Source organism: Phyllostomus discolor, chromosome X (genome assembly GCF_004126475.2).
Source record: "Phyllostomus discolor isolate MPI-MPIP mPhyDis1 chromosome X, mPhyDis1.pri.v3, whole genome shotgun sequence".
Taxonomy (NCBI): Eukaryota; Metazoa; Chordata; class Mammalia; order Chiroptera; family Phyllostomidae; genus Phyllostomus; species Phyllostomus discolor.
The window spans coordinates 31,031,897-31,171,448 of NC_050198.1; the positions used below are offsets into that span (position 1 = coordinate 31,031,897).

General features: G+C 45.7%; 7 protein-coding genes across 31 annotated transcripts; 5 read left to right on the forward strand and 2 right to left on the reverse strand.

Annotated features, from left to right (window-relative positions):
* The first annotated feature begins 10,459 nt into the window (after nt 1-10,459).
* Nucleotides 10,460-31,905, forward strand: RGN (regucalcin). Of its 7 annotated transcripts, none has more exons than XM_036016323.1 (7): nt 10,472-10,691; nt 13,124-13,304; nt 15,414-15,596; nt 25,126-25,341; nt 30,173-30,304; nt 30,661-30,815; nt 31,482-31,905. In XM_036016323.1, the coding sequence occupies exons 2-7, from the start codon at nt 13,136-13,138 to the stop codon at nt 31,530-31,532; spliced, it is 906 nt and encodes a 301-aa protein (XP_035872216.1). In that variant the 5' UTR covers nt 10,472-10,691; nt 13,124-13,135; the 3' UTR covers nt 31,533-31,905. The 7 variants fall into 7 exon arrangements, with proteins under 7 accessions (XP_035872218.1, XP_035872219.1, XP_028379171.1 ...); XM_036016324.1 differs by having other exon boundaries at nt 13,127-13,304; XM_036016325.1 differs by lacking the exon at nt 30,661-30,815 and having other exon boundaries at nt 10,460-10,691.
* A 17,431-nt stretch (nt 31,906-49,336) lies between these two features.
* Nucleotides 49,337-50,350, reverse strand: LOC118498569 (reactive oxygen species modulator 1-like). Its single transcript, XM_036016913.1, has one exon. It carries the CDS (start codon nt 49,895-49,897, stop codon nt 49,580-49,582), a length of 318 nt encoding a protein of 105 aa, XP_035872806.1. The 5' UTR covers nt 49,898-50,350; the 3' UTR covers nt 49,337-49,579.
* A 143-nt stretch (nt 50,351-50,493) lies between these two features.
* NDUFB11 (NADH:ubiquinone oxidoreductase subunit B11) lies at nt 50,494-52,994 on the reverse strand. The gene is made up of 3 exons (XM_028522610.2): nt 52,524-52,994; nt 50,882-51,012; nt 50,494-50,719 (listed from the first exon to the last, which is right to left on the reverse strand). Exons 1-3 carry the CDS (start codon nt 52,728-52,730, stop codon nt 50,596-50,598), a joined length of 462 nt encoding a protein of 153 aa, XP_028378411.1. The 5' UTR covers nt 52,731-52,994; the 3' UTR covers nt 50,494-50,595.
* A 313-nt stretch (nt 52,995-53,307) lies between these two features.
* On the forward strand, nt 53,308-80,190 carry RBM10 (RNA binding motif protein 10). Of its 7 annotated transcripts, none has more exons than XM_036016910.1 (24): nt 53,308-53,606; nt 55,371-55,512; nt 65,377-65,560; nt 67,074-67,310; nt 69,139-69,208; nt 70,926-70,999; nt 72,399-72,485; nt 74,462-74,522; nt 74,664-74,840; nt 75,213-75,373; nt 75,543-75,640; nt 75,726-75,813; nt 76,414-76,600; nt 76,701-76,807; nt 76,934-77,051; nt 77,135-77,226; nt 77,323-77,487; nt 78,418-78,567; nt 78,651-78,716; nt 78,799-78,987; nt 79,079-79,153; nt 79,447-79,553; nt 79,629-79,758; nt 79,857-80,190. In XM_036016910.1, exons 1-24 carry the CDS (start codon nt 53,537-53,539, stop codon nt 79,980-79,982), a joined length of 2,961 nt encoding a protein of 986 aa, XP_035872803.1. In that variant the 5' UTR covers nt 53,308-53,536; the 3' UTR covers nt 79,983-80,190. The 7 variants fall into 7 exon arrangements, with proteins under 7 accessions (XP_035872803.1, XP_028377969.1, XP_028377970.1 ...); XM_028522168.2 differs by having other exon boundaries at nt 53,309-53,606; nt 76,701-76,843; XM_028522169.2 differs by having other exon boundaries at nt 53,309-53,606; nt 75,213-75,370; nt 76,701-76,843.
* Nucleotides 80,191-82,240: 2,050 nt separating this feature from the next.
* On the forward strand, nt 82,241-102,659 carry UBA1 (ubiquitin like modifier activating enzyme 1). 2 transcript variants are annotated; one of them, XM_028522189.2, is made up of 27 exons: nt 82,241-82,384; nt 83,054-83,161; nt 90,006-90,122; nt 90,256-90,314; nt 90,420-90,588; nt 90,680-90,814; nt 91,980-92,086; nt 92,340-92,430; nt 92,541-92,673; nt 93,187-93,284; nt 93,374-93,520; nt 93,649-93,825; nt 93,955-94,059; nt 94,150-94,230; nt 94,583-94,738; nt 96,111-96,276; nt 96,390-96,586; nt 97,260-97,324; nt 97,563-97,758; nt 98,491-98,565; nt 98,677-98,866; nt 100,311-100,399; nt 100,677-100,769; nt 100,897-101,088; nt 101,909-102,010; nt 102,111-102,211; nt 102,350-102,659. In XM_028522189.2, exons 3-27 carry the CDS (start codon nt 90,006-90,008, stop codon nt 102,483-102,485), a joined length of 3,177 nt encoding a protein of 1,058 aa, XP_028377990.1. In that variant the 5' UTR covers nt 82,241-82,384; nt 83,054-83,161; the 3' UTR covers nt 102,486-102,659. The 2 variants fall into 2 exon arrangements, with proteins under 2 accessions (XP_028377990.1, XP_028377989.1); XM_028522188.2 differs by lacking the exons at nt 82,241-82,384; nt 83,054-83,161 and adding an exon at nt 85,580-85,814.
* A 2,639-nt stretch (nt 102,660-105,298) lies between these two features.
* CDK16 (cyclin dependent kinase 16) lies at nt 105,299-117,783 on the forward strand. Of its 6 annotated transcripts, none has more exons than XM_028522295.2 (16): nt 105,299-105,760; nt 110,885-111,095; nt 111,659-111,810; nt 111,910-112,035; nt 112,139-112,195; nt 112,293-112,407; nt 113,089-113,183; nt 113,284-113,346; nt 113,591-113,714; nt 113,853-113,973; nt 114,086-114,183; nt 114,267-114,372; nt 114,458-114,500; nt 114,634-114,724; nt 116,375-116,452; nt 116,538-116,786. In XM_028522295.2, exons 2-16 carry the CDS (start codon nt 110,891-110,893, stop codon nt 116,573-116,575), a joined length of 1,512 nt encoding a protein of 503 aa, XP_028378096.1. In that variant the 5' UTR covers nt 105,299-105,760; nt 110,885-110,890; the 3' UTR covers nt 116,576-116,786. The 6 variants fall into 6 exon arrangements, with proteins under 6 accessions (XP_028378096.1, XP_035872294.1, XP_035872295.1 ...); XM_036016401.1 differs by lacking the exon at nt 116,538-116,786 and adding an exon at nt 116,818-117,783 and having other exon boundaries at nt 105,358-105,760; nt 114,437-114,500; XM_036016402.1 differs by lacking the exon at nt 116,538-116,786 and adding an exon at nt 116,821-117,783 and having other exon boundaries at nt 105,358-105,760; nt 114,437-114,500.
* Nucleotides 117,784-121,316: 3,533 nt separating this feature from the next.
* On the forward strand, nt 121,317-135,029 carry USP11 (ubiquitin specific peptidase 11). Of its 7 annotated transcripts, none has more exons than XM_036016396.1 (21): nt 121,317-121,636; nt 126,891-127,000; nt 127,173-127,303; nt 127,609-127,726; nt 128,077-128,222; nt 128,345-128,406; nt 128,527-128,626; nt 128,994-129,167; nt 129,262-129,420; nt 129,795-130,019; nt 130,149-130,232; nt 130,322-130,416; nt 131,107-131,313; nt 131,961-132,013; nt 132,207-132,464; nt 132,539-132,609; nt 132,792-132,904; nt 133,808-133,957; nt 134,044-134,159; nt 134,329-134,417; nt 134,502-135,029. In XM_036016396.1, the coding sequence occupies exons 4-21, from the start codon at nt 127,681-127,683 to the stop codon at nt 134,643-134,645; spliced, it is 2,292 nt and encodes a 763-aa protein (XP_035872289.1). In that variant the 5' UTR covers nt 121,317-121,636; nt 126,891-127,000; nt 127,173-127,303; nt 127,609-127,680; the 3' UTR covers nt 134,646-135,029. The 7 variants fall into 7 exon arrangements, with proteins under 7 accessions (XP_035872289.1, XP_035872290.1, XP_035872291.1 ...); XM_036016397.1 differs by having other exon boundaries at nt 121,319-121,636; nt 132,207-132,449; XM_036016398.1 differs by lacking the exon at nt 121,317-121,636 and adding an exon at nt 122,727-122,773 and having other exon boundaries at nt 132,207-132,449.
* The last annotated feature ends 4,523 nt before the right edge of the window (nt 135,030-139,552 follow it).

Genomic DNA, 139,552 nt, shown 5'->3' on the forward strand with positions numbered 1-139,552 from the left:
ACTCTGCACTCAGCAGTCAGGCTTAAAGCAACACAGGGTGTGGCAGAGTCCCTCCTAGGGGTGGGGCTATTGCTTCCCCTCAGGCTACTGCCACCTGGAGGGGGGTGGTCTCCCTGAGCAGGCTCCTGCAGTATGGGGGATGACTCAGCACTGAGATCCTGATGGCTGCTCTCTCAGTTCTCTCCCCAAAGCCACCATCCCCAGTCTCTCCTCAAGTGTCTGTAGTCCAGTCTTCCCACCGCCTTTACCAGACAGAACCCAGGGTAAGTGGCTGCAAATGAAAATTTTATGCATTGGCCCTTTAAATAGCTCCTTGTGCCTCCAGCCATCCATCTCTGGCAGATAGCAACCCTGCCACTTTTCACAGCTGAATGTTATCTGTGTGCTTTTCAGGCTCTGGTGCTCTAGGCTGGGGAGCCAAGCTTGGGGTTTAGACCCCACACTTCTCAGGGAGATCCAATGGGCCACTTAAATATCCTTCCAGCGCTTTACCTGCTGCCCATGGGTGCCCAGCCAGCCCTCTTGTGTCTCCTCCATGCTCCCTACCAGTCACATGCTGAAGCTGTTTCTTCTGTATGTCCATGGTTATAAAGCTTCTCTCCCACTATTGCTCAGTTCTTTGTACCAGGTGGTTTTTCCATATTGAGTTGTAATTCCAGATTGGCCCTGGGAGGAGGTTAGTCATGACTTCCTTTCACTCCTCTACTATCTTGGATCCCTCTCAACTACCTAAATTTAAATTGACATTTACTACTCCACCCAACAACAGCAAAATATGCATTCTTCTCACATGTAAATGAAACATTTACCAAGATAGAATTCTGGGCCATTAAACGAGTCCTAATAAATTTAAGAGGATTCAAGTCAAGCAAAGTATATTTCCTGACCACAATGGAGTGAAATTAGAAATCAACAACAGAAACATTTCTGGAAAATCCAATTATTGGAAACTAAACATACTTCTAACACCTGAGACAAAGAAGAATTCAAAAAGGAAATCTGAAAATATTTTATAACCAATTGAAAAGAAAACACAACAGGGGAGCATTTGAGATCCCTCTCCCCAGCATGTGTTGTCAGTGTGACTTAAAATCTTATAAAAATTCTCTATAGGTTTGGACTTTTCTTTGTTTTGGGGGGGAGGCTTTTCTTACATAGACAGTATAAAATATAAAATTCAAAAACTTCTACAAATAATAGTATAATACAAATTTAATTTTTAAATAAATAAAATATTTTTTCTTAAATAACACAACACAATTTGTGGGGTAGTGCTAAAGCAGTACCCTGGGGAAATTTTGTAGCACTAAAGGCCTATATTAGAAAAGAGTCTCAAATCAATGACCTCACCTTCCATCTTAAGAAATTCTAAAAAGAAGAAATGAAATCCAAAGTAAGTAGAAGGAAGGAAATAATAAAGGTCGAAGATGGAATCAGTAAAATAGGAAAGAAACTCATTGAAACTACAAGCAAGATCTTTGAGAGAGAAATAAAAACAATAAGTCTCCAGTGAGCTAGTCAGAAAAAAAAGGAAAGTCAAATTATCAATATTAAAAATGAGAGAAATGACAGTGCTATCAATTCTACAAATACTTAAAAAGATAAGGGAATATTATGAACAACCTTATGCCAATAAATTTGACAATAAAGATGAAATGGATAAATTGCCTCAGAGACATATACCAGCAAAGCACACTCCAGAAGAAATAGATAGCCCTGGCTGGTATGGCTCAGTGCATTGAGTGCTGGCCTGCAAACCAAAAGGTCGCCGGTTCAATTCCTAGCCAGGGCACATGCCTGGGTTGCAAGCAGGTCCCCAGTTGAGGGGTGTGTGAGAGGCAGCTGATCAATATATCTCTCACATACTGATGTTTCTCTCTTTCTTTCTCCCTCCTTTCCCCTCTCTCTGAAAATAAATACATAAAATCTTAAAAAAAAAGAAATAGATAACCTGAAAGCCTCTTTCATTAAATAAATTGAATCTGCAGTTAAACACTTTTTCACAAAGAAAATTTCAGGCCCAAATGACTTCACTGAAAGATTCTAACAAACATTTAGGTAGCAAATTATCTCAATGCTACACAAACTTAAAAAAAAAAATTGAACAAGAGAGAAGTGTTCTCAACTCACTCTATGAGGCCAGCATTACCCTGACACCAAAACTAGACAAAGACCTAATAAGAAAACTACAGACCAATATCCTTCATAAAAGTAGATATAAAAATTATTAAAACTTTAGCAAACTGAATATCAACAATATATCAAAAGGATAATATATCATGATGCCATAGCTTAAGCTGCTTATAACAACAACAACAACAACAAAATAAAAACTAAGTGGCTTAAACACAAATTTATTTCTCACAGTCTGCAATCTGAAAAGTCCAAAATCAAGGTACTGGCAGTTTCTATATCTGTTAAGAGGCCACTTCTTGGCTAAATAAACAGCCACTTTCTTGCTATATGCTCACATGGCCTTTTCTAGGTGTGTTTTTGCAAAAAGAGATCTTTCCCTCTTATAAGGGCACTAATCCCATCCTGAAGGTCCCACTTTCATGGCCTAATTGAAACTTAATTACCTCCCAAAGGCCCCATCTCCAAATACCATCATAATGAGGGCTAGGGCTTCAACATTAACTTGGAAAGGGACACAAACATTCACTCCATAACAATGACCAAGTGAGATTTATCCCAGAAGTGCAAGGTTGATTTAACATTCAAAAAACAATCAGTGTAATTCACCATATCTCAATAGAGAAATAAAATCATTTGACAAAATTCAATATCCATTCCTGATAACAATGATCAGCAAACCTAGAAGAGAATTTTCTGCCCTGGCTAGGGTAGCTCAGTGGATTGAGTGCAGGCTGCGAAACAAAAGGTCACCAATTCGATTACCAGTCAGAGAACATGCCTGCATTGCAGGCCAGGTCCCCAGTGGGGGCCATGTGAGAGGCAACCTCACATTGATGTTTCTCTCCCTCTCTTTCTCCCTCCTTTCCCCTCTCTCTAAAAGTAAATAAACAAAATCTTTTTTTAAAAAAGAAGAAGAGAACTTCCTGAACTAAATAAAGGATGTCTATGGAAAATCTGCAGCTAACATTATATTTAATAGTTAAAAACACAATACTTTTCCCTTAAGATCATGAATAAGAAGAATATCTGCACTCACTACTTCTCTTCAACATTGTACTGGAATTTCTAACCAGTCCAATAGGCAAGAAAAAGAAATGAAAGAAAGAGAAATGAATCATCCTGATTAGGAAAAAAAGAAAGAAAACTTTTTCTCAGATGACATGATTGTCAATGTAGAAAATCGTAATGGAATCCACAAAAAAAGCTACTAGAGTTAATAAATGAGTCTAACAAGGCTGCAGGATAAAAGATCAATTTACAAAAATGTTTTATATTTTGCCCTTGCTGGTGTGGCTCAGTGAATTGAGTGTGGGCCTGCAAACCAAAGGGTCACTGGTTTGGTTCCCAGTGAGAGCATATGCCTGGGTGGGGGGGCAGGTCAGGCCCCCAGTGGGGGTCACATTGACTGGCAACTGATGTTTCTCTCTTTTTTTCTCTTCCCCTCTCTCTAAAAATAAATACATAAATTAAAAATATACATGTTGTATTTTATATACTAGAAAGTAGCAATCAAGTTGAAAATTTAAAAATACCATTTAGTATAGCACCAAAACATGTAAAATTCTCATGAAAGATGTGAAAGACCTGTATAGTGACCTTTATGAAACATTACTGAGAGAAATAGAAGACCTAACTAAGTGGAGAAATATACCATGTTCATGGATCAGAAAACTCAATATTATTAAGAAGTCAATTATTTCCAAGTCGGTCTACAGATTCAATGCAGTTCCAGTCACAAGAGGTTCAGGTGGGGGCTTGGGGAAATGATTGACAACTGATTTTAAAATTCATGTGAAAGTGCAAAGGACCTAAGGTAGGCAAAAGCTGCTTAGAATGAAGAAAATGAAATTAGAGGACTGACAATACCTGATTTCAAGACTTACTATAAAGCTACAGTCAGTAATCAAACTGGTGTAGTGTTGGTATGAAGACAGATATACAGACCAATGGAACAAAATGAATTTAGTAGACTCACACATATATGGGCTACTGATTTTCAACAAAGGTGCCACAATTTAGTGAAAAGATGATTGTCTCCAAAAAAGTGTAGTGAAACAATTGGATACCCATGTGTAAAAAATAAAAAAAACTACAGCCCTTGCTGGTGTGGCTCAGTGGATTGAGGGCCAGCCTGTGAACCAAAGCATCTTGGTTCAATTCCTAGTCAGGGCACATGCCTGGGTTGCAGACCAGGTCAGGTCCCCAATAGGGGGCGTGTGAGAGGCAACCACACATTGATGTTTCTCTCCCTCTCTTCTTCCCTTCTCTAAAATAAATAAATAAAATCTTAAAAACAATAAAACAACTACAATTCATACATCATACCATATATAAAATTTAAAAATGGATCAAAGACCTAAATTTAAAACCTAACGCTATAAAATATTCTAGAAGAAAACTGTTAGAACCTTGGTTAGGCAAAAATTTCTTAGGTATGCCCTGGCTGGCGTAGCTCAGTGGATTGAGCGCGGGCTGGGAACCAAAGTGTCCCAGGTTCGATTCCCAGCCAGGGCACATGCCTGGGTTGCAGGCCATAACCCCCAGCAACCGCACATTGATGTTTCTTTCTCTCTCTCTCTCTCTCTCTCTCTCTCTCTCTCTCTCTCTCTCTCTCTCTCTCTCTCTCTCTCTCCCTTCCCTCTCTAAAAATAAGTAAATAAAATCTTAAAAAAAATTTCTTAGATACGATACCAAAAGCGCTTTCTATAAAGGCACATACTGATAAATGGGATCTCATAAAAATTAAAAAATACTACTTTTTGAAAGACTTTACTATTGGAATGAGAAGAGAAGTCACAGAATGGGAGAAAAGATTTGCAAATCATTTATTGGATAAAGGGTATCCAGACTAAGTCAAGACCCACAACTTAACAAAAAAAATAACTTTTAAAATGAGCAAACAATTTCAATAGGCACTTTGGTAAAGACATATGAATGGCAAATACATGAAAAGATGCTCAACACCATTATTAGAAAAATGCAAATTAAAACCTCAGTGAGACACCACTACACACCTGTTAGAAGAGCTAAAATTAAAAAGATCATACCATAACTTGTTTATCACATCCAAGTGTTGATGGACATTTGAGTTGTTTTCAGTTTCATCTATTACAAACAAAGCTATTATGAATATTCATATACTAGTCTTTATATGAACATTTGCTTCCAAGTCGTGGTATTTACATACCACAAGTGGAATACCTTTTAGTAATAAAAGGAATAAACTATACACAGCAACATAGATGAATCTTGAAGTAATTATGCCGAGTGAAAGCCAGACAAAACAATACATACTGTGTAATTTCATGTATATAAAAATCTAGGAAATAAAAATAATTTAGAGTGACAGATCAATAGTGGCCTGGGAGTTAGTGTGGAGGGCTGAAGGGAGGGATAATAAAAGGCAGGAGGAAACTTTGGGGACCAGTGGATATATCCATTATATTGATGGTTATCATGGTTTCAGGCATGTGTACATATGTCAAAACTGCTCAATTATACTCTATATATGTCAGTTTATTGTATTACTATTATGCATCAATAAAGCTATTAAAACAAAATCTTAAAAGGACTCCTTCAGTTATGTTTTAGTGTCCCTAGGAACTTTGTTTCATCAACTCAGAATCAGGTTTTATGCAGCCTCTGATGGATAATGGTGGGCCTTCAGCGAGGCTCTAGAGACACAAAACTGCACAAGCACCATCCCTAAGGCCCACGGAAGTTCTCATGGGCTCTTCTGAATTTATATATCTAAAATTGCAACTCTCCTCTACTAAACACCTGCTTCCTTCATATTTTCCTGCTCTCATATTCTCTACCTGGCATAATTTCTCTAGGGTCAACTTGAAATTATCATGACCACATTGGAGAATTTTTGACATGAACAAGATTGTTAACTTAAGAGGTCCATTAGAACGAAAAGGGAAGAAACGTGCATGGGGATGTTATTTTGTCTAAAATAAAAATCCTCTTTTTTTTTCAACATAAGAGACTATGTTAGCTTCGTTTCTATATTTCAAGGATTAATGACTGGTAGCTTTAAAATTATTTAGGTGGTAAAATTGTCAGTGACCCCAATTGTTGTCTAAACCAGCTGTAATCTCTGTCTTTCATCTATGTCTATCTTTCTCATGTTTGTCAAAATGGATTTTCTATATACATTTTCCCTGTCCTTCAAAAAGAAACATCATTAGCCTTTTACAATGATAATTTCATATTTGTCTGAAGCTGGCTCCCTGTTAATTGTTTTGTTTCTCTCCCTCTCTTTACCCCCTTGCCAAAATTTAAAGATTAACTAATCACAAAAACATTCAGTTGTTATGTGTACATAGCATATCTAATCCAGGTAAACTGTCAAAGATGTGTTAAAGAGGAAAATAAATGTTATTAAATGATGTTTCTTTTTGTGGACACTGAAAAGTATATTTACATAAAAGCTTTTGCCATTCTAGTTATGAGAAAAGAAGAGCTTAATTCCAAGTAAATTCTTTTAATATGACTGACAGTCTTTAAGAATTAGTTTACCATTTAAAAATAATGTCAGCACAATATTTTGATTTGTACAAAACCAAGGTTAAATTACTTAAACTGTCTGAATTTCCCATACTGGTTTTATGAGTTAAGTAAGTCACCATTGTTTCCATAACTTCACGTGTGTATATGAACATATATGTGAATATATATGAACAAATAAGTGGAATGATAATAACAGATGTCTTTTTTAAAGAGTTTAATTTTATAAAATTCTAAAATTGCTACAAATCACAAGGACTTAACATGTTAGCTAAAATTGAAATTTCCAAGTCTGAATGGTAAATTAATTTTTAAAGGCTCTCATATCAAAAGCTCTTTATCTTAGAATTAAGCTATTCTTTTCTAATAACTAGAGTAACTTTAGGACCTCTTATAAATGATTGAGTTAATTAATAAATAATCTGTGAATTCCTGGACAGTTTCTGAGTAAGAGAGAAGATATAAAACCCTGTCACTGAACATAACTTTTTATCTTTATTTCTTAGAATGGTACTGTTATTATCCATAAATTCAGGAAAATGGAGAAAACTAATGGCATTCTAAAACCAAATTATCCATGTTCTCAGAAACTCCTTCAATGTCCATGGCCCAAAGTATTTTCCTTGATGGCAACAAGATCTGTCCTCTCTAGGATCCATACGTTATCTCCTTCTGAGTTAAAAATGAGTTACCTGACACATTTGGAAAGTACCTCCAACCCTAGACTCTACCCCTATTACAAGCTAATATGACTAACTACCACAGGGAACTCATACAATACCCTCCTGCAGCTCACCAACAGGTACAAGCTGCATTTTTAAAACACTGGCCTAAGCTGCTTCTGTATGATCTCAAATCTGAAGGTTTGGTTTTCTGAAAATGCATCAGAAAAAAAAAAAAGCACTGTTGAGCCTCCATGGAAAAGACATTAGGTACTGTTAGCAACTGGCATAGCAATAAAACTCCAATGTACTGATACTCAAGTTTATGCTTCCCAACTGAAAAGATATACATCACTTTATCCTGACTCTTGGACAGCCATTCCATTAAGACACTAAGCAGGATTCTTAGGAACCCTCCTGAAACTACAGAAGTAGACAGCTTCTGCCCAAAGTTAATTTTCTGATTCTTCAGCAGCTTTTTTCTTTCTCTACCATTCATCTTGCCTATCATTGTACTTTGTACTCTCCAGTAACCAACTAAAAGGTTTTTCAATATATCCTATGACTTTTGACCCTCTATGATCTTGTTTCACTTAAGAGAAAACAAAATCTGATATTTCTGAGATTATACCTACTGCTCTGAATTTAACTGATGATAAAAATCAATTTTCCTTTAAACACTTTAGAACAGCATTTTTCAACCCTTTTCATCTCATGGCACACAAACTAATTACTAAAATTCTGAGGCAGACCCAATAATATATTTTTTGCCGGTCCAACAAAAAATATAGGTATATTTTTTTATCCATTCACACTGTACAGCTATTGTTGTGTTGGCTGTTGTCATTTTTTAAATTTGACAATTTAAGGGAAAAGAACTCAGTGCCCCTGACTAGTCAGGTATTGCATGTTTTAAAAATTCTTGCAGCACACCAGTTGTAAATCACTGCTCTACAAGATACAGTTCCTTTTATGGGCCCCTTCTGCTTCTTGTTTCCCTCACTTTATTAATCCCAAACTTTGGTCATTTTGAAATTGACCTCACATCAAAAAATGCTTTTACTGAGGTCATTACAATCCTATCAGCAAAACCTAGTCCATAGCCCAGGCTAATGTGGCTCAGTGGATTGGGTGCCGACCTGCAAACTGAAAGGTCTCTGGTTCAATTCCTGGTCAGGGCACTCACCTGGATTGCAGGCCAGGTCCACATCTGGGGGCATGCAAGAGGCAACTGATCGATGTATCTCTCTCACATGATGTTTCTCTCCCTCTCTTTCTCCCTCCTTTCCCAGTCTCTAAAAATAAATTAATATTTTTTAAAAGCCTAGTCTATAAAGAATGAAAACTAATATTTAGGTTATGCCTGTCTATAATGCCTGTTTGTTCTCTCCAGAGACACTCCTTGTGAGAACTGTTGAACTCCACTCATGATATCTGCCCATTTCAAGGGGCATATAATTAGCTCATACAAAATAATATTTATGCATCTAGTAGAGTCTGTGCCCCATTGGGATACCATTTCTTATGTGGACATCAGACTTTCGTCCACCTGCAACACACTAACTTTTCCAGTATATTTGAAGTAATTGTTAGAGACTTTCAGATATTTAAAACTACCACCTCTCCTATGAAACCTGTTTTCCTGAGAAGAAGAGGCAAGCACAAATGAATTTTGTAACTCCCAGGAAAGACAGTTGACTCTTCATCCATGAGCATCAGTTTCCACAATGGTGAAAAAGGTGATCTAAAACCTGTTTCTGACACTTGGAGGTCACAGTCCCACTCTTTGTCCCACCCAAGAAAGTGTCCTGCAAGTTCTTATTTTTCTACTAATTGTTTGGGCTATTTACCAGATTTTTCCCAGCTGGATATGTGGCTCTGAAAGTCTCTTCATTTTGTAGACTTGTGTTTCCTCATCTGTAAATGGAGACATGGGTGAGTGGTTGTCTTAAGTACCTCCCAGAGTGAAGGGGAAATACTTGAGGCTGTAAATTCCAGTTAATCTAAGTTACTAACCTAAACTTTGAGCTAAGATTGTTCCAACCATCACCTGCCTGCCTATAGCCTTGTGCCTTTGGATGTTGGTTTCTGGCCCTTCGTCCTTGGTGAATTAAAGGGAATTATAATGATTGATTGTGATTTGAGTGTATTAGGGGGTTTCAGGTGAGTGCAGATGGCAAGGAATAGAACACTAGATGGACAGATATAAATAATGAGGAATATTGACCTTGGATTCAATACATTCAATAAAATGCACAAATCTCAAATGTACTACTGGATGATGTTTGAGAGGACATACACCTGTGCAACTCAAAGCTCCCATCAGGAATACAGAACAGCTCCATCATCCCAGAAAATTCCCTAAACTCCCCTTCACAGTTAATCCCTGGCTCCCATTCCCCAAGGGCAACTACCATTCTGTTTACATCCTTCTCTTACTTTTTAAAAAATGTTTTCAATTTGTGGGTTATTTAGAGGAAGTGTGGATGGTGAAATGGCAGGACCAGGACTACACTGAGGCTCTCCATTGGAGAATGGGAAACTGAGGGCCATTTAGGATAGTTTATTCTGCGTGATTTTTATTTTTTAAAAGACTTTATGTATTTATTTCCAGAGAGAGGGGATGGGAGGGAGAGAAACATCGATTGGTTGCCTCTCACATGCCCCTAAGTGGGGACCTGGCCCACAACCCAGGCATTTGCCCTGATTGGGAATCTAACCGGCGACCTTTTAGTTTGCAGGTGGGCGCTCAACCCACTGAAGCACACCAGCCAGGGGCTTTCTGCTTCATTTTTAAATCAAATCAAATCAAGCCTTTCCTCTTCTCCACCAGCCATCAGAGTCTTCTCCACTACGAAGAGAGGATTCGTTTAACTGTTTTGGTTTTTCCTTACTGATTGACCTGTTCGTTTGATCTGACCCTCCAGCCAATCTCTCTTAGACATTTTAACAACTTTTTGTCCCGGAAAGAAACTTCAGCTATCCGACTAAACTCCACAACTTAGGTTCACTCCGCCCTACTTCCCCGCCCTGACGGACGGCGTTGGGGCTTGCAGGTCCCACCCCTCTCCCCCGCCCCCGCCCCGCCAAACACCTCCCCCCAGTCGTGGTATCTCCGCCCAAGCCCAGGCCCCCTCCAGCTCCACTGCCTGACCTTTGAGCCACCTAGAAGTCACCATCCCGGCCTCCCTGCCCCCTCACTAGAGAAAACGGGTCAGGTGACACCCAAGCTAAACCTTCTCAGTCTGGTTTTCTGACCACAGAAGCGGGAAGGACACCGACTGCCTTCAGACTGCCTTCAACCTCCCAGGGCTTCGCTGTCACCTGAGGTCGGAGCGGAGCTACCAGAGAGCGCACACAGCGGCCCCTCGCCCGGTACAGGTACCCAGGGGTAGCAGGAGCCGCGTCCCCGCTCCCCACCCCCGCCCTACCCCACTACCCATTTTCAGTCACGACCCCCTCCTTGGGGCCAGGGGCAACAAAGAGCCCAGGCAGAAAGGGGACATTTGTCAGGACTTGCAGCATAAGTGAGTGTGAGGTTATTTATTTTTAAAGATTACTTACTTATTTTTAGACAGAGAAGAAGGAAAGGAAAAAGAGAGGGAGAGAAACATCACCGTGTGGTTGCCTCTCAGGGTCCCCTACTGGGGACCTAGCTCACAACCCAGGCATGTGCCCTGACTGGGAATCAAACCAGTGACATTTTGGTTGGCAGGCCCGTACTCAATCCACTGGGCCACAACAGCCAGAGCTGAGGGTAGGGTTAAAAGCTACTATTGTGAAAGCCCCCTGTCTGACTTGGGCTTTGTAGCATGAAGATCTTTACAGCCTGTGCCAATTTTTAACAGTACATGAAGATTGCAAATGCTGTGACACTGGCAACTGGCATCTGAGGCCAATTAGAGCTGTGTGTTTCTTATTTAAAAATGCTGTTTACTGAAGGAAATATTAAACCATAGATTATTTTCCTGCCCACACCCTCATTAATTTGCCTATCCATATGTGGGGCCACTTACTTCTTTTTTTTTTTCTTTTTTTTTTATTTCAATCATTGTTCAAGTACAGTTTTCTCCCCCCTACTCCCGTTCCAGCCCATCCACCCAACCCTCCCCCCTTCCCCCCATTACCCCCCACCCCTAGTTTTTGTCCATGTGTCCTCCAAATTTGTTCCTGTAATCCCTACCCATTCCCCCCTGAAATTCCCCCTTCTCTCCCCTCTGGCCACTGTGAGACTATCCCCTATTTCAGTGTCTTTGGTTATATTTTGCTAGTTTTTTGTTTTGTTTTGTTTTGTTGTTTAGATTCCTGTTAAAGGTGATATCATGTGGTATTTGTCTTTCACTGCCTGGCTTGTTTCACTTAGCATAATGCTTTCCAGCTCCATCCATGCTGTTGCAAAGGGTATGAGCTCCTTCTTTCTTTCTGCTGTATAGAATTCCATTGTGTAAATGTACCATAGTTTTTTGATCCATTCATTTACTGATGGGCATCTAGGTTGCTTCCAGCACCTAGCTATTGTAAATTGTGCTGCTATGAACATCGGGGTGCAAAGGTTCTTTTGTATGGGTGTTTTAGTGTTCTTAGGATAGAGTCCCAGCAATGGAATTGCTGGGTCAAAAGGCAGATCCATTTTTAGTTTTCTGAGGAAGTTCCAAACTGCTTTCCATAATGGTTGTACCAGTCTGCAGTCCCACCAACAGTGCACTAGGGACCCCCTTTCTCCACATCCTCTCCAACACTTGTTTACACTTACTTCTAATCAGATAGATACCAGGGAGAAGGATGAACACTTGGGAGATTTTTGTAAGCACCAGGGTAGCAGAGTTTGGGAAAGAGAAGGCTCTTGGAGTTGCCTGTTTTTTCCTCTCCCACATGGGTTTTTATGTAATGATTTTACTCTTTTGATAATTTTTCTTTTGCATCTTCCTATTTGTTGGTCAAGGTCTCTGGCCTAAAGTCCCAGCATAGAATGTTCTTGCCCACGGAGTACGAGACTTCTTGCCAAACTGGCACTGGAAGTGCCTTACTAGGCAGCAACAAATAGCTGAGGGTCTGTCAGTTCCTACAAGTGTGCCCAGATGATGTTCTATTTTCCATCCTTTCCATTGTCTGAATTTGAAAATGGATGTTAATTCCAGTTTAGTATATTATCACTGATAAACATATATTTTAAAATGCAGCTCAGAAAAGATGCAAAGTGGGAAGGTTCTGGCCTTTTAGCAGTTAAGGAAGTGAATCAACATCAACAGATGGGGAGGGTAGCAGAAGAAGGTGACCTGCAGACTCCCAGAGGAGCCACCAATCAGGGAGCTGTCCACCCCCTCAACCACCTTAGGGGCTAGGGTGTGTGCTTACATAAAGAGCAGCCTTGCTTCCTGCTCTGAGCAGCTGGCTCTCTGAGGGTCACCAGTGCCAAGGTGTGGATGTTGGAGTGTTTCTCTCTCTCTCTCTCTCTCTCTCTCTCTCTCTCTCTTGCTCTCTCACTCTCTCACTCTCTCTCTCTCCCTCTCTCGCTCTCTCGCTCTCTCGCTCTCGCTCTCGCTCTCGCTCTCTCTGTCTCTGATAGCTTGAAAAAAAGCCCTGGTAAGTTGATTGAAGATGTCTCATGCTGTCATCTATAACTCTGTTATTTTTCAGATACATCTCTCCCTGCCACATTGCATATTTTATTCTGATTTGGGGAAAATGTACTCAGCCTTTCCAGTTCTAATAAAAACAACTCAGTCTGTACTAAAAGCTTACCAGAAACTCAAGACAGATGTGCTAAATTTGCTCCATGAGATTACATTTCATTTTGTCTCTGTCACCTTCAGTAGATCTCCCCCATGACAATGTCTTCCATTAATATTGAGTGTGTCCTGCCTGAGAACTGCCGGTGTGGTGAGTCTCCAGTGTGGGAAGAAGCATCCAACTCTCTGCTCTTCGTAGATATTCCTGCCAAAAAGGTGTGCCGGTGGGATTCACTCAGCAAGCAAGTTCATCGAATGACCGTGGGTAAGAATGAAGGCCAGACTCAGATCCACCCAGCCAGCCATCTTTTCCCTTGGGAGGAGCAGTTACCTAGAGTGCCATTCCCCTGAGACCTTCTTGTTAAAGTGTGCTGAATATGCTTTAAAACTTCTGGATTGTCTTGCTGTCTGTGTCTTCCCACTTTAACCCAGGAGTAAATTCTGGGGGATCAATACTTCCCTCTTCCTCTGCGGGTGAGAAGCAGCATTCCCCATTTTGTTCTGACAATGAGGCACCGCAGGATCTTTCCTTAACACCTTCAGATAACAGCATTGAAAGCTGGAGACTGCTATCTACCTTGGGTCAAACCAACGGTTTCATTTAAAAAAAAATAACAGGTATATCCCTTTGTTGAATATCAAAAGAAGGGCTTTGGACTTATAAATCATCAACCAGGACTATGTATTCACTCTGCAAAGTAGGATTCACAACAGAATTTCCAGTGCCTTTGAGTGTGATTCTGCTTATAGCCATGTGATTTCCAGAAGAAGGGTGTATGACATTCTGTGGCCCAAGAGGATGGGCTTGATTGATTAGCCATAGAGGAAGAAGTTTCTTGTTTTCATTATTGTGTTCCCAAGAAGAGATACCAGACATTTATGTAGCATAAGGACACTCTCAACCCAGAACTGGGGACCTCAAACCTTTTTTTTAATGAGATGGAGTAGTTTGTTTGTTTGTTAATTCACTCATGAATATGTCTAAGGCTGGAGACAAAGTTACTGACTGCTGAGGTCAGAGTGAGGAGAGGGACCCATGCCTTTCCTAGTCTGTTTCCCAGCAGGCACACATTATCAGTATATTCTTACCCTAATCTGCAACCCCCTCCCTAAAGCATGGAAAAGGTTTGTGGTGTCAGCAGTAACTTAGAAAACTAACAGAAGCCTCATGCCTTGGCTAGTGTAGCTCAGTGGATTGAGGACCCACCTGGGAACCAAAGGGTCACTGGTTTGATTTCTAGTCGGGACACATGTCTGGATTGCAGGCCAGGTCCCTAGTTGTGGGTGTGCAAGAGGCAAGCACACATTGGTGTTTCTTTCCCTCTCTTTCTCCCTCTCTTCCCCCTCTCTAAAAATAAGTAAATAATTTTTTTAAAAAAAGAAGCCTCAAGCCACAGGCTGGGATCCCTAATGAGAATGTCACCTGCCTAATAGTGTCGTGCACATTCCCTGGGATCCTCAATGGCTCAAAATCTTCTGAACAGGGCTTTTAGGGAGCTGCTACCAGAGCACCTGAGGACCCAGCACCTTGCACTAAATAAGATTTGTTTCCCATGACTGCCCATCATGGTAATCAATCTCTCCACTTAAAAAAAGTTTCCTTATACACAGAAAAAGTATTAAACCCAGAAAACCTAAATTTACAAAATATAGTAATATAATGAAGACATGTGACTGTTTTATCACTGCATCTACATTTCTGTTTGTTACTTTTATCCTGCCTACTTCCAAAAAGGATTTGAGAAACAATTTTTAATTATAAAAATTTTAGTTAAATTTAATTACATTCCAATAAAATATTTTAATCAAATGAACTTTACTTGATTAATTACATTAAATAAATATTTACTTTAAATTATTTAATTTTTAATTAAATAGGGTCCCTTAAAAAAGAAAGTCCTCTATTGGAGAGAGAGAAGGCTGTCACAAAACCTTGTTGCTAGAACTAAACAGAGTTTGTCTCTGAATTTCCTGTAGGTCAGGCAAATTGAGCATCTCTTGTTCTGTGACAACTGCTCTGGTGCTACCTCGCCCCCCAACCCCCATTAGGAATCTCACCTCTGAACTTGATGTGGTGCCTGCCCCAAAGTGTGGTGGCTACTGTGTTTCAACTTCTCTGCTAGATTGGAAGCTTCCAATAGAGTTGGACTTCATTCACCTTTCTGTCCCTGCTGTCCAGGAACAGTGCATGGAGTTTATTGTCAACAAATACTCTTGGTTATGTAGCCTTCACTATTCAACAGAAGGAAGAGAGCACTCCAGTTGTCAAAAGAACTGCAATCCTCTTAGAGATGCCAGGTAGCAGGATAGTTTCAGCGTGCTCTTTGGCTCTGGGCTGCTTGCTACATCCTGACTGTTGCTTTTGCCTCTGCAGATGCCCCAGTCAGCTCTGTGGCTCTCCGCCAATTAGGAGGCTATGTCGCCACAATTGGAACAAAGTTCTGTGCTTTGAACTGGGAAGATCAGTCAGTCACTGTCTTGGCCACAGTAGAGAAAGACAAGAAAAACAATCGATTCAATGATGGGAAGGTGGATCCCGCTGGTAGATACTTCGCTGGTATGATTTATCTTCAGCACCTACTTACACTGAGCTTGGGAGAAAGTCTCACTGCTTTAGTGGTAAAAGTGTTGTATATAATTGATCTTGGGTTATTTTATTATTACTTGGGTAATTTGTATCACTTAAAAAAATCTCATGAGAAAAACTTCATAGATATTCCTTTCAGTTTATGTCTCTAACAGAGACTAAAATTTGTATGGTAGTTTGTGGTTTAAATAAGGGGGTTTTTGTGTGTTTCTTTTAAATAAATTTTAAACACAGAAGTATTGTTGATGTTTAAAATAGAAATAATTTCAAATTTACAGAAAAATTAGGATTCATACAAACACCTTGTGTACCCTTTATTTGAATTCACCTATTGTCAGGATTGTGTTCCATTTGTTCTTTCTACATATACAAATTTTTCTCCAGAATAATTTGAAAATAAGGTGCAGATATTATGTGCATTTACTAATAAAATATTTCAGTGTGAGTTTCCCAAGACAAATGACATATTCTTACATGACCACAGTACAGTTATCAACTTAAAGAAATTTAACATTGATACAGTATTTTACCTGACATGCTATCTGTATTTCAGTTGTTTTTTTTAACTTGAATTCATTTTTTTGTTTTTTTTTATTTAATTATTTTATTGTTGTTCAATTACAGTTGTCTGCATTTTCCCCCCACCACTCCACCTGACCCCAGCCAGTTTTGTTAATTGACAATTTCGTTAATTTTTAATGTCCTTTATGGCATTTTACCTTCCAGTACAGAATCCAGTCTAGGTTCATGTACTGCATTTAGTTGTCATGTCTCTTTAACCTGGAATAGAATATAGCCTTTGTTTTTTATGGCATTGCCATTTTTTTAAATTCTCATTCAAGGATATGTGTATTGATCTGAGAGAGAGAGAAACATTGATGTGAAAAATAATCACTGATGTGAGAAACATTAATCAGTTGCCTCACATACGCACCCTGACTGGTGATCAAACCCACAACCCAGGTATGTGCTCTGACTGGAACCTTTCAGTGTATGGGATAGTGCTCCAACCAAATGAGCCAACCAACCAGGGCTATATAGCATTGCCATTTTTTCCCAAAGGTTTATTTATTTATTTTTAGATAGAAGGGAAGAGAGGGAGAAAAACATCAATATGTAATCACCTCTCATGTGTCCCATTCTGGGGACCTGGCCTGCAACCCAGGCATGTGCCCTGACTGGAAATCAAACTAGGAATCCTTTGTTTCACAGGTCAGTGCTCAATCCACTGAGCTACACCAGCCAGGGCAGCATTGCCATTTTTAAAGAATACAGTCCCAACCCAACTCTCCCATTTTTTCAATACAACAGTCCTCATGTTCTTCGTGTTTTTATGTTTTTTTCTGATGTTTCCTTATGTTTGGATTGGTGCTATACATTCATGGTTAGAATACTGCATAGGTGATATTCTTCCCTTCTTGGGGTATCCATTCTGGATACCATCTGTCCCTAATTGCTAATGTTAGTTTTGATCACCCAATCAAAGTCTTCTCAAATTTCCCTACTGCACAGTTATTATCTCATTGCAATTTATAAACATTTTGTAGGATTTGTTATTTACTGCCATGTAACAAGTTACCTTGAAATATAATAGCTTAAAATAACAAACATTGATTACCTCACACCCTTTCTGAAGGTCAAGAATCTGGGTGGTTTTAGTTCAAGGTTATTTCATGAAATTGCAGTTGAGCTGTTGGTTGGGGCTTGAGTCTTGAGTCTCTTAAGGAACCTGGAGGATTTGCTTCCAAACTCATTCATGCAGGGGGTTGGTTTCTGTCCCTTACCAAGTGGGCCTTTTCATAAGGCTGCTTAGAACATGGCTTTTCCCAAAGCTGGTGATGAGAGAGTGAGGAGGGACAGAGGGACCAAGATGGAGACTAGTTTTATTATAACCAATGTTGAAAGTGGCATAGCATCATTTCTGCCATGTGCTGTAGGTCACACAGGCAATGGTGGAACTGTACAAGGGTATGAATACTGAGAGTCAGGGACCATTAGGGGCCATCTTGGTGCTGGCTACAAAATGGGGAAATACTTTATATCCAAGCAAATACCCCAGTCCTCATTAAAATTTCTCACTTAGGTTTTACGTTCTTTGATGATTCTCGCTTGAACCAATCCTTACTGTGATGGTTGAAGAATGGCTTATATGTAGCTTTAAATGAATTTCAACTACAGTTTGAACTTAAATAATACATTTCATAGCTATTTCCCATTTATCTCCCATCATAACAACCCTATAAATTAGCTGAAGTTGATTCTAAATCCCTACTGTTTTCACCTCCCCACACTGCCCTCTCCCATTATCCATCATGCTGTCCTGGCTCTGTTTGCTTTCAACATGGAAAGGTAGGTAAGATCTGAGAAGCTGGCTGTGGGTTGCTCCCCATCTTGCTAGTCCAGGACAGGGTTGACAGATTGAAGATGAAAATTTGTTGGAAGCCCTTCTGCCAGTAATTTCTGCAGAGTAAAGAAATATAATTGGATACTTCACCTCCTGTTGAAATAGATTTTCTCACTCCATTATGGCTAGAAGTTTACAATTCTGTGGTACTTTGTGAGACAAAATAAAGATGCCCTCAGAGGCCTGGGTTTTTATCCTGGGGCCCCCAGTTCTTAACCTGTGCCCTCAGGAGACCCCTTGAAATTGTAGGCATCATTATGAGATATATACTGGTTGTGTGCCTCTGCCAGAAACACCTGAGAACCTTTTTCTAGAGAGTTCATAGCTTTAAGCAGGTGCTGAGAGGTGTCTCTGGACCAGAAAAGGGTAGGGCCATCTGATAGTCTAGATGGAGTCTCAAGAGTACTCTGAGTACTGGGGTAGTACTCTGGAGATGTCACCACACCCAAAGTCTGACCTGTCTGTGCGCACTGCTGGTTATCAAGGGTAGGGCCATCTGATAGTCTAGATGGAGTACTCAAGAGTACTCTGAGTACTGGGGTAGTACTCTGGAGATGTCACCACACCCAAAGTCTGACCTGTCTGTGCGCACTGCTGGTTATCAATGTATAAACCAATGCCCCAGGTTGTTCCTTCCCACTAAGAAAGAGCTTCTGAGGCAGATAATGGGGAGGAATATTAATGAAACAAACCCAACCGCCCTATAGGAAAAAACTGCCATATGAGCATCCTTCTTTCCAGCAGGGATAATTTATCATGTCTTGCTTGCTATTCAGGCTTTCCAGTTTTAGTCCATTATCCTCTAACTCACTCTTCTTTCAGATGGAGCTTGGTAAAGTAAATGAGCTTTCCAGTTTCTTCCTTAGAGTCAAACTTTGCTCTGCACACTCGAGTCTACCTAAGTAAATATACCATGTGCACTTGAGAAGAATTTGTATTTTGCTGCTGTTGAGTGGAGTGTTCTATAAATGTCCTTAGATCCAGTTGGTTGATGCTGTTCAGTTCTTCTATTTCTTTCTTTTTGTGTCCATAATCTCACTTCTCTTTTTTTTCTTTTTTTTATCTCCCATTGCAACCCACCCACCCAGCCCTCCCCTCCTCCCTCCCATTTCTACCTGCCCCTAGTTTTTATCCATGTGTCCTTTATACTTCTTCCTGTAAACCCTTCCCCTTTTCCCCTGAAATTCCCTCTCCTCTCCTCTCTGAATACTGTCAGTCTGTTCTCTATTTCAGTTTCTTTGGTTATATTTTGCTTGTTTCTTTGTTTTGTTGTTTAGGTTCCTGTTAAAGGTGAGATCATATGGTATTTGTCTTTCACTGCCTGGCTTATTTCGCTTAGCATAATGCTTTCCAGTTGCATCCATGCTGTTGCAAAGGGTAGGAGCTCCTTCTTTCTTTCTGCTGCATAGAATTCCATTGTGTAAATGTACCATAGTTTTTTGATCCACTCATTTACTGATGGGCATCCAGGTTGCTTCCAACACTTGGCTATTGTAAATTGTGCTGCTATGAACATTGGGGTGCATAGGTTTTTTTGGATTGGTGTTTCAGGGTTCTTAGGATATAATCCTAGCAGTGGAATTGCTGGGTCAAAAGGCAGATCCATTTTTAGTTTTCTGAGAAAATTCCATACTGTTTTCCATAGTGATTGTACCAGTCTGCAATCCCACCAACAGTGCACTAGGGTACCCTTTTCTCCATAACCTCTCCAATACTTGTTCTTCTATTTCTTTGCTGATTCTCTACTTGTATATATTACTGAGAGAGGGATGCTGACATCAACTAGTATTGTGGATTTGTCTATTTCTCCTTTCAGTTCTAACTTTTGCATTGTGTATTACAAGCTGTGTTGTTAAGCACAAACATTCAGAATTACTATCCCTCCCTAGTGAATTTTCAGTGTGTAGTAGTCCAGTTTACCTCTGGTAATTTTCTTGGCTGTAAATATACTTTGTGTGATATTAATATAACATTTCTGATATTAACATAGCCTTTCTACTTTTCTCTTGATTGATATTTGCATGGTATATATATTTTTAAATATATTTTATTGATTATGCTATTACAGTTGTTCCATTTTCCCTCCTTCACGCCCCTCCACCCTGCACACCCCCTCCCACCCCCCCACCCCCGCCTTTAGTTCATATCCATAGGTCGTACATATAAGTTCTTTGGCTTCTACATTTCCTACACTTTTCTTACCCTCTCCCTGACTATTTTCTACCTACCACTTATGCTACTTGTTCTCTGTACCTTTTCTCCCTTTCTCCCCCTCCAACTCCCCTGTTGATAACCCTCCATGTGATCTCCATTTCTGTGTTTCTGTCCCTGTTCTAGTTGTTTGCTTAGTTTCTTTTGTTTTTCTTTTCAGCGTGGATGTTAATGATTGTGAGTTTGCTGTCATTTTACTATTCATACTTTTATCTTATTTTTCTTAGATAAATCCCTTTAACATTTCATTTAATAAGGGCTTGGTGATGATGAACTCCTTTAACTTGACTTTATCTGGGAAGCACTTTATCTGTCCTCCCATTCTAAGTGAAAGCTTTGCTGGATAGAGTAATCTTGGATGGAGGTCCTTGCCTTTCATGGCTTGGAATATTTCTTTCCAGCCCCTTCTTGCCTGTAAGGTTTCTTCTGAGAAATCAGCTGATAGTCTTATGGGAACTCCTTTGTAGATAACTTGCCTCCTTTTCTCTTGCTGCTTCTAGGATTCTCTCCTTAATTTTAATCTTGGGTAATATAATTATGATGTGCCTTGGTGTGTTCCTCCTTGGGTCCAACTTCTTTGGGACTCTCTGAGCTTCCTTAACTTCCTGGAAGTCTATTTCCTTTGCCAGATTGGGGAAGTCCTCCTTTATTATTTGTTCAAATAACTTTTCTACTTGTTGCTCTTCCTCTTCTCCTTCTGGTACCCCTTTAATTCAAATGTTGTGATGTTTCAAGATGTCCTGGAGGTTCCTAAGCCTCCCCTCATTCTTTTTGAATTCTTGTTTCTTCATTCTTTTCTGGTTGGATGTTTCTTTCTTCCTTCTGGTGCACTCCATTGATTTGAGTCCCAGTTTCCTTCCCATCACTATTGGTTACCTGTACATTTTCCTTTATTTTACTTAGCATAGCCTTCGTTTTTTTCATCTAATTTGTGACCAAATTCAACCAATTCTGTGAGCATCTTGATCACTAGTGTTTTGAACTGTGCATCTGATAGGTTGACTATCTCTTTATCGCTTAGTTGTATTTTTCCTGGAATTTTGATCTGTTCTTTCATTTGGGTATTTTTTTTTTTTGGTCTTGATGCACCTGTTATGTAGTAAGGTGTGGACCCTTAAGTGTTCACCAGGGCGGGGCAACCCACATGGCTGGGTTGTGATGCTGTATGTGTGGGAGGGGTCTGAGAGGGACCAGTGGTGCTTGCTCGCTCTCTGCTGGTTTTCAGTCACTTCCCCCACTACCTACAAGCAAATTGGGCCCCTCTGGTGCTGATTCCCAGGTGGGTGGATTTGTATACATTCTAGGACACTGTGGGTCTCTCCAACAAATTCTCCTGTGAGGCTGGGAGTCTCTCCCTGCTGCCTAAACCCCCACAGGTGTCTTCAGTCAGAGGTTTGAGGCTTTATTTCCCCACGCTGGGGCTCTGGGTTGCGCAGTCCTTCCTGCTTCCCAGTTGTTTCTCCCAGTTTATCTGCGTGGTAATGTGGGACTGTCCAGTCCGCAATCCGCCACCTCACCAGGTCCACCCGCTGCTGCCTTTCTGGCCAGCTGCAGCCTTGCACACCCCACTCCACAATCGGCCGCCTCACTGGGTCTGCCAGCCACCGCCTTGCCACGAGTCCTTTCCACCCGGCTGCCTGTCTCTGCCCCTCCTACTCGCCTGGATGAATGTGTCTTCTTTAACTCCTTGGTTGTCAGACTTTCATACAGTTCAATTTTCTGTCATTTCTGGTTGTTTTTTGTTTTTAAATTGTTGTTGTACTTCTTTTGGTTGTGCAAGGAGGCACAATGTGTCTGCCTATGCCTCCATCTTGGCCGGAAATCTTGGTATATATTTTTCCATCCTTTTACCTTTAAGCTACCTATATTATTATATTTAAAGTGAGTTTCTCATAGACAATATAGTTGAAGTTTTTAAAACATTCCTTCTGGCCCTGGCCAGGTGGCTCAGTTGATTAGAGCATCGTCCTGTGCGCCAAAAGTTTACAGGTTCGATCCCCAGTCAGAGCATGTACAGTATGCAACTGATCAATGTTTCTTTTTCCCTTCCTCTCTCTCTAAAATCAATAACCATATACTCAGGTGAGAATTAAGTTTTTTTTTAATTCCTTCTCACAGTCTCTATTTTAATTGGTGTATTTATATTATTTACATTTAATGTAATTATTGATATGCTTTGACTTAGATCTCCCATTTTATTATTTGTTTTCTTTCACTCTGTATTTTTTGTTCCTCTGTTTCCCCTTTCCTTCCTTCTTTTGGGTTATTTGAACACTTTTTAGAATCAATTTTCATTTATTTATTGTAATTTTTCACTATATCTCTTTGTATAGTTTTTTTAAGGATTGCTGGAGGGGTTGCAAAATATATAGTTAACTTTTCAGTCTCTCTAGAACCAATATTTTACCACTTCAGTTGGTAATCACCTCTTTATGATATATTTGTCTTTATATACATACACTGAAAATCCCATCAGAATATGTAATTTTTGCCAAAAGTGTACTTTTCACTTTTACAATGAGAAAATTTTAAAGAATTAAAGATAAAAATAGTCTTTTCTACTTACTCATATGTTTACTGTTTCTATTGCTCTTCTTTCATCTCTTATGTTCCATGCTTCCTTTTGGTATTTCCCTTCTGTCTGAAGAACTTCCTTTAGCAATTCTTTTAAAGCAGGTCTACTGGCTATGAATTCTCTCAGTTGTACTTTATATAAGGATGTCTTTATTTCACCTTCATTATTGAAGGATATTTTCACTGAATATAGAATTTTAGGTTGACACTTTTTTTTCAGCAAATTAAAAATGTGTCACTTCCTTCTGACCTCCATATTTTCTCATGAAAACTTGTCATTGAAATCATTATACCTCTATATTTTATTATGTCATTTTTCTTTCATTGATCTCAAGGATTTCCATTTTAGTTTTCAGAAATTTGATTATGATGTATATGGGTATAGGTTTCTTTGGATATATCCTGTTTTGGGTTTGCTCAGCTTTTTGGAGCTATAGTTTTTTGCTTTTCAACAAACTTGAGGAATTTTGAGCCATTATTTCTTCAAATATTTTTTGGCCCTCTGTTCTTTCTCCTCTTCTTTAGGAATCCAGTGGCATATATGTTAACCCTTTGTTGTTGTCCCACAAGTCTCTAAAGTTCTGTTCATTTTTTTTCAGTCTTTATTAACTCTTTTCTTCAGATTGGACAATTTCTATTGTTCTACCATCAGATACACTGATTCTTTCCTTTGTCTTCTTTTTTCTGATATTGGGTCCATTCAGTGAGATTTTTTAGTTCATTTATTTTATTTTTCAGTTCTAAAATTTTCATTTGATTAGTCTTTATATCTTTTATTTCTTTGGTGATATTTTCTATTTTGAGTGTTGTTTCAAGACTGTTTACAAATTGCTGATAAGAGATGCTTTAGTCTTTGTCAAATAATTCTAACATCTGTACCATTTTGTTTTCTGCATCTGTTGCTTGTTTTCTATATGAGTTGAGATTTTCATGCTTCTTTGTGTTGCCAAGTAATTTTGGATGGTATCCTGGACATTTTTACTATTATATTATGAGACCTTGAGTCTTGTTTAAATACTATGGAGAATTTTTGTGTATTTAGTTTAGCAAGCAATCTGTATGCTTAGGTTCAGACCACAAGTCCCAACCTGCTTTCTGTTAGATGCCGTTAGGATTTGTCCCACATGCATACCACTCAGTGGTCAGTCTGAGATGTAGAAGGAATTCTACCCACAGCACCACTCTCAGTCCTTGGTATGCTAATTAGAATCAGACCCATGCATGTACAAATAGAAGATGAGTCCAGGAGATCACAGACAGTTCTGTGGGGTTGCATTCCTGTGCAGCATCCATCTTCGCTATCTCCAGGTACTTTCCAGTTTGCCTGAGTTCTCCTTTTATTCCTCCAACCAGAAACCACCCATCCCTATGATTGTGCTGCCTCCAAGACCAAGTGGCAGGAGGACAGAGAGAGACAGAATATAAAAGAAGCCCTGTTTGGTTCTGCCCTTTTGGAACTGTAGCTTCACCAAATGAAGAAGAATGTCCCCTTCCCTCAGACTTTTGATTCCTATAGTTTCCTGTTGCTGGACACTCTGCTGTTGCTACCCCTTGCTGCAGAATTGCCTCACGACCAATGTGTGACAGAATGGAGAAAAGGGAGTAGAAAATTACCAGGGGATTTCTCCTGCTCTCTCTGAACCTCAGGAATTTCCTTTTCTGCTCCTTGAACCAGATCTAGAGGGTTTCTCTTGGATCTCTGTCTGTGTGCACCACAGTATTCACTTGCAGTTTTCAGGCTGTACTGAGTTCAACCTGGGACATACTGGAGGATACAATGGAGAACTCACCACCAACTAGGTGGCAGTTCAATTTCTGGTGTTCTTTCCTGAGCTTCCTAATATTTGCTTTTCAAAGTTCTCAAACAGCTATACCATACATTTTGTCCAGGTTGTATAGTTGTGTAGTTGTGCTCAATGGAAGAAAATGAAGTAGGAGCACGTGTACTCCTTATTTAGAACTAGAATGTGTGTAGTTTTGATTTGCATTATAAGCGAGGTAGTTGTCATTTTTAAAAAAAATATAGGACCTGGGGGGCTGGGTAAGTTAGGGGGTGGAGGGATTGAGCAAAAGAAAAAGGACTCATGGACATAGACAGCAGTGTGGTGATCGCTGGGGGGGAATGACGTATAAGGGGACTAAATGGTAATGGAAAAATACAATAAAGATTATTTTTTTAAAAATAGGACCCTGATTGGGGTTGTATAAATTCCTTACTTTAATCATGGGAAGAAACTCTGGTGAGAAAAGGTGTTATTGCCATGGGCAAGATGCTGTGGGGCTGAGCTCAGTGGTCTTTGATTTCTGTAGGCACCATGGCTGAAGAAACAGCCCCGGCAGTTCTAGAACGGCACCAAGGGTCCCTGTACTCCCTCTTTCCTGACCACCATGTGGAAAAGTACTTTGACCAGGTGGACATCTCCAATGGTTTGGATTGGTCCCTGGACCACAAAATCTTCTATTACATTGACAGCCTGTCCTACTCAGTGGATGCCTTTGACTATGACCTGCAAACAGGAAAGATCTGTATGTATTTTTTCATCATTTTTCTTAATACTGCTCATTAGTAAGCTGCCTGTTTCTCCACTCGTGTGAGAAGGTCAAATTTGTCAAACAGAGCTTTCCAGTGTTATTATCCCAGTATGGTAATGATTACAGAGACTTGACTATGATGCCAGTCAAGCCATGGCTCTTAACACAGCTAAATGTGGCCACAGTTGGCATAATATGGATAGAACTTTAATCCTCTTTCTTGCCACCATCACTAGAAAGAGGCTCACTATAAATATATCCTGTTCTACCAGGAGGTGCCTAAAGGCAAATAATATACAGTAGAATGAGATAGAGGAACAGAAGTTTAGAATTTGGGGTTGATATTTCTTATTTTCACTTTAGTTAACTATAGGCAAGTGCTCAGAGACAAATTAACAATTTTTAAAATGGAAAAGTAAAAAAAAAGTAGTTACAGATTATTCAAGTCCGTCAATGGGCTCTAAATGACCCATAGTTGGAAACTGCAAGGGAAGGAATCATTGAGAAGAATTTAAGAAGGGAGTACTTGAAATTGTTTCATGAAAGGTGCCAAACCACAAGAGCAAAACCAATAATTAAATGACTTGAAAAATATCACAAGATTCTCGTGTAGATTTAATCACAGATAAAACATTCCAGAACAGCTGTTTTGCTTTGAAATATGTAGTGTTCTTGATTCAGAACCATCAGAAATCAAGTTGAATGGAAGTCTGATGACTACAGAGCTAAAGAAATCACATCCATCCAGACCAGTAGGAGAGTGTGGAGAGGTCGAATGGGCTAGTCCCACATCCACTTCTGGTGGATAAAAATTTGGGAGGGATACCTTGGGGGCAAGGAGTCCCAGTCCCACACCAGGCCTCCCAGCCCAGGATTCCAGAGCCAGGAATATAAGTCCCCATATCTTCTGGCTGCAAAGACCAAAAGGGCTTGAGTTGGTGGAAGAAACTTCTATAGCCCCAAGCAGTTCTTCTTGAACAACCCACACATGAACTTGCTTAGACACACACCCTCTGAGCTCCAGAACCAGGGTAGCAGCTTGAAAGGCACTAGTGGAATATAGGGAGAATCTGAAATGTTTGGCATCAAGGCAAGAGCTGGGGGCCAGCTTTTTCCTACACAGAAAGTCAGGCAGGGCCACATAGCTGGTAGGCAGGTGCCATTATAAGATTCCATCAACCTGGCTAACACTGTTTGTCCCAACCTAGAGATACCCTGAGACACCATCCCACCCAAGTTACAGCTGGTAACAGTGACTTTTCCATATGAATGGCCAGTCCTGGCTCATACTTCACAGCTTCCTAAATCCTTTCAAACAAGCAACAGCCAGCCTCAGTGAGCCCCCGGCCCCTGTACCTCTTGCTAAGTGGTCCCAGGTACAACACTAAAAGCAGTCAGCCTAGGTTTGCAGCCTAGCTTCACCTGAGAATATCCAAGCTGAGCACAAGTAGTGGCCCTCTCAGATTTCTCTCTACCTCAGGCAGTGGGACCCTGGGCAAAACATGAGGTGGGAGGCTGACCTTGGCCTGCACCACCTGGGAAACCCCAGAGCCTGCATAACCAGTGAACAACTACATTGGAGTACCACTACCCTGCCCCTACACAGCTAATCCTACAAAGAGAGCATAGGTTGATGGTCAGTGGTCACAGCCAATCCTTACAGCTGACTGGCATGGGTAAATCCCTCCCATTGACCTGCCTACAGCAACCAAGGCTCAACTATAGGAGGAGGGTATACTCAGACCACATGGTGGGAGTACCTCAAGTATCCAGCTTGGGTGATAGGGGAGGCTGTGCCACTGGACCCTACAGGACACCTACTACATTGGGTCATGCTACTAAGACACAGAGTCAAAGAAGCTCTACCTAACACATAGAAACAAACACAGGGAGGCTGCCAAAATGAGGAGACAAAGAAACATGACCCAAATGAGAGAACAAACAAAAACTCCAGAAGAGTTAAATGAAATGAAAATAAGCAATCTATCATACAAAGAGTTCAAAACACTGGTTATAAGGATGCTTAAGGTACTTAACGAGGACCTCAGCAGCATAAAGAAGACCCAGTCAGAAACAAAGGATACACTAATTGAAATAAAGAGCAATTTACAGGCAAACAAACCAGAAAATCTGCTGTTCATGCTGCCTGTCACCTACTGGACCCAATAAGCAGTTATAGGGATTGAATCTTTTTTAAAAGATTTTATTTATTTATTTTTAGAAAGAGAAAAAGCAAAACATCAGTGTGCGAGAGATACATCCATCAGTTGCTTCCCACACACTGCCAACTGAGGACCCAGCCCGCAACCCAGGCATGTGACCTGACTGGGCATCAAACCAGCAACCCCCTGGTTCACAGGCCCCCACTCAGTCCACTGAGCCACACCAGCCAGGGCTGAATCTGTATGGGCACTTTATTCAGATGGTCAGCAATCTGAGAGGATGGCAGGGACCCTAACAAACCATCTTAATTCCATTTTTAAATGGCTCTTTTATAAGGAGGACAAAGTATAGGTGAGGGGTTTAGAATTCAGGGAAAAGTTAATTAGATTAAAAAACCTGCAGCATTCTCATTCTGGGCAGTAATCTTTAGCTGTGTCCTGGGTAATGGTCATCTCACTCTGGAGCACAATGGCCCAGATACTATCTTGAATTGCTTGCAGCTTTCCTGAGGCACAAAGGTGGAACTGCTTATGATCTCCTGGAGTCAGGGTGGGTCATACCTTCAGTTCCTGGAACAATAGCTTTTACTTGCATTGATTACTAAGCTTATTAGCTACTACTTAAACTAAAATTTTCCAATTTTTGAGTCCCCCATCAACAACAGTTAAAAGGATGAAGCCAAGAATCAAATCAATGATTTGGAACATAAGGAAGCAAAAAACAACCCATCAGAACAAGAAAAAAGAACCCAAAATAATGAAGATAATGTAAGCAGCCTTTGGGACAACTTCAGGTAGCCCAATGCTTGCATCATAGGACTGCCAGAAAGAAAAGAGAAAGAGCAAGAAATTGGAAATCTATTTGAAAAAAATAAGGAAATTCAACTTCCCTAATTTGGTGAAGGAAATAGACATGCAAGTCCAGGAAGCACAGAGAGTCCCAAACAAGATGGATGCAAAGAGGCCCACTCCAAGACACGTCATAATTAAAATGCCAAAGGTTAAATATAAAGAGAGAATCTTAAAAGCACCAAGAGAAGAGAAGTTAGTTACCTACAAAGGAGTTCTCATAAGACTGGCAGCTGATTTCTCAAAAGAAACTTTGCAGGCCAGAAGGGATTGGCAAGAAATATTCAGTCATGAAAAGCAGGGAACTACAGCCAAGATTGCTCTACCCAGCAAAGCTATCATTTAGAATGGAAGGGCGGATAAAGAGCTTCTCAGACATGAAAAAACTAAAGGAGTTCATCATCACCAAACCATTATAATATGAAATGCTAAAGGGCCTCATTTAAGAAAAAGGTCAAAACTATGAACAATAAAGTGGCAAAAATACATATCTATCAACAATTGAATTTAAAAATCAAACTAAGCAAACAAGAAGAACAGAAACAGAGTCATGGATATGGAGAACATTCTGATGATTGTCAAATGAGAGGGGTGTGGGGGAGAATGGGAGAAGTTAGTGGATTAAGAAGAACAAATAGGTAGTTACAGAATAGCCATGGGGATGTGAAGTACAGTATAGTAAATGGAGTAGCCAAAGAACTTATATGCTTGACCTATGGACATGAACAATGGTGTGGGGATTGCCTGAGGGTCCTGAGTGAAGGGGGTGGGGAGGTGGAAACATTTGGACAACTGTAATCACATAATCAATAGAATATAATTTTTAAAAAGAAATAAGCAGTACTCTTTTTTATTACTGTTTTACTTATACATGGTTTTAACATGTTTAAACACCCCAATTTTATTACTGTAATGACCTGCATTTTGTAATGTAAAGCTCTTCTGGATTTTGATGTTTGTTTTGTGTATACTATGATTCACCCTTTAAGATCACTTAGTTGGTTTCAGAACACTTCTCCTTTCAAAAAGAAACACTTCCAATATTTAGTTTTGATAAGGTGATTATGGAGCATTCAGTTGGGTAGAAACAGAACTCATAAAATAGCAGAGGTCTAATTGCAGATTGAAGTATATTTGAGGCAGGCATGCAGGGCTTCAGTTCAGGTCAGCATCAAAAAGATCCATTGGTATTTTATTAAAAATTCTGCTTCTTTTTTTCTCTCCTCCTCTGAAAGCTCAGACAGGCATGTCTGTACCCAAACTAAAGGGAATGAATCCACCCCAAATCATGTGGTAAAAATCCTTTGTTGAGGGATGCCCATTCACATTTCTGGACATTGTTTAGAGTTAGGAATCCTTCTCAATCATCCTGCCTGCTGTGCCCATACACCAGACTTTGGATAAGCAGAAGTGATCAGTATTTATAATCAACTTGATTACTCTTTGTTTGATGCTCAGTATTGAGTGACCTATTGTTTTGGAGCATGTGAGTGTATTTAAAGATTTTCTTTATTTTTAGAGAGAGGGGAAGGGAGGGAGAAAGAGAGGGCAAGAAACATCAATGTGAGAGAGAAACATCGATCTGTTGCCTCTCATATGTGCCCTGACCAGGGACCTAACCCACAACGCAGGCATGTGTCCTGACTAGGAATCAGACCAGAATGACACCCTACCAACGCAGCCACCACGCCGGTCGGAGCCACGCCAGTCGGGGCTGTTTTTCATTTTCTCCCCTCCCCTCCCCTCCCCTCCCCTCCCCTCCCCTCCCCTCCCCTCCCCTCCCCTCCCTTCCCTTCTTTACTTTTTAACCATAGCCAACCGCAGAAGTGTTTACAAGCTGGAGAAAGAAGAACAAATCCCAGATGGAATGTGTATCGATGCTGAGGGGAAGCTCTGGGTGGCCTGTTACAATGGAGGAAGAGTGATTCACTTAGATCCTCAGACAGGTAAGCCCACAGCATAATGGGAAATCACTGTCATGTCTAGAAAACACCAGACACTAGGGACTGCAGAAACTTCATTACTAATAAAGTTAGACAGCAATACATTCAAAGGCTTCAACTGTATAATTTTAGAAATAAAGGCCAAAGATTTAGGCCCAAATTTATAGTCAGAACTCCTTCTCCTGTGCATATAAGTCATTTTGCTCAAAAATAAATAAATTATCAGGGAAGGTAGGTTAAATACAAGACTTCCACCATCTTCTTTAAGCTTCTCTATTGCTCTGCAAGGGGTCCTGAAAGCTTTCGCAGGTTGGAAATTTGCTAGCACTAGACTTTAAATAAAATATTTGGTGATCTAGGGAAAAGACTCCAAACTGTGATGCTGCCTGTTGATAAAACAACCTCATGCTGCTTTGGAGGGAAGTTTTACTCTGAAATGTATGTGACCTGTGCCCGGGATGGAATGGATCCTGAGGATCTTTTACAGCAACCTAAAGCTGGTGGAATTTTCAAGGTGATCTGGCTACTTCTTTTAAGGGTGAAGCGGGAGATCCTTGGATAAGCAATTGAGTGATCAGTGCTTTTTCATACTTCCAAAACACAATTCCATTTAGCATTGTAATTTTATCATGCTAGATTTAAAAACATTTTAGATTTTCTAGACTGAAAATTATCTGAAGTTCAGGACAATATTTTTAGACTCCTTTGTACAGTTATTAAAAATATTTTTTACTTCAGTAGTGTTTGCTGAAATTCTATGAATCAGTAGAACTGTCTTGGAAAACCAGTATTTGAGACATATTTATAAGATTAGGTGATTATTTTAATGTCACAGGAATATTACTGGGTTTTTTTAACTTTCTGCAATGAACCAAACGCCTATAAAAATTATAGACCTTTTGAGCTGAAAAGAAACGTAGAAATCATTTTATTCAAATCCCTTTTTCAACAGCTGGGAAGATAATAGAAATAAATTCAGTTTTAAATCCAAGTTAGTTGTAAATGATTATTACCTGTGTGAACAATTAAATCATAATTACCTAATCAAGTAATTCCTTTGTATGATAGGAAATAAAACAAGAATAATAGGTGGCTAAATATATAATATAAATCATGAAAATGCTTTTGAATAATACTTGTAAATTACTTTTTATCATGGTTTCCTCTCTTTTTTTAACAGATAACTGGCCTGGGGGTCAAAGGAATTCCTCCCAATCCTTATGTAGGATAAGTGACAGACTTTTCCTACTGGAGGAAACTTTGAAGACAACTAAAAAATTCTGGAGCTGAAATTTCAATCTAGTTACCAAAAAATGAGGCAATGATATAACAGAATTAAATTTGTATTTTCTATTTTTAAAATGTAGATATTTTTAACAAGGGGTGGCAGGTGGATTTGATAACATACTATAAGGCATTCTGCAAATATACTACATAACTGTCAAGAATTGTTCTACTGTCAGCCAGCCTCTTGACTCTGAAAATTGCTGGTGGACAGGGGGAGAGGGAAGAGACTGTATCTGTTCTGTATCTTGCATTCCATACTTACTATACCTAAACCTTCAAACAAACTAATAAATAATAATCTGGTAAAGTCATTATAATTATGTTCCTTGTTATTTTCATCATAATTGTAAAATGTGCTGCAATGGTAACCTACATTCATATTAATCTTCCTATATATTTTTTCTGAATGTTGAATTTTTATTGCATTTTTCCATTACCATTTAGTCCCCTTATACCCACTCCCCCCCTGCAATCACCACACTGTTGTCCATATCTATAAGTCCTTTTTCCTTTTTGTTCGATCTCTCTACCCACTAATCCCCCTCCCTCCTTAACTGTCATATCCTACTCTGTATCCAAGACTCTGTATTTTGCTTGTTAATTCAGTTTGTTCATTAGATTCCAAATATAAGTGAAATCATATGGTATTTGTCTTTCTCTGACTGGCTTGTTTCATTTAGCATGATGTTCTCCAGGTTCATCCACACTGTCACAGAGGGTGAAATTTTCTTCTTTTTTATGGCCAAGTAGTATTCCATTGTGTAAATGTCCCATAGTTGTTTTATCCACTCATCTACTGATGGACACTTAGGCTGCTTCCATATCTTGGCAATTGTAAATAATGCTGCAATGAACATAGGGATGCTTATGTTCTTTCGAGTTAGTGTTTCGTTTTGTTTTGTTTTGTTTTTTAAGATTTTATTTATTTATTTTTACAGAGGGAAGGGAGGGATAAAGAGAGAGAGAGAGAGAAGCATCAATGTGCAGTTGCTGGGGGCTGTGGCCTGCAACCCAGGCATGTGCCCTGACTGGGAATCGAACCTGCGATGCTTTGGTTCACAGTCCGCGCTCAATCCACTGAGCTACGCCAGCCAGGGTGGTTTCTTAGGATATATTCCCAGAAGTGGGATCGCTGGGTTAAAGCACATCCATTTTTAATTTTTTGAGGTATCTCCATACAGCTTTCCACAGTGGCTACACCAATCTGCATTCCCACCAACAGTGGAATCCTCATCCTCACCAGCACTTGTTTGTTGATTTATTGATGATAGCCATTCTGATAGGTATGAGATGGTATCTCATTGTGGTCTTAATTTGCATTTCTCTGGTGATTAGTAACATTGAGCATCTTTTCATATGTCTATTGGCCATCTGTATGTGCTCTTTGGAGAAGTGTCTATTCAGTTCCTTTGCCAATTTTTTCATTGGGTTGGTTTTTTTTGGTTTTGAGTTGGTGTTGAGTTTGTAAGTTCTTTATAAATTTTGGATATTAACCCCTTATCAGATATATCAATGAATATGTTCTCCCATTCTGTGGATTGTCTTTTTACTTTGTTGATGTTTCCCTTTGCTGCGCAAAAATTTTTCAGTTTCATGTAGTCCCATTTGTTTATTTTTTTCTTTTGTTTCTCTTGCCTGGGAAAATATATCTGATAAAATATTTCTACAAGAAATGTCTGAGATTTTGCTGACTATGTTTTCTTCTAGGATTTTAATAGTTGGGATATAACATTTAAGTCTTTAATCCATTTTAAATTTATTATTGTGTGTACATGAGAGGTAGTCTAGTTTCATTTTTCTGTACATATCTGTCCAATTTTCCCAACACCATTTATTGAATAAGCTATCTTTAGACCATTGTACAAATATGTGCTTGCTTCCTCTGTTGAATATTAATTGACTATGAAGTTGTGGGTTTATTTCTGAGCTTGCTATTCTGTTCCACTGATATATATGTTTGTTTTTATGCCAGTACCATGTTGTTTGGATTACTATGGCCTTGTAGTATAGTTTGATATTAGGTAGCGTGATTCCTCCAACTTTGTTCTTCTTTCTCAGGATTACTGTTGCTACTCAGGGCCTTTTGTGGTTCCATATACATTTTTGAAATATTTGTTCTAGTTCTATTGAATACATCATAGGAATCTTAAGAGGCATTGCATTGAATCTATAGATATCTTTGTATGATATGGACATTTTAATGATGTTAATTGTTCCTATCCATGAACATGGTATGTGCTTCCACTTATTTGCATCTTCTTCAATTTCTTTCTTCAGTGTCTTATAATTTTCCAAGTAAAGGTCTTTTATATCCTTGGTTATGTTTATTCCTATGTATTTCGTTATTTTTGAAGCAACTGTGAATAAGATTGTTTTCTTAATTTCCTTGTTAGTTCGTTAAGACATGTAAAAAGACAACTGATTTCTGGATATTAATTTTGTATCCTGCTACTTTGCTGAATTCATTTAACAGTTCTAGTAGTTTCTTGGTGGAATCTTTGGGATTCTCTAGGCACATCTTTGGGATTGTCTAGGCACAATATCATGTTATCTGCAAATAAGGACAGTTTTACTATTTCCTTTCTAATGTGGATGCCTTTTATTTCTTCTTCTTGTCTGATTGCTGTGGCTAGGACTTCCATTACTATGTTGAATAAGAAAGGTGAAAGCAGCCTTGGCTGGTGTGGCTCAGTGGATAACCCAGCTCTTTCCTGAGAACCAAAAGGTCATTGGTACAATTCCCAGTCAGGGCACATGCCTGGGTTGTAAGCCAGGTCCCCAGTTGGGAGTGTGTGAGAGGCCACCAATTTATGTTTCTCTCCCTCTCTTTTACCCTCCCTTTCCCTCTCTAAAAATGAATAAATAAAATCTTTTAACAAAAGAGAGACAGGTGAAAGTAGGCATCCCTGCCTTATTCCCAATCTTAAGAGGAATGCTTGTAGATTTTTCTTGTTGAGTATAATGCAGGCAGTGGGTTTGTCATATATGGCCTTTATTATATTTAGGTATGTTCCCTCTATTCCCTCTTTGCTGAAAGTTTTATCATAAATGGGTACAGGATTTTATCAAATGCTTTTCCTGCATCTGTTGATATAACCATGTGGTTTTTATCCTTCATTTCTTTTACGTGGTAAGTCACATTTATTGATTTACAAGTGTTGTACCAAACTTCCAGAATAAATGTCACTTGATTATGGTCTATGATCTTTCTGATGCATTGCTGTATTGGTTTGCTAATATTGTGTTGAGGATTTTAGCATCTATGTTCATCAGGGATGTTGGCCTATAATTTTCTTTTTTTGTAGTGTCTTTATCTGGTTTGAAATTAGGATAATGCTGGCCTCATAAAATGAGCTTGGGAGCCTTCTCTTGAATTTTGTGAAATAGTTTGAGAAGGTGTGTTAGTTCTTCTTGGAATGTTTGGTAAAATTCATCTGTGAAGCTGATCCAGGGTTTTTGTTTGTTGAGAGTTTTTTTTTATTACTGCTTCAATTTCACTAAGTGTAATCTGTCTATTCAGATACTCTGATTATTCTGATTTAGTTTTGGAAGATTGTATGTTTCTAGGAATTTATTGAAATTCCTTGAATGAAATTCAAGGGATGAATTTCATCCCTTGTATGAAATTTCCATTTCATACAAGTTGTCCAGTTTGTTAGCATATAGTTGTTCATAATATTTTCTTACAATTCTTTGTACTTCTTTGGTATCAGTTGTTACTTGTCCTCTTTCATTTCTGATTTTATTTATTTGAGTTTCTGTTTTTTTCTTGGTAAGTCTGGCAAAAGGTTTGTCGATCTTGTTTATCTTTTTGAAGAACCAGCTCTTGGATTCATTGATCTTTTATATTGCTTTTTAGACTCTATTTTATTTATTTCTGTTCTGATATTTATTGTTTCTTTCCTTCTACTCACATTGGTTTTTGTTCATCTTATTCAGGTTTCTTTAAGTGTAAAGTTAGATTGTTTATTTGAACTTTTGTTTGTTTGTTTGTTGAGATAGGCTTGTAATGCTATAAATTTCCCTCTGAGGATGCTTTCCCTGTGTCCCATAGATTTTGGTTTGTTGTATTAATCATTTTCATTTGCTTCAAGGTATTTTTTATTTCATCCTGGATATCATTGTTGAGCCATTCATTGTTTAATAACATGATATTTAGCTTCCATATCTTTGTGTGTTTTTCAGTGTTCTTCTTGTGATTGACTTGTAGTTTCATAGCATTGTTGTAAGAGAAGATGCTTGATATTTCAATCATCTTAAATTTATTGAGACTTGTTTGTGTCCTAACATGAGATCTACCCTAGAAAACATTCCATGTGAACTTGCAAAGTATGCATTGGTTTAAGGAAGCCAAGATACAATGAAGCTGCAATAAGTAAACTGTGATATAGCAAGGAACAACTGTACAGTAATCCCTCACCTATCGTGGGAGTTATGTTCCAGAGACCCCCGCAATAGGTGAAAATCCATGAAGTAGTGACATTATATTTATTTTGTTATTTATATATATTTTAAGGCTTTATAAACCCTTCCCATGCTCCTATAAACCTTTCCCACTCTCTTAAAAACACTTCATATGCTCTTAAACACTTTCTACACACTTAAACCTATGTAATTTTTACAACATATAAAATTCTATATGGGTACTCACCAGTGAAGTATACTGTACTGTACTTTACATCCCCAAGGTTATTCTGAACTGCCGCTTTGTACTTCTTAATTCCCTCACCTCTTCACACATTTCCCCACAACCCTCCCATCTAGCAACTATCAAAACACTCTCTGTATCCATGATTCTGTCTCTGTTCTTCTTGTTTGTTTAGTTTGTTTTTTAAGTTAAATTGTTGATATGTATGTATTTATTGACACTTTATTGTTCATAGTTTTGACCTTTTTCTTAAATGAGGCCCTTTAGCATTTCATATTATAATGGTTTGGTGATGATGAACTCCTTTAGTTTTTTCATGTCTGAGAAGCTCTTTATCCGCCCTTCCATTCTAAATGATAGCTTTGCTGGGTAGAGCAATCTTGGCTGTAGTTCCCTGCTTTTCATGACTGAATATTTCTTGCCAATCCCTTCTGGCCTGCAAAGTTTCTTTTGAGAAATCAGCTGCCAGTCTTATGAGAACTCCTTTGTAGGTAACTAACTTCTCTTCTCTTGGTGCTTTTAAGATTCTCTCTTTATATTTAACCTTTGGCATTTTAATTATGACGTGTCTTGGAGTGGGCCTCTTTGCATCCATCTTGTTTGGGACTCTCTGTGCTTCCTGGACTTGCATGTCTATTTCCTTCACCAAATTAGGGAAGTTGAATTTCCTTATTTTTTTCAAATAGATTTCCAATTTCTTGCTCTTTCTCTTTTCTTTCTGGCAGTCCTATGATGCAAGCATTGGGCTACCTGAAGTTGTCCCAAAGGCTGCTTACATTATCTTCATTATTTTGGGTTCTTTTTTCTTGTTCTGATGGGTTGTTTTTTGCTTCCTTATGTTCCAAATCATTGATTTGATTCTTGACTTCATCCACTCTATTGTTGTTTCCCTGTAAATTGTTCTTTATTTTGATTAGTGTATCCTTTGTTTCTGGCTGGATCTTTTTTATGCTACTGAGTTCCTCACTAAGTTTCTTGAGCATCCTTATAACCAGTGTTTTGAACTCCTCATCTGGTAGATTGCTTATTTCCATTTTGTTTGGTTCTACTTCTGGAGTTTTTATCTGTTCTTTCATATGGCTGATGTTTCTTTGTCTCCTCATTTTGGCAGTATCCCTGTGTTTGTTTCTTTGTGTTAGGTAGAGCAGCTTTGACACTGTATCTTGGTAGTACAGCCTTGTAAGGTAGACGGAGGCAGTCTGGCTCCCTCACCCAGATGTCTGGGGAACTAAGATAAGGTGTATTCTCATAGCCTTGAGACTGGGTGCAAAAAATGGTTCCCATAATATTGAGTGGGCTTGCGTGTGCAGAATCATGCTATGTTATACAATATTCTGGCTTCCTGCTGACCTTGTCTGTATTTAGTACAGAAGGGGGTAGGGACTCCCTGCTGGGGGGCACACGGTTTGCAGTGTCCATGGATCACTAAGCCTTGAATAAAGGCATGTCAAGCATCCTCACAGTCCCGTGCTTTTTATTCCATCTGCCCAAATCCCAGAACCTTCCAGACCTAGACCAGCTTCAAGACAATTGGTACTGTTGGCAGAATTTATACAGTAGGGAAATGGAGGATCCCCCAGGGTCCCCTGAGGGGAGCCTGGATGGGTGGCTTGTCACCAGGATGTGGTACTCGGTGGTGAGTCTCCATGACATTGTGGGCCCCACCTAGGGAGTGGCCTGATGTCAGTGGCACACCCAATAGACTGGAGAAAGCCCTGTGTGTGGTTGGGGAGACCCTGTCATGGCTCAGTGCCTGTGTGGTTGAGCGTTTCTTTCAGCTTTGCAAGCTGAGATGGAGACCACACTTCACAATGCAGTGAAACTATGTGAACTCCAAGGACAAGAAGAAGTCCTGGAAGCCGGAATCAGTGCCCTGGAAAAAGAGCTGCAAGCAGCAAAACGGCTCCAGTCTCTCTCCCTGGGCATAGCAGATGAGTTGGAGTTGTAGGGACATGACATTGATGCAGAATTGCATCCCCAGAAGGCCTGTCCTGTAGTGTTATAAAAATGAAATTCCAGCAGCCCCTGGAGCTTGGGGTAACTCTGGCAGGTCCCACACAGATGACAGAACATACCACCTACCATCCCTATACCCAAGCCACACTGGTCTGTCTTGCAAATCAGTTTTGCCAGCAACCTGGGGAGCCCTTAGCCACATGGTTCTTGTGGGGTTCTGTGGGATTTAGGGGTGGATAGCATCATGTGCACTGACAATGAGATGGAAAATTTAGCTTCCATCACTACTCACCCCTCCCTGCACCAATGGCTGCAGAATAGCCAGAGGCCCAGTGCAGGGCAAGGCTCACATTCTTTGATGGAGTAGGTAATGGTAGCTATCTGTACAGTCTAGGCGAATGTAGGAGTGTGCCAGACACCATTAGCAAGTGGCAGTCCTTTACAGACTTAGTACAAATCCTGTGGGATTTGGGCATGTGCCAGCCTATGTTAAATCCCAATACACAGGGCCCTGATGAGGACTGTTTTATAGCTGGAATGCCAGATCTTGTACTTCAGCATGCTCCCCCCACCTCATTTGAGTTGCTAAAGGTGGTTCTAGCTCCCTGTGTTGGCCATCGCATAAATGACATTGAGATGATTGTGGCCAGTCTAGAAGAGGCAGAGTCTTGAAGTAAGCAAAAAGCTGTTTGTGTAGTCTCTTAAAGTTCCTCTGTTTCTCAGTCAAATAGTGCCCCTGTGAGGGTGGGTGACCAGAACACATGTGGTCTGACCTGTGGGCTAGATTCTATCGCATTAAGATTGACAGGAAGCCAAACACTTACCTATTAGAGCTCTGGAAGCAGCTGCAATCTTCCCAATGCTTCCTGCATCCCCAGAAGAAGAAGAAACTGCTGGGGAAATCCATGGGTGTGCCATGAGAAGCCCATTTGGTCCAGCTGGAAAATCATCTGACTGTGTCAACCTCCCGTGACAAGGGGGAAGCTATCCTTTGGACTTTTGACTAAGGGGGAGGTGGAGGAACCCATCTACCGGGGACAGGCAGAGACTGGAGGCTGCATGTCAAATTGGTTATTCATTGGTTCCCTGCAAGTGTCCATCGGGTTTTGACTCTCATGGACAGAGGAGCCAAGTATACCCTCTTACATGGAAACTCTGAGAAGTTTCTGGGGTCTGAGGCCTCTGTTGATGGTTATGGGGTACAGAGTGTGAGGGTGAAGGCTGTGCATCTTTCTCTGGGTATTGGGCATTTGCACCCCCCTCCACCATGAGTACACTGTTTATGTATCCCCCATTCCTCAGTATATCCTGGGTGTTGATGTACTTCAGAGACTGTGGCTACACATGACCATAGAAGAGTTTTGCCTGTGGGTGAGAGTGGAAAAAGCCATTCTGTGGGAACATGCTGACCATTGCCCTGTTCATTTGCCACCCCCACAATGGGTAACAGCAGTGAAACAATACCAGTTGCCCAAGGGACATATGGAAAATACTGTGATTATAGGAGAATTGAAAAAGGTGGTGATAATTAGGGCTGTCCACAGTCCTTTTAACTCTCCCATGTTGCCAGTGAAAAAGCCAGACTGTACATGAAGAATGATAGTCAATTACTGGGAAGCTCAGTAAGGTCATTCCTCCAATACATGCAGTGGACCTTCTGTGGTAGACTTGATGGACCAGTTAACCAATGAGCTGGGAACTTACCACTTTGTAGCTTATCTAGCAAATGCCTTATGCTGTACTGACATTGCTCCAGAGAGTCAAGTTCAGTTTGCCTTCATGCGGGAGGGCTGACAATGGACCTTTACACTGCTCCCTCATGGGTACTTGCACAGCCCAACCATCTGTCACGGACTTGTGGCAGAGGACTTAGGGGATCCCCTCTGTAGGGGATCAACCACACTTTGATGCTTCTCTCCCTCTCTTTCTCCCTCCCTTATCCTCTGTCTAAAAATAAGTAAATAAAATACCAAAATACACAGGGGGAGGTTAAGAATAGTATAGAAAATGGAGAAGCCAAAGAACTTATATACACAACCCATGGACATGAACTAAGAGCGGGGATTGCTGGAGGGAAGGGGCATACTGGGAAGAAGGGGGTAACGGGGGGAAATTGGGACAACTGTAATAGCATAATGAATAAAATATACTTAAAAAAAAGAAAAAATAAAGAGGAAGGAGAGGACTGGTTTTTTTCTATACAGAAGATTGAGAACTGGGTGCTTTTTCTAACACAGTTGGTAAGTGGTAGAGCCAAATGCCAAAGGCATGTAGGTCTGAATCTAAAGGGTGGCTATAATGTAAGAAAAATCCAATTCCTTATCTTCCTGAAGACCCATTCTCACCTGGGTCATGGAGCAGCTCTATTTCCCACAGTGTTCTTTGAAATCTGACCCTCAACAAATCCAATTAAGGAGCTAAAGAAACCCTAATTAAAGTGTCACTCATCACTGGCTCATATAAACACTAGCACCACAGCCCCTCTCCCAGTGATTGACAGCCACAAATCTTCAATCAGCATTCAATCACTAGTTACCTTAACACTCAAATTTTTGGAACCACAGCACTAGCAATCAGTTATTGATCTTCCAAAACTGCCAATAGCCGAATCATAGAGATTATCAGAGCATGCAGAACAATCCGACAGTTCTTGATTATTGGGTCTGTGAAGGGTCTGAAATGTTACCCTCTTACAAGCTAACAAGTTGTAGAGATGCTGACAGAAGACACAAATCTCCTGGAACAGAGACAAAGGATTTTATTACTCATGACACAGCAAGCAGCAAGGGCATTATGTTGGCATCCCATGTCCTCAAAGTTCCACAGAGGTGACCCAGAGGGGCCATGGTGGATGCTGCAACTACACTGGGTTTACATGACAGCCAAAAAACGCTGAGCTTGAGGAATTCAGCTTGCTCTTTATCCCAGAGGGAAACATTACCTCACCCTTCAAGGTGGCTCGTTATACACACAACCCTGAGAAGTGGCCAAAGTAATAAGTGGTCAAGGCTCTGTATTCTTAGCTGGAAAGTAGTCTAAGGCTGGGCTACTATACTGCAACCCACACAAAAGAGTTTAGACTGACTTGCAGATATTTGGTGTCATTGTCAATAATAACAAGGGGGCAATACCTGGGTCCAAAAGCAAACTGTATTCCCAGTGGAGAGATATTGTGTTCCCTAGTCTTTCCCTCATATACAAATATATATAACTTGCCCTGAGTGGTGTTGCTCACTTGGTTGGGCATTGTTCCACAAAGTGAAAGGTCACAAGTTTGATCCCCAGTCAGGGCACATACCTAGGTTGCAGGCCCAGTCCCTAGTTGAGGCATGTATGAGAGGCAACTGATCTGTGTTTCTCTCTTGCATCAGTGTTTCCCTTCCTCTTTTTCTCCCTCCCTCCCCCTTTCTCTAAAATAAAATCATCAATAAATAATCAATAAAATCTTTTAAAAATCTACATCAATAAAATCTTTTTAAAAAACAAACAAAAAATAAATATATAACCCAAAGGGCACAATTCATTTCAGTTCAGAATTTGTTGTTCAACTTGACTGGGATCACCATTGCATTGGTTTGGTTAAGTCCCATGGGTGGTCTCTTCAAGGACCTGTAGCCAAATAGATAAACATGGCATAATTTGTGGCCACTCAGGTGTCAGGAGAAGCAGATAAATTTGTACCAGTCAGATTTAAATAAGGTTGTGCTGGCCCATGTGTTTGTACAGGCATGAGGGAGGTAAGTGTTCAGGAGCTTACATTGATGACATTAGGCTCGACAGAATAGTTTAGGACTGGCCATGCTCATGTGAGTTTTTCTGTTTGTCATTTCAAGGAAGTGATGACCAGCTGGAAGCAGGTCAGATTACCAGCTGCACTTGCTGCTTGATTCAGGGAGACCACATGACTTTTATCAGGCTGTAGTGCTCAATCTAAGGGAAAAGGAGCATTAACCATCTTCCCACCTTGCACGTCTCAGGGTCTAAGGTGTTCTTTCCCCAAGTACACTCCTTGCACTGCCATGAAATTGGTATGCTCTGTCCCAGTGCCTATACCTTCTTTTTTATCCAATAATCCCCCTACTTGCACCCAGACCCTTCATCCAGAAGGGTCAGACATTTTTATAAAATTTACAGAATTTTTATGCCTTCTATCTTGGTCAGTGTGGGCCACTGGAGGGAAACTCAGTGAGCAATATACTCAATCAAGTGGTAATTGTGTTTATGATCTAGGACCATGTCCATCCAACAAGAGAATCTAGGTGACTGAACTATACTTAAGTTCAAATCTCCTAGGCCCCATTTGGGCTGATCTGCCACCTGGAGAGTTAGCAACTAGGCTGGTCTGGGATTGCTGTGAGGGAATGAAAGACACATCATGTCCAGGAATGGCAGAGTAGAATCCTGAATTTTCAAAATAGTCTCTATAATCCACCTCTTTTGTCCTGATCATTATCCAAGAGATATCCCCTTTCTGCGGACAGCCACATTCAGTGATCAAACTGCCTTACTAAGGTATGTGGATCAGGAGGAAGTGAGAGAAGTAGAGTCTGAAATGCTTTTTAGTTCACTTTTGAGGGAGCTGTTCAATGTTCAACAATATTAGATATCTGGTGATGGTAGGGAGCATGGAATGTCTATCAAATACTTTGACTACTGGTCCATTGTTGAGTGCACCACTGTCAGAATGCAAATGGTCTGCATCAGAAACATAGTTTTTTACATTGTCCAGTCTCTGATAGTACATTGCTATGTCCAGCAGGCAAAGGCAGTCAGCTCCTTATCCAGATGGTCTCATCAGAGAACAGGACCTTACTATGGGTGTTTACATGAGTCACCTAAACTGACCTCAACTACTAACCATACTTACTGATCCCCACATGTCCCCATCATTGTTCCCCCAAACCTCATTGCTCTCACCAGAAACCCTCTCTCAAAGTTTCTCAGCCCCCAAACCTCAAATAAAGTTCCATTTTTTTTTTTTGCAAACTGCTGTTAAGCTGCTTCTGAGAACCGCTTCTATTTCTGGTGCCCCCCACCCCAAGATCACCTTTTCTAAGGGCTGCTCTTTATTCAGGTGTGCAGTAAGGTCACCATTTCTGCCCAGCATGGGAAAGCTACATTTCTCTAAAGCTGTGATTTTCAAATTTTTAAAGTGTCATAAGCCTTTTTAAAAACAGAGAAGGGGCGACTACTCGTGAAATGTGGGTTTTCCTGTTAAGCAAAACAAGGGTCAAAGACAAGACCCCTCATTCTCTGCAACCAGTTGCCCCGCCCCCAAGATCAAATGAACATGCTTATTGGGTGGCAAACTTGTCAGTCACAGCAAGACCCTACCCTCGACTGCCAAAAGAGAGAGCTACTTAATAACCCTAGTGGCTCAGACGTTTTCACACTGATTCAAAAAGCTATCAGTCAAGTCCCCACTCCCACCCCTTGTCCTGGGAGGTGGGCGGGTTCAGGCCTGGTACTCACTGACAGGCTGACTTGTCCATCAGCCCTTGTCAATCAGTCCTCCACTCTAGCTCTGCACAGCCAGGGAGGGCCTCAGGAGGAGCAAGAATTCTTGATTGGCTGCCTTTACACTGGAGAGCTCATCCTCTAAAGGTGTCAGAGCTGCTCTGATGAACAGCTGATTTACCCTAGGCCCAAAGATCTGGCACAAGTGGCTGTGCTTCTTCATGGACATCTAAGGGCACACAGACACATGGGCCTGTAAAGAAGCTCTGAGCCCATCCCCTCTGCTCTCTACTGATCCTTTTAAGGTGTCGGTTCCAGGCCCAATCTCGCTCAGGAAGAAGGGAAAGGAAGCCGGGAGCAATGTTGATTTCCCTGACTGCAAGTGAGCAGCGGAAAAGTAGTCTGTGCATTAGGGAAAACAAATATCTGGGGGCGGGTGCAAAACATTTTCAAGAATAAGTCAAAATGCGGCTACTTTCTCATCTCGCCTTTAGGTATTGCCTTTCATTCAAACAGCCCAAGTTGAATCTCAGTGTGGGAAATTTTACCCACGTGTACACATGTGCATCACTTTTTAAAAATATATTTAAAATTTTCAGGAAAAAATAAAATAAAATTTTTAAGAGAAAAATACATGTATTTAAATTTTCTGTCTTTGCGTTTTCTGTAAGATTCTGTAATATGGTAATGGTGGTTGGTGTGTAGTTCACTTGCAGCTCTAGTTTAAAAGCTAAAAAATAAGTATAGTATAAATAACCATAACTAATAATCTGCTATATATGTATACTGTACATCAATAACCTAAATTCACCCTTACTCGAGTGGCTGAGTGGGTTGAGCATCGTGCAGCAAAGCGAAAGGTTGCCAGTTGCATTCCAAGTCACATACCCGGGCTGCAGGCCAGGTCTCCCATTGGGGGCCAGCAAGAGGCAACTGATCAATGTTGCTCTCCCTCTTTTTCTCCTTCCTTTCCCTTCTCTCTAAAAATAAGTAAATAAAATATTTTTAAAATAACCTAAATTATGAGGGGAAGGAGAAGTAAAAGTGTAGAGTTTAGGAATGCTATCGAAGTTAAATTGTTACCAACTCATAATAAGATGTTATAATTTTAAGATACTTTAAGCTTCATGGTAACCACCACAGAAAAACCTGTAGTAATTACATGAAAGAGCATGATAAAGAAGCCAAAGCATACTGACACCAAAAGAGGTCACAACACACACACACACACACACACACACACACACACACATAAAGACAGCAGAAGAAACAAAGAACAACGGATCTACAAACCAGCCAGGAAGCAATGAACAAGTGCTTATCTATCAATAATTTCCTTAAACATAACAGGTTAAAATATGCAAGCAAAAGGCACAGAATGGCTGAATAGATTTAAAAACAAAACAAAACAAAACAAGGACCAACAATATGCTGCCTACAAGAGACTCACTTTAGCCTTAAAGACACATACAAGGTGGGATAAGAGTTGGTTTATGTATGAAAAATAATACAATAATTAATAAATAACAATGCAAGAATAAACTCTGTGTTTCACATACTCACAACTGTAAACCTACGTTTATCCTACCCTGTATGTACTGAGGGTGAAGGGATAGAAAAAGTATTTCAAGCAAATGGTAGGGGGAGAAAGCAGGTGCAGCTATGTTTATGTCAGGCAAAATAAACTTTAAACTCAAAATGATAAATTTTATTAATCAAAAATCTTTTTCAGGATCAAATCTGAAACTGACCTATCTGAGCTTGTTTTTTTCAAAATGAAAGCTTTTCCCAAAGAAGTCACTTTGCAGGGTGAGTGGAATTTTCTGGAAAGGGAACAAGTGGATTCTAGGTGAGAAAAATGGTGGTCCAGAAGTCAATATGACTTAGATAGAATCTCTGTAACAGCAGGGGCTGGATAGTGTATGCAGAGAGTATTTTTGGTTTAGATAGAATCTGTTTGAATCTACACAGACACATACATGCACACATGTGCATGCCTCATCTTAATGGGTTTAGGGTTTCTGAAGATTTATTTCCTCCTCCCCTTCCTCCCTCCTTCTCTCCTTCACTCTCTCTCTCCCCCCCTCATTAAAATAACAGCCCAGTTTATTTTTGTTTAATTCCTGGTAGCATGACTGTAACTAAAAGGACAATGGACCAATGCAGTTTGTGTGTGCTATGGAGGGGGAAAAATCAACAATAATAAGTATAGAGAATGAATAATAAGGCAGGGTTGGAATTTCAAATAAGGGAGTCCTCTTTGAGAAACTGATATTTAGCAAAAACTTGAAGGAGGTGAGGAAGTTGGAAAGAGAATAGGAAGACGAGGCTACAGCGTTTCAGGGTCTCTAGAGGTGCATGTCTGACACCTCGTGCCAATGACTGCTCTTTTCCTAAACTTCAGCTGAGACCCTGGATCCTCATTCTGATCCTGGCAAAGTTCCCCAGAGCCTTTCTACCTTTGATACAACTGACTTCCAGAGTCCTGCAGCTTTTCTGACAACTACTACTTAGGGTCTTAACTGGCCTAAGTAGTTTTTCAAACCTTGTCTTCAGAAACCACCCCTTTCAATACCAGATCCCAAACCTCTCAGTAGTGACTGGCAGGGTTCCAAAACTACCTTCTAATCCAAATCCACAATCTGAATATCCCCCAAACCATGATGACCATAATTTCATTTTTAGGCCACTTATTTAAAAACATCAATGGTCCCTACTTTAATATTAATGAGGAATCATTCTACCAATATTTATAAACACCTAGTCTATATCAGGAAATGTTATAAGTACTTTCAGATTAATCTTCTCAGTATCCTCAGGAGGTAATGTTGTTAGCCCCAACTGAAAGAGGAGGAAAATGGGAATGTAAGGTCACACATTCGCTATGGATGGGACTGTGATTTGAACTCAGGCATTCTGGCTCTAGAATCTGTGCCCTCTATCAATCACAGCTCTTGTTTCAAGTTCTCTCTTCATTTAGATATTTCTTCTAGCTCTTTCCCAAATGTCATTTCACTGAGGACTTTTTTCTGGGCACTCTAGCTAAAACTTAAACACACACACACACACACACACACACACACACACGTGTGCTATACCCTTTCCTATTTCATTTTTCTTCTTAACACTTATCACCATATTCTACATTTTACTTATTTATCTATAAATTATCATTACCCAAAATTGCTATTCTTCACATTTATTATCTGTCTCCTACAAAAGAAGTCAGCTCCAAGAGGGGCAGGGATTTTTGCCTGTTTTATTCATTGCTTTATCCCCCGTTTCACAATAGGCACTTGGTAAGTATTTGTTGGATGAACAAATGAATAAATGAGCAAATGAGTGAATGAACCTTTTTTGATGATGGTTGGTGCCAACCTGCCTTGCCTGGATCCTGGTTGGCCCTGGATTTGCCTCTCTGACTCATATGCAATTGACCTCTGATGTATTGGCTCTGCTAATGAATATTAACATTTACAATTGTAATTATTCCAACTGAGATGAATTTCTATTGAGAAAGTTTGTCCTGGAGTAACTTCTGAGCCAATTTAATTTCTTCTTCAATGCTATACAGTGGTGCAGTTCACCCAAAGCCAATTTTGGTCATTTTCATTTTTCTGAAATTGTTTTCAGTGGGACAAATCATTTTCAGGTTAATTTTTACAGTGATGCTTTGATCCATGCATCAGTTTCCTTGTCTGTGTCATATTTTAGCAATAATAACTTTGCCCCAGATATCTTCTTGGCCTCAGGCTGCTCCCTGAAGAGCTCAGGCACATTTTAAAAATTGATTCCAGAGAGAGATAGAGGAAGGGAGAGGAAGAGAGAGAGAAAAAGAGAGAAAGATTGATTGGTTGCCTCTCATATGTGCCCCAACTGGGGACTGAATGCACAACCTAGGTATGTACCCTGACGGGGAATCAAACCTGCGATCTTTTGGTGAATGGGATGATGTTCCAACCAACTGAGCCACACTGGCCAGGCTCAAGCACATTCTTGCATCAGGGGCTATACAGGTTGTTCCCTCTCCTAGAAATGCTCTTCCATCTGTACAGCTAATCTCACCTTTTTCACATTTTTTCCTTAAAAAATCACTTTTCAATAAGGTCTAAACTGACTCCTTGTTTAAATACAAGCTTCTCCTACCCTGCACTTCTGATCCCCCTTACTTAAATTAAAAAATTAAATTAAATTTTTAATTTAATACAAATAATGTGATTTGTTGCCTTATTTATCATGTATTTATCATCTGCTAGAATATAAGCGCCATGAGGATGGGAAGTTTTTAATCTTTTTTTACCTGTTGTATCCCCACTGCCTGTAAAAGTGCCTGACTCCAGAAGGCACTCGATAAATATTTGCTGAGTAAATAGCTTTCCTGTCATTCTGAGCTTTATTTGTGGCTAGTTTTCACCAAGTCTAATTTTTCAGCATCAAAACTGTAGGTTCATGTTTTGTTGAGAACATAGGGTCCTTCCATCAGTTCTCCCTCAACATATTTCAAAGTTTACAGTTTTAGCCTCTGTCAGTTTATTCCGTGGTGTGTATGCCTACCAGCAGTAGTTGTTGTGAAGCTGGTAAGATAGCTTGTTTTTATGTCCTTGGTAATCTATAAGAAAAACTGTCAGCAATTCCCTTTAGACAGTCTAGAATTGTCTGAGATGGGCTTTGCTAAGCTAGGTTTTTAGCGAGCTTCTGGTCAACTTGGTGTAGTATGTAAAATCTAAACTCCCCCTAAGCACAGCCCATGGGGCCTTAGGGTTATGACCTATAACCACCTCTGTAAACTCATACCTGGCCACTCTTATCCTGGAAGATTCCAGTAATTCCAGTAAGCACAATATTCCAGCCACACTGGCATTCTGGTGGAACTTATGTCATCTCTTTTCTGAGCTTGTGTACTCTGTCTTACCCACCACCTTAAGGTAAACTCCGAGAACAGAAAGTATCTTAGTTCAGGTCCCTCCAGAAGCTGACCCTCAGACAATGATTGAAGTCAAGTAGCTTATTTGAGATGTGACCCAGGAAACACCTGCTGACGGTGTGGAAGTGAGACAATGAAGAACATTAAGTGAATTAGCACTGTGGGCAATTGGAGCATATTCCCACTGGGGACGAGTGGAGAACACCCACCATGGAGACATCCCATATAGGGGATAAGGGGATGAGGGTACATACCTACTAACTCTCATCAGTCATTGATTGAGGGTGGCTGCCAGGGGATGTTCATTTTGTAGCCTTCCCAGCCTGTCAAGCCTGTAGGCAGCATGAGAGGAAGCCTTCCAGTGAAGAGATGCAGACACTGGAAGTTGGCAGTTGGCCAGTGGCACACTGGAGCAGTAAGGGTACCGGGGCATGGACAGGGAACTGACAGTGTCTATTACAGGGGCTGTCTTGTTCACTGGGCCTTGCACACAATAAATGCTCTATTAGATGGAAGGATGAAGGTTATGTTATGCTGCTGGAGCAAAGCTGGGTCTAAAATATCAAGGTTCAAATATCCTTGTGGTCAAACAGTAGGGTGAAAGCATTGTTTATGCTCTCTGACCACTCACACCATCCACCGTATTCACCCTGGGAAATTCCTGAGGACAGAGATCCTGGCATCTGTCAGTGCCTGGCACACTGTTGGGGCTTGACACATAGGACAAACTCAACTTCCACCGCTTCATCCCAATGTGGTCCTTAAAAGGTCAGCTGTTCACCAAAATGGCTACCATGAAAACAATGGGGAATGCTGACTGGCATTCATGATAGAGAATGATGGCAAGAATGTAGCCTTCACCACAAGGGAAACTGTAGCTGGAAAAACTGGCATGCTTTACTAAGGCTGATCACCTATCTACCCCATGACTTTGCAATTCCATCCCTAGATATATGCCCGAGAGGAATGAGTGCATATGTTCATCAAAAGATGTGTATAAGAATGTTCACAGAACTTTTTTTTTACTCAGTCTTTTTACTATAGTACATGGGTTGGGTCTTACAAAATCGGGTAGATGAGGGCAACCACTGCCTTGATTGGAATCAGGGCCCATCTTGATGGCCATGAATGTGCCAAAGGTGCTGCCACTCTGCATCATGGTTTTCCTGATGCTGCCCATCAACTCTTGATCATGCATTCCAATCCTGAGACAGGAAAAGGTGCCGGCCACCATGCCCATGGTGTAACCCATTATAAAGTCCATCTTTGTATGGTTGAAGCAGCTCGGCTGGGACTTTCCATAGGGACCTATGGCCACTGGCATCACACTCACAGCCTCAGTCACTCCAAGAATTATTAATAGCTCCAGAGAGAAAAATACCCAAATACCCACTGACACAAGGATGGATGGTGTGTGGTCTATTCACACAATGGGAAGAGAACACAGCAGTGAAGATGGGCAAACTACTGATAATATAATAATGGGGACCTGTGTCACAAACATCCTGTTGCATAAAAGTCAGATGCAGAAATGTATCAATGCACTTAAATGGTGTATTAAACTAGACAAAACTAATCTACAGTGTTACAAACTTTCTGGAGACAGAAGCCACCTGGAAGAACACAGAAGTGCCAGACATGTGAGTGAAGAAGCCACCTTGAATGTCCAGCCTAGTTGAGCTTTCAAATGAATCCAGCACTAGCCACCATTTGGCCCTAAGAAGAACCGCCTAACTGAGCCTAGTCAATGACAGGACCATGAAAGATAACACTAAATTGTTGTTTAAAGCTACTAAGTTTTAGGATGTTTATTAAACAGCAGCAGATAACCAGAACACCCAGAAAAGGTGGCAGTGGCCCTTTTAAGGCCTCACACCCCCGCTCCCAGATTCCCCTCACAACAAAATTAAGACCAGCCAGTCAGAATTTCAGTCCCTTTAATAAGGTGCTCTGCGAGGAGGGCAGCATGGCAGGCAGGGAGTAAAGAAGGTGGTGCTTCTTGAACCCCACTTGGGCATCCAGTCAGTCCTCATCTGGCAGCTGGATCTTGCTGGGGTCAAAACAGTTGGATTCCATGATAGGAAGGCCATTGGCCTCTCGATATTTCACAAGCCTTTCAGCTTCCCGGCGGGCCCATTCATGCATCCTGGAGACAGCAGCATGGGGGGAAGACATGAGGAAACCTCACTGGATATCAACCCCTACCTTAGCTCCCCATTCCTTAATGGTGTGGGACAGGATTCCTGGTTTTGACCTCCATCCCTACCTCTGCCCCCACCCATTCCCTTCTCTCGGACACCCTATGCACCTGTAGTCAGGCAGATAAGCCACAAAGGTGCTGCCAAAGACCAAGACGATAGAGAAGCCAAAGAAGAAGACAACCCGCATGTTCCAGACATCCATAACAGGGTCCTTGTCGTAGCCGTGGGAGTCTGGGTTCTATGGAATAAGAAGAAGAGGTCAATGAGGGCTTCCTACCACTCCACAAAGCCTTATGCTGGCCCTACATGAGCTGGTCTCCAATTTCACCTGGGACCAATCTTCCCTCCCTCCCTAAACTCCTTTCTTTCTGTTCTTAGGACTTGTCAAGCTGCTTCCCACCACGGTGTCTTTGCACTTGCTGTTCCTTCTGCCTGGAAAGCCTTTTCCCCAGATCTCATCATGACTGTATCTGCTTCCTCATTCAAAGTTTTGGCTTCATCATCACTTCTTATAAGAGCCATTCCCTAGTCACCTCAGCTATTAAATTGAACTATAGGAAATTGCCATTTTCATACGTCTAAATGGTTGAATATCAGCCATTTCCTATGGCTTAACTCAATAAAATTACTCCCTATCTCCAAGACACTCTCAATCCACTTATCCTGCTTAACATTCTTTCTAGCATTTATTAGTTTACCGAAGTAGCATCCCCCAGATCCTCTATATCACATTATCTTATATTATCAATTACTTCTCTAAATTATCATTGTCAAATATTTCACATATTTATTTTCTGTGTTTTCCACTAACATATAAGCTCTACAAGAGCAAGGGCTTTGTCTGATTTCCACACTACTGAACCCCCAGGGCCCTGAACTGTGCCTGGCATACAGTAGGCTCTCAATACATATTTTACAAAATGAATGAATGAATGAACAAATGAATGAGGTTAATATCGATAAGGTATCTATCTCTTATGTGCTGGGTCTTTTCACATACACAAACTTCACAATATCCCAGTGAGGTGGAAAGTGGCAATGATAATTAACACCTTCTAATGCTGAGTACTTATTAAGTGCTGGGTGTTGTTCTGAGTATTTGACTTATTTAATTACATGAGGCAGTGTAGTGTTTTATTTTTTTAAAGATGTCCTAATACTTTCCCTATTTTACAAAGAAACTGACGCACCAAGGGGTTAAGTTAATTGACCAAGGTCACACAGGCAAGTAACTGTCAGTGCCTGTATTCCAACCCCAGGCATTCTGATTTCAGAGCCTCTGCTAAGTTCAAATACTGTTCTGTCGCACATTCAGTTATGCGAACTTGGGCAAGCCACTTGACATCTCTGTGCTTCAGTTTCCTCATTTATAAAATGAGTATACTAATAGTACGTACGGTGTAGAGTTGTTTTGAGGATAGAATAAGTTAACGTACGTAAAAACTGTTTAGAACACTGGCACCAAGCAAACACCCTATCGGTGTTTAGTATTATTGTTATATTATATTGCTACTAGTGTTTTGAGCACTACCCACTGGTACCCGTCCACAAAATAAAGCCAGTGTCGCCTCTGGCTCTGAACCGAAGATAACGCGGGAGAAAGGAGGAAAGTAAGCTAGGCAAAATACCCAAGTCTTTAACGACTTCACCAGCTGCGCAATCCTCAACCGCCTAAGAAAGTCCTTAAAGGCGCCCCGTCCGCCGGCCCCCGATTGACCCTACCGGCGTCCCGTTTCCCCTCTGTCTCACCTTCTCATACAAGTTTTCGTCCTCCGGATCTGGGTCCTCTTGCCAGTGCACAGTCGGTTCCGGTGCCCGCTTTCCCACCACAGTGGACGGGGCTATCACAGCCCTGGCAGAGCTGGATTCCCAGCGAACCCGGACAGCTAAGTGCCCTCGCGTCGCCGCTGCTGCCAAAAGGCGGCGAGAGCACAAACCTAACAGCCGGGCCGCCATGACAGACCGTTCTGCAGGCTCTCAGGGACGGGGACGGAAGTGCGGCTCTGCGCAGCTGCAGTTGGCCCGAACGGGATAATTGTCACTCTGCTCCCACCGCACTAAATAGGTCTCGGGTCCGTCTAGATTTTGTTTTCAAGTGAGTTAAGGCGCTGAGCAGCCCTCTTTTCTCCCTCTGTCACAGCCGCATTGGAGCAACAATTTCCCGATCCTCTAGGTCAAGCTATGGGAGTTCCGCCTGAGCGATCTGCTCCTTTACTTGCTGAGAAAAAAACAGTGACATTTAGGGGAGGGGGGGGTCAGTTCCCAGCCAATCACACAAAATTTCCCTTGCCCTCTGGGGAAAGGGGCAGAGCTTCCGTTTGTCTTTCATAGTTGAAGGAAGCCAAGCTTAAAAGGTGGGCCTCGCCGGATTGGCTAATAGCTACTCCTTTCCTCGACGCAGGGCGGGGGAGCTCACACGGGGCCCGGGGCGTGGGGAGGTGGCAGCCGCTTGCCAATCAGAGCGGCCCAGGGCTGGCCCTTGGCGGATAGCGGCCAATAGACGCGGCCAGCCAGAGCGCGCTCCCTCAGTAGGTGGTTGGTAGTGGAAGCGCCGGCTCTCTGCTCCTGGTCGCCATTTTGTGCTGGTGATTGCGACCGGTGGGAAGTAGGCAGCAGTGGGTTTCCCGGGGAGGGCAGCGCGCTTGGCGCTTCTTCCCTCCCCCTCCCTCCGCCTTTCTGCCTCCACCCTTGAACTTGATTGTTGCGTGGACCGGCTCCGGCTGAGCTGGGAGAGTTGGCAGAGGTGGCGGAGGGCTGATGTGATGTCAGGAAGCCCTCCCTTGACAGCCCGAGCCGAGAAGGTGAGCGTCGACGCTGGTCGTGGGGGCGGAGGTAAGGGGCCGGAGGCTGGGGGTGCGTAGACTTAGGTTAGAGGGAGGACTGCGGACCACAACCGAGGGATGCGTGCACAGTCTGAGCCTGGGAGGGGTTGTCTTAAAATTTTTTTACCCCTTTGAGAGCAGAGGCGCGTGCGCGATCGGGACGCAGGGATGGGTGCACGCGGGTTGGGGGAAGGGAGAGACAGATGGGAGTGGGCTACTTTGCTGTATGTGACACCGAACTTATCTGTGGGGAGGCGAATGCCTGAGACTTTGATTTTTTTTTTTTATCTACAGGGGAGAGATGTGCTGTCTGTTCTGTGACTTTGGTACTTATCTGTCTGTGGGATAATGTTCTGTGGCTCAGGTCCTTGGGAGTGGAGGGAGGGAGAATTTCTGTATGATCCTAGTCTTTATCCTTGGAGTGTGTGTTTCTAACTCGGGTCACTATTCTGGGAGAGGTCCTTATCTATGGGGAATCTTCTTGTGACTGGCCCTAACCTGCTTACTGAGTAAGGAAGGAATGCAAGGAATGCGTGTGACTTATTGACCCTTCTTGAGGGACGATCGGTGACTGTGACGTTCATCCATTGAAAGGGGGCCTAAGTGTGGGGTTATGGCCCATATTTGTTGTGGGTTCCTGTCTGTGATTTTGGCCCATAGTTGTTCAGGGTGCATGTCTGTGACTAACCCCTATCTGTTGTGTATGCCAGAGTCTACTGAGGGTTTTGTATGGACTCTTATCCACTGGGGACCCTGGTTGTGATTCTCTTACCCATCTGGGAGCAGGTAACTCTGGTTCCCTGGTGGCTTGAGGAGGAAGAGAAAATTGGTGTGTTTGCCACCACATGGAGGAAAGGTGTGGTGACAACCCGGTGTTAGACAGGTGCTGTTACCATCTGGCTTTGCCTAAATCCTGTTCAAAGGGTGGGGCCAGAAGATTCTAGGATACTACCTGGTGACTCCTGGCCAGATCACATGACTCTCATGACTTCCTTAGATCTCACAGTATCCCTGAAGGTTGGGTACAATGACTGCCCTTCTAAGCCAGTAGAATTGCACAGTGGTTTGGAACAGCCTCTGAAAGGACTCCTTTTGCCTCTGAATAACTTGGGCCTAGAGCCCTGGGGAGAGAGCTGCCTTGGGACCTGGCTGCGCATGAGACAGGACTCAGGACTGAGCCAGTTGCCCTGTGAGGGCCAAAGCTGTTTTGGCCAGGAGCCCAGGGAGGCGGCAGCTGTCTCATTGCCAAGTTAGCCCCTCATGCCCTAAGCTTTTCATGGTCTCCTGCTGTCTTGTACAGGACAGCAAATATCTTGTTGGGAGGATGAAATAGCACCTGGGTGTCCATGGTAGGAGCCTGATAGGTGCCTGGGAGTCCTGTTGTGAAGTCTTGCCTGATCTCTAACAAGTCATTCAGCACCAAGAGCTCTCCTAGGCAGATAGTTCGGGGCTTGAACCTGTCTACCAGTTTCAGGTGGCAAAGCCCTGATCACAGAATAAGTGGTACCACCAGGTCTCTCTGCAAGATGTCCCCTGTCTGCTGAAAGCCTTGCTCATTCTAGAGCAGTGAGTTCTAACTTCACATTTGTGGGGAAAGGAAAGGAACAGACCAAGTAGAGGCTGCCTTCCTGGTCTGGTCCACAGGAACACTAGGAGTAAAGAAACAATGTCTCTGGGCTAAGAGATAGCAGAAAACCTTGACAATAAGGGTTTCTCAGGGAGGCCCTGTCTGCCCCAACTGCCTTGACTTCTTTCTTCCTCCCTCTCTCCCCAGAGTCCCTGCAGGAGGCATCACCCAGGCTGGCAGATCATGGTGGCAGCAGCGGGGGTGGCTGGGAAGTAAAACGGAGCCAGCGGCTGAGGAGGGGCCCCAGCAGCCCCCGAAGGCCCTATCAGGACATGGAGTATGAAAGACGGTGAGTTACCTGCTTCTACCTTGACCAAACAGCCTAGGCTTGTTCCTGCTGTGAGAATTGATCCAAGAAGATGCTAGGAGGGGGCTTCCGGGCAGAGGAAACAGTATAGCGGATGATTGGTTTCTTTTCAGCATTTACTTGGTACCTGTTGTGAGGCAGAACCTATGTGCTAGGCTCTGGGAGTGCCATAGTGAACGAGACATATATGATTGTGGACTTCTCTTTACTCAGGGTCTCACAAGGAAGACCACACAGTTTACAGGTGATTCCAGAACAGTTGAGTGGGTGCCGTAGTTGGTTGTAAGGGTGGGAAGGGATCAAACAAAAGGGAAGAATGGAGGCTGATACCCAGGTTCCCAATTTGGGTGACCAAAATAGGTGTATGGTACCATTCGTAGTCTGGACAGCCACTGTGGGAGGAGAGGCAGAGATGCGTAGTAGGTTGTAAATGCCTGTGGATTCTCAGGAGAGAGGTTTGAGCTGTGGCTTTGGGTTTAAGGGATGGGTGAGAGTGGTGCCTTCAGAGTCAGGAATTTGCTGGGACAAATATGGGGCAAGCCAGGTCAGATAGTGGGAGATTTCAGGGTCGGGGTAGTCTGAGGTTGGTGTGATACTTGTCTTGGAATGGAAAACTCTCCTACAGTTATCTTTAAACTCTGGTAGATCAAGAAACAATTGGGACACTTGATAAAGATATCCCAGGCCATCCCCTCACCATCCTGGTATATCAACTCAGTTGAGTCTAGTGCAGGTGATCTATTTCTTACATTTTAGGATTATATAGGCAGGCAGACCTAACTCCCCCAGAAAGCCATTATTAAGAGTCAGCATAGCCCTGGCTGGTGTAGCTCAGTGAATTGAACATGGGCTGTGAACCAAAGAGTCGCCAGTTCCGTTCCCAGTCAGGACACATGCCTTGGTTGCCTGCTAGGCCCCTAGTGGGGCCCACGTGAGAGGCAACCACACATTGATGTTTCTCTCCCTCTCTCCCTCCCTCCCCCTCTCTATAAAAATAAATAAAATCTTTTAAAAAAGAGCCAGTATACTTGTAAAATAATTTTTAATGTCCTACAAAGTGTTTCTTCTACCACCAGGCCCTTTTAAAAATGTAGAATTATAATTTGTTTTCTGAAAAGAGCCCAAATTTGAGATGTGGTCATCCATCATCCAGTGTTAGTTAGTCTTGACCTTCTTTAAAAATGTCTTTTGAAAGGCATTTGATTTTGGATGGGATTCACTGGAAGTGCTCTGTGGCAGTTTCTGAGTTAGGGTAGATGACTTTATTATCAAATAAAGCCACTGACTTTCTGTTTTTTATTTTCTTATTTTTTTGGAGGGGTGGTGCTTTTAAAGGACCTCAAATGCAGAGATTTGAGTTAATCATACTTTTCCAGTTCACAGTAGGTTTCTATCATAGGTCAGTACAAAGGTCTTTCTTGCCATATTTATTTTTTCCTTTTTGTTTCCAATTTCCATAGGTGTGGGCAGCTTTTCTGTCATGTTTGAAATGTATTGTTCTTGAATATTTAGTGTTATTTTGAGTCTCTATAAGATTTTATTTTTAGAGAGAGGGGAGGGAGGGAGGAAGAGAGGGAGAGAAGCATCAACGTTCAAGAGAAACATTGATTGGCTGCTTCTTGTACACCCCCAGTCAGAGACCTGGCCCGCAACTGTAGCTGCAACCTGTGCCCTGACTGGGACCAGTGACCTTTTGGTTTGTAGCATGACACTCACCAGTCAGGGAAGCCCTTCATTTAAACATTTTTTAAAGGTTTTATTTATTTATTTTTAGAGAGGGGAAGGGAGGGAGAAAGAGAGGGAGAGAAACATCAGTGTGTGGTTGCCTTGCAGCACCATCTACTGGGCACATGGCCAGCAACCCAGGCATGTGCCCGGACTGGGAATCCAACCTGCGACCCTTTGATTCACAGGCCGGTGCTCAATCCCCTGAGCCACACCAGCCAGCAGCCCTGCATTTTTAAAGATCTGTCTGTATTGCCGTGCGGGTATTAGTGTTTTGCTTCTAATTGGTCCCAAAGACACCATGCAGGGGTGTCCAACCTTTTGGCGCCTCTGTACCACACTAGAATAAGAGTTGTCTTGGGCTACACATTAAATATATTGTGACACATAATCACAAAATATCTCATAATCTCTTAAGGAAGTTTATGATTTTGTGTTGGCTGCATTCACAGCCAAGCTGGACTGCATGCAGCCCATGGGCTGCGGGTCGAACACCTCTGCTAGCGTATGCTGGCTGCCTTTTGCTTAACAATACCCCCAAGGATGAATACTTGTTCTTACTTTTGGTGTGCTAAAATTTATCTCTTTTTGGTCTTATAATCTGTGCTTTCAGGATCTTCTCTGTTCCTACTTCTGGTCACAATGATTGTTTTCACTGTGTAGTTTTACCTTTCTCATTCAGGAATTTAAATTTATTTAGAGTCCACTTTTGAATATGGTATAAGGTAGGTTCTGGTTTTATTTTCTTCTACATAGTGGGCAGTTTTCCCAGTACCGTCTCCTAAATAGTTCATTCTTCCTTATTGATTTGTAGTACCTCACTTCAAGTTCCCTTATGTACGTGGATCTGTCTTGAGTGATCTAATTTGTTTCATTGGTCTACTTGTTCTTCCCATCCCAAAACCTTACCGTTTTTATTATTATGGCTTCATAGAATGTCTTAATAGCTCCAGCTTTGCTCTTAATTTTCAAAGTTGATTGAGCCATCTGTGGAGCTTTATATAAAAAGCTTACCAAGTCCCTCAAAAACATTCAGGAATTTTTATTGAGATTGCATTGAATTTATGTACTAATTTGGGGAACATTGTCATCTTTGTCACCTTTCCCTTCTCCTCTTCCTCTCCTCCTCCTCCCCCTACCCTCTCCCTGCTCCCACATTTGCCCCCTGACAAACATTTGAGTTAGTAGCAGACAACCCTTAAGTACTGCAGCATGTATGTCCTAAGAACAAGGGCTTTTTCCCTCCATAACCATACTACACTATCCGGAAACTAATATCTGGAAATCAATATCCGGAAATTTAACTTTGATGCAATACTTTGTCTTACATAAAGTCCATATTCAGTCATAAACATTTGTCCCAATAATGTCTTGTATAGCTGTCCCTAATCCAGGATCCAGTCCATTGCATTGAGCTGCTTTGAACTTTTAGTCTCTTATCTGGAACTCAGTCTTTCTTTGTCTTCTATGACCTTGATATGTTTCAAGAGTATGGGTCAATAAAGTGCAGCATAGGGAATATTGTCAATAATATTGTAACTATGTATGGTGCCAGATGAGTACTGGAGCTATCGGGGGAACACTTTGTAAAGTATATAATTATCTAACTACTATATGGAACACCTGAAACCAATACAAAATGATATTGAATGTAAACTGTAAGTGAAAAAATTTTTTAATAAATTAATTAAAAATGATTAAAAATAATAAATTTTAAAAAGTACAGGTCAGTTACTTTGCAGATGTTTCTCAGTTTGTTTTTTTCTAATGTTTACTCATGAATTTTTGGCAGAAGAATTATTTAAGCAATGTTACATATATATTGTTTAAGTGTAAGTTTTTTAAAAAGAGTACTTATTTCTTTAGAGAGGGGGAAGGGAAGGAGAAAGAAGGAAAGAAACATCAATGTGTGATTGCCTCTTGCACACCCCCTACTGGGGCACCTGACCTGCAACCCAAGCATGTGCCCTGACAGGAAATTGAACTGCTCAATCCACTGAGCTACACCAGCCAGGGCAATGTTACATATATATTTTAAAACATTCACACTTTATTAGATACTGTATTTAGGATATTTGCATCTGTATCCATCAGTGAAGTGGTCATATAGTATCCTTTTCTATTTATCTGGCATTGAATCGAAGTAGCCTCATGACATGAATTCAGCAACTTTTGTTATTTCTCTTTTGGAGGAACTTATATAAGAGTTCTCTGTCCCTTGAAAACTTGGTAAAACTTACCTTTAAAGGGGCCTGAGTTTTTGATTATCATTCTGTCTACTTCTGCCAATTTTGGCATTTTCTACTCATTTTGTGGAGCTCTTCATATATTATAATTCAGTCCAGCTTCTTAGAGGTGTATTATGAACCGTGTCTGCCTTTGAACAGTGATTAGTCAGAGTGCTCTGTGGCCAATGTAAAGTATCCCTTACTATCTAAATCTGTTCCTTTTCTGGATTTAGATAGTAAGAGTTTAATAATCAGATTTATTTGGTTTTAGATGCTGAGTATCAGAGAGTTCAGGATTTCATCTGAACATTTATTCAAATTTGTTTAGTTCTTAAATTCTAATGACTAGAGTTCAAATATTGAGGGGTACCTCTAGTAAGCATTTATAAAAACAACATTGTTCATATCAAAAACCTTAACAATACTCATAGCAGCCACTTCATATTGAGGCATTTACCATAAGGGAATGATTTGTGTTCCAAGCCAGGCTCACAAAGACAGGGACTTCATTTCATTCACAGCAGTATCCCCAGAGCCTAGAACAGTGCCTGACACATAGCAGTTGTTATATTAATACATGTTGAATGAATAAATGAATGAAACACTTTATTTTCCCTATTTATTACTTATCTTTTAGCTTTATGGTTATTTCAGACTTATGAAATTTCAAGCATACAGCAAAGTTGAAAGTGTTTTACAGTGAACACCTCTGTATCCATCCACTGGATTCTACCATTAACATTTTACCCTACTTGCTTTATCACATACTTGTGGTATCTTTTATATTCCAGATATTTTAAAATTTTTACAAAGTCAGATTTATCAGTTTTCTTTTTTATTTTATGACTTCTGGGTTTTTGTCTTGCTTAGAAAGCCTTTTCCCATTCTTGAGGTGATCATTTTTTTTCTTGTGTTTTCTTTCTAATTTTTTTTTTGTTTTCTATTCAAGAATTTAAATTTTTGATCCATTTAGAATTTAGTTAGCGTAAGAAGTGAGGTAGATAAACAACTTCATTTTTCTCAAAGGTCAAAAAACTTTTGCTGTGAAGGACCAGATAGTAAATATTTTTGGTATTGTAGACCACATGGTCTTTGTCATAGCTACTCACCTGCTGTCAGCCATAATATGTAAATATTGTGTACGTGTGTTAAAGAAAATTTTATTTAGGTGACTGGATTTGGCCCACTGGCTATAGTTTGCCTATCCCTGGGCCAGTTATCACAAGTAGTATTTACTGACTAATCCATTCCCCTCCCTGCTCCCCCACCCGAGTTTATTTGAAATGCAACCTTTGGTTTATTTTAAATCTCCATTGTGTTTTTGTACTATGGACTATTTGGTTTTGCTGACCTGTCCATTCATGTTTTTAATTGTCCCACCTTTATATTTATAATATGTGTTAGTGTTTGGTGGGGCTTCTCTCTCCCTCATTAGTCTTTGCTTTAAAGAGAATTTTTCTGACCCTTCTAAGTTGTTTCTTGTCCTTTGCTATTATAAACAGTGCTGCAGTGAATAATGTTTCTGTACATGTGCAAGCATATCAGTCCATTAAAATCCTAGAAGAACTGTTGGTCAGAGAGTATATAGATTTTTAGTTTGCCAGCTATTGCCAAATTCCCCTCCATAGGGACCGTTCCATTTTCACTCCTACCAGCAACATCAGCGTGCATATTCCCCATACAGCCTTGCCAATAGTTTGTTGTCAAACATTTGGACTTTTGCAGATCTGTTAAGTTAAAAATATACCATCCCTAACCTTCCTTGCAGAAGAATTCCAAATAATACACGTAGATACTCATTGCTCTAGGAGGTAGAGCTTAATTCCTCTCCTCTTTGAGTGTGGGCTGATCTGGTCTTAGTGACTCACTTCTGAAGAATCTAGGGTAGAAAGGGAAAAAGAGAAAATTGACAGCAAAGAAACCTGACAGACCCTCCCCCCATAACTAGATGATCAAGGTCAATATCCCCAGTGATAAGTCATGTTGATATCATGTACCCCCTGATACAATACAATCCAGAAGGGCAGCTCATATCTGCTATGTTCTCTCCAGAACACTGTAACCTCCATCAACATATCAGACAAACCCAAGTTGAGGTACATTCTATAAAATACCTAACCAGTACTCTTGAAAACTGATATGGTCATTAAAAACACACACACAGCCCTGGCTGGTGTGGCTCAGTGGTTGAGTGCCGGCCTGTGAATCAAGGGGTCGCTGGTTTGATTCGCAGTCGGGGCAGATGCCTGGGTTGCTGGCCAGGTCACCAGTGGGGGGCATGTGAGAGGCAACCACAAACTGATGTTTCTTTCCCTCTCTTTCTCCCTTCCCCTCTCTAAAAAATAAAATAAAAATCTTTAAAAAAATAAAAACACATACATGCACAAGGCAAGACCAAAAACTTACATAGGCAAGAGGAACCTACAGAGGCATGATGACTAAATATAATACAACAGCTTCGATTTGATCTTGGAACGGAAAGAGAATAGTAGTGGAAATACTGGTGAAATTTTCTAATATAGTGTATACATTGGTTCAATGATTTTTCAACCACTGTGCCATAAGAATTTTTAAAACATGCAGTACCTGACTATCCAGTTAGGGGCACTGACCTCTTTTCCCTTAGATTCTAATAAAACATGACAACAGCCAACACAACGATAGCCATCTGAAGTGAATGAATCAAAATTATACTCATTTTTGTCAGGTTGGCAAAAATACACTTTTTAGTGTGCTGCAGAATTTTAGTAATTAGTGTATGTGTGCCATGAGATGAAAATTCCTGGCTTAGTTAACTTCTTAGTTTTATACCCTGTAGTTCTTCTACTAACATTAGAGGAAGCTGGGTGAAAGGTATACTAGAATTCTATTAAGTTTGAACTTTTCTGTACATCTGAAATTATTTCAAAATAAGTTCGACTTCATTAAGATTAGAATCTTTCAGAAACATCGAAGGATACTATGCAAAAGAGTGAAAAGACAATCCACATAAGTGAGAACATATTTGCAAATCACATATCTGGTAAAGGATTAACACCTAGAATATATAAAGAACTTCTACAATAGCAACAGAAAACTGCAATTCAAAAACAGACAAAGACTTGCATAGACATTTCTCCAAGGAATATATACAAATGACCAATAAGCACATGAAAAGGTGCAAAATGACAATTGTTGGTGAGGATGTAGAGAAATTGGAACTTTTGTGCATTGCTGGTGGGAATGTAAAATGGTACAGCCACTGTGGAACACAGTTTGGCAGTTCCTCAAAAAATTACATATAGAATTACCATATGATCCAGCAATTCCACTCCTGGGTATATGCCAAAAGAATTGAAAGCAAGGACTCAAACAGATACTTGTACACCAGTGTTCATAGCAGCATTAGTCATGATAACCAAAACAACCAGTAGGTGGAAACAGCCCAGGTGTCCATTAACAGATGAATGGATAAACAAAATGTGGTGTATACCATACCATACATACATATTCAGCCATAGAAAGGAATGAAATTTTGATACACTTTACAACATTGATGAACCTTGAAATCATTATGCCAAGTGAAATAAGTCAGACCCAAAGGGACGTATAAGATTGCTTTAAAAGAGGTACCTAGAATAGGCAAATCAATAAGACAGAAAGTAGAATAGAGGTTGTGGAATAGGGCCTTATTGTTCAATGAGTATGGAGTCTGTGTTTGGGATAATGAAAAGGTTCTGGAAGTAGTGGTGCTGGGTACATAGTGTTGTAAGTGTACTTTGTGCCACTGAATTGAAGACTTAAAAATGATGAAAAAGAGCCTGGCTGGTGTAGCTCAGTGGATTGAGCGTGGGCCGTGAACCAAGGGATTGCTGGTTTGATTCCCAGTTGGGGCACGTGCCTGGGTTGCAGGCTAGGTCCCCAGTGGGGGATGTGTGAGAGGCAGCTGCACATTGATGTTTCTCTCCCTCTCTCCTTCTCCTCTCTCTAAAATAAATAAATAAATAAAATCTTTTTTTAAAAATGATGAAAATGAGCCCTGGCTGGGTTGTTCAGTTGGTTGGAGTGCTGTCCCGATGCACCCAGGTTGTGGGTTTGATCCCTGGTCTGTACAGGAGTTAATCAGTGAATGCATGGATAGGTGGAACAATAGTTTCATCTCTTCCCCACCCCCGCGACACCCCCCTTCTCCCCCTCTCTCTCTCCTTCTCTCTTCCTCTCTCCCCCTCTCCCTCCTTCTCCCACCCTCTCCGACTCTCTCCCTCTCCCCTCTCTTGCAAATCAATAAATTGGAAAAAACTTTTAATGATTGTTCTGTGTATTTTACTACAGTAACAATGATTTAGAAAAGTACACAAAAATAAATTTTAAATGTTTATTTTTTAAATGGCCTATCCAGTGTAGTTTTAATTTTCATCTTTCATTATGACTCAGATAGAGCATCTTTTCAAATAGAAATAATTTGTATTTCTCTACTATGAATTCTGTTCCTTTTCTATTTCCTTTTGTATTTTTCCCAGTGTATTGTTTGTCTTGACTTGGCGTATGGTGGTTTTTGTTTTTTTCCAAGCAGATGTGTTTTGGTTTTCTATAGTTGGATTTAATTATCTTTTCCATGGCTGTTGGATTTGGGTTATAGTTTTCCCCATTTCAAGATTATGAAGGAATTCACCCTATTTTTTATTCTATTTTTAATGTTTCATTTCTTCTATTTAAATCATTGACCCATTTCAAATGTATCCTGGTTTATATGTGTGAAGTTTATATGTGTGAAGATCTTGCACGTGTCTAGGTAATCTTCGCAATGCAGTTATATTTGGGATCTAAACAGTGACTCTCTGAATCCAGACAAAGTATTTATTTTGGCATATTAATTTTGTACCTAGCATCATTAAAGATTTATTATTTGTAATCATTTTTCAGTTGATTCTCTTTGCAAGCATTTCTTGATATCATTTATAAATAATGGTGATTTTACCTTTTCCTTTACAGCTTTTAGTCTCTTCATTCCTTTGTTTAGTTGTTTTAGCTAATATCTTAGAATAATGTTAATAATGATACTAATAATAGACTTGCTAGTGTTGTTCCTGACCAGGATTGGGCTCCTGCTATAGTAGTCTATATGGTGTCTGTTTTTCCTTGTTTTAAGTAAACATGTATTAGTTGCTTATAGAATACTTTTTTAATCTTTATTTTATCAAAAAAATAATTATGGTTTACCTACTGAATACTAGGAAACTAGGCTAAGTTTTGGGGACTAGGGCATTAAACCAAATGGGTATGGTTCCTTCATTTTCCAGAATTCAGTCCAGTAGTTTTTTAAATCACCAAAGAAATGCATATTAAATCAACTTTGCATTTATCACTTTACAGTTATTGCAGTAGGAAAAATTTTAACAAAACAGCTGCTAGTTTTAGCAAGGTGACTGAAACACAGGGGCAAGGTGGCACAGGGCACGATGAGGTGGAGAGAGGTCAGCAGGGACCTTGGCCCACAGGACCCTGCAGACCTTGTAAGATCTTGGCGAGCATTTCAGTGTTTTCTTCTAAGAAGAAGAGAGAGCCAGTGAAGGGAGTGATATAGTTGGGCTGAGTGGGCTTTTCCTTATAGAGCACTCACATTTGGGGTGTAGAGGATGAACTGGGGGATTCCTGAGTGGAGGTCAGGAGTCTATACCCAAGGGCTCAGTGAATGATGACAGCATGGACTGGGGAGGTCAGGGAGGGAAGGAGAGAAGTGGATTGGATCTATGAGAATTGGGAGCTTGCATAACCCACAGGGTCACAATTTAGGGACCCCTGTCGGTGGTTGGGACTGAGGGTCTAGAAAGAGTGAGTGGGTAGGGGTCAGCCTCACCTATTGCCCATTTCAGAAAGGACTGCCCTCTGATCCCTCACATCCTTGTTCCCCCAGAGGTGGTCGTGGGGACAGGACTGGCCGCTATGGAGCCACCGACCGTTCCCAAGATGACAGTGGGGAGAACCGCAGCCGGGATCACGACTACCGGGACATGGACTACCGGTCATACCCCCGAGAGTATGGCAGTCAGGAGGGCAAGCACGACTATGACGATTCATCTGAGGAGCAGAGTGCAGAGGTGAGGGCAAGAGGATCAATCAGGCCTTGGGGCGGGGGCAGGGTGGGGAGGGAAGCTCCTGCAGGGCCTCTATCTGGCTGCAGGTAGCTCTCAGCTCCCGTGCCTTTGGACTGTGCTCAGTGGCTTTGCCTCACCTGGAGAGTCTGTCCCCATTCCCCCTCTGTGGGCTCCTCTCCCAAGTTGGGTCTCCCTGACTTCATATGCTTGGCTCTGTACTTCTGAGGGCCCTTAACTACCACCTCTCTCCCTTTCCCCCCAGTATTCAGTTTGGGTCCATAGTTTACTACAAGCCCTATACTGTCTGCTACCAGCCAGTAAGGGTTTCTTAAACAGCCTATTAAGTGGCACTCAGTGTCTAAGGTTGGGGGGGCAACTAGGAAATTGGTTATCACCAAGCAAAGCAGCTCTGGGAGACCAGCTGTGTGCATTCCTGATGGTGGCAGAGCCCTTAGACAGAAGGGAAAGACCCCTGAGACCTCTCCTCCACACCCCATGTTGGGTAGTTGGCCCTGGCCTAAGGAGGGAGGCATGATACACACCATCAGGGAGCACCCAGCTGAGGAGAACAAGCAGCCTTTGCCTTAGGGATACCCCAGTTAGAAGGGGCAGTTGGGGCCCTGGTCAAAGCAAGCAGACAACTCTCTTATTTGGCAGGATGGGAAGGGTACTCTTGCAATCTCAGCTCTGGAGGGGCAGAATATGGGTTGCTAGCCTCCCTTTGGGAGGGGTCCAATGCAGAAACCCCTGTGGTAAGTAGCCAAGCTTCCCCAGTGTTAGCTGGGTTGGGAAGAACAGGAGTGGAGCACTGAATTATCTGTTCCCCACTGAGGGTGGGAGGGGTGTGGACCCAGGCCTGGCCTGCTTAGTCCTGGCAAGATGGGTTGGGCAACACTCAGGAAGCCAGTGACCACGCCCTGTTAAGAGGGAGTCTGGTGATGATGGACTGGCCAGGCAGAGAGGATCAGGGACCAGGAGGCAGTGCTGTGGCCTTGCACATTTGCCAGTCTCTGCTGGCTAGCTCTGGCTGAGATCTTCAGCTATTCCTGTACCCACAACTTGGTTGCAGGGCCCATGCCCAGGCTAGGAATCACAAGTGATGTGTGGCCTTTTGTGGCACAAGGAACAATTGTGCATGTACTAGCTGAGCTGGCTAGGGAGGAGGGGGGAGACACAGAGGGCGAGGGTTAGTGTGCCCACCTCGGACCGTCTCTTCTCAAGGAGATTTAAGCAGTGTCTGGCCACCTGTCTGTGAGTTCCTCCCCCACACCAACACTGCTACCCGCTTCTCCCCACTCCCCACAAAGGCAGCCCCCACAATAATCCCAGGGAGAATTTTCTGCCCCAGAAGGGTTGCAGTACAGGCCTTACCAACCCTGCCTGCCCTGAGCCTTTAGCCAGAGCCCGCCCACCCCTGGCTTTCAGAGCCTGCCTGCCTCAGAGCCAGTGGCCAACCCCTAGGCCCACCCCAGACTGACTGCCTGTCTGGTGTCTCTCATCTCATTCTGTTGGCCAGGATTCCTACGAGGCCTCCCCAGGCTCTGAGACTCAGCGTAGGCGGCGGCGGAGGCACAGGCACAGCCCCACCGGCCCGCCAGGCTTCCCCCGAGACGGCGACTATCGGGACCAGGACTATCGCACGGAGCAAGGGGAGGAGGAGGAGGAGGAGGAGGAGGATGAGGAGGAGGAGGAGGAGAAGGCCAGTAACATCGTCATGCTGAGGATGCTGCCACAGGCAGCCACTGAGGATGACGTACGTGCCCCCCATGGCCCTGGGCAGGTGGCAGAGCAGAGGCCAGGCTGGGTCTCCTCCAGGGCCCTCAACTTCTCCCTCACCCCCCGACCTCAGCATCTTTCATCCCTTCTCCCTACCAGCTCCTGTCTCCTAGCACTGATCTGTTCTCTGGGCAGGCCTTGTCTCCTGGTCTGCAGGGAGGAGTGTCGGATAGGTTGGCTTGCCCAAGGGGCTGCTGATGGTGGGTATGGGAGGGAACAGCATTCCTTCTACACGGTCCACTGGTCCTTCATCCATTCTGCATATGTTGTTCTAGGGCCAGACCATGGCCAAGCCCAATGCTGGGTATTGCTGGTGGCAGAGATGATGTGGCTAGAGAGGGTTCCCATGAGTTTTCTCTGAGGTTTTATTCTCACCGCCCCCACCCCCCCCTTTTCTCACCTGTATCAGATCTCCTCAGTGGCCTGGCCACAAAGCCTTGTGTTTTTCTTTGACTTCCTTTACTGCCGCTAACAGTCTCTTCATGCTGTTTTCTTTCATGGTGTTCCCTTCTATCTTTCTCCCTTTTCTCCTATTTTCTTCTCCTACAGACTCCCCCTAAGGAGCCCCAGTAAAACCCCAAGAGGGCCACTAGAATAGCCTTCTTGATTCTCCTCCTCCGTCCTGCCAACTCCCTTCCCTGTGAATTCTCTGCTCAGTTCTCCTATGAAATCTGCCGGCTGCCCTCAAGTCTGAGTCACCTATTTTGTGCTGGGTCAGACAGTAGCTGAGCTGCTGACATTTCTTGAGGATTTATCACAGGTTGGGCCATACACCAGGTCTTATTCAATCCTTACAGCCACCCCTCAGGGAAGGTACTCTTTTAATTTCCATCCTATGGATGAGGGAGCCAGGTCCCCAGCAGTGAAGTGACTTGTCCCAGGTCTCACAGGCAGTGAGTGGCAGAGCAAAGTTGGGGTCTGAAACTGGACAGCCCGGCCCAGAGCCCAAATTCTTGCTGTTTCCTGAGTCCTTCCTCAGTGTTTGTGGTCCAGATAATCTCCTCATGTGCCTTTCTTTTTCATCCTCTTGTGTGTACATGTTTGTGTTTGTGTACAGGTTTAATCTCCTGTCTGCTAGTTAACCTGATAAGAAACTGAGGCCCACAGGCGTTAAGAGTGCTGCCAGAGAATGCCCAGCACACACTCCCAGTCTTTTGCAACAGGCACCATTGGCCTAGAGACCCTGCCTACCTGGTTTAAATACCAAATTGCATCTGCAGCTTCCCTCTGGCTTACTTCATCCAAGAAGCTTTCCAAATCTCACAACCATGCGATGTTGTCTTTGCTCCAAGTTACTGCTCTACTCAGGTTCTAGGACACACGATTTGGGTTTGCTCAGACACCAGTCCTTCCCAGTTTTGTATCTGTGTCATAGGTCTCTTTTGATGCAAGCAGAGGGCAGCCCCTTTGCAAAGGGTCAGAATTGCATCCCAACTTTCCTTGCTTTGTGGCTGCACCAAGCCTGTTGTCAGACTGCTCCTGCCCACCATTCTTGATTTGTAGGCTCACTTGCTCTCTTATTGTTCTCTACCCCCAGGGGTCATCATGCTGCCATGCTTCACTTTGCACCATGCCCCTTTCTTCATTTGTCTCACTCTGCAAGTCTGGGCCCGAAAGCTGAGACTGGGTATTGGTGTGGGTCTGGGGCTCTGGTCAGTTGGGGAAAAGCCCTGAGAGAGAGAAAGAGGAGATGGTGTGTGTACATCACCGATGGCTCCTCGGGGTCCTGAAGGCCTCCAGCTGGCCTCAACTACCCAGCAGTCACCTTGTGCTGAGCCTGCCCCAAACTGTATCTCCCCATACAGATCCGTGGCCAGCTGCAGTCCCATGGTGTCCAAGCACGGGAAGTCCGGCTGATGCGGAACAAATCCTCAGGTGAGCTTTCGTTCCCAGTGCCTCCCCTTCCGCTGGCCAGCCTCCACCAAGTCTTCCTCCTGCCTCTGCCTCCTCCGTACCCTCCCTACCCTGCCTTCCTGCCAGAGCTGGGAATGGGCAGCTTGGGGTACCCCTGTTCTTCTCCCCCTCATCCCACTCTCCTCACAGCTCTGGCCAGCAACCTTTTTCGAGGGGCTCTTGGGGAGGAGGTGCAGCTCTGAGCTGAGCTGTGTGTTCTCGAGGGGCAGGGCCGGGGCCAGGCTCCAGGGAACCTCCTCTCTGGGACTCTAAGTGTCTGAGATGGTAACCCCCTACCAAGGTACTCCCTTCCCTCTCCTTACTCCTCCTTCCCCTGCCCTCACTCTCCCCCTACATTTTTCTGATAACAGCCTCTGACCAGAAAGTAGGTCTGGCACAGCTCCACCCATATAGCCCAAGAGGGGAGGCAGGGGGTGGGTCTCATCCCAAGGAGCAGCCAGGACTTCTGGCCTCACTTGTCCCCTCCCTTCCTCTTGTAGGCTGCTTGGAGCTGGCCTGAGGGTAGTAGGGGGTTTGGGGGGAGCTATCTCTACAGGATTTCTGGCCCAGGCTCCCCAAGGCAGATACAGTGGGGCCTTATTCTGCCTGGGCTTCTCTCTCCATCTCAGTCTCTCTCCTCCCCACACCTCCGTATCTCTCTCTATCTCTCTCTATCTCTCTCCCACACACACACACACATCATACCATTCCATCCTTCTGTGCATCCTAATGGTTCTTTTGGAAATCAAGCATGTACCCCCTAGCCCCACCATGTCTAAGCCCTCTCTGTGTGTACACCTTCAAAGGTAGAGCTGCTTCCTGCATCCTCAAGCCCTAGGTCCCTTTCCTAGCCCTGGCCAGGCCCAGAACCTCTCTTGGTAGCATACAGGTCTTCCTGTGCTTCACCCCAGCCAAACCACATGCTGCCAAGATTCTGGCCTGTCTACCCACAGTGGTGCCCCATGTGCAGCCTCCTCTGTGGCCCTGGGCACTTCTCTCAGACACCCACTGATTTGTTAAGGTCCGTCTGGCCGATCCTGGCCCCCGTTCTCCTGTCTAGGAGAACCTGGACCATGGGTGGCTCTACTTTTCCCAGCTTGGCCTTGAGGTGGCTCTCTTATGAGGCCCACCTTCCATGCACTTTGGTAAGGCTAAGATGACATAATGTCCCTAACTCCCCAGGTTCCTGATGGGCCTGGAGCCTTCCTAGCCTCACTGAGTATCCCTGCCCACCTTTTCTTTTGTTCCTTGGATTAACAACTGTTATAGGGCCCCTCCTGGGCTCCCCTGGCCTTGTGCTGGGCCCCACCCTTCAGTTATTTATTCTGGCCCATGTGGAGCCAGCAGCCTGCCCATCTGCCCTCCTTCCTTCTCTGGAGACAGACCTCTACTTGTACCCTTTTCCTCCCAGCTCCTCTCTGTCTCTGTCTTCCCAGCTGGCGTGTGTATGTATCTTTCCCCACCCATCTACCTCTCTCTAGTTCTGTTTTCCTCCTACCCTCTTTCCTGCCCCTCCTGGACATCTACCTTGCCTCCCACCCCATGGTCTTTCTCTCTGATTGCTACTTTCTCTTCCTTTCTCCTCTCCCCCTCTTCCCTCTCTGCCCCATCCTCTCCCCTCGGGTCCCGCCCCCAGGAACACCGTGTGTCCAAAGCTGTTGACTAACCCACTGCGTCTGTATCTGAATGCTGTCTCCAGGTCAGAGCCGGGGCTTCGCCTTCGTCGAGTTTAGTCACTTGCAGGACGCTACACGATGGATGGAAGCCAATCAGGTTGCTTTGCCGCACTTGAACCCCCCCCCAAACAAATACTACTTTGTAATCGAGCGCTCCCCATCGCCTGATTCTTATGGACACAGTTCCCTGCCCTGTGGCCCTGTGTCCTATCCCCCCCACCCCCTCTCTCTCCCCCTTCCTGACCCTCAATATCTCCCGTTCCCATCTCTCACTACCCACTGGGCTGCCCATCAATAGCCCATGCTCGCCACTTGCCCTTCCCCCACCGGGTACTGGCTCTGTCCCTTCACCTCTCCTGGCTGAGCTTTCAGTGAAAGAGCTACCAGGGAGGGTCTTCCACCTAGGCTCCCACTCCCAGGGGGACTGCCCTGCTCTGGGGTTAGGCAGAGCCAGCACTTCATTCCGGTCTCAGGCACCCCTGTATCCAGCCACGGTGGGGGAACTTAGCTACTGGCACACTAACTAGCAAGTCCTGTTTTGCCAGCTCTCCCCACATGTGAGTTCAGTCCTTTGATTCCCACGCAAGAGGCCAGCACTGCTCTGTTGATCTAAAGTACCAATCAAGTGTGATAGTTTCATTCACCAGTACCTGGTTGTCCCATTCCTCCCACTGCACCTACCCACCACAGGAGTCACCACTTGCCCCACCGTGCTTGGGGCAGTCCTGCCCTCTCAGCAAGGAGCCATGCTGCCAAGAAAGGAAGGGAGCCTGCTCCCTCAATGTGGCATGGGCTCCCAACCCAGCAGCTTTGGGACCTTCAGAGACCCAATGATCTGCTCTGCTTGCCCACCCAGAGCCTGGCTCGCTGGTGTGCGGCACTGAAGGGAAGCATCAGGGGAGGTGGGGCAGGTGTGCTGGAAGGGGGCTCAGCAGGGCCAGCCCTGGGACCAACTCTGCTGCTCCATAGGCTAGTGCTGTGAGCCCAGGACCCACCCAGCCACGGGAACACAGCTTCCCAGCAGGAACTTCCATCTTTTCAATATGGCTCTTTCTTTTTCCCCTTCTCCAGCACTAGCGCGTGTGCACTCTCTCTCTCTTTCTCACCCCTTCTCTCCCTCCCCTCCCGTCCCCCCTTATCCCAAGTGTAGCCTGTGTAGTGCTGGCCCTGGGTGTGGCCTGGCAGTGTCATGGCTGAGTGGGGGGCTTTCCCCATTGTCCGGCAAGCGTCGGTCAGCCGAGCACTGTGTGCCTGGTGGCGTATTAATGTGTGTGTGCGCGTGCGCCCTGAAAAGGCAGCAAACACCTGTGCCAGAGGGCTGCGGCGCTTTCCCTCCCTCCTTCCCTTCCTTTTTCCCTCGTCCGTTCTCCAACCTCCCTCCGTTCCCTGTCCCTCATCCATCCAGCTGAAGGGCTCGCTCACTCTCTTCTCCTGTGCTGAAACGGTGTGTGGGGCACTGCTGCTTGAGCCTCACTCAGCTCTGGTTTTTCCCACAGCACTCCCTCAATATCCTGGGCCAGAAGGTGTCCATGCACTACAGCGACCCCAAGCCTAAGATCAATGAGGACTGGCTGTGTAATAAGGTACAGGGGTGGTGGGCAGCAGTTGCCATGGACTGAAACAGCACCAGCACCAGTGGTAGCGACCTGTCTCCCTGGGACCTCTGAGGTGGCATGGAGGACTAGCTCAGCTTACATAGCCACAGTTCCTTGCCACCCACCTACCCACCAATGTGTACTAAGCTCTTACTTGGTACCAGGCTCTGCCCTCATGAAGCATGATCTTGCCTGAAGTCCCAATAGATTGTCAATTAATATTTATATAAATTATTAACTAGTGACAGTGGAGGCATAATGTGGTATGTAAAATATGGACCTCAGAGTCACACTGGCTGAAATTAGACTCTCCCAGGTCTACCTCGATTTTGAACAGGGCCCTTAACCTTTCTCTGCCTCACTTTCATTAAAATAATAGTGATGAGAAGTTGACACTTGGAACATCTGGTCAACAGTACCATATAATGTTAGCTCTACTCTGAAGGAAAGCACAGGGTGTTCTGAGAGCCTATGGCAGGTGACCCAAACTCGAAGGCCATTTTGACAAAGCCATGTCCACCTGAGGCTGAGGATACAAGCTGTAGGCTTTTGCAGTCATATTCCCAAAGAGAAAGCTGAGAGGTTCAAGAGAGGTGGACTATGGGTGAGCCTTGAGCCGTGACTTGCTCCTGATTGCAGGGCCCGTGGGTTCAGGTCTTCCCTGGGCCAGCCTCACCTTCCACAGCTGGGTGGCAGTCCTTAGACCTAGGGGAGGATTGAGGGCTTGCAGAGGCCCTGACCCTTTTCCCCAAGAAGAAATCTGCCTAGTAATGGAGTTGGGGCCTGCTTCTTAAAAAAAAAAAAAAAGTAATATAAGAAGACAGGTATTCACTGTCTCTGGAAAGGTAGGGACAAAGTGACAGTGGAACTCTATCCCTTCTCTATTTCCTATATTTTCAGATACTCCTTGAGACCAGGGAATTCTCTACTTTCCCCTTCTTTACCCTGCACATCCTGTTGGTCACCAGGTCCTCTCGATTCCATTATAGAAATACCCTCCCTTGCCATTCCCATTATACAGGCAGTTCCTCACCCCCTTCCCCAGGTAGTCACCACAGATCCTCTCGTATGCTGGCCTCTTGCCTCTTTCTCCCACCCTCTCACCCGTAACATTCCTCAGAACCACCTCTGACCATGTCCCTTCTCCCACAACTCTGAGCTTAAGTGGGACCATCCTCCATAACCTAGTATCACCTTTCCTCTCTAGTCTCAGCTTTTGCCTCTCTGCTCACCCTCCAACACCAGCTCTAGAAAACTTCTTGTTTCCTGGGTTAGCAGTCATTTCCCAGCAAAACCACACCAAACCAAACTTCTGGGTCTCCCAGATCAAACATCCCTGCTGACTTTCCCAAGCTGAGTGAGCAGTGGCCCTCTTCACCCACTGCCTTCCCCAAGCCCATTTGGTGACCATACCCACAGACTAGCCTGCCCCTCTCTGCTGGTGGTAGGCCATGCGGAGCAGAGCCTGGCATAGGAGCAGTGTTCAGTACCTGACGCTGGAACAGAGGGAAATGTGGAAGCTGGTGGGGGGGTCTCCAGAGGCAAATTTCTTGAGAGCAGCAGGATCCAATCTAGCCCTTGAGATAAAGGAGAGGTGGAAATCTGGCAAGATAGGGACTCCTGGCATTTAGGGATAGAAACATTGGAGGTTTATTTCTGAAGAGGGAAGCAAGTTTTGGGAAGAGGAACCTACTAAAGGGAGTACCTCAGAGGAGCCAGCAGTTTAATGGGTAGGGAAGTTGTTGATTCCTGAGATGAGGGGGTGGCGCTGAGGACAAATTTGAGACCATATAAAGGGGAATTTCACAAGCCTAAGAATGACAGCCAGAGCCCCCGCCTCCCCTGATTCTGGGACCTCCCTTCCCTGGGACGTGATGGGGTTCCTTGGGGGATCTCTGGATCCTTGTTTGGAGGGCATAATGGAAAGCCCCACCCCTTCTGATGACCTGGCCTGTGCCTCACAGTGTGGCGTCCAGAACTTCAAACGCCGCGAGAAGTGCTTCAAATGTGGTGTGCCCAAGTCAGGTGAGGCCCTCATGCCTCCTCTCTGCCCCAGGACATTGGTGGGAGGGGGGAGAAGGGGGAGGGGCCAGTGCTCTGGGAGGAGGGTGACCAACCCTGGAGCCTCCCCTTTGTCACTATTCTATCTTCTGCCTTCCCTGACAGAGGCAGAGCAGAAGCTGCCCCTGGGCACAAGGCTGGATCAGCAGACGCTGCCACTGGGTGGACGGGAGCTGAGCCAGGGCCTGCTCCCCTTGCCACAGCCCTACCAGGCCCAGGGAGTGCTGGCCTCCCAATCCCTGTCACAGGGATCAGAGCCAAGCTCAGAGAATGCCAATGACAGTGAGTCAGTTGTTCATTCCTTCTTGTTCCCTGCCCTAGGATGTCTGGACTGGGCTCTCCAAGGCCAGACAGATGATGGTGACCAGGATTTAGTCCTTCCAGGGGTCTCTGACGAGTAGGGGGATAGGCAGGTGATACAGGGACAGCAAGGGAAGAGCATGACCAGACTTGACTTTGGGGGTGTATTGGGAAGTTCTTGGCAGGTGAACGACTGAGCTGGGACTTGGAATTGACAAGCAGAGTTTGTGCAGAAGGAAGAAGCAGGTGCAAAGATGTAGAGGCCAGAGGAGAGGGAGCAGTGGGGAGCCACCAGAGGGCAGGGCTGGAGCAGAGTATCACCAATGCCCCCTAATGCTGGGCCCCTTCCTGCAGCCATCATTTTGCGCAACCTGAACCCACACAGCACCATGGACTCCATCCTGGGGGCCCTGGCACCCTATGCAGTGCTGTCCTCCTCCAATGTTCGCGTCATTAAGGACAAGCAGACCCAACTGAACCGTGGCTTCGCCTTCATCCAGCTCTCCACCATCGTGGTGAGGGCGGCACAGGGGGGGCCGGGCAGCCAGGGTCCCGGCCCCCAGGGTGGGGAGGAGGGACCCTGACCCTAGCTCCCACCGCGGCCCCACGCCTGGCAATGGGGCAATGGAGCCGGGGACCTCCCCGGGCCTGACCCTTCTGCCCCTGCCTCCCCTCCTCCCCCAGGAAGCAGCCCAGCTGCTACAGATCCTGCAGGCCTTGCACCCGCCGCTCACCATCGATGGCAAGACCATCAACGTTGAGTTTGCCAAGGGTTCTAAGAGGTCAGGGCCCCACCTGAGTCCCTTCCCAGCTTGTCCCCCAGCTGGGGGCCCCCATCTCACTCCCAGTCTCTGACATCCTCCCCAGGGACATGGCCTCCAACGAAGGCAGCCGCATCAATGCTGCCTCTGTGGCCAGCACTGCCATTGCTGCGGCCCAGTGGGCGATCTCACAGGTACTCAAAGACTCTTCTCCGCCTCAGCATCTTGATACCTGAGCCACCTCAACCCTCTTGCACCCTCTCTGTGAACAGGAGGACTGGCCTGCAATTTTGGCTTCCCGTGGACCCAAAACCCTCTCACAGTGGCTGCTGTGGGCTCTTGGGGACCTTGCTCCCTTCCTGGTCACCTTCCAGGCTTTCATTTTAAAAGCCATTGTGGCTGGCTTTCTCTCCTGTTTGGTGGTTATTTTATCATCCTGAATTAACTACAACTTCTTTAATAAAAAGGAATATATAAGTGGCTGAAAGAAAATTGGGAAATTAGACTAAAGAAGGGGAGAATGCTATTTCTCTTAGTCTGATGCCCAGCACATGTTCCACATAAGAAATGTACCAGTGTCAGCCCTGGGAGCGTTTTGGCATGCATCTTTGTTCTGTCTTGTTTTTGCTGCTGCCCTGTTTTGCTATGGCGAGGCAGCCCTCTCGTCTTGCTTGTCTGAGGGCTGCTTGCTTTCTGTTGTCAGACACTAGCCTCACCTCTGGGCAGCTGACTCTTAGCAGGTTACCCTCCTCCTGTGTCCCCTCCTCTGCTAATGAACCCCTCCCACCCCTCAGGCCTCCCAGGGTGGGGAGAGTGCCTGGGCCACCGCCGAGGAGCCATCAGTCGACTACAGCTATTACCAGCAGGATGAGGGCTATGGCAGCAGCCAGGGCACAGAGTCCTCCCTTTATGCCCATGGCTACCTCAAGGGCACCAAGGGCCCTGGCATCACTGGAACCAAAGGGGACCCAGCCGGAGCAGGTGAGCACCCAGCATCCCCCCTCAATCCCATGTGGGGGCCAGCCGGCATAGGGTACTGGGCCCCACCACTCACAGGCATTCTCCCTGTCCTTCTTTCCAGGTGCCGAGGCCTCCCTAGAGCCCGGAGCAGATTCTATGTCACTTCAGGCTTTCTCCCGTTCCCAACCTGGTGCCACTCCTGGCATCTACCAGCAGTCAACAGCTGAGGTGAGCGGCAGCCAGGGCACTGCTGCCAACAGCCAGGTGAGGGAGCTTGAGGGAGATCCTGGGGGGTGGGCATGGTGGGCATCAGCAGACACTGAGCACTGTTCCCCTGTCTGGCCCCATGACTAGTCATACACCATCATGTCACCTGCTGTGCTCAAATCTGAGCTCCAGAGCCCCACCCATCCCAGCTCTGCCCTGCCGCCAGCCACCAGCCCCACTGCCCAGGAGTCCTACAGCCAGTACCGTGAGTAGCCCTGGCCTGCAGATGGGCGGTGGGAAGTTCCTTAACAAAACAGAGGGGTTTGACCCCCCCTTACCATCTCCCAGCTGTTCCTGACGTCTCCACCTACCAGTATGATGAGACATCTGGCTACTACTATGATCCTCAGACTGGCCTCTACTATGATCCCAACTCCCAGGTGATGGGGCAGCCCAGGGAACAGGTGGGGTCTGCAGTTTCCCTTCTTGAAGTCCTCCCTCATGCCCCTTCTCTCCCCGCCCCCCCCCCCCCCCAGTATTACTACAATGCTCAAAGCCAGCAGTACCTGTACTGGGATGGGGAAAGGCGGACCTACGTTCCTGCCCTGGAGCAGCCGGCCGATGGGCATAAGGAGACAGGGGCACCTTCCAAAGAGGGCAAAGAGAAGAAGGAAAAGCACAAGACTAAGACAGCCCAACAGGTGATCACCAAGGTCCAGCAGTCACTGGCTGGCTATTCCGTGTCTTCTGGGGAGTACATTTCTACCATCTGTTACCTCTACTGCTAAGGGAATAGGGTGCAGGCTGGATGTGTACATGGGCAGTAGTTTTGCTCAAGGGAGACCAGGTTTCTGGTCTAGTTCTGTCCTTTGCTGCATGACCTTGAGCCAGGGCAGTCTCCTTAGTACAGGGCAGGGCCAGACAATTCCCTGAGGTGACCAGTGCTATCCACATGAGCTTTGTCAGCTCTTCTGTCCCCCCAGTGGGAACTCTTCACTGCTGGTGGGAGTGTGTGCTGGTGTGGACATGCATACTCATTTGGGCTCACACCACTCATGGGAGTGTGTCCATGACTACATGTAGATATGTCTCAGAGAACTTCTCTCAGGCCCAGTAAGGAGCAGGAAGGAAACGGGTATTGCAGTGTTTTGTGTAGTGGGCAGTTGGAGGCAGCCTCAGTATCTGTAGAGAAAGAATATGACAGTCTGAGTGCAGCCCTTAGAAGCAAGAACTTGATCTGGTAAATTCTAAAAATGGTGGTGTGCCTAGGGGAGAAACTATATAATATGGCATGTGGCAAAGTATCACAGATATAAATTAATATGGTAGACAGAGAAAGCCATCCTATGCATTTTAGAATGATAAAATGAAAACACAGGGAACATAATAGTATAGATGCCTGTTAGGAGAATAGGGGCACAGCTGGAGAGGGGCTTGATGAACACTGGTGACAGTATGACAGAGAAATGGGAGCTTTTACCACTGCCTAGCTCACCTGCTTGAGGTGCAGGGCAGGACCAGGTGGGCTGCTGCAGGGGCAGTGAGCAGTGGATGGAGTTGGTGGGTTTCTAAGAAGGCTCTTAGAAGTTTTCTAAGTTGGTGGGAGGGCCTTACCTGACCCTCACCCCTAGATTGCCAAGGACATGGAACGCTGGGCCCGCAGTCTCAATAAGCAAAAAGAAAACTTCAAAAACAGCTTCCAGCCCATCAGCTCCCTGAGAGATGATGAAAGGCGGGAGTCGGCCACTGCAGATGCTGGGTACGCCATCCTGGAAAAGAAGGTGTGTTGTGGCCACCCATCTATACTTCTCACCCCCATCATGTCCCTCTGTGGAATCCCTAAATTTGTGTCCCTCCATCTCAGGGAGCACTCGCTGAAAGACAGCACACCAGCATGGATCTCCCAAAACTGGCCAGTGATGACCGCCCAGTAAGTGCCCAGGTCAGAAAGAGGGGCGAGGTGTCTCTGATTTTAACAGGTCTGACCTTCCATGCCCTTCCACCTTCCACAGAGCCCACCTCGAGGGTTGGTGGCAGCCTACAGTGGGGAGAGTGACAGTGAGGAGGAGCAGGAGCGAGGGGGCCCAGAGCGGGAAGAGAAGCTCACTGACTGGCAGAAGCTGGCCTGTCTGCTTTGCCGTCGCCAGTTCCCCAGCAAGGAGGCACTCATTCGGCACCAGCAGCTCTCTGGGCTCCACAAGGTAACTAAGGGAGGTTTGGCAGGGAACTTGGTCCTGCTTGTCCTGGCCCAACCCAGCCCAGCCCAGCCACTTCACTCCTGTCTTCTTGCAGCAAAACCTTGAGATTCACCGGCGAGCTCACCTGTCAGAAAATGAACTAGAAGCACTTGAGAAGAACGACATGGAGGTAAGTTGTGACCCACTCCTAGGCTCTATCCCTCTGTCCCTTGTCAAGTGTCCATCCCCTCAGGCAACTGGTACTCAAGTTGCTTAGCTGAGTACATCCTGCCCCTACAAGGCTTTTTCCCAGTTCCTCCACACTGGCTGCTCATGCCTATAATGTTCTGCCTGCAGGACCTCATACCTGTTTAGTCACATCCAGCTCCCCATGGGACCCCCCCCCCAACCCATCTGTGCCCATATATCCTGCCATTAGTGACCAGCTCCCCCATTCTCTCTCACACACACACAAACTTTCAGCAAATGAAGTACCGGGACCGTGCAGCTGAACGCAGAGAGAAGTATGGAATCCCTGAGCCACCAGAACCCAAGAGGAGGAAGTATGGTGGCATGTCTGCAGCCTCTGTGTGAGTGCTCAGGGCCAGGTCGGGGGCCTGGGGCCAGGAGGCCAGTCACTGACACTATACTACTGTCACCTGCAGGGACTTTGAACAGCCCACCCGGGATGGTCTGGGAAGTGACAACATTGGCAGTCGCATGCTCCAGGCCATGGGCTGGAAAGAGGGCAGTGGCCTGGGCCGAAAGAAGCAGGGCATTGTGACACCCATTGAGGCAAGTCTCCTGTGATCCCTTCTCCATCCTCCATTTCTCTCTGCTGCAGTCCCACCTTGCCCCCAGCCTACCTGACCGAGCCTGCCTTCCTCACACAGGCCCAGACTCGGGTGCGGGGCTCTGGCTTAGGTGCCAGAGGCAGCTCCTACGGGGTCACCTCAACCGAGTCCTACAAGGAAACATTGCACAAGACAATGGTGACCCGCTTCAACGAGGCCCAGTGAGGACATGCGAGAGCTACTTAGACATCTGTTGGTGTTCAGCTTGGGGCAGGGGAAGATGAAATGTTGAGTGGTCTGAGCAGGGCCCTGCACCTGTCTACTAGCCCACCCCCAGCCAGAGAGACCCTGGCCAAGTCAGACTTTGAGTTGATGACTTGGAGAACTGGGCCGGAATCATGTTCTTTTTATAATAAAAGCTGAAAAGCCCACAGCTTGCATGTCTCTTTCTCATACCCCAGTGTCATCTGTGGTTGACACAGGAGCATAAATACAGATAGACAAGGGGCCTTGTCAGGCTGAGGTGGGTGGCAGTGGTGGCATTCACAGTGTCTGGTACATGGTAGGTACCAGCTCAGTGGGGGTGTGGGGTGGGCAGAACATGGGGTTTAGGCCTGTGCCCCAACTCACAAGATCCTGATCATAGCCCTTCACCATCGTCAGAGCCAGCAGGTCATGCTGTACAAGGAAATCCAGCACCACCAGGGCACTGTTGGGTTTAAAGTCACCCTCAGTCAGAACCAGGACTTTACCCTCAGTGGGTATTTGAGGGTGACAAATACCCCTTGGGGTATTTCATATACCCCATCCCCTAGCATTTGTTCTATAATGGCACAGCTGAACTTTACCTGGCCCTCCCTGGGTCTGGGGACAATGCCTGAGGGCATCTCCAAATGGATGACAATAGGCAGTCTGGCACCTATAGGCCCTGTACCCTCAACAGCCTGATGACCCCAAGGAGTAGAGACAGAGAGGTTTGGCCTGCCAATCCCAGGTCCCAGGGTTGCCCACCAGGATTGTTTGAGTCCACTCTTGTCCCCATCCTCTCCAGGGCTGTTACTACAGGGCCCCAACAAGGAATCCTCAGATATGTCAGGCAGTAGTAAATTGCACAGCCATTCTGGCTGTTTCATATAAAGATAAGCATAAGCTTATCCTACTAATTAACAATTCCATTCTTATATATTTACCCCAAATAAATGCAAACATCAACAAGATGCCTTTTTATGTGTGTCTTCATAGCAGGTGTATTCATAATAGCCAAAGACTGGTAATAACTGGGTAAATTATGGTCTATTCATATAATGGAATTCAAATAAAAAGGAACAAAATATGGATACAAACAACACAACTGAATCTCACAAACGTGGAAAAGTAGGACACAAAAAGTGTAGACTGTATGTGTCCACTAATGTGTTTTCAGTCGCATGGAACATATTTATGGTGACAGCAGTCAGTTGGGTGGAGGTGAAGAGGGTGTTGTTCACTGGAAAGGATTGCAAGGTAGCTTTCTGGAATAATGAAAAGATTCCATATCTTGACTAGAGTGCCCCCTCCTCACTACTGCCACTTTCACCACCTTAGTCTGATCCTCTCTCATCACTTCTTGGACTCGCAGTAGCTTTTCCACTGGTTTTTCTGCTTCCACCTTTCTCCTTAATTTGTTCTCTCGCCACACAGAGCAGCTAGGTAGATTATATAATGGCTTTCCTGGTGTCCCGTTAACCAGTTCTCAGGTTCAGTGCCGGATCCCAGCAAGTGCCTCAGTTGCGAGTTCGGTCCGGTTGGTTCCTTCTCTAGGCGCGCACAGGAAGCAACTGACTGATGTGGAGCTCAAATCGATGTTACTCTCCCTCCCTCCCACCCTCTCTGGAATAAATAAATATTTTTTTTACAGCTCTCCACCATCTTAGAATAAAAACCTAGTATCTCCGGCTTACAATACCCTACTTGACATGGCCTCCACCTCATCTCTCAGTGCTCCCCCTTCCTCACTCAAACTATGCAGACTTGCATGCTCTTCCTCAAACATGCCCCAAAACTTCCAACCTCATGGCTTTGCACCGAAATGGTTTTTCCCGTGTTACAAGTGGCTCACTTCACTTTTCACATGCAACCTCCTTTGAGAGGCATTCCGTGACTACTTCACATTTACTAGGGTATCAGGGTAGGGCTCTGAGATGAGGCACAGGATAAATGACAAGGGAGAGATCTGATGGAAAAGTGTTCCGCTCCCATTTCCCACCCCCCACAGCGCCACTCTCAGAATTTCTAAGCCTAATTTACTTTTTCTAACACCCTGGCCGCGGCCGCCCACCACGTGCACCAAGGGCTGCCTAAACCGGACTACTACCCCCAGCATGCCTCGCGCTTTCGGGCAGGACCACAACCTGTAGGGGTGTCTGGGTCTGACAGAGGCCGCCGACAGCGCGGGAGCAGAAGCGGACGCCCCTCTAGCTAAGCGCCTGTGGTACATCCCAACCGCAGCACTCCCAGGCCCCGCGCTTTCGAGCTCCGCGCAAACTCTGGCTGTTCTGCGACGGAGGAGCTACTTTACTTTTCCGTTACCCCTTGGCGTCGTCGGTCTCTCTCCAGGAGGAAGACCAGGCTTCGGTTCAACGCTGAGGGTGAGCTGTAGCACAGTGTCCGCTTTTGAGGGAGTAGTCTCAGTTTGAGGGATTCCCCTATGGGCATATTTGGAGGCTCTGGGTCCAGGGTGGCTTTTAGAAGTGGCTGGTTTGAGGGACCCTTAGGAAATAGGCTTTGGGAACTCTGGGGTGGGGTGTGCGAGTCAGTTTTAGTCAGTATCCTTTGGAGGCAGAGTTTATATACCTCTTCGCAGAGTTTAGGGGGATGATAGGGGAGACCGTTAGGGTCCATGTGTGAGTACTCTGTCCATGGGGCAGAATTTGGGGTGTTCCCTAAGGGGAGAGACGAAGTTTGAGGTTCCTGAAGTCAAGGCAAATTTTTGGGAGGGCTTGTTTCAGGAAAGGTACTGGCGACGGTGGGAATCTTCGGGACCGATGTGGCATTGTTAGTGTACCTGTGGCCTTTGTGACCTCTGGTTCTATGATGCGCCCCCCCCCACCCGCGCGCACTTGGGTACCCAGGGCGGAGAGACTAGACATGTCGGGGCCCACAAGTTGGTAGCGAGAGGAGCCCCCAGCCGAGACTGTGGAAGGGACACTGGAGCCCTATGCGCTTCCCAAGGGGACAGGGTGCCACCCGGCCTTCCTCAGCCTCTCATGAGGAGGTGGGGCTGTGAGGAAGTCCATTTTTGCCTCTTTTGCACCTAGTTCGCTGGAAGTATGGCTTGTGAATTACTCACCAGGAGCGGATCAGCATGCTGAAGGAGTATTCTACAGTCTGCCTGGCAAAATAGAACTCACTGATTAATCGCAAAGGTGAGTAGCTCCATGAGTTTTCTGTAGCTTTTCTGTGGACGTTGTGCAGAATTCATAAGGGTGGTAGCTTTCATGGCTTCATCTGTATGATCCACTGTTAGCTTTCCTTTATAGGCACCAGGCTTAAAACCTTTCGTCTAGGGAAAGGACAAGGCCTTGTGTGTGATTCATTTTTTATAAGCCCATTGATCCCAGATTATCAACAAAGGCTCTAGATTCAAATCCCATTGATACTTGCCAGCTGTGTGGTCTTTGTCAAATCTTTCTGTGAGCCTGAAAAATGAGTATGAGCAAAATGATGATCAGATTAGTTTACACTTATTTAACACTTTATTAGCCCATCTAATCCCCACAACAGCACTACTAGGAAGTAGCTTATTATTATCCTGTTTTATAACTGAGGAAACTGGGACACCAGGAGGGTAATTTGCCTATGGTTACTGTTAGTGAGTGGCTGAGCAAGCATTCAAATCTAACCAGTCTAGTTCTTGAGTCTATAGTCTTAATCAAATCCTATAATCCCCTCCCCCAATTTAATGGTACTACTACCAGTGTTAGTCATATACCACTTCATGCCAGGCACTCTTCTAGACTCTGTCACAAGGTAGGTTACCATCTTCATTTTATGGGTGGGGAAACAGTGGCTACAGAAGTGAAGTGTCTGGCCCCAGGTTACACGGCTACTCATCCCAGTTGTGGGTGGGTGGGAATGCTTTTTGTGAGGGTTTAAGAACTCTTTTAGGAGGTCACCTTTGAGCTGAGATGTGAAGCACCAAAAGGAACTGATTTCCTGTTCTGTATTCTAGAGATCAGTGGCACAATGCACAGAAAGGAAACACCACAGGAGCCACCATATCTATTAATGGGATCTATTATTATTTGACAGATTTTGGAGTGCTTATTGTGTGGCTGGAGTTTATCTCTGGTGATCTGGTAGTCCTACCTATTTAATGTATATTGGTGGCCTTAGCTTTCCAGTGTCCTTCTAGGAGGGTGTTTTAAGTCATTATTATATTTGTAATTTTTTTAAGTCCTTACCTGAGGACATTTTTTTTTTCATTGCTTTGAGAGAGAGAGAGAGAGAGACATCAATCGGTTGTTTGAGCAGGGCATTTTCCAGATCAAACAGGGCTTGTGCCCTGACTAGGGATCAAGCCTGCAACCTTTCTGTTTATAGGGTGATGCTCCAACCAATTGAGCCACACCGGCCAGGGCAAGACATTATTTTAAAAATAATGCCCCGAGTAGGGGGTTTCCTCAGTGACTGGGTATGTTTATATATTACCTTTGTAATAATATGTTATATTTAAAAATTTAACAGTGTCCTGTGCCGGCACTGCTCATAATTCATATTCTCTGATTTTGGTAACGTATATTGCTTTTATGAGGTAGATTACTATCCCCATTTACAACTGTGGAGACTGAGGCACCTGTCAAAGGCATGTAGTGAGTCTGGATTTGGTTGGGCCAACACAGCCCTGGTTCATGTGCAGTCAGTCAGGGATGGGGAGGAGGCAACTACACTTCTCCTGGGTTTTTTCCCTGTGGCTCTGTGGTTAGGTCTGGAATTATTCATGAACAGGCATGGCCATATTGCCTGGGCTGGAGTACCTAATCCAGGGGTGTCCAACCTTTTGGCGACTCTGGGCCAAACTGGAAGAAGAAAAGTCTTGGGCCACAGATTAAATATAGTGTGACACACACACAAAATCTCAATGTTTTAGGTAAATTTATGATTTTGTGTTAGGCCACATTCATAGCCATCCTGAGCCACATGCAGCCCATGGGCTGCAGGTTGGACACCCCTGCTAGGCAAGGCTCTCCATCCAGTCTCATGCATAACTCATGATAAGTATGTGGGACTTCTCTTGACCTCCCTGAGTTTCCAGGTTGAGTTGCTTCAGCATCACTATTAATTATTCACGAGTGGGGGGTGGGGGAATGTGTTTTACCTGTAGTATTCCCATTTCCCTGCTTACAGGATATTATATGCAGTGGTAGGTGCATCTGTCCCTTTTATTCCAGCCCACCAGGATTTATGATTCATGAAAGATATGGCCTTGGTTTCCTTGGGTTCTGGCTGTAAAGATTATTCATTATTTATGGCAGTGGAGTGTGGCTTCCATGTTTTAACGTTGGCTTTTTGGTTGCTGGGTGTCAACCAACCACCCGGCCTCATACCTAATTCATGACCAGGAAGTGTGGGCTTGATGCCCTTTCTTAGTTTCCATGGTAGCCTGGCTGCGAAGATATATTCATTATTCAGGTTCCATGAGGCGTGGCCTGTTTTTACCTTTTTTCCTAGTTAGTGCCTTAGTAGCCGCCAGGTGGAGCTATTCCTTTCCAAATGAATCACTGACTGTCCGGGACCAAAATGGGCGCGGTCTGCTTGCATCCGGGTTCTGGGGGTGGGGCCCAAGGTTTTGTTCCGGCCTCGCGCTCAGCGGCCGCCATCTTGTGTCGGCGGTTGGGTAAAGGAGGTGGCTGGGACAAGAGCAAGCACTACTGCCGAGGGGAGGAGAAGGTAGCTTAGGCAGCGGTGATTCTCAGCAGCCCAGACAACAGGGAGGAGGAAAAGGAGGACAGCGGTGGCCGAGCTTGGCTTCGGCTCCTAGAGGAGTTGGCGGCGGCGCGACCCGGGGAACCGGCATTGGTAAGGAATGGCTGTTCTCTGCACCTTGGCAAGGGTTTCAGGGTGCATTGGAGGAAACAGGGTCAGCGCTGGGCCGGCCTGATGTCAGTGTGGGCCGTGGTGACTGGCACTATGGGGATCGGAGGGGGGAGGCACATCTTGGGGTGGAGCCGACATTTCCCATCAAGGATCAATCAAGTATTAAAGATCTTCTCTGGAATTTCCCTTCATACACCCCTAGTCCCTTGGTATTTGCCCTCAGTTTCCAAGAGGGCCCAGACCCTGGAGAAGGAGGGTTCACAGGCTTTTGTTAATTTCTGAGACTCTTCTCCAGCATCTTCCTTCAGGTACCCGAACACACACGCATACAGCCTGCCTTCAGATCTTCCAAGGAGACTAAACCCTGTAAAAGGCTATTTGGGCCTGGCCTCCCTAAAAGACTCCCCCCCCCCCTACATCTCAGGTTTCCCAAACCCATCCTGGCCCTAGCATCTTCCATTAGAAACCCTCTGGGCCCAGCACCTATATTCAAATGGCCTTTTTGGCACTTACCTTTAGAGACTCCTTTTTCACGGTCCCAGTATTTTTTTCAGAGACTACCCCTTGCAGGCCACAACATCTCCCCCATAAGATACACCTAACCCTCAGTACTTCCCTCAGAGCCACCTGGGGGACCAGGCACCAAAGAAGAACTGTTTGGGCACATAATCCTCCATCAGAAATCCCCTGCTGGCATCTTTCCCCGAGGACCCTGTTGGATCCTAGGCCTCTTCATCCAGAGATTTATTTGCTTCTCAGACCCCACCCTTCACTCAACCTCTGCTTTCAGAAGCCAACCAGGGTTCCAGCTTTTCTCACAGAACCCTTAACTGCACATCAGGCTTCAGAATCGGCCTTCAGAGCCTTTCAAGGTCTACACCGTCTTCAGCCAGAAGTCCTCAGCTTTTGTTTTCAGATTAATAGGACCCCAGCATCATTGTCAGATGTTTCTTCCCCCAGTAGTTGCTCCCCCAGTTGTTCTTCATCAGAGTACAAAAGCCCTTCTCAGCTTCTACTCTCCAAGCTTCCATAGGATCCTGTATAGTTGGACAGAGAAACCCAGCCCCACTTGGTGAACTAGCCAGTATCTCCTTACTGAACTTTTGGGGCCCAGAATTGTCTGGGCTTAGCCTCCCCTTTCTATCATTTCAGAGAAGCTACAGTCCCTAGCCTATACCAGTGAGATCAAAACAAGGCCTTTGTGCTCCAGTAGAAATCCCTGGGCCTCAGCATCCACCCTTGTAGCCTCCTGGGATTCTGACATAGATGTCAGAAATACCTCTCCCCTTGCAAGTCCCTATTTTTGATCAAAGATTCCTCTACCATCAGCATCTGCCTGGCCGAAGAGACCTGCAGGGCCCCAGCATCCTCTTGATGGAGAATACCCCTCTCTCCACACCCCAGATCTTCCTGCAGCCTCCTTGGGCACTACAGTCCCCTACCCATTCCCCATGCAGGTTCAGTGGGGCCCAGCAACTGCCTTCCTACCTCTTTGCAGCCTCTGGGGGCCTCCAGTGTAATTTTCTGGCCTTTCCCAAAAGGTTTCTTTCCAAATTTTTGAGTTTTAATCAACCTTGCCTGGCCCACCCCACCTGGCCCACATGGCTTCTACCATCTCCTTTCCCACCTCCTTCAGCATCTGGACTCTGACAACTGCCTCCTGGTTCCTCTCTTTTCTGTTCCTAGGGACTTCTCAGTTAATCCCTTCTAGGAGGCTTGATGGGTCCCTGCATCTCCTGCTCTAGGTTCTCCATCCTAATAACCTGACCTTGTGCCTGCCCTCTCTCAAACCTGCTCCAGGACTCCTACCTCAAAACTTTTTTGGTTTGGGTGGTACAGAATGTACAGGCTTCAAAATCACCAATTTGGAGATCTCAGTCAAGTTCTGAAACTCTGAGCCCCCAGTTCAGCTTTGCTGAAGAGTCGATAGTATTTGTGTTCTGATTGGAGCTTGAGCATATGCTAAGGGGGAAGGGGTATTGATTTTGTGCTGGGGGTGGGTGATCTTAACTCCTCTCTGGGGTTTCTACCCTAGACCCTTCTGCTTCTCTTTGTATTGGCCTGTTCCAAATCTCTGCAATTGAAATTCACTCTTGAACAATTCATCAAAACCTGTTCAGATCCTTGCTGCCAGAACTATGTAGGGGTCCAGAGGTAAAAGATGAAGATAATTAAAGATCATTTTGGCCCTGGATCATCTCTGATTTAGGGAGTGGGGAGATGGTGTATCCCAAACAAGCAAACCAGTGACAAGGCAAGGAGATAAGTAATGGAGGCCACTGTAAGTACCCAGTGAGGAGCTTACTTACATCTTCAGATCTCTAAGTTATTACTACAGACCTTGATTTTTGTTAACCTTCTCAATAGCCCCTTGAGGATAGTTCCTCATTTGTCCCTTCTTTTGGAGAAAATGAGGCTCAGAGGAAATGAGATCCCTATCCAGGTCAAAGAGTCAGAAAATGGGAAAATGTACTTTGTCTTTGTTTCTCTAATTCACCAAGTCTCTTCCTACCTTGGTTGGTTCTTAGCATTTCTAGTAATACAGCTGGCTGGCTCAGACCCTAGCCAGCCTTGTGCCTCCTGGGTTCTCCTTCCTGCTCTCTCATCTCTTAGCACTGGGCCCTGGGCCCTGAGCTTCATCCTGACTCTATTCCCCCAGGAAGCATTTGGCAAACAGTTCTGCAAGCTCTGGGCAAGTGACTGTAGTTCCCTGGGCCTTTGTTTTCTTTGTGATATGGCCATAAGGTTATCGGGTCCATGGGCATTAGTATTAGACAAAGCCTTTGACTCTGTGACTAACAGGTAATAAGTCCTTCGTAGATAGCAGGAAGCTCCTGTCATCTTGCTTAGCACTAGAGTGTAACAAGTGCCAACATGGAATCTTAGGTATGGTGGGAGTACTCAGTGTAATTGGGTATTAGAATGGGCTCAGGGTAGAACAGAGGCCTAGAGGGGCATTAGAGGCGAGGGTAAATGATTCCCCAGCGTCTGGATCCAGTCACCACCCTCACCCACAGATTTCAGTTCCACAGAAGTCTGTATTCTGTCTCTGGGACCTAGTGTGTGACCCTTGGTAAATTCACTTGGCCTTTAAACTCAGTTTTCCCATTTGTCTGGCAAGGATGCTCAACCCTGCCTTGCAGGGTCAGGAGCACTGAGGGGATGACACTTGATCACACTATAAGGCAGCCTGGACTTCAGGCACAGCAGATCCCTGGTCTGGGCTTAGCTTGCTCACTCTCTGTGGGAACCTTAGCCAAGTCACCACACATCCCTAAGTTAATTTTTTCTTTCAGTGTGAGTTGGGGGATGTTATCAATAGTAGTTTCAACCCCATGGGGGTGCCCTGACTACAAAGTGAGGCAAGGCTCATAAAGTCCTTAGTATGATGTTTGGCCCTGGGGGGGGGGGTACTCTTAACACTTACCATTATTGTTAATCTGCTTAAGGGACTCCACAAGCAGATGAAGCTTCGGAGGTGAGCGTCTTCTCTCTTCCTGCCACTTTTTATTGGCCTGGGTGTTTCCCAGAGCTGGGGTAGAAGGGGGTATTGGGCTTCTTCCTGAGACCCTCTGGGGACTGGGTTCTGTGCCATCATACCACCCTGTTGGATGTCTATGCCATGTTTCCCTCCCTCACCCCTGTCCCCGGGGTTAAGGGAGAGGAAAATGGCTGCTCATTCTTGCCCCCCTGCTCTGTGCCAGTCTCTATGGTCTGTGTTCTATCTCAACAACTCCACGGGTGTAGGTAAGTGCTATTGTCATCTCAATTTTACAGGTGAGGGAACTGAGTTCACAGGGGTTAAATAAGATCTGTTAAGGAGGGGCAGGCTGACCTGAATCACCATCCCTCATCTGACTTCCCTGCAAGCACATTCTCCTTGTCACTCCTTTGCCCTGCAGGATTGGCACCTCTCCCCTATTATGCTGGGTGGGGGAGAAAGGTGAATGGCCTGGTGGTCAGCAGCATGGATTATAAGGCAGACCACCTGGGTTCAGATCTTAGTTCTGACAACTCTGTGACCCTGGGCAAGTCATGTCATCTCTATACCTGTCTCCTTTTCTGTAAAATAGAGATGCTAGCTCTCAAGTTTTCTTTTCCCCCACAGTCTCCAGTAACCAACAGAAACACCCACATTCCCCAGGCCCACCTAACCCACCTTTTTCCCTCTAGATGTCCGGCTCGCCGCTGTCCAAGAGACGTCGCGTGTCTGGACCTGATCCAAAGCCGGGTTCTCACTGTTCCCCTGCCCACTCTGTGTTATCTGAAGTGCCCTCGTTGCCAACCAACGTGAGTATCTTTTTCCTGGAAACTGGCAGGTGGGGATGGTGGGTGTTAATATCTTTTGTATCACTGTCCCATGCGTCCACACTCTATTCCTGTGTGTCTCCTTGAACTTGCTATTCTTTCCCTCTATTCCTAGGGAATGGCGAAGAACGGTAATGAAGCAGACATAGATGAGGGCCTTTACTCCCGGCAGCTGTAAGTGGGGCTGAGGTTGGGCAGAGAGGTCGGGGGGGCGGTGCTCTTGAGAGGATGTGGTCAGGAGGGCCAGGCCCTGACTCGGTGTGCCCCCTAACTTGGCAGGTATGTGTTGGGCCATGAAGCAATGAAACGGCTCCAGACATCCAGTGTACTGGTATCAGGCTTGAGGGGCCTGGGTGTGGAGATTGCCAAAAACATCATCCTTGGTGGGGTCAAGGCTGTCACTCTACATGATCAGGGCACTGCCCAGTGGTCTGACCTCTCCTCACAGGTACCTCTTCATAACTCCCTTCTTCCCTGCCCAGGCACCAGCCCCCCAGGCTTTATAGCCACTTCATTTCATCCCTTAATCTACTTTGCAGTTCTACCTGCGGGAGGAGGACATTGGTAAAAACCGGGCTGAGGTCTCCCAGCCCCGCCTCGCCGAACTCAACAGCTACGTGCCTGTTAGTGCCTATACTGGCCCCCTTGTTGAAGACTTCCTTAGTGGCTTCCAGGTACCTCAAGCAAAGCCTGGCCTCCTGTCCTCTTCTCTCAGAACCCATTACTGGTGTGTTTATGTGTCCAGTATTTAAGGAACTGGCCTATGTGCCAGGTTTCATGCTGGGCATGCAGGCAAGATTTAGATCCTTGCCTTGGCTGGTGTAGCTCAGTGGATTGAGCATGGTCCTGTGAACCGAAGGGTCGCTGGTTCGATTCCCAGTTAGGGCACATGCCTGGGTTGTGGGCCAGGCCCCCAGTATGGGGTGTGGAAGAGGCAACTACCCATTGATGTTTCTCTCCCTCTCTTTCTCCCCTTTCCCCATTCTCTAAAAGTAAATAAATAAAATCTTTTTAAAAAGATTTAGATCCTGGATGTGTCTTTTCAGGGGTGGGGGAAGATGTGAACAGAGAGATAGTACAGCATAGGGTTATGAGCACAAACTGGAGCCATACTGCTTTGGCATGAGTCTCTGCTGCTATTAGTATGACCTCAGGTGGTCGCTTAGTTTCATGTGACTGACCTTTTCCTGTTCATAGGAGTGGTAGTAATACAGACCTCATAGAGTTTTTGTGAGGGCTAAACACTTAGAATAGCAGCTGGCACATGATTAGAGCCATCTGGTTGTTTGTTAAATAAAAGCTCTGGGCCAGAAAGAGGAGCTGTGAGAGCTGAGATTCTGTCCTGGGATGTCCCAGCAGCCAGGGCGCACTGCAGCTGAACCGTGAGGTAGGGTAGAAGCTCAACCTAGGGAAGGGTGGGAGTTCAGGCAGAGAGCAAAGTCCTAAGTATGTGGCTAAGCAGGCCTTGTCTTGAGAATTGGGAGCGAGTGGGTGTGGTAGGATTGAGCTCAGACTTTGGCTGGGACGGTTTTACCTCTTCTGTGTCTCACGGGGCATGATAGGGTTGTAGGCAGGCAGCAGTGGGTGTTGGTAAATGAATGAGTCAGATCATACTCCTCCTAGCTGCCTCTTTACCTAGATTGTCTTGGTCTAGGGATTCTTAGGTACTTAGTTTCTCTTCACTGAGTTTCACTGGCTCTGAATCTGATACACAGTAGATACAGTATTTTGTGTTTCTGAAAGGGCTGAACCAGCAAAGCCCTCAGGGCTCCCTAAGACCTCACACCAAGCTTCCTCTGTTATTCTGCCCTGAGCCTCTACTGCTCTGCCTGTCCACAGGTGGTGGTCCTCACCAACACCCCTCTGGAGGACCAGCTGCTGGTGGGTGAGTTTTGTCACAGTCATGGCATCAAGCTGGTGGTGGCAGATACACGGGGCCTGTTTGGGTGAGTGCCCATACCCATTTCCCCTAATCTCTGTAAGGCCCAGGTCTCACTGCCCACAGCCCCCTTTAGCCACCTGGGTTTTAGATTGTGTGTTCACCTCCCCATGTGGCATGAATGCCATCTGGTTAGCAGGGATAGGCTCAATTTGATCAGCAAGTATTTGCTACATTTTGAAAGACATATGAAGTGTCGTCCCCCCCCCCCCACCCCCGTGCACAGAACTTGGGCATCAGCCCTGTTGCCCCCTTCACAGGCAACTCTTCTGTGACTTTGGAGAGGAAATGATCATCACTGACTCCAATGGAGAACAGCCACTCAGTGCTATGATTTCTATGATCACCAAGGTAAGGAGAGCAGCCTCAGGGATCCTAGCAGGCAGATGGGCAACAGCAGGATTCCTTGTCTGCTTCTGTTACCCTGAGCTTATCTCTGAGACCACTCTTCTTTTAACCAGGACAACCCTGGTGTGGTTACCTGCCTGGATGAGGCCCGACACGGGTTTGAGAGTGGCGACTTTGTCTCCTTTTCAGAAGTACAGGGCATGGTTGAACTCAACGGAAGTCAGCCCATAGAGATCAAAGTTCTGGGTAAGCTAGGGCCATGGGGAAATCAGGGGAGATAGGAAGTGTGTCTCTGTGCTCTAAGCAAGGGGAAACACATCCTGGGTGTCTGAATTGAACCAGAAACAGTTCCTGGGGGTCTGACCCCAGCTGGTGGGCATGGGGTGGGGGAGGTGCTATCTCATGTCTTAGCTGTTCTTGGGAGGGTAGGTCCTTAGTATCTGCTAAGGGGGAAAGGTCTCTGGTGTTTGAACAGAGCAGATCAGAGGATCCACTCATGTCTGAGCTGATTGGGACAGGTAGCAAGGAGTATCTTCTAATACAGACTTAGAGCCAGGGACACAGGGACCAGCTCTCATGTCCCTGGAGCTGGTTCTATGGCAGAAGGGAAATTGTTTCTGATGTCCAAGTGGAACCTGGGGTGGAGAAGAAATGGCTCCTGATGTCTGAGCTGGGTCAGGAATGGATTTTTCCTTATCTTAGGGATGTTGTGCGTTTTAGGGAGGACGGGTAGCCTGATGGTCTCCATGTCTCCCCTAGGTCCTTACACCTTTAGCATCTGTGACACCTCCAACTTCTCTGACTACATCCGTGGTGGTATTGTCAGTCAGGTCAAAGTACCTAAGAAGATCAGCTTTGTGAGTGTGGAGGGTGGTAGGCTGTAGGGGTGGTTCTGGGCATTCCAAGGTTCTGCATTCTTCTGGTTCTGATGCGCTTTCCCCCACAGAAATCTTTGCTGGCCTCACTGGTAGAGCCCGAATTTGTGATGACGGACTTCGCCAAGTATTCCCGCCCTGCTCAGCTGCATATTGGATTCCAGGCTCTTCACCAATTCTGTGCTCAGCATGGCCAGCCTCCTCGGTCCCACAATGAGGTGGGTATATGGGCAAGTCAGCCAGAGCAGATGACCTTGGCACTGAAGGCCTAGCATGCTTCTCTCCCTGTCCACTCTTCCCCACCATAGCCTGATAGCTGTGCTTTTGGTTGCTCCTGCCCCACCAGGAGGATGCAGCAGAGCTGGTGACCTTAGCCCGGGCTGTGAATGCTCGAGCTCTGCCAGGAGTGCAGCAGGAAAGCCTGGATGAGGACCTCATCCGGAAGCTGGCATATGTGGCTGCTGGAGATCTGGCACCCATAAATGCCTTCATTGGGGGCCTGGCTGCCCAGGAGGTCTTGAAGGTCAGCATGGATAGAGAATAGCAGGGTCGGAACTAGGCCAAGTAGCTCCCTGCCTCCACCACTTGCTGTCCTTCTGTGTTTTGCCCCCGTTAACTACTGACCACTTTCTCTTTCATCCCCAATCTCCAGGCCTGCTCTGGGAAGTTCATGCCCATCATGCAGTGGCTATACTTTGATGCCCTGGAGTGTCTCCCTGAGGACAAAGGGACCATCACAGAGGACAAGTGTCTTCCGGTATGTGAGTGTGGCACATAGAAAAGGTGCCACTGGGGGTGTATTTCTGGCAAGGGTCCTCTCTGAGCCTCTTCCCTTCTCATTCCTCAGCGCCAGAACCGTTATGATGGGCAGATAGCTGTATTTGGCTCAGAAATGCAAGAGAAGCTGAATAAGCAGAAGTACTTCCTGGTGAGTGATCCCCTTGGACACCTACTCCCTTCACCTCTCTTGGCCTCTGGCTACCTCTCCAGAGTCTCCTGCCTCCTGAGGGGGAGGGTCTTTTGGTTCTTATACTTCTATCCACGTGCCTTTTGCTATTTTCTTTATCTTGAGGGAAAGCCTAATGCAACCTTCTGTTAGCCCCCTTTGGTGTGGCCTCCCTCAAATGGTTGGTTATTTCTTTTAACCCTGGGACTTGAGTATGTGGCACTAGACCCTCATTCAGTCTCCTGTTTCCCTCAGGAGGAGTGAGGAGTGATGGGTGACTTTAGGCTAACCTGCATTAACCTGGCTGGCTTTCTTCTTGGCTGCTTCTTCCTAGGTGGGTGCAGGAGCCATTGGCTGTGAGCTGCTCAAGAACTTTGCCATGATTGGGCTGGGTTGTGGGAAGGGTGGAGAGGTTGTCATCACAGACATGGACACCATTGAGAAGTCAAATCTGAACCGACAGTTTCTGTTCCGGCCCTGGGATGTTACGGTGAGGGGCAGCGCATTGTCATCTCACTTTCCTCCTGTCTTTTTGTTCCCTTTTTTTTCTGGAAAGGAGTCCTTTTTGCCTCTTTCTTTCCTTCAGCTTTTCTCTTTTCATTCCAAAAACATTTATTGAGTACCCTTTCATTGAATCTACCAGTTTTCATCTCTTTTTTTCTTTTCCCTTGACTTCTTATCCATGCTATTGGGACAGCGTGGTGGGAATCCTCCAAAGTACCCCCAGGTTCAGTGATACACAAGAACTCACAGGACTCAGAATGTAGTCAGTTGTATTCACAGCTATGATTTCTTTCAGCAAAGGAAAAGGTACATGGGGTGAAGTCTGGATTAGACCAGGCACAAGCTTCCAGAACACTTTTCCCAGTGGAGTCACACAGGCCACACTTAATTCCCCCGGTAGCCAGTTGCAACATGTGAAATGTTGTTAACCAGGGAAGCTTGTTAAGAGACTCAGCACCCAGGGTTTTTACTGTGGGCTGGTCACATAAGCACCCTCTACTGGCCATGTACCCAAGCGCCACATTTCCAGAAGGAAAGCAGGTGTTGTGCACAAACTATGTTGTTTGCATAAGCAGTGTAGGCACAGAGGGCCATCCTTATCATGTAAGCAATGGGTAGAACCCTCCTAAAGTCCCAATGCCCCATATGCCAGCCAAGGGCCAGCCTTGCAGGCAGGCCTTTCCTTGAGAAGTGCTTTATGCCTGCTAGGTTCACTCTTCTCTGCACAGATAGAAGCTGGGTTATACAGGGATCTATCTGGGAAGTCTTCCATGGAGGATAACATTATTTATAGTTCATGGTAAGTACAGTGCAAAGGAACAGCAAAAACGAGGGAAATCAGATGGGTCCAAGATGTGGATTTGCAGTTTTGATCACAGTGATTGAGGAAGGGTCTGTAGACTTGGAGGGTGTGAGGGAGTAGAAAAGTGCTTCAGGCCAAGGTGAGTACCCAGGCCATGACTGAGAGGTGAGAGGGTAGTAGATGAGCTAGAGAAAATAGGGCCAGCTCCTTTTACCCAGAGTGGAGGTGTGAGCTGGGGTAGGGTTTTGAGGACAGGAGGGTCAAGACCTGACTTGGGGCTTTTGAGAGAATCTTGCTTATCTGTGTGCTTAGATCCTGTTTTTTTTTGGGGGGGGGGATGTACCCCAGCCCTGAGTGCTGAGACCAGATAGCTGGCTTATTGTCTTCAGTTGGTATCTGGCTACTGCTTCCCTTTCCACTGAACCTCTGCCATATTTATTACAGTCCCAGCCATGAGGCGCTGTCAACAGACTGGCTGTTAAATCGGGGAGCCTCCGGAGGTCCTTTGGGTGAATGCAGAAATAACTGAGCTGTTTCCCCTTCCTCCATCCCCCAGAAGTTAAAGTCTGACACCGCTGCTGCAGCTGTGCGCCAGATGAATCCGCATATCATGGTGACAAGCCACCAGAACCGTGTCGGCCCGGACACAGAACGCATCTATGATGATGATTTCTTCCAAAACCTGGATGGTGTGGCCAATGCCCTGGACAACGTGGATGCCCGTGAGTTGGGAGTCGGGTGAGGAGGTCAAGGGCAGGGGTGTATGTATGTATGTGTGTTGGGGATGGCTGTCTTTCTGTCCTCTCCTGATGTCCCTCCTCCTTCCTACTGTCAGGCATGTACATGGACCGCCGCTGTGTGTACTACCGTAAACCACTGCTGGAATCGGGCACACTGGGCACCAAGGGCAACGTGCAGGTGGTGATCCCCTTCCTGACAGAGTCATACAGCTCTAGCCAGGACCCACCTGAGAAGTCCATCCCCATCTGCACACTGAAGAACTTCCCTAATGCCATTGAGCACACCCTGCAGGTGATTAGCTTTCAGGGGTGAGGGAAGGGAATAGGCGCCCTTCCTTTCAGTATCCAAGCTCCTGTCCTTCAGGTGTTGCAAGCCTAAGTACAAGATGAACTTTTTCTCCAAACCTTCCTGTCTCACTTCCCATCCAGCAGCCTAGGTGTTTAGTATGGTTCATTCATTTTTTAACCTTTATTCTGGAAATTTTTCAACATGTAAACAGGTATAAAGAGTAGTATGGTGAACACTCAAATACCATTCATCACTTAGGTTTAACAGTTGTTCCTGTTTTGCCACATGTTCTTTGATTTGTTTTTTGTTTTTGTTTTTTGTGCTGAAGTATGTCATGGACATCACAACACTTCACTTCCTGATGCTTCATTATGCTTCTGTGAAGGGAGTATGTGTTTCTACATAAAAGGTCTTTCAACCTTTGTACCGGGACATAACACCAAGTGAAGTACACAGAGCTTAAGAATAATTTTTTTCACACGTTCACTAATGCTTACTATTGCTCAGATCAAGTTCATTGGTTTTTAAATTGAGATGCTGGGGTTGGGGAGTAGGAAAGTTTAGGAGCAGAGTTTGACAGACTTCCCTTATCTCAGAGCAGTTGTGGGGGTTTTTTGTTTGTTTTTTGTTCTTTTAATTTACTCACCTCCATGTAATTCATTTGCTATGTCTGCAGTGGGCTCGGGATGAATTTGAAGGTCTCTTTAAACAGCCAGCAGAAAACGTCAACCAATACCTCACGTAAGCAACCAAATGCCCCCTTGCCCCATCCCCTGCCTGCCAGGCAGGACATCCTATCTGCTTTCCTCACTACTGTAACTTGCAGTGGTAGGCAAACTTGAAATGAATCCATGAATGTTTGGGCCTCATAACACCTGGGGTCAGGAGTAGCTTTCCATGGGGAAAGTGGGGTTTGTCATGGAGCCCACTCTTGGAGCCACTGTATAACCCTGCCTCTGACCATTCCAATTCCTGATAGAGACCCCAAGTTTGTGGAGCGGACCCTGCGGCTGGCAGGCACCCAACCCTTGGAGGTGCTGGAGGCTGTACAGCGCAGCCTGGTGCTGCAGCGGCCACAGACCTGGGCTGACTGTGTGACCTGGGCCTGCCACCACTGGCACACCCAGTACTCGAACAACATCCGACAGCTGCTACACAACTTCCCTCCTGACCAGGTAATGCCCACTTTCCAGGTCCACTTGGCAGAATCCAAAACAGGAACTTGCTGTGGGCTCACACATGCACAACCCGGCTCCTCCTGGTCATTAGTCCAGCTGTGGCAGGTGCCCCAAGGCATAGGGAGCTGAGAAGAATAATGAAGTCTGAGTTGTTTTTTTCCACCCCCTTTCCTTTGAGCAGGAGACTTTGCTTCCTTTACTTGTGTTATGGGCTGAGTCATACGGGTTCCCAGAGCTGTAGGGATTATGGGGAGGAAATTTGGAGTTCAGAGAACAGTAGTCAGTGTGGATTCAAATCCCAGCTTCATTTGCACTTGGGCAACTCACATAACTTCTCTTTGCACCTCAGTTTCCCCCTTTCTCAGTGAGAGATAGATAATAGTGCCTACTTCATAGGGATTTTTTGTGAGGATTTAGTGGTATTTACTAATACTTAGTTTGTACAGTGTTTGGCAATCCATAAAAGTTAGTTGAATGGTTGTGTGTCTTGCACAAACCAAGTACCTAGGGATCGGTGGTAGTTTGTTCTCAATGAGGTCCCTACTTAAGCCTGGCATCAGAACTTCCATCTCCAGTACCCTGCAGTCTGTGTCTTTTATTGTTAACTCCAGCCTTCTGTCAGTGCCAGATGTAGTGAGTCAGGGCCCATCCAGGGCCAGGGTGAGGAGTTAAGATTGTTAGGCCTTCACTCTCAGGTCCTGTACCTCAGAAATCTCTCTATTCTCTTAGCTCACAAGCTCAGGAGCTCCGTTCTGGTCTGGGCCCAAACGCTGTCCACACCCACTCACCTTCGATGTCAACAACGTACGTCTCCTCCCTGGGGTCTCCTAGGGTCAGTGGATGAGTAGGTGGGAAGCAGGTAGCCCAGGTGAGAGCTGATAATGTGTTCCCCTTCCTGGCTCTCCTTTCTCCCAGCCCTTGCATCTGGACTACGTGATGGCTGCCGCTAACCTGTTTGCCCAGACCTATGGGCTGATAGGCTCTCAAGACCGAACTGCAGTGGCTGCACTCTTACAGGCTATTCAGGTCCCTGAGTTCACCCCCAAGTCTGGTGTAAAGATCCATGTCTCTGACCAGGAGCTGCAGAGCGCCAGTGCTTCTGTTGGTGAGCGTTTATGGCCATTCAACCAGGAGTCACCACCTCACTTGTTCCCTGCCCAGCCTCCCCACCAGTCCTCTGTCCCTGGCTGTGTTCTGACTCCAATCCTGAGCTCCCCCCACACCTTTCTTAGGGCCTCCCTTCCTCTGAAATGAAGAGGTTTGGTTAGGGCAAATTCTCTCCCTCAACTCACTCCCTTTCCCTTCCCACTCAGTAATCCTCAGGAGAAGTAGCTGTTTCTCTTGCTCCATTGCATATCTGCTTTGGGGGGGGGGAACTTTTCTGTTTCTTCTTGGTCTTTTTGGGAGGGTATGATCTCCACCAGTGGTCTTTGTCCCTTGTTATCTGCTTCAATCTCCCTACCCCCATGTTCCTCTTTGTGTGTATTCACCCTAATGTTGCCCTCCATATAATTTTCCTCCTAAACACTCCTTCCTCATTTTCCCCCATACCCCCCACCTCTCTCCATCTCCTTCCTTCAGTTTATGCTGTGTATCAGGGATAAAGAGCCCAGATAGTAAGTCTCTCAGGTTTTGCAGGCCACATAATGTTCGCAGCTATCATCTCTGCAGTCGAAGCACGAAAGCAGCAATACACATGTAAACGAATGAAGGTAGCTTTGTTCCCACAAAATTTTGTTTATAAAACAGGTGGGAGGCTGAATATGGTTCATGGGGCCTTCGTTTTCTGACCCTTGGTCTGTGTATTTATCTACCTACCTTTCCATCTCTCTTCCTCCATAGATAATGCATCTGTAGCTATGTTACTCTTCCTCTATTTCCCTTCTGTCTCCCCCACTTCCTCTCCATGTGTCTTCATCTGTCTCTTATCTCATTTTCTTTCCCAAATATCTACCCCCATACCCCCACATGTTCCCCCTGTATATTTTTTCCATCTTCATTTTTTTCATGCATGTACTTCCTTTCTCTTCTCGTGTGTATGTATATGTAGTAATATAAAATGCATCTAAAATCTCCCACCTGTCTTGACCTCTTTTTGTTCCTGTTCTCCCCTTCTCATGTGTTCTCTCTCCTTCTATACCTGTCTTCTATATCCATGTCTGTGTCTTTCCCCTCAGTTTCCCCTTCATATATTTTTTTCATCCCTCCTTCCCCCATATTCTCCTCCATGTCTCCCATCTCTGTACATCATTCTTTCCAAGACCTCCAGCTCTCTCACCTGGATCTCTCCATCTCCACTTTCCTCGTGTCATCATTTCAGTCCCATAGTGTCTCTAGAGATAACTCTTGATATCCCTTCACTTCCTGTCTTCAGGTTTGTGCCCGTTGCCTTGCTTTACCTCTCTGCCTTGCCCCTCTTCTGAGGATGGCTTTCCTTTTCAAATCCTTGTTCTATCTGAATAACTTTTGTCCCAACCTGGGCTTCTGTTTTCACCTCAGACCCTGGCCTGGGATCTAAAGGGCTGTTGGTGTTTTCTTTCTTCTTGCAGATGACAGCCGTCTAGAGGAGCTCAAGGCCACACTGCCCAGTCCAGAAAAGCTCCCTGGGTTCAAGATGTACCCCATTGACTTTGAGAAGGTACTGGGTGGGGACTTGGGGCAGGCAGGGGGTGGGCTAAGTACTAATGGGGTGGGTTCAGTACTGATGGGCTGGGCAAAACAGGTCTCTGGGGATCTGGAGGCAACCCTAGGTCTTTGTAGTGATTGGATCATGGCCTTGCCATGCAACCCTGAACAAATAGATGTTCCCAGTCATGTTTTTGATCTCCAGTAGATAATTGCTGTGTCCCTAAAGGCCAGTAATGGTCTTCCTCTGATCCTCTCATTATCTTCCTATCCTCCCCAAACCATAAAAGGATGATGACACCAACTTCCATATGGATTTCATTGTGGCTGCATCCAACCTCCGGGCAGAGAATTATGACATTCCCCCTGCAGATCGGCACAAGGTGAGGGCATCTAGACCTGACGTTTCACCCCCTCCCAGGCTTGAGTTCCCCACATTCCATCCATTCTGTATACTGGGAACCTTTTCCTCCTCAGTCACTGTCTTCCTTGATTTCTCCTGCCCTACAGAGCAAGCTGATTGCTGGGAAGATTATCCCAGCCATTGCGACGACCACAGCAGCCGTGGTTGGCCTTGTGTGTCTGGAGCTATACAAAGTGGTTCAGGGGCACCGACGGCTTGACTCCTACAAGAATGGTTTCCTCAACTTGGCTTTGCCTTTCTTTGGCTTCTCTGAACCTATTGCTGCACCCCGTCACCAGGTGAGGTCCTGCATCAGGGGAGGTAGGCTTGTGGGTCGCTATTTCTCTGTAGAGCTGGCTGTAGTTTGCTTCATAGGCTTTCACCAGGTGAAGGTTTCTGTCATTGTGTATCTACTTATTTTGTGTACCACTTGTTCATTTACTCATCATATTTTTTTAGTATCTTCTGTGTGCTAAGGATAGGTTTTGTTCTCCCTGTGGAAGCCCTCAGAAAAGATGGGATATTTGAACGGAGCCCTAGGGGATTGTTAAGAACTGTACAATAATAGCAACCAACATTTATTAAGTGCTTATTTACTACTATTAAGTTCTTGTGCTTGCTTTGTTTATTCACTCAAGTATTTATTGAGCAGCATCCCCTAAACAAGCAGGATAAGGCAGACTTGAGAGTACCAGGTGGCAAGGGGATGGGTTTGAGATTTTAAAATATAGGATGATCACAAATGACCTTGCTGAAAAGATTATATTTGAGTCCAAACTTGGAGGAGATGAAGAGAAAGACCATGCAGTCTACTGGTGGGTGGGGGGTAGCATTTCAAACAGAAGGACCAGTCTCTGAAAGGAAGGGTAGGAGTGTGCCTGCCTGGCATGTTTGAGAAAGATGTTGCTAGAGCAGAGTTAGTGAGGTGAGGAGTAAAGAGTAGGATTGCAGTGAGGTTTTCAGTGCTTATTCAGGGTGTGAGGTGGAAGCCACAAGAGAGTTTTGGACAAAAGACTTTTGATCTTGCTTAGCATGTCTCTGCATGAGTAGAAGGGGGAGAGTGACAGAGCCGGACCATCTGGTGGCCCCCATCACACTGGTCTGTTCCTTGTCCTGCAGTACTATAATCAAGAGTGGACATTGTGGGATCGCTTTGAGGTACAGGGGCTGCAGCCCAATGGTGAGGAGATGACCCTCAAACAGTTCCTGGACTACTTTAAGGTGAGGCCCCTTCCTCATTCTCATCCTACATGAAGGCAGAGTGTGCTTGTAACTGGCCTGTCCACCCCAATGACACTGCTGTCCCTCTTCCCTCCTCCAGAAAGAACATAAATTGGAGATCACCATGCTGTCCCAGGGCGTGTCTATGCTCTACTCCTTCTTCATGCCAGCCGCCAAACTCAAGGAACGGTTGGATCAGCCGTGAGTTGGGTGGCAGGAAGCCTCAGCTGGCAGCTATCCCACTCCTGTTCACCACCCTTCACCACCTGGGCCCCCACCCAACTGTCCTTTCTCTCTCTCACTTTCTGCCTCCCTGACATTCTGTTCCCCTGCCCCCAGGATGACAGAGATCGTAAGCCGTGTGTCGAAGCGAAAGCTGGGCCGCCATGTGCGGGCACTGGTGCTTGAGCTGTGCTGCAACGACGAGAGCGGCGAGGATGTTGAGGTCCCCTACGTACGATACACCATCCGCTGACCCCCAGCCCCCTCTCCAGAGTCCTTCTGCCCCAGGGCTCCCATTTGACCTCTGGCAGTGGCCCAACTAGACAAGTCTGGTTTTCCATCCTTATCCCCCTACCTGAACCCCTCTTGCCACTGCTTCCTACCTTGTTCAGAACCTTGGATCCCAATAAAGAGTTATTAATGCAGACGTGCATGCGCTGCTGGCTCCAGGGAAGGAAGGGATCTCCTGGGGCTGTCTGGTTCAGATGGTAACCCAAAGGGCTCAGCCCCACCCCAGTTGCCAGTTTCCTGGGTAGAGAAAATGGGAATTGCTATGTTCTTACTCCAGCACACCCTGTTTAGGAAAGAAGTAGAGGCACCATAGAAGTAAGGCCATAAAGAACAGGTACCTGGGTCCGATTTATTTGAACTGGATTCCAGTTCTGCCTTCTCCATCTAACACTCTCCCATATTGATGTTGGGTCAGTGTGGCTTACGTCCTTGGGGCAGATCCCTTCCCACCTAGCTCAAAGCACTCAGACCCTGGACAAGCCTTTGCCATCATGGTTCTCAGTGCCAGGAATGCCTGTGGTGCCATTTAGTTCAACCTCCCTGCTGCAGGAGTGCCTCACAGTCTTTTAATTAAAATATTTAGCTGAGGACATCTGTACAGGAGAAGACCCTTTCCTGCCCCAACCTTCCCTTCTCCCTCACCCCACCCCACCCCCATTTCCCCACCTGGTAGGTTTGTCCTGAGGCCTCCTAACTTTTGGCTGCTGATCGGTTAGATTAAGCAATAGGAGGCTCACCTCAGGTCCCACCAGATTGCATGCCCTGTCCCTGGTCTTAACCTAAACACTTCAGATAGTTGAAAATACCAGTATGGCTACCTGGTAGTGCCTGAGGAAGCCACTCATGCCTCTGTTCCTCTCTCAGCAACTTAAAGACTCTCATTCTGTCATTCAAACCTGGTTATTGGGAATAGCGCATCATATCCCTGAACCTGGCCTAACAACTTTCACAGCCTTTTCCTACATCCACTGCCTCCTGGGCCAGTGTCAGACCCATTATTGTGTATGCCCTTGGACATCTTCCTCTCATGACTTTTTTTTCTCTAATGTTCTCATCCTTCTACACTTTTTATTCCACACTAGGATATTGGGGACTGAGATGCTTTATCTCTGCCATCTAGTGGTTGTGCTAGCTGTGTAGGTCCAGTGGAGGTTTTCCCACCACAGACAGTTTTCCCACTAGTGCTGCTGTAGAGTACCCCAAAACACTTCACAACTGTGTCCACTGCCTCCACTATTGCAGCATTTGAGTCAAACACAAAATTCGTCTGCCCCCTTTTTCACTATCCCATCTCCATGGGTATTCTAGATACTTTGTTCACTGGGTCCTCCCCCATTACATGATTGTCCAGACACTTGTCCCTTTGCCACCACAGCTCATAGATCCTCTTGCTACTTTATTTGTATCTGACACTTTTCATCAAGAATCCTGCTTGCATCTTATTTCCCCAACACACGTCCTTTTACTTATATCTGTCTACAACACCATCAAGATAGGGCTCAGTGGGAAGGGGTTGGGTGGCTACACTTAGTCCCCCAAACCCAGCAGGCACAAAGGATGGTGGGACAAGGTTATCTTCTCTTTGCCTAGAATTATATGTCACTCAGTCATTCAACAAACATGTTGAGTGCTACAGCATTGCAGATGTCAGTAGATCAAAAAGGACCTGTTCTGGGCAGGGGTGAAACACACCACGGTTAAGTAAATTGCATTAGGAGTTGGTGCTATTCAGTAGGTCTGCGGATTTGGAATGATGAGGCTGCAGGTAGGTATTTTAAAATAGGGCAGTCAGGTAGTCAGGGAAGGCTTTATGAAGGTGACACTGAAGCAAGGACTTGGAAGACACGAGGGACTGAGGCATGTGAATGTATGAGGGAAGAGCATTCTAAACAGTCAACAAGTAAAGTCCCACAGGCTGGACTGTGCCTGCTTTATTCAGGAACAGCTAGGAGATTAGTACACTAGAGCAGAGGTGAGAAGAAAGGTTAGGGGATGAGATCAGAGAAGTGATGGACCTGATTGTCTAGCGCACAGTGGATCTTTGTCAAAAACTACTATTCCCATGATTGGTATATTGCCATTAGTATAAAACCTTACTGGAAAACTAGTGTGAGCAAGGCTGTCAAAGGGGAGTGCAGAACGGACGGGGAAGCTGGCTTTGGACTGGGGTGCAGGGTAGAATGTCCCCGAGGGCCTGCTGAACGTTACTGCCATTTGAATTGGGCTTGGTATAGTTTTCCAGGCAGAGAGGAAGGGGTGAGGGGTTAAGTCTGCCTGGCAGTGCTTGACACAACAAGCACCCAATAAAAGAAAGCCGCAGACCCGGGAGCGCCACGGGCGGGGCTCTGGCAGGTTAAAAAGTGAGGTGGCAGGAAAACCCAATTCAGGGCGCGAACGTAAAATGCTCGCACGAAACGTAGAAAAGACCCGCGTCTCTGCCGGAAGTCTCAAGCACGCGCAGTAATGCACTCGCTGGTCTAAAGGTCCGCCTTCCTTCTCAGTCTAGGTTCCACCCCGAGAGCCCTGCTGAAGAGGATGGGAGGGGTTAAGGGCAGGACAAAAGTCAATTAAGCGCTCTTGGCCAGTCAGCTTGCGGGATATTCAGCCTCTGATGAAAGGAGCTGAGAACAAAAAGGAAGGCCCGCCCCCTCCTCCCCGCCCCGCCGGCGATGAAAACTGGGCCCCCGGCGAAGTCACGCCCCTTCAGCCCAGCCACGCCCTTCATTCTTGCACTGCCTCACCCCAGGGAGCAAGTGCGATTGGCTGGGCGACACCTCAAAGGGCGGGGCTGCACGCGGTCACAGTGGAAATAAGCTAGCGGTGTGGGAGTGGAGGCATTAGGAGGCAGAGCAGCTGGGCGAGTAAAGGCCAATAATTCTCCAGGCCGCTTGTCCCAGAAAAGTCATCTCGCGAACCTTTAAAATTCCTGCTTCCCAAGGTTCCTCAAGGGACTGGGACTGACTGTTTCATCTTTTTACTCCTTGCAAAAGTCCCGTATGCCACCATGCGGATGTACCAAGTGAGAACAAGTAGGGGAAGCGAATGGTGACTGGTACGCTGGTTACTAGCTGCTGCCCACTTACTAGCAAATTTCTAGCCAGAACGGAACTCAGTACTAAATAACCTCTACAGTTCTCCCTGGCGAGGTTCCAGGGTTGGCACCACATTTCCTGGTGGGCACGCAATGGCCGCGTCCCCTCCCGTGGCGGACGGGTCTCTTGGTACGCGCAGTCTGAGGTGAGTCCCCTCCTGCCCACTTCACCGTGTCCAGCGCGTGCGTGCGCATGCGCGGAGCGCGGCGCGCGCGGTGGTTGGGTCGTGGGCTGTACAGCCCTGGGATCCGCGGGGTCTCCGCGAGCAGTGCGCTCTGAGCCGCGAGCCGCCGTGAGCTCTCGGGTTCGAACCGACGCCGACGAGCCCGGGGGCATCGCCCGCAGCGGCGAAGCTCATGGAGGGCTGAGCGGGACGCCGCCTCCGCCTCAGCCGCCGCCGCCGCCGCCGCCGCCTCCTCCTCCTCAGCCGGCGGCGGCCCGGGCCCAGCAGCCATGGCCGAAGACTACTGGGACGGGCGCCTGCGGCGTACAGGAGGAGGAGAAGGAGGTCGCGCGGCCTCAGCCCAGGCCGCCGCCCCAGGCGCCTCCGCGCCGGCCCCGCGGCGCTGAGGTTGCACGCGCGCCCCCGCCGGTGAGCGCGTCACCGAAACATGGGCTGGGGGCTGCCCTTTTCTCTTACAGAACCAACCCAGACGCCGGGCGGTGCCCCGGGGTCTGGGCTGCACTATCAGCATGGTCCCCCTCCCCGCAGCGCGTTGCCCAGAATGCAGCGGGGCAGGGGGTCATTCAGTGCCTCCCTGACCTTGGCCCCGCCCTGGGCCAGGTCTGGGAGCTGGGGTTGGGAAGCACTGTGGGTGCTAATGAGGAACGGAGTGACCAAGGACTAGAGGGTGTGGAAATGGGTGGCAGAGTGGTGAAAGTCGAGGTTTGCTAATGGGGGCCTGAGTTAATGAAGGGGTCGGAGTTGTGTAAGGTTTGGGGCCCAGTATGTGCTAATGGGGGGGCAGTGCAATGGGTGGAGGGATCCAGTCGTGTGTAATAGGCAAGCGAGTGTCATAGAAGTGCCGAGATAGGCAAATGGGGTTCTAGCTATAGAAGAGCCCTCTGTGTTAACGGGGATGATAGGGTGGTAGAGGTACCGGAAAATGTGCTAACAGGATCAGGGTTTGAAGCCCTGTGTGTGGTGATGAGGGTCTGGATGGTGTTAATACTGTGTATTTTCCCATGAGGGACTGCAGTGTGTGAGGGTCCAGAGTGGAGGGCAGGGTAGTGGAAGAACTCTAGTGTTGACAGTTTGCTAATGGGGGTCATAGCTATAGAGGGTATGTGTCTGTAGTAATAAAAGCCTGGGTAGTATGAGGCCCAGTCTATGCTTATGGGGGCAGAGCACTGGAAAACCTGAGCCTGTGCTAATGGCTATCAGTTGTGGATATATGGGTGGGGGTGAGGGATGTGTGTGAATGTAAGTGTAAGAGCGTCAGTGTATTCAGGGTGAAGATGATGTGAGATTAGTGTCTGTCCAAGAGGACTGGGGATGTGAGACTCTGGGGCAGGTTGATATATGAAGTCTGACTGCTAATGTGGGTTTAGAGCCATGGAGGAGCTTAAATGTGTGCAAGTTGGGGGAAAGTCAGAGCTGTATGAGGCCTGGAATATGCTAATGAGAGTCAGAATATTGTGAAGACTCTGTGTGCTTGGGTCTGTGGAAGACTGGTATGTGTTGAGGTTCCAGGGAGTGCTTATAGGGCGTAGAGCTCTGGAGGGTTTCTTGTGCAATAAGGAGGATAAGGGCTGTGAAGGGATCCAGGTGTGAACCAGCAGGGGTTATAGCTGTGGAGGAGTTGAAGCAAAGATAAATAAGGAACAGGAATAAGTGAAGGTCTAGGTGTGCTAATGTGGATTAGAGCCAGGGATGGCTGAAGTGTGTGCTAATGGGGGTTTGGGCTGAATGAAGACCTGTGTGAACTAATGAAGGTCAGGCCATTATAGAATAGTGTGTTTGTCCCTGGAGATAGGACTGTAAGGGATCAGGGTGTGCTAATGGGGAGGCACTGTGTGAGGCCCAGTGTGTGTTAATAGGGGTCAGGGTGAAGTGAAGGTCTAGCTTGTGCTGATAGGAGGTGGCAGGGACAGGGTAGTGGGAGGACTGGAATTTGTATTAATGATAGTCATAGCTGTGGAGAGGGGTCTGAGTGTGGGTGAAAACAGTTGGGTCAGGGATCTGCATGGTTCACTTTGTATTAATAGGATTTAGGGCAGTGTGAAAATCCATTGAGTGCTAATGTGGGTCAGCTGTAGAGGGTCCCAAGTGCATGTTAATAGGGGTCAGAATCATGTAGGGGGAGCAGTGTGTTAATAGGGGGTGAGTGCTGTGGAGAAGCTGACAGGCAGCTGGGCCTGGGAGGAGCCCAGGAATGTGGTGGTAGGAGTTAATTTAGAAGATTCTGTGCTCTGTTGGGGCTTTGTGTGCTGGCGGCAGTTGGAGATAAAAGGACATTGCAGGTGCTGATAGCAGTTAAAATAGCAAAAGAGTTTCTTGAAGGTCCAGTGTGTGCTTATGGGAGTCTGGACAGGATGAGAATGGAATGTTCCTGTGGGAGTTAAGAGTGTGAAGACTGCTTCCTCAGTCGTCGGGGTGGTGTGAGGTTGGTGAGTGTCCTTGGGTATGGGTGTATTCAAGTTTTACTGCATATTAATGTTCAGATGTCTCTGTTCACAGGGGCCTGCACAGGGCCCCCTTGCTGGGGGTGTTGCATGATACAAAAATTTTGTGCCCCATCCTCTTAAAATCCCCCCAAAACTGAATTCTGGAACATGTCCAGCCACTGGAATTTCCAGTTAGCAGTCATGGACCCATGGCTCCTTCTGGCTCCCTCCTCATTGTCCAGCCAGCCTTACCTACCCCAGGTCCTCCACTCCCTGCCACAACAAATTGACTGGGCATCTGTGCCATATGGACACAAGACAGTCTTTGGGGGCTGGCCATGCCTCACATTTCTCATCCTCGGGTCCAGTGTTCAGCCTCCTGGGTCAGGATTTTGTTGTTGTTATTCTGGGTTCTCTGGATGGACATCATCCTCTTTACTGAGGTCTTTCTACTAGGCTGGCCCCTCTGCCCCTCCTGAGGGTAGTCAGGTCAGACAGGAAGAAGCTGGTGTGGGGACTGCTGGAGTAACACCTGATTTCAAGGTAACAGATGACCCACTTCTCTCCTCGGATCCATCCCCAGCCTCATCCTCGACCTCCTATCTAGTTTCACTTCCCTTGGGCCCAGGGCCATCTTAGGCCCTGCTGTGAGTCCAGATGGTTCCTGGGGCAGGTCTTTCCCCCTCCTTGCTGGCCCAGAGCCCAGGAGGAAGCAGAAGAAGGCCAGCCTAAGCCTTTTGGTGGCCCTGTTCCCTCCAGCAGCCGCATCTAGGTAGGTCATCTTGCTGCTGCCAGCGTCCCTGAGACACCTTGTCTGGGGTTGTTCATGACTAGCAGGGATTCACCCTGCTCACCCTATTAGAGGTTGATTGCAGGTCCTCAGCCCCCTGATTTCACTCATTTCTGCCATAAGCACTTTTTGAGCATCTACTCTGTGTCAGTCACTGTTCCATGTCCTTAGGACATAGCCGTGACCTCAGGACATAGACAGAAATCTGCTCTGAAGGAATTGATCTTTTAGTTATGGCGCTGAGGAGACAGACAGTAAAGAAATAAAGAAACCAAGAAGTAGGTGGTGTCATTTCTGAGGAGGTGATGAGTTCTCAGGGATAATTGGCAAGGTGAGGGAGCACAGGATGGTTGAGATTTTTCACAGGGTTATTTGTAGAGCAGGGGTGTCCAACCCGCAGCCCACAGGCTGCATGCAGCCCAAGATGGCTGTGGATGCGGCCCAACACAAAATCCTAAATTTACTTAAAACATTATGAGATTTATGTTTTGTGATTACACCTCACGATGTATTTAATGTGTGGCCCAAGACAACTCTTCTTCCGGTGTGGCCCAGAGACACCAAAAGGTTGGACACCCCCTGTAGGGGGTTATCTATGAAAGAGGTAATCCCTGGCTGATGTGGCTTACTTGGTTGGGCATCATGCGGCAAAGCAAAAGGTCCCAGATTTGATTTCCGGTCAGGGCACATGCCTGGGTCGCAGTTTTGGTCCCAGCCAGGGTGCGTGCAAGAATCAGGCCCTCAAGATCGATGTTTCTCTCTCACATTAATGTTTCTTTCCCTCCCTTTCTCCTTACCTTCCCCTCTATCTAAAATAAATAAATAAAATATTTTTTTATTTCAAAGAAAAAGGTAATATTTGAGCAGTGACCCATAGTGGGTGATGGAGTGAGCTGTTTTTGAAAACTGGGGGAACAGTCAATGCAAAGGCTCTGAGATATGACTGCTGGGCATGATTGCAAGACAGCAACTAGTAATGATTGAGGGGGAGAGTGAGGGCAGAGAGGTAATAAGGATGAATGGGACAAGACCTTGTGGGCCACATTGAGGACTGGGACATTTATTGGGGGTTATAAGGGAGATGTGGCACATTCTCAATTAGAGGATATATGTGAGCTGGTTTGTAAAAATCTGGGTGGGACCCTGTAAGTCCCAAGCTGATTGAATCTTTCAGGCAGCCCTCAGGACAAGTTGGTATGCATTGAGGTCCCCCCACAACCCCACTTAGTGGTTGGGTCTGCATAGGACCTTCCCTACCCACCCCCCTTACCTGGGTGGATCAGTGGGATAGTCCACTATCACTATGACAATGGTTGCTAGGGGAGGTGGGAGATCCTTATGGCCATAAGGAACGGTCTGCCTTGGCAGTTGGGGGTGATGTTGAGCTGGTGCCGGCGGAAATTGCCATCCTATGGGTATACTCAGGGCCATGTCAGTCGTTCTGAGGTCCTGGGCAATGCCCCCGCCCCACCCATGATTGGGTTCATCACTGATGCTGTATCCAAGAATGCCTGCAGTGGAGCCGCCTGCTCCCACAGCGAAGCTGCCCCCATAGATACCAACATTCCATCAGTTGAACCCTTGCTTTTAGCTAGCCACCTAAGACTCAGGACTCAGGTAGGCTACTTAGGAACAGGGTCCCCAGGGGCAGGCTGTAGGTAAGGAGGCACTGCTTGACAAGGGTCCCTCTCCATGCCAGGTTTCCAGGAATCCTTAGTGGTTCCAGGGCTCCACAGTGGTTGGGTGGACACTGGCACAAGTTTATGTCAGTGTGCCTCACTAGTTTGTGATGGGTTTTAGGGGGCCTGTGGTGGTCAGGCAGATGCTAACATGGGGCCCATTCCCATCTATACCCCGTCCCCACTCTCACAGGTAGCCATGGATCGGATGAAGAAGATCAAACGGCAGCTGTCAATGACACTCCGAGGGGGCCGAGGTGTAGACAAGACCAATAGTGCCCCTGAACAGATAGGTCTGGATGAGGGTGGCGGTGGCGGAGGCAGTGACCTTGGAGAGGCCCCCACCCGTGCTGCCCCCGGGGAACCTTGCTCTGGACGGGCGGCACTACTCAGCTCTGCACCAGGTGAGTCTACTGACCCCCTAGACTGGTCCCCAGGTGCTGCCTCCCAGCTGAGTTCCTATTAGACTTGGTGTTATTTTCACTTTACTTTCTCCATTTTCTTCCCTTTCCCTGCTATCATCTCTTATTACCCTTTCTTTATCTGTCCATCTGTGCCCCTTTTGTTGGCTTTCTGCTGAGGCCTCGGGGAGGGAGGATACCTCCTTGTTGCAGCTGCCCCAAGCCTCCTTTTATCTTTCTACACTCTGCTAGCCCCCTTAGGCCTTGAAGCACCTGCCTGCCTTGGGCCTTTAGCTATCTCTGCCTGCCCCTGGCTCCAGGCTAGCCGAAGTCTCAGCTCACTCCTGGAACCAGGTGCTCTACTAGGCCACTATTCCCCCTGCTCCATTCAAACTTCCTGACCTGTCTGAACCTCCCTAGGCCTTGCCACTCTCTCCCTGAGGGACCCTCGGCTGCTCTGGGGCTGAATGCACATGTATATGATGAGGGAATGTATTCATAAGGAAGAGGGTGCCCTGGGGCTCCATATTCTATCTGGCCTTCCTTCCCCCTGTCCCCACCACCAGAGATTGTACACGAGGACTTGAAGATGGGGTCTGACTTGAAGATGGGGTCTGACGGAGAAAGTGACCAGGCTTCAGCCACATCCTCAGATGAGGTGCAGTCGCCAGTGAGGGTGCGCATGCGCAATCATCCCCCACGCAAGATCTCCACCGAGGTGCTTAATCCCCTGTCAGGGCGGTGCCTGGGCTGAAAAAGAGGGTTGGACCTAAGGCGGTGGAGCTCATGGTCCTGTTTCTCCTGTCTTGCCTGCTAGGACATCAACAAACGCCTATCACTACCAGCTGACATCCGGCTGCCTGAGGGCTACCTTGAGAAACTGACCCTCAATAGCCCCATCTTTGACAAGCCCCTTAGCCGCCGCCTCCGCCGTGTCAGCCTGGTGAGCATCTTCTGTCCTTTCTTCCGCCTCCTCCTCCCATTTCCCTCCCTTCCCCCCATCCCCTCCCCTGAGCTTGCTTCAACCTGCCTCCTCTACCCTACAGTCTGAGATTGGCTTTGGGAAACTGGAGACCTACATCAAGCTGGACAAGTTGGGCGAGGTGAGGGACAGCCAGGAGGTCCATGATAGGGATGGGGGTCAGTGGGAACTCCCTGCCGTCTCAAGTTCCTCTCCTGTAACTGTTCCTCATTCCCTAGGGTACCTATGCCACTGTTTACAAAGGCAAAAGCAAGCTCACAGACAACCTTGTGGCACTCAAGGAGATCAGACTTGAACACGAAGAGGGGGCACCTTGCACCGCCATCCGGGAAGGTACTGACATCTGGGAAGATCTGCCCATGGCTTCCTGGGCACTCCCCATGGTGCACACACACATGCCCCATGATGAGAACAGAGACTGGGGGTTCAGGTACTTCCCTCCTGATACTCTGGGCTTTGCAAGAAAGTGTACATCACTCACACATCTAAGTAATAATCAGGGTAACCAGGAATCTGGTCCTGTTTGGATGAGAGACAGATGAATTGGAAAGCAAGATTCTTGCTTTGGTTTTAAGAACATCCCTGAAAGTGCTCACCAATTTACCTGATATAATAATTATGGTCAGAACATCATGTGCAAGGAATTTGAATTGCATAGAAATGGAGTGTGCAAACTCAGTTTCACATGAAGCTGCAGGCCTGTGTATGGAGGGTTAAAGCAAGGCCTCTGTCTAGAAATCAACAGTGGGTTTTGAAAATCTAGTGTCACATAAGCCTGAGACTTCAATCCCGTGTTCTTGTTCCACACTTTTCTCTGAGTTTTAGTTTCCTTGTCCAGAACATGAGAACATACCTTCCTGGCATTAGATGGGTTAGAGCTGGTGGCTATGAGCCACCACTCCAAACAGCACAGAGGAAGAACGAAACCCTGGGCTTGTCCTTGTCTAGTTTTCATCTCTATCCTGAGAGTGGGGCCCTGACTCTTTCCCTGTGTTACTTCCACGCTTCCTGCAGTGTCCCTGCTCAAGGACCTCAAACATGCCAACATCGTCACGCTACATGACATTATCCATACGGAGAAGTCCCTCACCCTTGTCTTTGAGTACCTGGTAAGGTTGGGTGGCAGTGGGTCTTGGGAGAGGGAGTTGGGAGATGGCCAGGAACCACATGATATGACCCTCTTTCCTCTGCCTGCTTTTCTTTCCTCAGGACAAAGACCTGAAGCAGTACCTGGATGACTGTGGGAATGTCATCAACATGCACAACGTGAAAGTGGGTGTGGGGCAGGAAGCAGGGCACAAGGGGGTTTCTACTGACCCACTCCACCCCACAAATTTCCCAGAAATGACTTCCCATTTGGCTTTTTTGCTAGGAGCCATTGGAGGGCATTGGGACCCTGTCCTCTTTTGTGAGACAAGGCTTTGGGCTTAATGTCTGTAGGAGGGAAAGCAGTGCCTGCTGGGAGTCAGGCTGCTGGATACTCTTTGATCTCTGCTTGCCATTTCTGGGTCCCCAGCTGTTCCTGTTCCAGCTGCTCCGTGGCCTGGCCTATTGCCACAGGCAGAAGGTGCTACACCGGGACCTCAAGCCCCAGAACCTGCTCATTAATGAGAGAGGAGAGCTCAAGCTGGCCGATTTTGGTACCCTTGGCCTCCCCTTCTTCCCAAAGATCCCCCAGCCTATGTCCCAGCCTCTCCCTTCTCCTTGACCACCTAGTTTTAGTCCCCCAGACTGCCCAGGACCACCTCAATTCCAGCTGCCCCCTTTCCACCTACCAGGTTTGGCCCGGGCCAAGTCAATTCCAACCAAGACCTACTCCAATGAGGTGGTGACACTCTGGTACCGGCCCCCTGACATCCTGCTTGGGTCCACAGACTACTCCACCCAGATTGACATGTGGTGAGGACAGGTGGAAATGTAGCAGGGGGCCATGCAGTAAATGGGGTGGCTTGGTCCCAACGGCCAACCAGCCCACTGCCTCCTATTTATTCACTGTGCCCTCCCTGCTCAGGGGTGTGGGCTGCATTTTCTACGAGATGGCCACGGGCCGGCCCCTCTTCCCAGGCTCCACGGTGGAGGAGCAGCTGCACTTCATCTTCCGCATCTTGGGTGAGGAGGCACGAGCCCAAGGAGCTGTGGGGACATGCAGGATGGCTCTGTGAGATGCCTAGGGTAACGCCTCTTCCCACCAGGAACCCCAACTGAGGAGACATGGCCAGGCATCCTGTCCAATGAAGAGTTCAAAACACACAACTACCCCAAGTACCGTGCCGAGGCTCTTTTGAGCCATGCACCCCGGTGAGGCTGGTGGGTGGGTGGGTGTGTGTTAGGTGCCAGAGTACCCAAACTCAATTTAAAGCAGGTCCCTTTGTCCTTGTGTTAGACTTGATAGCGATGGGGCTGATCTCCTCAACAAGCTGCTGCAGGTGAGACCACCTTCCTGAGCCAGCCTTGGGCACTGAGGGTGTGGGGAAATGGGGAACTCCAGGAATGGGGACGAAGAGAGGCCTACTCTGTGAAAGTGTCAATACTCCATGTCCCCCCACAACACACACTCAGTTTGAAGGTCGCAATCGGATCTCCGCAGAGGACGCCATGAAACACCCATTCTTCCTCAGTCTGGGGGAGCGGATCCACAAACTTCCTGACAGTGAGTGGAGCTGGGGAATGGAGTGGTCTGTGGGGGTGCTGTGGGAAACAGGACTGCCTGCAGACAGCTGAGCAGGTTGTGTTAGGACTCTGCTACAACACCTCTAAGGGAGTACAGCTTTGTTCACATGTGTGATGTTTATTACAAACAAGTTGCTTAGTTTTCAGTTCCTTTATATTTCATGGAAATTCTCAAGTATATATTACAGTAAATACAATATCATTTTACCTTTTTTAAATGTTTAAAAGATTTTATTTATTTTATTATTTTAGAGAGAGGGGAAGGGGAGAAACATTAATGTGCGGTTGCCTCTCACACGTCCCCTGCTGGGAACCTGGCCCACAACCCAGGCATCCCTAGACTGGGAATTGAACCTGCGACCTTTTGCTTCACAGGGAGGTACTCAGTCCACTGAGCCACACCAGCCAGGGCTCACTTTACCTTTTTCTTTTAAAGTAAACATTTCCTTGTAAAGTATATACTGAGAAATGCCCAGATCACAAGTATACAGCATAATGAATTTTCACAAACTTAATACACACGTGAAACCAGCATACAGGTCAAGAAACAGGACGTCAGAAGCTCCCCCAAAGTGTGCTCTTGGTTCCTTCAGATATTCCCAGCCCCTCCCCAAGGGTTACCACTAGATGGACTTCTAACAGCTTAGATAAATTTTCCCTGTCCTTGTACTCTGCAGAAATGGAATCACATGGGGTGTTCTCTTTTTACATCTGACTTCTTAAAACTTTTAATGTGTATATTATAAAATTACATTTGTTTATACATTAGACCAAATAATAATATGAGTCCCAAAGTATTAGGTCAGCAGCTCATGGTCAATCTGGTCTTATCTGTACTACCTCTGATTATTTTGAATCAAATCCTGGATATATTATATACATCTATAAATAATTTCAGTGTATATATATAAAATAATTTTTAAACATACAACAATATTGCCCTAGCTGCTGTGACTCAGTGGATTGAGTGCCGACCTGTGAACTGAAAGGTTGCCAGTTTGATTCCCAGTCAGAGCACATGCCAGGGTTGTGGGCCAGGTCCCCAAGTGGGGGGTGTGCAAGAGGCAACTGATAGATGTGTCTCTCACACATCAATGTTTCCCTCCCTCTCTCCCTTCCTTCTCCTCTCTCTAAAAGTAAATAAATAAAGTCTTTTAAAAAGTGAATATATAATAATATCATTATCACACCTAAAAAAATTGATCTGCTTCTCATATCTCTATGCTGGACCTTACCTTTATTTAAAGTAAACATTTCTTTGTAAAGTGTATACTGAGAAATGCCCAGATCATAAGTATACAGCACAATGAATTTTCATAACACACATGTGAAACCAGCATATAGGTCAGGTCAAATCCCAAACACCATCCATCACTTAGACTTAGGTGGTAATTGTAATACAGTTATCACAGTTGATAAAATCAGTAATGACTTCTTCATGCCATGTAATAGTCCATATTCCTTTTTTCCTAGATGTAGCTGGTTTGTGTGTGGGATTATTTGACAGATGAAAGTCAAGCCTTTCAAAGAAAAGGCAACATTTTCTAATTCCCCCAATGGGGCTATATGGGAGGTGGTCCTGGATGGCCCCATGGATTATTCCCTACTTCTCTCTCTTCTCCACCCACAGCTACTTCCATATTTGCACTAAAGGAGATCCAGCTACAAAAGGAGGCCAGCCTTCGCTCTTCGTCGATGCCTGACTCAGGTAGGTATTACCTTCATCCTCTTCTCTGTCCCTTCCACCTACCTGCTTGTTCACCAACAGCCATCAGCTCTGCTTTCACCCGCAGGCAGGCCAGCTTTCCATGTGGTGGACACCGAGTTCTAAGCCAGAGACCCAGGCCCCAGCAGGCAGCAGCTGGAGGGATGCCACACCCCTCACAGGGCAGCCCCCAACTGCATTCTCCCTGCTTGCTGCCTGCCTGCCTGCCTGCCTGCCTGATTCATGCTCACCTGCCCACATGTTCCCTGCTGCCTGTCCAAACATCCAACCATTGGCCTGTCTGCTGGGTGCTAACAAAGCTCTCATCGCTCCTTCACCTGGTCTGTCTGTCTCTCTCTCTGTCTTAGTAGTTGCCGGCGGACAGCATGGCCGTGCCAGCCTCCCACACTGAGGCCAGGCCTATACTCCTACCCATCATAACCCTCCCCCAGGACCACTACCCCATGGCCAGCCAGGGGTCCAGAGCTAGCCCAGGCTGGGGATCTCAACTCACAAGATGTGGCAATGCCTTGGGTCTGAGGTTTTCCCTGCCTGCTCTCCTGCCTGCCCCACCTGCCTCATGTTGTGTGGGCCTTTTTGTTTGTTTGTTTGTTTCATTCATTGTTGTTTTCTAATTATTTTAAATAAGGTTTTCATTTTTTAAATGCAATATCTCTGTATACTGGCTGGGCCCCACCCCCTGCGTGTGGCCCTCCCACAGTATTTTGTGCAATGAAGCCCCACTCCCAGCCTTTCCAAGGCAGGAACACAGCCCCCATTCAGAACCCTGACCATCACCAGATCCTGGGGTTGGCTAAGGGAAAGCATGCCTCAACCATTCACCTCCCTATCCCCCCGCCTGCCATCCCCAGCCGCAGAGGTACCTGAGGACTACCGGAGACTCTGGGAAATGGATGAGGTGGGGGGCCCCCACTCTTTCCCTCCTGCAGTTCTATAGCTGGGGCCTCCTTCCTTCTCAGGGTCTCCTTGGCCTAGCCCTCTTGCCCCCATCCCACTCGGTGCTGTTGAGTAGTGGCCCTGCCAGGAGCTGAACAACTCAGCGAGGAGCCATAATGTGTATATGTGCACAGGCAGGGACAGAGGGGCGCGTGGGGGGTTGTGCCCAGATGTTAACCCCTAACCCCTGGGGAGGGTGAGGCAGGGCAGGGACAGTCTCTGGGGTCAGTCCCAGATGGGTGGTTACCTCCCCTTCCTCCACTCTAAACCCTGGGGCCCTCAAGTGGGGTGGGAGGGCATGGGTGGGGGCCCTCCTAGTGGGGTTTGGGAGGTGGGGTTCCTGAATGCACCATATTCTCTGTATTAAATATTAAAAAGTCTAAAGTGAAAATTGTGACTGCAAATCCCTATAGGGGTGAGGGTGGACTTGACCCAGGGTGAATACTAGGGCTTTGGCAAATTCATGCCTGGTCCTCATCATCTAGGAGAGCACTGGGAGTGGGCCAGGGATATGTCACAACTGTGAAAAAGGTATTTGAGGGGTTGCACATACATCAGTGAAACACTGAATTGAAGCAGGTAAGACAGGCTGAACAGAGGATGGGCTAAGAGGAGTTAGATTTACCCAAGAATTAGGAAGCCAGATGGAGGGTGGAGACAAGATGGTATAGAGAAGCTGTTTGAAAGAAACATGGAAAGCCCAGTAAAACCAGGAGGTGGGGAGATGAGACAGAGAGAGGCCCAGTATGACTACCACATGTCAGACCTAGACATCATGAGGTAGGCCAGTTGGAGAGAGACTATAAGAAGGTAAATTTTGGACCACTGAGTAAGTAGGGAAATCCTGTAGTACTTGGATTAAAAATTGGGAGTGGGTCCATCAATGAGCTGCGAGTTTGAATTATTGGTGTCTAGGAAGAAATCGAAGCCATGGTGAGGTATGGGTGAAATGACCTTGGGAAGGATGCAATAGTTTGAGAGGCAGCCCCTGTCCCACCATTTTGGGCAAAGCCAAGAATAAGCTTCCAAGCAGAATAGGCGGGGTGGGCAGGGCCAGACAAATGCTGCAGGTAATAGTCAGCCTAACTAAGTAACTGGTTACTGAAGCACAGCCTCAGGAGCCCAAAGGCGTCCAATCATTTTGCTATGTCCCTGTAAGCACTTGGGACATAAATCAGTTTGCAGCATTATGGTTCCATGATGGCTGCCATGTGCCCAAAGATGGGAAAGCAAGCAGGGAAAACAGGGCACCCTTCTTCCAGCCTGTTTCCTTGTAACAGGTCTGCAGCTTCCACAAAGTTCCTCCACAGACTTCTTGTGCCATCCCTTGGCTAGAATAAGATGATATGGCCACCTGTGGCAGTAAGGGAGGCTGGGAAAATGACCTTGCAAGGGGGAACAAGATGGCCAGGCCAGACTTAGAAGGGCTAGAATTCATGTGACTGCCCTGGGAAGGACCATTGGTGTGGGCAGAAGTTGGCCCCCAGAAGGTAAAGAGACAGTCCAGGTCTGGGGAGGGAGGCCTTTTGGATGCTAGGAAAGACAGGCTACCCAGATAAATGGGGGGAGGGGGGGGTCTGCAGAGAGGCAACAAGAAGAGTCAATTCAGAGTGTCAAGATACAGCTGGTCTTGGAGAGCAATGACAGACTCAAGTGACACTGGGGTCCCTCAGGTGAAAGGGTGCTGCTTTTTCTGAGTTTACACAACTGAGTTGTGAACCCCTCATCTGTGCCAGGTCTGGGCTGGGGGTTAGAATCAGTAACAAAGACAATCCCTGCCCTGCAGAGGTTAACTAAACACAGAGGTAAATTATGACATTGTGTGTATGGGGGTGGGGTTGAAATTGTTCAGAGAGGGGGTATTCTGGACACTCCAGGTCCAGGGAACCTGTGTACATGAGTCTAGAGGTGGGGAAGGACAAGGTGTGTTACTGCTTGTGGGAATGAGTGGTAAAGTGAAGGAAGCCACTGAAACAGACCCAGAATCATAAGCCTGTCTTGGGGAATTTGTGGGTTGGTCAGGTGGGGATAGCCAATCTACAGGTAGATGCAGGGAGCCAGAGGGACCAACATACACCTGAAACTAATACAATATTGAATGTCAAATGTAATTGAAAAATAAAAGTTATCACCAACAGGTGGGGCCAAGAGCCCTAGCAGAAAAAAGAATGGCATAGCCTAGTGCAGTGATTCTGAGCTGGAAATAATCCTGCCCCACCCCTATGGGACATTTGGCAATGTTTGGAGACACTTTAGTTGTCCCATCTGGCGAGTATCTATGGTAGGTAGAGGCCAGGGATGCAGCAAAACATCTGTTTCCCACGAGAGAGAAATGCCAACAGTGTCTAGGTTGAGAAATCCTGGCCTTGTACAATGGTTCTTAAACTTTTGGTCTCAGGATCCTTTTATATAATTCAAGTTGAAGACACCCAAAAGCTTTTTTCTCTTATGTCATGTAGCCTCTGGAAAATTCCACCGCTCATGAAAGAGGGAATGACAGTAAAAATAGTTTTGACTTAGTGAACCTGCTGAGAGGATCTCCTGAACAGTGGAAAGCCAGGACCACAGTTCGGGAATCTGTCATGATTTAAGGTCACAGGTCTGGAATCCGGGATTCCTGAGTTCGAACCACAGCTCAGCCACTTAACTAGCTTGGGCAAAGTGAATTAACATTTCTGGTCCTCGGCTTGTCCCCCTGCCCCACCCCCTGCCGCCTCCGTGGGCGACAATGATACTATCTGCTGCCTAAGGTTACTATTTACGTACAATAAAGCAGGGCTATTACTATCATTGCTGTAACTCCGACAAATACACAGGGCCTGGGACTGACTTGCCTTCAACATATTTGTCAAGAGAAAATCTAGTTTAGTCAGGGAAGTGTCCTGCAAGCCTGAGTAGCCCTGAAACTGGTCACCTCTTGCGTTGGGTTCTGAAGAATAAGAGGGTAGTACATTGAAGGATGGACATTCTGTTTATGCTAACAAAAAACACTGCTCCCAGGGTAGGGACCTGCGGTTCCCAGCAGAGCACCGACCGATAGGACCCCAAACCTTAGTGACCCTGGGCCCTCTCCAGTATGTCCTCATCTACCTCATACATCTCTGCCTCCACCTTCCAAACAACCGCTTTGCCCGGACTGAACATGGCATTAGAATCCCACTAGACACCTTTATCTTTCTTAGCTCCCAACTGGAGGTTTTACTCTGCCTGTTGGTCGCAGAGATAAACGCTCATGGTCCCAAATAGAGCCTAGCCCTTGGACCCTTCCCACCATTGGGTCCACTTCCAAGATGGTAAGAGACCCACGATTGTTTGGGGGGCTCCTTTTCCGTTTCCGGGACCAGAATCCGGAAGTGGCCGTTGAGGGGCCTCTTCCTATCTCCCACTGCGGGGGGCGTGGGAAGAGGGCTAACCGCGATGGCAGCGGCCGCAGAGAATCCGCCGGCAGAGGATGGAGAACCACTGCGCGAAGTGATGCCGGGCTTGGAGAGCCAACGGCGCCAGATCGAGAATGGCGAGAGTGGGCGAGATCGTCCACTGCGGGCCAGCGAAAGCTGGCGAGGCAGGGCTGCGAGCGGAGCCTCTGCTGAGGGGGATAGTGTTGGTGCTGACAACCGAGGGGGACGTGGCGCCTAGGCTCGCAGGAGCTCTGCCTGGGGGCGGGGGAATGGCCTGTGGGACACAGAATGAAAGGGGCGGGAAAGTGCCTGTGAGTGGATCGACTTTTCTGGGGGAAGGGGCGGGGCCTGTGTGTTGCAGCCTCACGCCCGAGAACTACGTGAGGTTTGTGGCGGGGAGACAAGAGGCAGAGCCTGAGAAGAAACGGCCATGGGGGTGGGCCCGAGCCTGCGTGGTGGCCCTTGGAGCCTGGGAAGGAGGCGGTCTCCGCAAGGGTGACTGGAGGGGCGTGTTCTTCTCGGCATCAAGTAGGTCTGGGGCGATTGTGGTTGCTCCGGGGAGCCTGAGAAGGCGGCAAGGCGGTGACGTAAGTCACAATAGCGAAATCTGAGCCCCACGGCTGTGGGCGGGAGAAAGGAGCCCGCGCCTGGGAACGAGGCTTAGTGACGTAGGCCGAGGGGAGTGCCCTGAAACCGAGGAAAGACTGCTGCAGAGGGGAGGTGGTGTCTGTGAAGCAGAAAATGGCGCCTGCGAGGGAGCAAAGTTTGTGACGCGGCGTGGTTTCTGCCTCTGGTGGAGGCCGTCTTCCGAGGACTGGAGAAGAAAGGGCAAGTGATTGGCACGGGACGGGCCTTCGATGCTAAATTTGTTTTCTGTTTTAGTACTGTTTTGTTTTTATCATCAGGAAAAACTTTTAAAAAATGCCAATGAGTATCTTCATAAATCGGCTTGTTTTACCGATTTCACTGCTAATCAGTGCTTGCAATGTACTGTTTCTGGGTTTGTTTTCTTTTTCGCCGACTTGCATCTCGTTTTTTTAAGTTGTGAAATACGTAGGCCCTGAACGGATTATACAAAACGTTTATTCTATAAAAATAAGTGGCATTTGCTAATCAAAAATTTTCAAGATCGTGAAAGACAAAAGATGAAGTTCTATTCCAGATTGAAGGAATTAATGAGGGACTTAAGGAGTCATGATAACTAAATGCAACGTGTGATCCTGGATTGGATCCCGGAGGAGAAAATAAATAAATTCAAAATCAGGCTTTTTTCTTTATAAAATTATTTTTCCCTCTTGTACGGTAAAAGATATTAATGGGAAAATGGGTGAAATTTCACTAGGTCTGTAGATTAGATATTAATACTGGTAATTTATTGTTTTTAATAATTGTACTGTGGTTATGAAAGAGGATATCTTAGTAGAACGTACAAGCCAAAATATTTAGGGGTAAATAACCATCATGTAAGCAGCTTACTCTCACATAGTTGAAAAATGGGACATATAAAAATGTACTTATAGGAACAATGATCGAGCAAATGGGTAAAATGTTAAGTTGGGAGTGTCTGGATGAAGGGTATACGGGAAGTCTTTGTATTATTTTTGCAATTATTCTGAGTCTATTTCAAAGTAAAGAACTTGAAGAAAACTAAAACAAGAATTTTTCAATTCAACACACTGCTTAGGAATCAGACTGTTACCTTAAATCCTTTTATGTTCCTCCCGGATGAAAATCCCTGCTCTATGGGAAACTGTTACTCTGAATTTTTAATTCAGTTCATGTTTTTCCACCACTGTATGCATTCATAAATATTATTTGTGGTCTAAGCTTTCATTTTATGGAGTGTATATATGAAATATTGGATGTCTAGCATATCAGGTGGGTACATGGTATCCACATGATGTCATTGGTGACGTTGGCCTTGATCATTTGGAGAAGGCGGCATCTGCTTGGTTTCTCCACTGTACAGGTACTATTTTCCTCTTTCCATAATTTATGTCCATCCATTTCTCAAAACATTTTAACAGCTTTCCATCTCATGCAGTGTAAATGCTAAAATTCTTACAATGACTTCTAAGGTATGGTTGGAGAGTGGTCCTAGGCCACTAGGAAAGAGAGGCTCTGATTTCTTCTCAGCTCTCTCCTCTTGATTACCCTCCCTCCCGCTCACTTTCTCCATCCGGCCATATTGGACTCTTGCTGCTCCTCTAAACGCCTTGAGCGGGCTCTCACCTGATGGCCTTTACAGGGAGATTTGTTGGTCTTAAAGAGTGCTTTAATCATGGTATTGGTGAATGTATTTCTGTTAATGGAGAGACAAAGTCAAGATTCCCTAAATTGGGAATAGAAACGGAGCATTTTTTTTTTTTAAAAAAAACCATTACACGATAGCTTTCCAGCAAGGAAAAGCCTCAATCCATCCTGAGAAAAAAACAATTATAACTGGATTCTTTCTTATAGCCCTTTGGAGGTGTTCAGGGTTCCCTTTTGGGAGTGTTGCAGATGTTTTGAAACTAGACAGAGGTTGTGGTTGCACAACATTACGAATGTATGGAATGCCACTGTATTTGCTTTTAAAATAGTTAATTATATGTTATGTGAATTTTTAAAATTTGTTATGTCAATAAAAAACATTCCCCACCAATGCTGGTTCAGTATTGAAGCCAGTTTATCTCTGTTATTATGGATAATACCTTGAGGTGTTTTTCCTTAACTCCATTTTTTAAATGCTTACCTCTTTAGGTGATAGCAAAGCATCTCAAGGTTCTTTAATTTGCCGTCCATTTTCTAGGGGGTTGCTGTAGTGGTCAGGGAATTTATGTTTATAAAGCATTTCGAAGTGATGGGCTAACCCCTAAATCATAAACCTCATATTACTATTAATATTTGCACCTTCTATCTTTTGTCAGTTGGCAGATCTGGGCAAGGGCAATTAATTAATTTGGCCATCTGAACTGATTTAATTTCTAAGAGAAGTTTATGTTTTAAGAGTAAATTTAAGTCTATGATAGCATAGCTTCCTTGGCAAATTTTAGTTTTTCTTTTTGAGGATGGTGAACCGTCTACAAACATAATCAAATCAGGAAAATCAGAGGGAGTCTCTAGAAGGTCTGCAGGGTATGGGTAGTCTCCTTACAGGTAAGCAAGCTTGGGGTTCTTTGTTCAGGTAAAGGAAGGAGGGTGGTTGGATTCAGTGTTGCAGAATGGATAGTGATATGTGAAGGGAAAGCAGCAACGTGGTATTCATTGAAGATTAAGGACTAGCATAGAAAAGTTGCTATTATTCTGTCAGTGGAGAAAGCTGCACAGCATAGGGGGACCATTAATTTAATGAAGATCCTAAACTAAATCAACTGAAATGTTCATGTTTGGTCGGTGATTGCTGCTATAGCTCTTACACAAGGTAGGATATGCCTTGGCTACTGGATCTAATTCTTTTGTAATTAAATTGGTACCCCCTTGTGCTTGTTCAGAATTTTCATGAACCAAAAGGGAAAAAGGGGTTTGTGAATCTAAAATCCTGAAGGGAGAAATCTTTTGCTAGATAGTCCACTGTACCAGTCTTTGTTGAAATTGAGCATGGGTATGCTTTTTAGCTTGAAAAGTGTGTAGTTACTGAAAGATATTTACATTAGCATATTTAATTGTATATGTAAGTATAATTAGGAAGACAAACTTCGTTTGTCATTTTAAAAAATATTAACTTTGAAAAATAAGAGCTTTTATAAAATTTTAAATTAATTAAAATTTGGAGAGTTTTAGATAAACCTAGTTATGCCTATTGTCATTTCTTTTATAGAGTGAAGGAGCAAATCTTTGTTATCTCCCAGAGACAGTTTGGCATAAAAGACCATTTTAACAGTGTTAGTATTCTGAATATGGAGCCTGAATTTGGGAAGGACAAATCAAGAATAGTTAGAAAAGATAAAAGTTGAAGTAAAGACAAAAAATATTATAGTCAACTTCTTAAAAACAATGATAAACAGCAAAGATTATTAGGAGCTTAACTTTTATTTTTAAAGCAAGGAATCTCTTTAAGATAGGAGTTGAGGATGTCAGAAAGCATCAAGAGTTAACAATTTGGTAAAAAAGGAACTTCTAATCTGGGCATAAATTAATGTGGTCATCTTATGGACAAAGGCCTAAAATTAGAAAATTTGAAATTTAAAAGATACCATTTACAATAGCATCTAAAAAATATATGATACCTAGAAGTAAATAAAATAATGCGATGCTTTTCAGCCAAACAGTGACAACTCTGTATGACTGCCACCTGGGCTGACAGATTGTAAGACATCCTGATTTCAGAGATGTTAAAAAAAAATTTAAGTGTCTTTGAATTAAAGAAACATGGTAGCAAGTTTTGTAAAACTTCAGTCTTCAATGAAGCCCTTAGAAATTCAGGTTGTAGCCAAGTCTGGTGGTCTTGCTTACACCTATAAAGTGTATTTAATGTTAATTTTCCTTAAAAATCTGCATTTTAAAAGTTGAGCAATGTCTCCTTTTGCACTGAAAGTCCCATTAACAATAAATTAGTTTAACTGAATAAATTAACCTCAGACTGTCAATGGAGGCAATGAAAAGCATGAAGGGGAGGGATGATGGTTCAGTGATGGGACCTTCTAGATGAGTGATGGAAGGTTTGTGGCAGGAGCCACTTGGGTGGGGAAGGCGTGTGTCTTTGGCACCAGTAAAGTGCAGGGTCTGTAGGGATTAATGGGGGTGCCTCTCTAATCCCTTTATAAACAAAGGAAAGTGGCCATTTTTATTTTAAAGATTTTATTTATTTATTTTTAGAGAGGGAAGGGAAGGGAGGAAGAGAGAGAGAGAGAGAGAGAGAGACATCAATATGCGGTTGCTGGGGGTTCTGGCCTGCAACCCAGGAATGTACCCTGGCTGGGAATCGAACCTGGGACACTTTGGTTCCCAGCCCGCGCTCAATCCACTGAGCTACGCCAGCCAGGGCTTGAAAGTGGCCATTTTAAAGAATCCCTTTTATAGGGTTAAAGTGCTGGAAAACTAATCAATACAATACTACATATTATCAGTTTTGTAATTTTTTAAAGTGCTTATTTGAGGCTGTTAAATATTTGGGATAGCTTTTTATGTGTCAGATTAGCTGAGCAGGTTTGGGGACACAGGGATTGTATGTCTGTGTACATGAGCTTTTAGGTTGAAGCCCTGGGATTGAACAGTAACAGTTAAAATTTATTTCACACTAAATACGTGTCAGGTGTTTTCCAGGTGTGAGAATTTCTCAGGACATTTTACAAAGGCAAGTTGCACCAGTTTTAACTGTTTACCCTTGTAGTTTCTCCTTTAAAAGAGAGCTGGTAGAGCTGTATACTTAAAAATGGGTCACATGGGGTAAATTTTATGTTGTATGTTTTTTACCACATTTTTTAAAAAGTGAGCTAGTCATCATAAGCTCAGAAATTTATTATAAGGCCAAAATAAACCCTGAATACAAAAATGATGAAAAATGGTGATATGCAGTCTTTGAAGGAAAACCTTATGATTCTTTTAGCATTTAAATTTTTTTTTCAGTTTTTGAGCAGATTTTCAGAATTTACTAATCCGTTTCTTAGCTGAAGATTTTTGCTTCCATTTCTGTCTTGTTACAAACACTGCACATTTAATAGCTAAAACCTAATTACAGATTTTGAGCTTAATTTAACTGTGTTACACCATAGAAGAATACAAGTGAATTGTTGGCTATTCTATAATAAAACTTCATGTTCCCCAGCACTGTAGGTATGGGTTTTTCCCCTTTATGAACACATCTTCTGTTCTTAATCAAATCTCTTCCAGTATCCTAAGAAGTTAGGTAATCTGTACAAATCTGAGTTTTGATTAAGTTTTTCTTCTAATTTATTTATATGATGCTGAAACTTTTGTTCTGAATTCCGGGAGGAATTTTTGAAAATTGATATATAAATGACATACAGCATTTTCAGTTTTAGGGATGCCTCAAACTTGTCATCTTGACTTATAATGTGTCGATAGTTTCAGTGTAACAACCTTGGGAAGTGGCAACATTAACCCCTGGATAACCATATGACACCCCTGTTACCTCTCTGGTCTAGGTTCCTTGTGGAGCGGCACTGGTACAAACTGTGGGAAGTGCACGTGCAGGGAGGAGACCAGGACTCTAGCACCTTCCCTGGCTGTATCAATAATGCTAAGCTCTTTGAAGGTACAGACCTCTGCCTGCCCACATCAGCCTAGCCCTGGAGTTCTTTACCCTTCTGTCCCTGCAAATGACCATAGCCCCTTCTCTGGGTGTTAGGTCATTGGTAAAATGGCCAGATGACTCATCACTTTACTTCCCTGATTCTTCCTCTGCCTCCTCCCCCTGCTCCTCACAGATGAGGTAAACAGGCACCTGAAAGAGGGACTGGTGGAAGGTGAGGACTATGTGCTGCTCCCAGCGGCTGCTTGGCATTACCTGGTCAGCTGGTATGGCCTAGAGCATGGCCAAACTCCCATTGAACGCAAGGTACAGTGGGTGGAGTAGATTTTTGGGGGTTGCGGTAGGAGGAAGGCCTTATAGGCCTGGCATGGGTCCAGACCCATGTGTGGACATGTGTCTCCACATGCGCTATGTAGATATGTCTGTGCCTACACTCCTCTCCCCTCATAGGTCATTATACAGGTATCGTGGTGTATCCCCTGTATGTGTTTGCTTGTGCCTGTGCTCTTCATATCTCAGAGGTAGTTGTGGGGTGTGTGTGTGTGTGTGTGTGTGTGTGTATGTATGCATGCTTTGGGTATACTTGTGTGTATGCTCTTCCACCCTGCCAGGTCGTGGAACTGCGTGGCATTTATAAGGTCGAGGTGTACCCAATAGAACTGCTGCTTGTCCAGCACAGTGATATGGACACACCTCACACTGCTCAATTCAGCCGCACAGATTCTATTGGTGAGTCTAAGGATCATGTATGAGTTGGCGTTCCCAGCCACGTGTCATAGCTCAATACGTTAATGCCCGGGGTTTGGCTGTGGCAGACTGAGAAGGCACTGGACAGACTGTAAAGGACTGAGAAGGCCTAGGTCAGGTTGGACAGAGGCCCTGAGGGTCTAGCAGTTAGCTGGTGTGGCAGAGGATATTTGCTGGGGGTCTGAAGTCCTGAATGTGGTTCAGCCATTGAGGACACAATGTACTGAACAAGTGTGCAAGGTCTGTGGAGATGAGGTGGGGTCTGGTGCCAAGATGGGTCTATTATTCAGTGTCTCGGGATGATCTTGAATGTGTTCCTTTACTATCCACAGACCTAGTTTCACGCACAGCTCAAGAGCAGTTTCTAGTGAGCCCTCAGGAAGAGACACGGCTTTGGGTCAAGAACGCGGAGGGTTCTTTTGAGAGATTGTGGAACACACGCGTTACAGTGCTTGACGCTGCTCTCAATTCTGGGCAGGTAAGGGTGGAGAGTGCTTTTCTGTTCCCCAGCAGTGCTCAGACTGGGGGAGGTGAGAGCTAGGTGCCCACTAACCCTCCACAAATGCCTTTCCCATTTTTTCTTTCTCTTCCTCCTACCAGCTGGTCATCATGGAGACCCGAAGCAAGGATGGCACTTGGCCCAGCAAACAGCCACGTGCTGTGTAAGCCCTTGGGGTGTCTGGTCCAGAGTGGGGTCCCATAGTAGGCAGAAGACGGAGCCCGTGAGCACAGTTCACCCGCATGTAGTAGGCCCTCAGCTGATAGTTTCTCATCCACCCCAGGAGCAGCACATCGAAGGAGGATGAGAACTTCCAGGGCCAACCAGGCATCTGTGGTCTCACCAACCTGGGCAACACGTGCTTCATGAACTCGGCCCTGCAGGTGGGGCCATTAGGGCTATGTCTGACATAGCCACGGGGTGGGCTTCAAGCAGTGCAGATCAAGGATGGAGCTAGAGGGTCTTCAGGGCAAGGAGTCACAAGTCTGACTTCACATGTTCATGTTCCTTCCTGAAACATCAATAGCTTCTCGTCCACTGGCCCCCCTGCTTTCCCTTTTCTTCTCCCTCTTGTCACTACTTTCTTCTCCTAAAATGCTGCCCGTCTTCTCTCCCCTACTCCTGAACCTTTCCCCCATCCTTCTGTCCTTTCTCTCTTTCTTCCTCCTTCCTCCTCACTTCCTTTTCTCACTTCCTTCCTTGGTCATGTCTTTCTTCTCCACCTCATTCCCCTGGCCTTGCCCCCTACAGTGCCTCAGCAATGTGCCACAGCTCACTGAGTACTTCCTCAAAAACCGCTACCTGGAGGAGCTCAACTTCTGCAACCCTCTGGGCATGAAGGGTGAGATCGCAGAGGCCTATGCGGACCTGGTGAAGCAGGCCTGGTCTGGCCACCACCGCTCCATTGTGCCCAATGTGTTCAAGGTGTGACTCAGCCCTGAGCTGCCCCTTACCCCCACTTCTCTTGACTCTCTCAACTAACTCCCTCTTATGCTGTCGGCCCTTGCCATCTTCTCAGACCAAGGTTGGCCACTTTGCATCCCAGTTTCTGGGCTACCAGCAGCATGACTCACAGGAGCTGCTGTCATTCCTCCTGGATGGGCTGCATGAGGACCTCAATCGTGTCAAGAAGAAGGAATATGTGGAGCTGTGCGATGCCGCTGGGCGGCCTGATCATGTAGGTGCTCCTGAAAGACCCCCATCCTGAGAGCCCCATTAAAGTCACTGGGGCCTCTCCCTTGGGGATTCTCTGGCTTCCCTAAGGTATCTCATACCCCACCCTACCCCTGACCTCAACTGGAACCTCACTCCCAACCTTGTCTCCACTACCACATGTACCCCCACACTCAACCCAGAGAACCCCCGCCTAGTCTGCTGCCCAAAATAAACCCCAATCCTGACAATGAAGTCTCCAGGCAGCCCTAATTGTACATCTACATCTGAACTTTGCCAGTGGCCCTAACCTTAACTTGAACCCCATGCACATCCACCCCAAACCATGGTTCCCCCTGCTTTGGGCAAGACATGCTACTCCTCTGACTCTGTCAACAGGAGGTTGCTCAGGAGGCCTGGCAGAACCACAAACGGCGGAACGATTCTGTGATTGTGGACACTTTCCATGGCCTTTTCAAGTCCACACTGGTGTGCCCTGATTGTGGCAACGTATCTGTGACCTTCGACCCCTTCTGCTACCTCAGTGTCCCACTGCCTGTCAGCCACAAGAGGGTCATGGAGGTGTTCTTTGTCTCTATGGACCCTCGCCGCAAGCCAGAGCAGGTAGGGGGGAATGGGGACACAATGAGGGACAACATGTAGTCAGAGCTGGTTTGATTACTGTGCCATGCCTCAAGGTTCCTGCACTAACTCATTGCATGCCCTTCTTCTCTTTTGTGGGCACTTGCTCAGCACCGGCTCGTGGTCCCCAAGAAAGGCAAGATCTCAGATTTGTGTGTGGCCCTGGCCAAACACACTGGTGTCTCGCCAGAAAGGGTGAGGCTTTGTGGATGGATGGAGGGTGGGATTCAGGGGTAGGGAGGCATTACAGGCTGACCAGCCCCCTCTCGGTATCCCATTTCCAGATGATGGTGGCTGATGTCTTCAGTCACCGCTTCTATAAGATCTATCAGCTGGAAGAGTCTCTGAGCAGCATCTTGGACCGAGATGATATTTTCATGTGAGTGAGGGACCCAGGGAGATTGGGGTTCCTTGGGAACATCCTTTGCTTAACCTCTTTCCCTCTCCTCTCCTCACCTGATTGACGGGGCACCAGCCCCGCACAGGACTTCAGCCATGTGCCTTAGTGGGGCGGGTGACAGATCGTAATACAAGGCATCCTCTTCCTTATTACGTGAGGGGGACTCCTATTTTTCTTTATTTTATTCAGCACTTACTGAATACCTCCTGTGTACTAGATGCTGACCTGCACTCCTTTCTCATATCGCAGTCCTCACAAACCAAAACAGTTTTTGCAATAGGGAACACTAAGATGCTTTCTGAACACGAGAGCATTCAAAATGTTAAGATTTTTGGGTAACTAAAATAGAAAGTGGTTCATGAGTACAAAAATTCTTTGTAAACCAAGCAGTGTTTCTCAAAAAGAAAATGATTTTAAATCCCTTCAATACTAAAAGTTTTTGTTCACCCCCTCAATACTTTGGTAACACCACAATACTTTATAAAACATCACATAAACAATGTGCCATTTAAATTATCATTTGCAAAGCACAAAACACTGGGTGACTCTTTAGACCCTTTTAAAAATATTTTCAGGCTTCGAGGGGTGAGTGGGTGGGGGCAGTTGTAACAGTCTAAAAGTCCTTCTTGGGTGTCCTAATTGGGCATGATCTGATGTCCACCCCCACAGATACGAGGTGTCAGGCAGGTCTTCTATCAGTGAGAACACCAGGGAGGATGTGGTGCTCCCTATCTACCTGCGGGAACGCACCCCAGCCCGGGACTACAACAACTCCTACTATGGCCTGATGCTCTTTGGACACCCACTCCTGGTGTCAGTGCCCCGGGACCGGCTCTCCTGGGATGCCCTGTACCACATCCTGCTGTACCGCCTTTCGTGAGTCTGCTCTTCAAGGGATGGGTAGGGTCTAAACTCAAACCTGGGTGTCTAGCTGCTTGGATACCACCTCACCCCCCTTCTATGGCCACTAGACAGCTCAAACTTCATATGGCCAGATAGAAATGTGTAGGTTTTTTTCTGTCTCTAAACCTCTGGCTTTGCCACCACCTCTCCTAGATGCTAGGGATACAGAGGTGAACAAAGTGGACAAAGTATAGACAACTTCACCTTGTACTTGTCTCCTCCTTGGAGAGGTTTGCTTATTTGTGTTTTTACCAATAGATTTTTATTTGGTTTAAAATCCAGAGTCCTTCCTGAGGCCAGCAGAGCACTGCTTGCTGCCTGGTCTAACCCCTCCCTTATGTTCCACTTACAAATCCACTCCTCAGAAGTCTTTCCTGACCAAAATTTACAGCAGATTGTGTGTCTGTGTGCCAGTGGCTTATCCCACTTAAGATCCACCAGATCATCCACTGTTGGGCTGTGTCTTCCATGTCACCTCCTGAGACTTTCCAGGCTCCTCATTAACAACTGTTTGTGTAGGCACTTACAAGGGGCTTCCCATTGCAGACAGTATAGAATCTTGGCCTCTGTCCTTCCTGCCCCATGCCCCTCCTTGAGAGTCTCCTCTGTTCTTTTTGTAGACGCTATGTGACCAGGCCCAGCTCGGATGATGAGGATGATGGTGATGAGAAAGGTGAGGAAGAAGAAGGCAAAATGGTACACAAGGATGAGGGTTTGTTTAACAGTCCGCAGCCAGAGGGAGGGATTGTGGGGTGGGGGAGTCTAGGGTAAGTCTGACCCCCACAGGATCCACCTGGATGATTATTGCTGTTCACCCTCTGGGGCTCACACAGACCCATCTCTGACATCTTCCCCTATCCTAGTAGATATGGAGGGTAAGAACAGCATCCCCAAGCCTGGAAACATGGCTGGGGGCAGCTCCCACAACCCTGGGCCAGAGCAGGCTGGGCCCAGCTCTGGAGTTGCTGGCGGGAGCCGGGCCCCTGTGAACAACTCTCCTGGACCATCTCACTGGCCCCAGAGAGCACGGCGCAAGCACCTGTTCACCCTGCAGACAGTGAACTCCAATGGGACCAGTGACCGCTCGAACTTTAACGAGGATACTCATGGTGTTTCCTTCAGCTGTGAGCCAGGGTTGGGGAGGCGGGAGGGGGGTTTCCTTGGCAACAGGACCCATGACCACTTCCCTTACCCCCAGCCCAGCCGTACATTGCCATTGACTGGGAGCCAGAGATGAAGAAGCGTTACTATGACGAGGTAGAGGCTGAGGTAAACAAGGCCCCAGGGATGGGGGGACACTTGCAGCTGTATCCCTTCAACTCCTCGCACAGATTTTCCAGGGCTTCAGATTCCTGTCTTCAGAGTCCATGCTCTTATTCTGCCTTGTATCTTCCACCCCCAACTCCCTTTTATCCACCCACACCTGGTGGGCCGCCACTCCCCCACCCTAGGGCTATGTCAAGCATGACTGCGTTGGGTACGTGCTGAAGAAGGCTCCAGTGAGGCTGCAGGAGTGCATTGAGCTCTTCACCACTGTGGAGACACTGGAGAAGGAAAACCCCTGGTGAGGAACCAGGGCTTCTGGGGCTATCATTGAGTGGTATCTGCCCAAGTCCCTATTACTTCTAAATATAACCTCTCTTCCCCTCAAACTCATCTGTCACTCTGGCCACCAACACCCCAACCGTATTCCCACCTCAGAGACTTTGCCTGAGCTGTTCTTTCTCCCAGGAACACTCTTTGTCCAGTCCTGGACAAGATTCCTTCAATTTATTCAGGTTTCCAATCAAATGTCACCTTATCAGAGAAATGTTCTCTCATGACCCCATTACCTCCCAGTGCTCTTCCTAGCTGAGCATTACTTTCTTTTTAGTTCAGTAATACCACTCGACGTCACATCCTAGATCCTCTTTTGTGTCATTATTTGCCTTCTCTGTCAGAGTAAACCCCTTGAGGGTGAAGACTTCAAGTGCACTGTGTCTCTTTTTACTGATTATAATGGTATAATGGTATGGAATATGCAGTAGGTGCTCAGTAGATACTTGCAGAATAACCAGAACATAAAGAGAGACAGCCAAAAATGTCAAGCTAGTCAGTAAGAGTGAAATCTTTGCAGGCAGAAAGGGAACAAATACAAAGTGCCAAAGGATTGAGCAGTACAGTCAGTGACAACCTGGTAAGTGAGTGAAATAGGAAGAGAAAAACAAGAGGGCCAAAGGCAGGCTCCAGAATAAGACTAACACCATCTCATGGACCAGAAACCAAACGAAAATACACATGAGTACAAGAACCCATAAAGAGAAAGCAGTTGGTGAACCCTTGATGAGTGACATGTGAAGAATGAACTAAGTAACAAGCAGGCTGGAGGTAAGAGCAGCATCTCTGGACTGGACAGGGCCCATGAAGGCCACCTGGTACAGAGTATGCCCAGAAAGTGTCTGGGTTCTGATTTGGGCTCTATCTGTAGGTACTGCCCCTCCTGCAAGCAGCACCAGCTGGCCACCAAGAAGCTGGACCTGTGGACACTGCCTGAGACTCTCATTATCCACCTGAAACGCTTTTCCTACACCAAGTTCTCCCGAGAGAAGCTGGACACCCTTGTGGAGTTTCCTATTCGGTCTGGGGTCCAGGGAGGCTGGCTGGGGGGAAAGGCAGGGAGTTGGGAAGGGGGTATGCTCTTATTAACCGTGCCACCACCCACAGGGACCTGGACTTTTCCGAGTTTGTAATCAAGCCACAGAATGAGTCAGCCCCGGAGCTGTACAAATATGATCTCATCGCGGTGTCCAACCATTATGGGGGCCTGCGTGATGGACACTGTATGTGGCAGGGGCGTGCCCTGGAGAGGGGGAGGGTCAGGACATCCCCAGTGGGTGATTAGATGTGTGAGCCAGTTGTGGCATCATCAGGGTGAGAGGAGTGAAAGAGTGAACCTGATACCTCTTAGGGACTTCAGGGTAAGTGAGGACATCTCCCCTTTTCTTCCAGACACAACATTTGCCTGCAACAAGGACAGCGGACAGTGGCACTACTTTGATGACAGCAGCGTCTCGCCTGTGTCTGAGAATCAGATTGAGGTATGACTTCTGAGTTCCCTTCTCCCCTCGTCCCAACCCCACCCCCCATCCCAATCCACACTGACTCCTATGCTCTCCTTGCAGTCCAAGGCAGCTTATGTCCTCTTCTACCAACGCCAGGATGTGGCACGTCGTCTGCAATCCAAGCCCCAGCCTGGCTCATCTGATCCCCCAGCACCTCCTACTTGTGAATCCCTGCCCAAATCCGAGTCCATGGATGTAAACTGAACAGCTCTGGCCCTGCCACAAGAAAGGAAGCTATTTCTGTTCTCTTCCTTCTCTCTATTCCTGTCCTCTTAACCTGTGTTAGATTCCCCCTGTGCCAGGTATCACAGGCTTAGTTGTGGCTACTGTTCTCTTGTGCTGCCATATTGCTCTTTCCTGGGGAAGAAGTTGTGTCTCCTCTCGGCAGTGTGTCCCTGCCTGTGTTTGCCCCGTAGAGCATTAACCTTCCCTTCTATCCTCTATTTATGGTTGTTCCCTTTCCTCTGTCCTCAGCCTGTGTTGTTCTGAGGGGGTGGTGGTTGGGTACACCTGAACAGAGTGTATTTTCTTATTGAGACCCTGTACCTTTCGCTGTGTATATATAAAGTACCAGTGTGTTCCTTGGCAGTGTGAGGGGTTTTTTTTTTGTTCATATATCTACCAAGCACCAGTTGTATGTCTGTGTGGTTATGTGTGCTTATGCTTATTGAATGCTGCATGCTGTGCTTATTGTGTGCCAGCTGTGTGCCAGGTGCTATTCTAAGTGCTTTTGAAGTACCATCTGCATGCCACACACAATTCCCAGCACGAAGTGCATGCCCAGGGTTTTCCAGAGCATTTTATATATACTGACTCATAATCCTCACAACAGTCCCACACAAGAGTTGTCATTTCCAGTTTCTGATGGGGAAATTGAGGTACAGAGGTCAAGCAATTGCTGAAGTTCTGTTAGGAGGTCAGCACACCTCACCAGTTACACTGGTGTTGGTCTCTGGAGGGTCTCATTTGGCCTCTGGGTCCAAGATGGAAATCTTTCTGTGGGCATGATCTGCACTACAACTGTACCTGGAATTTGCATTCAGGTGGGCAAATGTGTGGTTTCTGGGCACAAGGATACCATACAGACACAGGCCCCCAGCAGTGTTCTCGTAAGAACTGCAAAAGAGGTACACCTGGCCCAAACCCGCCAAACTCACAGGATAAAAGTTCTGTGTCTCTTCCCCCTGTACTTAGGCCCTATCCCATCATGACCCCAGTTCTCCCATCAGGCAGGATCCCTCCAACCTCATTCCAGAGAAGAGTGAGCTGGAGCATCTACCACTGAATGGCTATAGCCTAGTGTGAGCATAAGATGCCATTTAAGCACTGGACATCTCCTACCTGACCCCACCTGTGAGTGCCAACTATCACCTCAAAAACAGCTTCTGTGAGGACAGCTGTGGAATGGAGTGGGCAAATGCATGGTATCTGGACATAAGCCCTTCCTAACCCTTAACACTCAGGAAAGGAATCCTGCTCAGCTGTGGTTAAGGGACCATTCCCACAGTTGGGAGCCTCAATGTTCCCCCCAGCCTGCTGCCTTTGCACCAGACCTGACAAGACCTACTCTGAGGGTCACTGGACCCAGCATTACCACCCACAAACCTCCCAGCCATACAGTTAAAACAGGCAAAAATCGAGGTAGCTCCTGTGAGGGGCCTAGCTCAAACTGACTTAAGGAAAACTAAGAGATACTAGTTTCAGGTCTGACTGGATCCAGGAACTCGAAAAGGTGTCATTTATTTTTTTAAAGGCTGTCATTCAAATCTCAGAACTGCCGGCCAAGATGGAGGCGTAGGTAGACACACTGTGCCTCCTTGCACAACCAAAAGAAGGACAACAATTTAAAAACAGAAACAGCCAGTACTGATGGAAAACTGAACCGTGTGGAAGTCCAACAACCAAGGAGTTAAAGAAGACACATTCATTCAGACTAGTAGGAGGGGCAGAGTCGGGCAACCACGGTGGAGAGGACTCATGGCAAAGCAGCAGCTGACAGACCCTAGGCCCCAGGTGCACAGGATGGCGGCTGTCAGACCTAGAGAGGTGGCGGACTGTGGAGCTCAGTGCGGTGCACAAGGCAACAGGCAGTCCCACATTCACGTGCAGATAAACCAGACGAAACTGGAGAGCAAGACAGACCACACAACCCAGGGTCCCAGCATGGGGAAATAAAGCCTCAAAACACCAGTTGAAAACACCTGTGGGGGTTGAGGTACTGGGAGAAACAGCCTCACAGGAGAGTTGGTTGGAGAGACCCACAGAATCCTAGAAGGTACACAAACGCAGCCACTTGGGAATCAGCACCAGAAGGGCCCCAATTGCTTGTGAAAAGTGAGGGAAATGACTGACATCCGGTAGAGAGGACAGCAAGTGCCATTGTTCCCTCTCTGACCTCTGCCCCACATACAGCATCACAACCTAGCCACCTGGGTTGCCCTGCCCTGGTGAACAACTAAGCTTCCACCCCTCACTATGTAACAAGTGCGTCAAGACAAAAAAAAAAAAATGGCCCAAATGAAAGAACAGATCAAAGCTCCAGAAAAAATACAACTAAGCAACGAAGAGATAGCCAACCTATCAGATGCACAGTTCAAAGCACTGGTGATCAGGATGCTCACAGAATTGGCTGAATTTGGTCACAAATTAGATGAAAAAATGAAGGTCATACTAAGTGAAATAAAGGAAAATGTACAGGGAACCAATAGTGATGGGAAGGAAACTGGGACTCAGATCAGTGGAGTGGACCAGAAGGAAGAAAGAAACATCCATTCAGAAAAGAATGAAGAAACAAGAATTCAAAAAAATGAGGAGAGGCTTAGGAACCTCCAGGACATCTTTAATCATCCCAATATCTGAATTATAGGGGTACAAGAAGGGGAAGAGGAAGAGCAACAAGTGGAAGTTATTTGAACAAATAATACAGGAGAACTTCCCCAATCTGGCAAAGGAAATAGACTTCTAGGAAGTCCAGGAAGCTCAGAGAGTCCCAAAGAAGTTGGACCCAAGGAGGAACACACCAAGGCACACCATAATTACATTAGCCAAGATTAAAATTAAGGAGAGACTCTTAGAGGCAGCAAGAGAAAAGAAGACAGTTACCTACAAAGGTGTTCCCATCAGACTGTCAGCTGATTTCTCAAAAGAGACCTTGCAGTCAATAAGGGGCTGGAAAGAAGTATTCCAAGTAATGAAAGGCAAGCACCTACATCCAAGCTTGCTCTATCCAGCAAAGCTCTCATTTAGAATGGATGGGCAGATAAAGTGCTTCTCAGATAAGGTCAAGTTAAAGGAGTTCATCATCACCAAGCTCTTATATGAAATGTTAAAGGGACTTACCTAAGAAAAAGAAGGTAAAAAACATGTACAGTAAAATGACAGCAAGCTCACAATTATTAACAACCACACCTAAAATAAAAACAAACTAAGCAAACAACTAGAACAGGAACAGAACCACAGAAGTGGAGATCACATGGAGGGGTATCAACAGGGGAATGGGAGGAGAGAGGGGGAAAGGTACAGGGAATAAGTAGCATAGATGATAGGTAGAAAATAGGTAGGGGGAGGGTAAGAATAGTAAGGGAAATGTAGAAGCCAAAGTACTTATGACACATAGATATGAACTAAAGGGGGGAAATGTGGGTGGAAGGGAGTGTGCAGGGTGGAGGGGAGTGAAGGGGGAAAATGGGACAACTGTAATAGCATAATCAATAAAATATATTAAAAATAAACCTCAGGTAGAGTGTAGATTTAAGCACCGTTACCCCATTTTGCAGATGAGAAAGCAAGCATAAAGAGCTGGTTCAAAATGGGCTATAAGTACAGAAAGACATTGCCTATGGATAATTAGTCCTGGATAAAGCCCTCCTAAAATGAAGTCATTTAAATTTGCTTCCCTGATATAACCAAAGACGTCTTGAGAAGACAACAGACAATTACATAAAGACGACTAAGATAAGACTTCTCAGACATCAGCTCTGGCCGGGTTGCTCAGTTGGTTACAGCATCATCCCAACACACCAAGATTGCAAGTTTGATCCCTGGTCAGGGCACATAACAAGAATCAACCAATGACCCTGGCTGGTGTGGCTCAGTGGGTTGAGTGCTGGCCTGACAACCAAAAGATCGCCAGTTCAATTCTCAGTCAGGGCACATACCTAGGTTGCAGGCCAGGCCCCCAGTTGGGAATGTGCAAGAGGCAACCAATTGATATATCTCTCACACAATGATGTTTCTCTTCCTCTCTTTCTCCCTCCTTTCCCCTCTCTCTAAAAAGAAATAAAGTCTTTAAAAAAAGAATCAACCAATGAGTGTGTAACTAAGTGGAACAACAAATGTTCCTCTCCCCTTTCCTCTCTAAAAATCAATACAGAAAGTTCTCAGACGTCAGTGTAAATGAGCTATGTTTACTTTGGTCGTGTAAATGAAGATGATTACAAGTAAGCAAGAAATTTATAAGATTTGAAAAATGAAAATGAATTTTAAAAAGAACCAAGTAGAAATGATAGAACTGAGGTAGATAATGATAATAACAAAATTTAAGAAGTCAATGGATGAGTTTAAGAATACATTCGACATAGGGGAAAAGGGAATTGGTGAACTGGCTCTAGGTAAAAGTGTACTAAGGAATACAATACATCTTTTAAAAGATTTTCGATTAGACCTGGCTGGGTAACTCAGTTGGTTAGAGTGTTGTCCCAATGCACCAAGGTTGTAGGTTTGATCCCCAGTCAAGGTACATACAAGAATCAAGCAATGAATACATAAATAAATGGAACAACAAATATTCTCCCCCCCCCCTTTCTCCTCTCTGTAAAGTCAGTAAATAAAAGATTTTCAGTTGGACTTATATCATTTGATAAATTAAGGCTATCAAAATAAAGACTAGAGAGAGTATAAATTTCAAACAAACAGAGGGAAGGAAATAAATGAATAATACATCCAGAACAAAGCAAGAAGAAAGGAATATGGAACAAGGTATACATACACAGTCATTTGCAAGTAAGGTCTGCTTTGGCCTCTCTGGTCTCAAGAGAGGGAACTGGGAATCTGGCTGCTGATTTTGAGATCTTGACTGCCATCAAGACCATGACTGCCATGGCATCAGGGAG

What these genes read in the sequence shown, in the direction of transcription:
- USP11 (XM_036016394.1), top strand. Translation starts at nt 127,278, where the DNA reads ATGGCCAAACTCCCATTGAACGCAAG. An exon ending in AAACTCCCATTGAACGCAAG is followed by an intron (nt 127,304 to 127,574) that starts GTACAGTGGGTG and finishes TGCATGCTTTGG; the next exon opens with GTATACTTGTGTGTATGCTC. An exon ending in GACCGAGATGATATTTTCAT is followed by an intron (nt 130,417 to 131,106) that starts GTGAGTGAGGGA and finishes CCACCCCCACAG; the next exon opens with ATACGAGGTGTCAGGCAGGT.
- NDUFB11 (XM_028522610.2), bottom strand. Translation starts at nt 52,730, where the DNA reads ATGGCGGCCCGGCTGTTAGGTTTGTGCTCTCGCCGCCTTTTGGCAGCA. An exon ending in ACGAAAACTTGTATGAGAAG is followed by an intron (nt 51,013 to 52,523) that starts GTGAGACAGAGG and finishes CTTATTCCATAG; the next exon opens with AACCCAGACTCCCACGGCTA. An exon ending in GCTTATCTGCCTGACTACAG is followed by an intron (nt 50,720 to 50,881) that starts GTGCATAGGGTG and finishes TGCTGTCTCCAG; the next exon opens with GATGCATGAATGGGCCCGCC.
- UBA1 (XM_028522189.2), top strand. Translation starts at nt 90,006, where the DNA reads ATGTCCGGCTCGCCGCTGTCCAAGAGACGTCGCGTGTCTGGACCTGAT. An exon ending in CTCCTCGGTCCCACAATGAG is followed by an intron (nt 93,521 to 93,648) that starts GTGGGTATATGG and finishes CTGCCCCACCAG; the next exon opens with GAGGATGCAGCAGAGCTGGT. An exon ending in AACGTCAACCAATACCTCAC is followed by an intron (nt 97,325 to 97,562) that starts GTAAGCAACCAA and finishes AATTCCTGATAG; the next exon opens with AGACCCCAAGTTTGTGGAGC.
- CDK16 (XM_036016401.1), top strand. Translation starts at nt 110,891, where the DNA reads ATGGATCGGATGAAGAAGATCAAACGGCAGCTGTCAATGACACTCCGA. An exon ending in ACTACTCAGCTCTGCACCAG is followed by an intron (nt 111,096 to 111,658) that starts GTGAGTCTACTG and finishes CCCCACCACCAG; the next exon opens with AGATTGTACACGAGGACTTG. An exon ending in AGCTGGACAAGTTGGGCGAG is followed by an intron (nt 112,196 to 112,292) that starts GTGAGGGACAGC and finishes CTCATTCCCTAG; the next exon opens with GGTACCTATGCCACTGTTTA.
- LOC118498569 (XM_036016913.1), bottom strand. Translation starts at nt 49,897, where the DNA reads ATGCCAGTGGCCATAGGTCCCTATGGAAAGTCCCAGCCGAGCTGCTTC.
- RGN (XM_036016323.1), top strand. Translation starts at nt 13,136, where the DNA reads ATGACAATGTCTTCCATTAATATTGAGTGTGTCCTGCCTGAGAACTGC. An exon ending in CCTGCAAACAGGAAAGATCT is followed by an intron (nt 25,342 to 30,172) that starts GTATGTATTTTT and finishes TTTTAACCATAG; the next exon opens with CCAACCGCAGAAGTGTTTAC. An exon ending in AAGCTGGTGGAATTTTCAAG is followed by an intron (nt 30,816 to 31,481) that starts GTGATCTGGCTA and finishes TTTTTTTAACAG; the next exon opens with ATAACTGGCCTGGGGGTCAA.
- RBM10 (XM_028522168.2), top strand. Translation starts at nt 53,537, where the DNA reads ATGTCAGGAAGCCCTCCCTTGACAGCCCGAGCCGAGAAGGTGAGCGTC. An exon ending in AGGCAGCCACTGAGGATGAC is followed by an intron (nt 67,311 to 69,138) that starts GTACGTGCCCCC and finishes CTCCCCATACAG; the next exon opens with ATCCGTGGCCAGCTGCAGTC. An exon ending in GATGCGGAACAAATCCTCAG is followed by an intron (nt 69,209 to 70,925) that starts GTGAGCTTTCGT and finishes TGCTGTCTCCAG; the next exon opens with GTCAGAGCCGGGGCTTCGCC.